Source organism: Sorghum bicolor, chromosome 7 (assembly GCF_000003195.3).
Source record: "Sorghum bicolor cultivar BTx623 chromosome 7, Sorghum_bicolor_NCBIv3, whole genome shotgun sequence".
Classification (NCBI taxonomy): Eukaryota; Viridiplantae; Streptophyta; class Magnoliopsida; order Poales; family Poaceae; genus Sorghum; species Sorghum bicolor.
In genome coordinates this window covers 1,769,717-1,894,775 of record NC_012876.2, presented here as the reverse complement: position 1 = coordinate 1,894,775, position 125,059 = coordinate 1,769,717, and the positions used below count along the sequence as shown (strand labels likewise).

The 125,059-nt window shown below is 43.6% G+C and overlaps 15 protein-coding genes, 1 long non-coding RNA gene and 2 pseudogenes across 20 annotated transcripts; 9 read left to right on the top strand and 9 right to left on the bottom strand.

The window, feature by feature from the left end:
- On the bottom strand, positions 6,990-8,937 carry LOC8066109 (expansin-A19). Its single transcript, XM_002443731.2, has 2 exons — positions 8,728-8,937; positions 6,990-7,806 (listed from the first exon to the last, which is right to left on the bottom strand). The coding sequence occupies exons 1-2, from the start codon at positions 8,855-8,857 to the stop codon at positions 7,157-7,159; spliced, it is 780 nt and encodes a 259-aa protein (XP_002443776.1). The 5' UTR covers positions 8,858-8,937; the 3' UTR covers positions 6,990-7,156.
- On the bottom strand, positions 19,717-21,029 carry LOC8074018 (expansin-A19). Its single transcript, XM_002443730.2, has 2 exons — positions 20,822-21,029; positions 19,717-20,535 (listed from the first exon to the last, which is right to left on the bottom strand). Exons 1-2 carry the CDS (start codon positions 20,952-20,954, stop codon positions 19,886-19,888), a joined length of 783 nt encoding a protein of 260 aa, XP_002443775.1. The 5' UTR covers positions 20,955-21,029; the 3' UTR covers positions 19,717-19,885.
- Positions 31,442-37,254, top strand: LOC8074017 (annotated as a pseudogene).
- LOC8074015 (expansin-A19) lies at positions 37,996-39,151 on the top strand. Its single transcript, XM_002444893.2, has 2 exons — positions 37,996-38,199; positions 38,285-39,151. The coding sequence occupies exons 1-2, from the start codon at positions 38,013-38,015 to the stop codon at positions 38,932-38,934; spliced, it is 837 nt and encodes a 278-aa protein (XP_002444938.1). The 5' UTR covers positions 37,996-38,012; the 3' UTR covers positions 38,935-39,151.
- On the top strand, positions 42,743-47,185 carry LOC8066108. Of its 2 annotated transcripts, XM_021465500.1 has the most exons (8): positions 42,743-43,061; positions 44,230-44,766; positions 45,235-45,401; positions 45,497-45,577; positions 45,677-45,752; positions 45,841-45,930; positions 46,297-46,337; positions 46,694-46,835. In XM_021465500.1, exons 2-7 carry the CDS (start codon positions 44,250-44,252, stop codon positions 46,302-46,304), a joined length of 939 nt encoding a protein of 312 aa, XP_021321175.1. In that variant the 5' UTR covers positions 42,743-43,061; positions 44,230-44,249; the 3' UTR covers positions 46,305-46,337; positions 46,694-46,835. The 2 variants fall into 2 exon arrangements, with proteins under 2 accessions (XP_021321175.1, XP_021321174.1); XM_021465499.1 differs by lacking the exon at positions 46,297-46,337 and having other exon boundaries at positions 42,745-43,061; positions 46,694-47,185.
- On the bottom strand, positions 47,358-49,992 carry LOC8066107 (cation/H(+) antiporter 15). The gene is made up of 2 exons (XM_002443729.2): positions 49,677-49,992; positions 47,358-49,583 (listed from the first exon to the last, which is right to left on the bottom strand). The coding sequence occupies exons 1-2, from the start codon at positions 49,914-49,916 to the stop codon at positions 47,358-47,360; spliced, it is 2,466 nt and encodes an 821-aa protein (XP_002443774.2). The 5' UTR covers positions 49,917-49,992.
- Positions 54,501-58,582, bottom strand: LOC8069520 (LRR receptor kinase BAK1). The gene is made up of 4 exons (XM_002443728.2): positions 58,076-58,582; positions 56,575-56,835; positions 55,609-56,484; positions 54,501-55,416 (listed from the first exon to the last, which is right to left on the bottom strand). Exons 1-4 carry the CDS (start codon positions 58,521-58,523, stop codon positions 54,902-54,904), a joined length of 2,100 nt encoding a protein of 699 aa, XP_002443773.1. The 5' UTR covers positions 58,524-58,582; the 3' UTR covers positions 54,501-54,901.
- LOC8068579 (probable calcium-binding protein CML7) lies at positions 62,646-63,649 on the top strand. The gene has a single exon (XM_002444891.2). The coding sequence runs from the start codon at positions 62,787-62,789 to the stop codon at positions 63,231-63,233; it is 447 nt and encodes a 148-aa protein (XP_002444936.1). The 5' UTR covers positions 62,646-62,786; the 3' UTR covers positions 63,234-63,649.
- LOC8066106 (40S ribosomal protein S13) lies at positions 69,183-71,177 on the top strand. Its single transcript, XM_002444890.2, has 5 exons — positions 69,183-69,329; positions 69,425-69,497; positions 69,579-69,717; positions 69,802-69,988; positions 70,830-71,177. The coding sequence occupies exons 1-5, from the start codon at positions 69,307-69,309 to the stop codon at positions 70,861-70,863; spliced, it is 456 nt and encodes a 151-aa protein (XP_002444935.1). The 5' UTR covers positions 69,183-69,306; the 3' UTR covers positions 70,864-71,177.
- Positions 73,194-79,358, bottom strand: LOC8068578 (AP3-complex subunit beta-A). The gene is made up of 11 exons (XM_002443727.2): positions 79,007-79,358; positions 78,776-78,852; positions 78,324-78,570; positions 77,622-78,227; positions 76,927-77,100; positions 76,338-76,464; positions 76,151-76,260; positions 75,247-75,447; positions 74,214-75,181; positions 73,818-74,066; positions 73,194-73,720 (listed from the first exon to the last, which is right to left on the bottom strand). The coding sequence occupies exons 1-11, from the start codon at positions 79,208-79,210 to the stop codon at positions 73,378-73,380; spliced, it is 3,306 nt and encodes a 1,101-aa protein (XP_002443772.1). The 5' UTR covers positions 79,211-79,358; the 3' UTR covers positions 73,194-73,377.
- On the top strand, positions 79,422-88,151 carry LOC8066104 (annotated as a pseudogene).
- On the top strand, positions 79,848-80,410 carry LOC8066105. Its single transcript, XM_021464501.1, has 2 exons — positions 79,848-80,007; positions 80,102-80,410. The coding sequence occupies exons 1-2, from the start codon at positions 79,867-79,869 to the stop codon at positions 80,381-80,383; spliced, it is 423 nt and encodes a 140-aa protein (XP_021320176.1). The 5' UTR covers positions 79,848-79,866; the 3' UTR covers positions 80,384-80,410.
- On the bottom strand, positions 80,633-81,211 carry LOC110436862. The gene is made up of 2 exons (XM_021464502.1): positions 80,997-81,211; positions 80,633-80,922 (listed from the first exon to the last, which is right to left on the bottom strand). Exons 1-2 carry the CDS (start codon positions 81,128-81,130, stop codon positions 80,658-80,660), a joined length of 399 nt encoding a protein of 132 aa, XP_021320177.1. The 5' UTR covers positions 81,131-81,211; the 3' UTR covers positions 80,633-80,657.
- LOC8068576 lies at positions 88,682-90,646 on the bottom strand. The gene is made up of 2 exons (XR_002454736.1): positions 90,523-90,646; positions 88,682-89,324 (listed from the first exon to the last, which is right to left on the bottom strand). It is a non-coding gene; the product is annotated as an uncharacterized LOC8068576 (long non-coding RNA).
- LOC8066103 (40S ribosomal protein S13) lies at positions 90,714-92,853 on the top strand. The gene is made up of 5 exons (XM_002444887.2): positions 90,714-90,873; positions 90,970-91,042; positions 91,173-91,311; positions 91,578-91,764; positions 92,599-92,853. The coding sequence occupies exons 1-5, from the start codon at positions 90,851-90,853 to the stop codon at positions 92,630-92,632; spliced, it is 456 nt and encodes a 151-aa protein (XP_002444932.1). The 5' UTR covers positions 90,714-90,850; the 3' UTR covers positions 92,633-92,853.
- On the bottom strand, positions 93,584-96,006 carry LOC8066102 (28 kDa ribonucleoprotein, chloroplastic). Its single transcript, XM_002443724.2, has 4 exons — positions 95,472-96,006; positions 94,837-94,938; positions 94,432-94,737; positions 93,584-93,922 (listed from the first exon to the last, which is right to left on the bottom strand). The coding sequence occupies exons 1-4, from the start codon at positions 95,928-95,930 to the stop codon at positions 93,863-93,865; spliced, it is 927 nt and encodes a 308-aa protein (XP_002443769.1). The 5' UTR covers positions 95,931-96,006; the 3' UTR covers positions 93,584-93,862.
- On the top strand, positions 103,010-104,568 carry LOC110437177 (histone-lysine N-methyltransferase 2B-like). Of its 2 annotated transcripts, XR_002455373.1 has the most exons (3): positions 103,010-103,398; positions 103,697-104,289; positions 104,456-104,568. XR_002455373.1 is itself a non-coding variant. In XM_021465519.1 (2 exons), the coding sequence occupies exons 1-2, from the start codon at positions 103,150-103,152 to the stop codon at positions 104,153-104,155; spliced, it is 708 nt and encodes a 235-aa protein (XP_021321194.1). In that variant the 5' UTR covers positions 103,010-103,149; the 3' UTR covers positions 104,156-104,347. The 2 variants fall into 2 exon arrangements, 1 of the variants encoding a protein (XP_021321194.1); XM_021465519.1 differs by lacking the exon at positions 104,456-104,568 and having other exon boundaries at positions 103,697-104,347.
- Positions 113,636-118,162, bottom strand: LOC110437176 (kinesin-like protein KIN-1). 3 transcript variants are annotated; one of them, XM_021465516.1, is made up of 17 exons: positions 117,941-118,162; positions 117,514-117,628; positions 117,012-117,114; positions 116,849-116,892; positions 116,571-116,600; positions 116,356-116,472; positions 116,222-116,247; positions 116,038-116,119; positions 115,869-115,910; positions 115,755-115,788; positions 115,600-115,675; positions 114,993-115,141; positions 114,829-114,890; positions 114,629-114,720; positions 114,417-114,552; positions 114,167-114,346; positions 113,636-114,037 (listed from the first exon to the last, which is right to left on the bottom strand). In XM_021465516.1, exons 2-17 carry the CDS (start codon positions 117,625-117,627, stop codon positions 113,870-113,872), a joined length of 1,455 nt encoding a protein of 484 aa, XP_021321191.1. In that variant the 5' UTR covers position 117,628; positions 117,941-118,162; the 3' UTR covers positions 113,636-113,869. The 3 variants fall into 3 exon arrangements, with proteins under 3 accessions (XP_021321191.1, XP_021321192.1, XP_021321193.1); XM_021465517.1 differs by having other exon boundaries at positions 114,438-114,552; XM_021465518.1 differs by having other exon boundaries at positions 117,556-117,628; positions 117,941-118,158.

The following is a 125,059-nucleotide window of genomic DNA, read 5'->3' as shown; positions in this document are numbered from 1 at the left end:
GTGAGAAGTTGAGAGTTGTAAAAAATTGATTGTGGCATTATACTGATGAAGTGATTATTGTCATTATGTGGTCATTTTGAATTTTTTTTACACAATCAGGTTGTGGGCCGGATCGGCCCGCAGTTTCATCAGGCTACGCGGGTCAACACGACACGAATTTAGGCCCGCAGGCCATGCTTTGGGCTGGCAACCAGGCATGAGGCCCGATGGGCACAGCCCGGTGAGACACGGCGGGCCGTGTCTGCCCATGCCTGGCCCGGCCCATTGGCCATCTATAGTTGTGTTATAAAGACCGCCACTAAAAACAATCCTCTTCCACCACGTACACCGTGATATATTTGGGTGTGAGCTCAAAAGCATGGTGTACCGTTACGGCGTTACCGTCATTGAAGTAAAGAACCATTTCTGTACGACGTTGATTAGTACCATGTCCATGCATGCTGGACAGCTTAAAAGCGATCGTATACTGCATAATGCATAGTACATTATGTACGCAAGAGACACGTACGTACGTACGTGGATAACTAGTTAAAGGCTGCATTAACAAGGGGTGCCAGCTGAGGACTTTGTACGCGTATATGCGTCGTCCACTGTTGCGCACTACGTACCTACCAGGGCACCAGCAGGGGCAAACTAAGGGCACTCACAATGCAGACTCTATCATGGAGTGTAAAGTTATTTATTACCTCGAACAATGTGGATTTAGAGTCTAAATAAGACTTGGAGTCTTATTTTTTCTACCTCTTTCTTCAATAAATACGGTGCCACATCAGCAAAATATCATAAATAATATGTAATTAATTGTCTTGGACTCTATGATAGAGTCTTGTATTGGGAGTGCCCTAATAAACTGCTCGATTCGGCCGTCTGATAGATATTTTCTCTGCATCGTCTGCCGAGGAAGATTCCCGCAGCTAATTAAGACCTTGTTTAGTTCCAAAAACTTTTAAAAAATAGACACCGTAATATCTTCATTTGTATTTAATAAATATTATCTAATTATTAACTAACTAGGCTTAAAAGATTTGTCTTATAAATTACAGGTAAACTATACAATTAGTTATTTTTTTTAATCTATATAATTAATGTTTCGTGCATGTGACGCATAATTCGATGTGATAGAGAATCTGAAAAATTTTATAAAATTTTTTAGAACTAAACAAGGCCTAAGCTTCAATCCACCACAGACCACACAGCACCGCAGCTAATTAGCTAGGGTTTGATATCCCTTCCCTTCATCATGCATGAGTGCAATCCTGTGTCTGCGTGCACACGCCAGATTAGTGGAGTGGCAGGCACATGCATGCATATGTCCATGGCAACCGACCGAGAGAGAGAAAAAAAAAAGATTAGATAGCTAGAAACAGTGTGTTTGTGTTTATATATATTTATCTTAGCAATTAAGAAACGGATATATTCTCCTGCAGGCTGCAGTGATTTCAATTCCCTTGCACGCATGCAAGCAGGCTACAGTACTATTGGCCACTAGATTATACTTATCGATGAGCTTCCACATGTACATGTGCTGTTGTGGTCCAAGCTAATCTAGCTACTACTTAATTACTTTAATTTTCAGTACCACTGATTTAACTAAGCACCCAGGCCGTGTATATGATAATGGAGCTCGCCAAAAGATCACAATATCAGATCACTTGTAGGAGTAGCTAAAGCTAGCCAGTACGTATCCACTGTCATAGTAGTAGTCGTCGTCTCGTCTCCATGCTATGATTGCTTTGCTCTCCTGTCTCCTCGCATGCTTGTATGGGCAGGCATATTCCACTGCTTTGAATTGGACCCAAGAAGCTGCCTCCTTTGTCGTCGGACAGGCAAAAAAAGCTAATAAGCTAGGCGGCTCGATCGACTCCACTCCAGTCCTAATCTCCTATAGCTCTGCCGCCGCTGCACTTTTTTGCTTTTTACGGTGAGAGAAAAAGAATGGATTGGAGATAATTAAGTAGTAGAGATTAGTGGCCTGCAAATCGAGTTCCAGCACGCACGCGTGCGCGCTGATGCTATCTATCTATAGGCTATAGCGGCATCTATCTGTCTGTCGTCGTCTCAGCTCAGGTTCAATTCGTTCAGTTCAGCAGGCAGTATATACGCTAGTGCTGCCAAGATTCAGCAGCAGCTAGCAGGTGGTGCATGACATGCTGCTGTGCTGGGTACCTACGTGTGCACACTTGCTCATGTATTAAGGCCTTGTTTAGTTCGTGAAAATTTTTAGGTTTTGTTACTGTAGCATTTTCGGCTTTATTTGATAATTTTTATTCAATTATAGACTAACTAGACTCAAGATTCGTCTCGCAAATTACAAGTAACTGTCTAATTAGCTATCTTTTTTTATTTATATTTAATACTTCATGCATGTGCCGTAAGATTCGATGTGACGGGAATCTTGAAAAATTTTGGAAACTAAACAAGGCCTAAACAACCCCTGCTGGCGCATCTCTAATACGTACTGCTGGTTGCTGGTATCACACATGTCTAGCTAGCTCGGATTATTGAAGCTATATACTAGCTGCGTGCAACGTAACAAGAGCAATGTTGGGTCGTAGATGTTCAGACTAACAAATCCAGCAGCATGCTATACAGTACAGGAGGCCCATTGATGCTTTATTCTGAAAAGAACATCCATGATTTTTTTCAGACTTTCAGCTAGAAGGTACATTGTTTGCTTGAAGGAAGTAGCCAGAGTTTTCCTTTTAACAGGATTCAGTGGAGTGCCCTATTGCAGTCTGCACAGCACATATATAGACAGTCGGATAGATAGATAGATACCTGCATGTGCAGAGCGAGAGCGGGTGGGTGGTAAAGCTGCTGGTGACCAAGGATGCTCTTGCTCTCGCTTTTCCAACCTGCTTTGAAATGAACCCGGCGGAAGTTCGGACCGCGCATTGACTGATGAATATTGGTAGAGGGCCTGCCTGCGATCGAATCCACCAATGTTTCAGCTTTAAGCAGGTAGCCTGCCGGCATAATTGCAGCCATGAGCCTGCAGAGATATGCCAACACCAAAAAGGCTGCTCGCGTGATCCCATCCTGTTGTAGTACGTACGGTAACACCAGGCCAGCTAGCTAGCATTCACGCATGCATGCTGGAACGAATTGAAGCAGCTAGCAGCATGTAGTAGGAGTATAGATTGGAGAGAGGAAGATGCATATGGCCATGGCCGGCGTTGAGTCCTCACACTGGCTCTGTACGTATGGCTAGCAAACAAACAACGAGGCTGAATCCATAGCATCATCAGTTGTAGAGTAGCAGAAGCGGCGGCTAGCTAGCTCTGGATCGGAAGGCAAAGGCATCATGCCATCATCCAAGGGAATGGGACCCCACCGCATGGCAAGCAAAGCATGTGTGCCACTGTCTGTCACTGCACTACACTGTGTAAAAACTGAGCAAATATGGACGTCATCACACAGAAACGTTACCAAAACACGTCTATAGTAACCTAGTACTAGAGATGGGTTTTGAGAAACACGCGTATGTAGTAAACCAATCGGGCTTCGAAGAACACAACTGTAATAAAGACGCGTCTTTAGTAACCCTAAACTGCAGTAAAAACACTGTAGTAACTCTAGTAACTGATTAAAACCTCTCTGTCTCTAGCTTGGCAGCAAGTCATCTGAAACACTGTATGCACAAGCGTCAATCGGTGAGCCAGCTGCTTGCTCATGATTTATTTGTTAGCAAATAACTAACTAGCACCCATGCATAATAAACCAAGTATATTCCCTATAACCAATTCCCAAATAAATCAGCTATACATTCCTCACTTCATAATCCATGCATTTGGATTGCTCTCTCCTCCATATAAATCTAGAAACATCACAAATAACCAAAAAAAAAAAAGAATGTTGGATGAAAAAGAACACTGGCCGTTACCTTTCCATTTGCGCCAAGCCGCCGGATCACCGGATCACCGTCGCACGATGAAAAGGAACATGAGATCAATGGGCTCTAGAGGTTGAAGATAACTTAAGAAGACCCCTCTTCTAAAGATTTCTAGATCTGCCACTGATCAGTGTCCCATTGTACAGCTAAAGAAATAGTACACAAAGTTGAGCTGTCAGAATTTAAGAAGTACAAAGGGCCAGGAAAACAATTTACCACTCTTCCTCCCTAACTTTGATCAAGTTTCTAGAAAATAGTTTGCATCAACAAGTTCAGATAAACACATTAATTATCAAGGCGTATTTCATGAAGAATGTAACGGAACTAATTTGATATTGTAGATGTGGATGTATTTTCTACAACAACTTGATCAAATTTAAAGAAAATTGACTTAGGATGCAGCTTAAGTGAACTACAATTTGGAAGTGAGAACTGCTACTTTCAAATCTTAATTAATTGAAGTTGAACAGCTACCCAACATAAGAATACACACAAAGCAGACCAGACAGCTCATCAACACTTTCAAAAATATTATTGTTCCAGACTTTTGGCCCTCAATAGAATCTTTTTTCTTCGAAAAGTAATATAATCTATTAAAGTTTCCATTTTCTCCCAAGACATGTATCATGAATATTAATACTATTCGATACAAATTTAGTCAACCTTAATTTATTTGTTTTGACTGACACAAATCTCATAGTTACATTCATTTTAGACAAAGGGAGTAACGCCCACTGCCCAGTCATTTTCCGATTGGATTATTGCCAATTCCAAGGCCTCCGGAGTCCAGACATGCTCATCCTAGATGGGCCGACTTGAAAAAGAAAGAAAGAAACAAGAAGTCGGCCCATGAGACTTCGTACTTGATACTTGCGCACACAGGACAGAAATAGCCGAAGATCTCATCCATTACAAGACCGACTGAAAAGAACATCAATGTCCAGCCAGCTATAGTATATTATGTAGATATTCTCGAAATATATGGCTGCATTGGACCTTGGACGAGATAAAAATATTACATGTACCACAAAAAAAAGACCTACGAAAGAAAAAAATGTTGTATATCTCTTCTTTTGGAAGAAGAACATTCATCATTTCATATAAAATAGGAAAAAATATAATCCTTCGGTCCATAAAAGAATACAATTATGAGATCAACTTTGACCAAGTTTATAGTAAACTATACTAATATTTATGTCTCCAAATAAATTTGTTATGAAAATATATTCTATAACTAATCTAATGGTATACTTTTTTTTATATAATTTTAGTCAAAATTCAAACAGTTTGGCTTCTCAAAAAGTGAGAATTGTATTATTCTGTAGATGGAGAGAGTGCCAACTTAGTAACAAATATTCCAAATCCATGAGTAAAATGCAGTAGCTTAAAATATTTCAACTTAAATAAAAAAAATAACCAAGAACAAAGAACGATCTTAAATTGGAAGCAAGTCTGATCAAAGATTAGAAATAGAGACTTTTGTGGGTCTTGAAAGCTATTTAACCTTAGCAATGCACACGCAGTCTTCTACTGCAAGTAAAAAAACAGATAAGATTAGGGTTGTAGCTCAATTGGTAGAGCACTATGATAAAGTCTTGCTAGATAGATAGACTAGATAGAGGTAATTAGTTCAGTTAATTACATCTCTGATTTTTTTTCTTGTTTGCGTTTCATTGAAGAGATTTCTGTTTCCTCATAATAGAATACTTTTTCGTTGTATATTTGTCTTCTAATATTATCATTCTTTATTTCTCTTCTATAAATAAACGCTTTCATACTTATTGATATTCAATTGTTGTCAGATATATAGTCCAAATAGATGCCTAAGAGCGACTTCAAGAATCTCATCCTTCCTTATTGATAAGAATAATGTTTTTGGTGAAAACCTAAATTAATCATATCTCCAAATATTAACAAATTAAACCATATTCACTAGTTAAAGATGAAGAGCGTGATTAGCTCTCTAAAGTGCACACAAAATATATCTTGGATTTGCTCTAAATGATGGACAGCTCCTACTGTTGTTAGGTATTGTTAAAAAAAGAAAAACTACCGTCAGGTGGTTCGGAATATACGGCAGCAAGGAGTTGACACCTTAAGCCGTTGCATGATTGCGATTAAACTAACAACCGAGCTGCTTCGGTTGAGCTCCTATAGAGTTGAGCTGAGCACGACTATAGCTACGACTGATCCTTGGGTAATGGGTTATGAGTTATAGATGACGACTGTGACGAGCTTATATATTATTGAGCCGGTGGATACAGATGCAGAATCCAGGATGAACAAAGGGGTTGTAGGATCATCATGAAAGCAACCATGTTTTCCTCCTGGCGAGAGTTCTCTCCGTTCCTTATGTCGGTTGTATATGCCAGGCCCGAGGTCTTGTCTTGGCAACAGTACAAGGAATATTCTCATAAGAATTGCTCTTTAAGAATTGAAGAAACAGTTGAACACTTATTCTGGGACTGTCCTTTTGCACGGCAGCATTGGGGTTCGATAAATTTGCATACAGTTCAAGCCGGAGGCTCAGTTGATCATCAAAATTCAGTTGCATTCTTGTTTCTTCATGACTGCTGTATTATCATGCTTTGGACTATCTGGAAAGCCAGAAATGAGCTCATTTTCAACAAACCTCATATTGGAATTCAGGATTGCAAATATTTATTCTTCCAACAATTGAGGTTGACATCTCTAAGGGTAAAAGAGAGCCTGACTGAGCAATTCGAACAATGGACCTAAAGTCTTCAATAGATCACGGCCTTAGTCAGATATTTTTCCTTTCTTTCTTTGTATCTTAATTTGCCCTACTTTTTGTTTCACTTTGTTTGTTCTTTAATTTGTTGTACTCTGTTGTTCCTTTTCCAGCATTAATAAATTTTGTGTAGGGGCTACGCCCCTCCAGTTTCATAAAATAAAAAAATCAAGGTGGCAATGCATTGAAAACACACTCGTTCTGGCAATGCATTGAAACTCTAGATGCAACTTTGATCTAAAACATGATGAGTATGCGCCTCTCCAAGTTGAAGCAAAGAATAATTCGTGGGTGGCAATTTCAAATCCACAAATCAAATCAGTGACAAACACAATACTAATAACCAAGAGAGTGTACTTTTTTAGAGGAAATAACCAAGTACTTTACTTACAAGTTACAACATATATATCCTCTCAATGATCAGTTGGCGCACGGTTGTATAATAATATAAAGTGATTTCCAAACTAGCTACAAATTGTGGAATGAATGAATGAAGCATTGTATATAGATTCTTAGTAGTCGAAATTCTGGTAGGTGGTGTAAGTTTGTCCGAACTGCCACCACGCCGGCACGACGTCCTTGAAGACGAGGTTCTGGCCGCCGGTGGAGACGAGCGCGAAGCTAAGGCCCTGTCCGACGAGCCCGCCGGAGAGGCAGTGCCAGTTGGCGCCCCAGTTCCTGTACATGGGGATCCAATCCGTGCTGTTGCCCTTCACCGCCATGCTCTGAATGGAGCCGCTGCCGGCGACGTTGGTGATGAGCACCATGTAGAAGCCGTTGAAGCCGGCGATGGTGAAGCGCACGCCGCCGCTCTTCCAGCACTTGACTCGCTGGTAGAGGACGTTGATGACGCCGGCGCTGTAGATGCCGATGTTCTCCCAGGCGGGCTGGGACATGTCGAAGTGGGGCCGCGGCGGGGCGCACCAGCCGCCGGCGGGGAGGTCTCCGACGGCGGGGAGGTCCCAGTTAGGCGGGCAGAAGTTGGTGGCAGAGACGACAACCCAGTTGTTGCCGGGCTTGCACCACTGGGTCTTGCTGCTGTCGCAGATGATGACGTAGCACTGCCCGCACGACGCGCCGTCGTTGAAGAGCGCCGTGCTCAGCGCTGCGTTGTTGATGCCGTAGCCCTGCTCGTACAGGTCGCTGTACCCACACGCGCCACCTGCATGTGTATGCGTGCTCATCCATCAGATCAGTATGTGTTGCAATGCATGCATGCATGCATGCGGACCCTGAACATTATATACTTGGCCAAACGGATGGCCGGTTCTGGCATTATGCGACACTATGTTCTACTGTGCCGTGTCGTCTCGGACCATCGTGCCAACCTATCGACTCAGGCACGACATTATGACTCCTTAGTTGTGTCGTGCCGTGTAGATAAGCACGGTGGCCCATCGTGCCCTGTGCTGGCCCATGGCTTCAGGAGGAGTCGAGAAGCTCGTTGCGCCCTGTCTCAAGGAGAAGACAGGCGTCACCGCTGTCGTATAGCCATGCGGGAGAGAGAGAGAGTGGCCGTAGCAGCAGCCACATCTTGCAGCTATGCCTTGCGCTAGGCCACCGAGCCACCACCGCAGCAGCTATGCCTTGCGCTAGGCCACCGTGTCGTCGCAGCCATGTCTCAAGGGTAGTACAAGACGTAGGGAGCAATGAAGGGAGTGGCTTAGGATCTGCATGGCCACTGGTCAAGCGAGCGAGAGACAGAGGTGTTCGGCTGTTCAAATGTCGGAGAAGGAGCAAGGATGTGTCTGCTCCGCTGGCTAGGGAGTTAGAGTTTGAAAAGGTTGCGTGATGTTTATATATGTGACTCAGAATACATCTAATGGTCATGATGTATCCTCAAAGCATCTAAACGGTGGAAATAATCAGGCCGACGTGGTGCCAGCCTATTAGATGTGTTGTGTCCGTGCCGGCACTGCGGGCCGAAGTTATGGCCCAGGTATGATACTACCACCGGGCTATACCGTGCTTGAACCATGCTTTTTAGTGTCGTGCTCGGACCGGTCAATCATGTTAGTGCGTGTCAGATGGAAATCTATACTGAACAACGCAAAGACAACGGTATATATAGCTAGGTTATTACCCATTGTGTCGGAGCCGTCAGCGCCACCATAGAACGTGGCGGTGGCCGGAAGCCAGTCGCCCGATCTCGCCGGCGAGACGAAGAGTGCAAGGACGACAGCGAGCAGTTGGTGGAGGAAACGTTTGCCCATCTTGCTCGCTCAGAAATGGCCGGCAATCGATCCCCGTCCCGATCTCCCAGATGCTGCGGCTAGGTACTAGAGAGACAGTAGACAGGTTTGGATGTTGGAGGTGATCGAGGAATGTCTGCAGCAATGGTGGAGCTTATATAGGGTCGAGCTCGAGTCCTCAAGAGAAATGCATGCATGGTTATCCCTTCATCACATACAGGAACGAACAAACACACTGTTCCAACTAACAGCATGCACATGGCTGCAACGACCAGAGATTGACTTGGGCGTTTGTTTATTTAATGATCGAACTGCAGGTACGGTCGTCTATATATATGCGTAGCATTGTTTTGTTTCTTCCATCCTAATTTGAGATAAGACTATAGAAAACAATTTTCGGTACTCAGTAGTCTGATGGTATTGTAGTTACAACCACTCGACCATCTATAGCTTAAATTTTGTCAAAAAGAAATAAAAAGGTTCAATTTTAAACAAAGATTCATGCACCAATGTTTGTAGGGGAGCTACTCATTGTTTGATCTTGAAAACATTCTCCTTGGGTGAGTATTATGAGAATAATTCTACGTACGGCATCAAAACAAGGAAGATGCAACAAACACATTTCATGCACGCAAGAACATATAAAATGCAACCACTCAATTGTTTTGGCAACATACATTCCGACCTTGCATCAGTATATATTTCACTAGTACGTAGTACTTCACAGATCTTTATTATATGTTCAACATTGTTCTTTTGATCAGTATATTATGTTACTATTTTTTCAATTGAGGCCATTTTACAACTTTAAGTTTTTGGAGATTTACCATTACAATTCAAGTATTGGGAGATTCACCATTACAATTCCTAAAGTGTCTGATACTTGCCATTGTGGACTACGTATCCAATGTCCTTGGGCCCACCTGCACTTTTTTTATGTCTACCGTATTTGCGTATGGACAGATTTATCCCTGTGGATAAGGTCCATCACTTAGGTCGATTCAGCTGCATGCCGGCCGGGTGATTAAGTGCGAGGTTGAGTTCGGGTCATTAACATTAGATTGGTTGATGCAAAATCTTTCAAATGAACTGGATTGTGCTCCTAACCAGTCAGTCGTAGTTTTCTTTCAAATGCCAAGTCCATACGCAAATATATGGTAGACATATGAATTGCCGGTGGGCCCAAGAACGCGCGAATACGTCGACAATGGCAAGTATCAGACACTACAGACATTGTAATATATTTTTTTTTTTTGAAAAGGGCCACTTGGCCGGGCCTTCTTTTGGAGGCCATTATTGTAGGAACTAGGCATTGAACCCTGGCCAAATACCTGAATTGTAATATAGAAAATCTCAAAAAAAAAATGAAAAATATATAATGGGTTTATAATCCAAATAACCTATATACATTACACAGCGATATAAGTGCCGGTACCAACTGCTAATTAAAACGTGACGAAGTTTTAAACTGCTCAACGCCTTGGAATCTCTTCTGTTGCAGAGGCAGGGTATAGGTACGTTCTCTCTAACAACTGGTAATGAGCTGATCAACTTTGCATTTTTTTTGGGACAAACTAAATATTTAATAAATAACACAAAAATAACAAGTCGATTTCACACCAGATCCTTCATGATTGCAACCGATAAACTCAATTTATTGCCTTCATACGTGCAATCGAACAACCCAATTTTCAATTGGACCTGATGTACGTTGGAGCTATATACAGGCCTTGTTTAGTTCTGAAAATTTTTAGGAAATCGACACTGTAGCACTTTCGTTTGTATTTGATAAATATTGTTCAATCATGGACTAACTAGGCTCAAAAGATTCGTCTCGTCAATTCCGACCAAACTGTGCAATTAGTTTTTATTTTCGTTTATATTTAATACTCTATGCATGCGTCTAAAGATTCGATGTGACGGAGAATGTGAAAAATTTTGCAAAATTTTCTGAGAACTAAACAAGGCCATAGTATTTCACACGTACTCCATTAATTGTTATTATTCCAATATTTTATCTTATATATCATTCTTCTTTCAATGAATCTCGGTAGACAACTACATAGAGGAACGAGAGACAAGTCCCTGTAACAACTGCTGAGCGAATCCTCGTAGAGGCAACTAATTAAGCCTTCCTCTAAGCCTCTGACCACAGCTGAAATGAACATTGTTTATTTTGTCTCTACCAATTAAACATTTCTATTGTCAAACAATACGTACATCCTATTGTCATATCATAAGGTCAACTACTAGAGGCCCCCGGATATTATTCTTCTTCTGGAATGTGTGTAAAATTAATACACTTTGAGTTATAGTGAATTTTGCCTAGGTTAAAAATCATAAAGGAGTATCTTGTGAAGGGACCAAATTACCATGTGATAATGCTTTACTTCGTTCACACACAAAAAATGTGACTTAATTTGTCCGTATTCAGGATTAATGCAAATCCTTGCAACGAGAAAAAACATGGCGAATGACACTGCCACGGCATTGAAATTATTGTCCACTATTGAGAAAAACATGCATGCGTGCTTGCTTTAATTTTGTTCATATCCTGGATTATATATTCTGCATATGCATCTGCATCCACCGCCTTAATAATAAACTTGTCGCTGTCATAACTCATAAGCCATGCAGTAGTGGTGCTCAGCTCATCAGCTCTATCGGTTTCAAGCTGAACCGAAGCAGTTTGGTTAGTTTAGTAACCGCAATTCGCAATCATGCGACGGCTTAAGAGAACTCCACACCGGGTTAGCTTAATCACAATCATGCAATGGCGCTCAAGGTTTGAACTCCTCGCCGTATTATGGGCCGGGACACCTAACAGTAGGAGTTGAATATATCCATCACGACATAAATTTGGATTATATTTATCTGGCCACAGTTGAGCAGGATTCAGTTATCAACATCCTTAATTCTTATTTAGAAGAGAAATAAAGAACGACAATGCAGTATTTTGACTAAAAACATTTTTTATTTAAGCTGAAATATTATCAGCTAGAACATTTTCTCATGGATGTGGAATATTTGTTATTAGAGAAATTAAGCTACAATATTTGTTATTAAGTTGGAATATATATTGTCAATGAGAGATAAGTGCTGCTAGCAACTGCTGAGCGAATCCTTCTGGGTCGGGGCAGCTAAGCCTTGCTCTAATTAAGCTTCTGACCACCGGTGAAATGAACACTGATTCTTTTTTTAACCATGCATTCAAGCATTTGAATTGCCAAAACAATTAATACATCCTATATATGTCTATATTATGAGAGGGAACATATCTTGTGGAAACCACAACCTTTATGAAAACTCGTACAAACTATGGCAAAAAAGTCGTCTAAATTCACCAAAAAAATCACACATGTATATGATATGATGATACACAACCTTGTAAAATATATTGTCTAAACTCAAATTCTTTTGTGAGATATAAAAATAACAAATTTCAAGCCAAAAAGCTGTCCACAGGATTTGTTAGAAAACTGTTATTTTTATATCTCACAAACGAATTCGAGCTTGGACAAGATATTTTACAAGTTTGTGTATCATCATATTATCTCCATGTGTGATTTTTTTGGTTAATTTAGACAACTTTTTTATCGTGATTTGCACGGAATTTTATGAAGGTTATGGTTTTCACTAGATACGTTCCCATTATGAGGTCATGAGGTCGACCAACTAGAAGCTTAGGACCATATATCATTGCCAAGCAGGCTGCACTTTCTTTTTCTTGGAGGGGCAAGGTTACACACTTCTTCCGGATGTGTGTCAAATGTCAATTATACTTTGAATTATAATGAGCTTTGCCTAGGTCCTGTTTGTTTCTTTCACACAAAAGAAAATATTTCTTTGACACCACTACAAAATACGCAGTTCATGTTGGACTACCACTACCAGATGTGTGTGACCGACAGTGATAGGTCTTCTTATTACTGTGTCATAAACCTAGGATTCTCGGCCAAATGTTGGGATCCAATAAGTGATCTAGCAGTGAAGCCGCCTATCACTAGCGGGTTAAGTCATCAGTCAGCAGTGATACAAGGATATCATTTGCAGGGTTAGGCCACATCCCCATAGTGATATGTCAATATAGTTGGCCATGCAGTCCGTGGCTCGTCAGCCCAGCCCATGGCCCAGCATTTTTGCCCGGCACAGGCATGGCACGGCCCGGCGGCTACCGGGCTCGGGCCGGCACAGCTCAAGGCACCAGGCCGTGACTGGGCCGCCACTGTGGCCCATGGCACGGCTCAGGCACGGCCCGATGGCCCGGTAGTTAATGGCCTAGTAAGAAATATAGCCTGCTAATTCTAAAAAAATATAGACTTGCTTCTGAGTGTCCCGATAAGAAATGCAACCTACTATTTTTCAAAAAAAAGGCCTGCTAGCCTGTTGTTGGCCCATCCAGCCATCCTGCACAAGCTTAGCATGGTGGCACGACATGCTTTCAGGCTAGCCCGACGGCCCATGAGCCGTGCCTTGGGCCGATGGCTAGGCATGAAGCACGGCGAGGCACGGCCCGATAGGCACTACGGCCCGTGGAGGCACAATGCCGTGACAGGCTGGCACGGTCCGATGGCCATCTATATATGCCAACAATGCCGATGCCAGGTCATGCTTGACCCTACAGCAGAATAATAAACATCACTGCCCAGTGGTGTTAGAGCAAAATAGAGGGGTGTGACTGTATAACAAAGTGATGAAAGAATTTAGCAAAATGGGTAGCATTATCATTGGCAAAGAACCATAGGCGGAATGCATTATTTGACTTCAGCTCTTGAACATCCTCGACATTTTGGCGATCTAAAAGAAGCAAACAGTTGACTTCTGATTCAAGTTTTATGTTTTCAACCAAAAAATGATCACACGAGAATAAACACAATTTTTAATCATCATCACTCTAGATGCAGCTTTCATGGGTTGCATTACCCCAGACAACTTTCACGTTGAAGCAAAGAATAATTCATGGGTGTCACTTTTAAATCCACAAATCAAATCAGTGAAAAGCACAATACTAATAAGTAATAACCAAATATTTTTTTCGTGACCATGCCTTTATGTTTTCATTAAGAGTAAAATAATAACATGACGTGACCACAAGAGCCCTCGTAGCTGATTATAAACTAGCAAGCTGGTGGTAAGCGATTTGGAACAACCAGGACAGCTAAAAAGAAGTAAAGTTTTCTAAACGCGCCGGCTATTCACTACACGGCCCTAGCCTGGCCAGGCACGGCACGCCTTGGCACGGTCCGGCAGACACGGTATATGAAGCATGTTGTGCTGTGCCACCGTACCACAAAGCTAGCTCATGCACGGCTCTAACGAGTCTGAGTTGTGCTTGGCGTGCCGTGTCGGCCCTGGCACTGAATTCTCAAAAACACTCATTCAACTTAGAATTTCACATAGATAACTTATAAGTCATCAAAATCATTACAAAATTCAAGGAAAAACAGCAAGCAAAGAACACAAACAAGTTGTGAAACTAAAACTAATTCAAAAGGAGTTGTGCAATAGCTGCCTCATTAAAAACCTGTTTAGGTAAAACTCACCCTTGTGAGAAACCCTAAACAAGAAAAGAGTATAACCAGCTCCAAATATTGTTCATAGGTTCATTACATCCATCATCCAACATTTCTAAGTCTTAACAACTATTACAAAACCATTATATAAATGGGGAATTTAATCAACATCAAGATAAAGTGCTTCAAATTTCTCTTCCAGCTCCTTATCTTCCACCATATGTTATAGTCTTGATTCAGCATTCTCTCAGTCTTTGATGCATGTAAGTGCCTCCACAGTCTCAGGGTTCAGCCTCCGGTGACGTTCCTCGATGATCCTGCCAGTAGTGCTAACGGTAGATTCCTAAGAGATGGTTGACACAGGCACAGTAAAGATATCTTTTGCAAGAATCGAAAGCACATAATAAGTAAGCTTGTGCTCATACCACCATTGTATGAGGTCAAAATCATCATCTAACTGGCTCACTATGTCTGAGTCTAGGTAGGTGGTAAGCTCACTAGAGTTAGGAGGAGAAGCTGCCTGTAGCAAAGAAGTGGCAGACACACCCCTTGACTGATCAAGATTAGGAGGGATAGAAGCACAGCCAGCCCCAATGTCAAGGTCATCATTGTCGACGAAAGCTAGTCGGCAGTCTACCTTGGGGTATACCCACGGTAGTAGTTTATCGGTAGACGGTGCGCAAACTACGAACTCGATGGTGACGCAAGACACGGACAAGCTTTTTATCCAGGTTCGGCCGCCGAGTTGGCGTAATACCTACGTCCTGCGTCTGGTTGTATTGATTTGTGTTGAGAGAATATGATGTATGATCTGTCCTCTAGGGGACCCCTGCCCCTCCTTATATATCCTGAAGGGACAGAGTTACAAGCAAAGTATCCTATTTGGTACAAAATCTTGTAGCCTTGCGGTGCACGCCGACCAGTCGTGCGCCGCACGTCTTCATCTTGTGGGCCGAGCCACCACTGATGGTGCGGCCCATATAGGCCCATGAGGGTATAGGGGTTTATACCCCCACAGCTAGTCCCCGAGCACCATGTATTATGATGTAACACGCCGTCTTGAGCTTCTTCGATTAGTGAGGCTTGACGTCTTCAATAAGCAGGAAAGTCGCCCAAACAGTTGCAACAAACTCAAAAGACAGTTGATCAACATTGACATCGAAGAAGCAGGTTGTTCGAAGAATGCATGGTGCTCTTAATTAAAAAAGATTTCTTTCCTGGTGAAGTGTGCCCACTTTACTTTTCTGAAAAGTATAGACCTCAAAATAGCAAGCATATTCACCACAAGGTGAAGTGTGCCCACTTAGTCCCCGAGCCTGGTAGTAGGTGACGTAGACACGTGGTGCCAGGGTCAAAAGAAAAGTTCTTAAAGAAATTCTGAAACTGAGATGCATCGCCAGATGCATCGTACCGATGTAGTCCCCGAGCTTGCTGGAAGGCGAAGTATGAGCCTTGTAGCAAGGTCTAAAAAATTGAATTTACCAGTCCCCGAGCATATCATGCTCGTCTGCAATTGAATAGACTAATCGACCAGTATCCGAGCATATAACGCTCGGTGGTCGGTACAGTCCCCGAATTCTCATGGTGGGCTGGTCGACCAGTCCCTGAGCGTATAGTGCTCGGTGGTCGGTGCAGTCCCCGAATTCTCAAATTGGTGGGCTGGTCGACCAGTCCCCGAGCGTATAGTGCTCGGTGGTCGGTGCAGTCCCCAAGTTCTTGAATTGGTGGGCTGGTCGACCAGTCCCCGAGCGTATAGTGCTCGGTGGTCGGCACAGTCCTCGAGCACGGCGTAGGGACCGACAGACAAGTCCCCGAGCGTGGTTGGGAACGTAAACGTGCTCGGTGGTCGGCACAGTCTTCGAGCATAGCATAGAGAGTAGTCGACAAGTCTCCGAGCGTGGTTGGGAACGTAAACGTGCTCGGTGGTCGGAGCAGTCCCCGGGCACAGCGTAGGGAATAGTCGACGAGTCCCCGAGCGTAGCTTGTCGACTGGGCCAAACCCCTGAAAAATAAATATAAATAATAGGTAGTACATGATGTATATATAAACTTTAGATAAAAATCAGTACTGAGATAAGTTTTAGATTTTTTGTTATAAAATTAGCACAAGTAGTTAATTCATCCTAAAGCTTGTACCAGCTCTGGTCTAGCCAACAATCAGCATGAGGTGCGGAACCTAGACACGCGTGGGATTGCCAGCCTCGCCAGAGAGCTACTGCCGACCACCCGGAACGCAGAGGGCGGATCTCGTGCACGTGTAGGGAGGAGTCGGAGACAGTCCGGCTCTGGAAAGCTCGTGTAGGAGAAAAAACTAGTGTGGCTAAACAAAAAGTTGTTTTTGAAGGATAATAATATTAAAAATATTATGCTAAAAATAAATAAAATATTAGAAGTGTACTTATCTTTGAAAGAAAGTCTAGTCGGTGACGACAAAATTGTCCGGCCCTCGAGCTTTTCGACTTGTCATGACGGTGGTCGCTGTTGTCATAGCGTCGTTCTTCGCGGCGATTATTATTGCGACTGGTGGTCAAAGCAAGTAGGCCAAACAATTCGGTCGATGGCCCGAGCAGGTCGGTGTTGTCGATCTGCCTCCCTTTGTAGCAGGGAAGCGTGCGACGCGTTGTCGGCGTGGTCGGAAACGTTGCTGGTGTGGTCGAAGTCGTAGCCAGCGTGGTTGGAGCTGCAGCCGACGTCGGTGAAGAAGTGATCGGCACAGATTGGATCTACGCCTCCTTCGCGGTCGTGGTGGTGAAGCTGTTGAAGCTGACGGTGAACGTGAAGCCGCCCGCCATGGCCACGAACTTTGGGATGATGGCCATCTTGTTCGTCTAGGAGAGCTGTACGCACACCCCCTACCTGGCGCGCCACTGTCGACGAAAGCTAGTCGGCAGTCTACCTTGGGGTATACCCACGGTAGTAGTTTATTGGTAGACGGTGCGCAAACTACGAACTCGATGGTGACGCAAGACACGGACAAGCTTTTTATCCAGGTTCGGCCGCCGAGTTGGCGTAATACCTACGTCCTGCGTCTGGTTGTATTGATTTGTGTTGAGAGAATATGATGTATGATCTGTCCTCTAGGGGACCCCTGCCCCTCCTTATATATCCTGAAGGGACAGAGTTACAAGCAAAGTATCCTATTTGGTACAAAATCTTGTAGCCTTGCGGTGCACGCCGACCAGTCGTGCGCCGCACGTCTTCATCTTGTGGGCCGAGCCACCACTGATGGTGCGGCCCATATAGGCCCATGAGGGTATAGGGGTTTATACCCCCACAATCATCATCATAAATGTCAATGAGAACTTTCTAGGTCTAACAGATGAAGCAATGCAATAACTCTTGTATGCAGCAATTGATTAGATGAGTTCAAAAAAGAGATTGTAGTTCTAAAGTTGTCAATGAGAGGAGTAACATTAACCAATGCTTCCTTAAAAATCAGATTAATAATATGACAAACACATCTTTGATGCAAAAACAGATTAGCACCTAATTACTCTTTCAGTGTAGGTTTCAGTTTATCCATTGTATTTTTATTGGCAGATGCATTATATAAAGTCACAGAGAACACCTTGTTAAGTATACCATACTCAACAAGGACAGATTTAACACGCTTAGCAATGTTATCAACATTATGTGAGACATCAATCAACCTTAAATCAAGTACTCTTTTCTCTAATTGCCAATCACCATTAATGAAATGAGCCACAACAAAAAGATAATCTTCTTTGCCCTTTCCAGACCAAATGTCAGAGGTAACAGGAATAGATGACACAATATTATCTTGCAAACAAGCAATCAACTTTTCACATTGCGCATTAAAGTACTTAAACAGATCTCTACCAGTTGTTTGCTTAGACACAGGATTAAAAGCAGGATTATGAGCCTTCTTAATGTACTCTTTAAATGCTTCTATTTCACCAACCATTAAGGACAAATCTAGCCTAGCAAGCGTACGAACAAGCTCAACACGAGCAAGATTAGAATTGGAACTCCAGCTTCTAACAGTTCCATCAAGATTAAAACCAATATGAGTTTGAGACATGCGACATTTCTCACGACGCTGAACACAAATCTTAAGATGTTGAGTAAGATGCCCAGTTCCATTAGTAGAATAAGTAGAGTATTGCCTCTTGCCGTGTTTGCAAATAGCAGCATACCTGACAAGATTTTTCTTACCTGGCACCTTCTTGAAAAGCTTGTCAAAATCATCCCAGACAGCAGAGATAGAAGGCCGATTGGAGCCTGCTACCTCACTGTCACCCTCGGCACCGTCGCTATCAGGAATGGTCGCATATCCACCTCCACTAGGAGGACCTCTTGGTCACACGGATGGGCATCAGCAGCAGACTGACCAAATAGCTCGGTGCAGTCCTCATGGACATTTTCCTCCTCATCACCCCTGGTAAACCCACACGTCCGCAGCTTATCGTTCTGGGAATGATCAAACTCCCCTTCATCGTGGACGCGTGCGCCAGGGGCCATACTAGCCCTAGTCGTCTCTGGTTCCTCGACGGCTGCATCATTCAAGAAGTTGATTAGGGTTAGGGATTAGGCATCGATGAGAACGACGGATAGAAGATGGAGGGGATTAGGGTTAGGGTTTGCACTTACCTCTAGAGCCGGAGCGTCGGAAATGACGACGAGATGCATGCCCCTGGTACCTCAACGGAGACCGGAGCCCCAGAGGTGGCGGTGGCCGATGATGAGAATGGCGGACAGAAGACAGAGAGCAGTCGAGGATGCCAAGAATGATTCTCAATTAACTCTCAGGAATGAAGAACAAGGGAACATATAGAGATTGAGGGCGGGAACCACCACATCTAACAGAGAGAAGAGGGAGATTGAGGGCAGAGAGGGAAGAGGGGAAACCAAGGAGATTGAGTGCAGAACCCACCGGATCTGATGACCCATTACCCGCAGAAGAACACCATGGACACGGCGGAGCAGGGGGAACGAGTCGATTGCAGGCGAGCGGGCGAGAGCGAGGAGCGACGGTGAGCTAGCGAGAGCAGACGAGCAAGCGAGGAGCGGCGCAACTGCGCGAGGGAGACGATAGGTCGAGTGGAGGCCTGGACCTGGATTAGGGTTCGGAGAGTGGAGGAGGCCGCGACGGAACCCTTATATACCCCCTCCTCCCCAATCCAATGGCTCTCTCCCCTCCTTCCCAATCCAAAACGGGTCGTGCCCGGGCCGCCTCCTTAGCCCAAGCACGGGCACGACAATGGGCCGAGCCACGCATGGGCATGGCTGGGGCAGGCTAGGGCCGGGTTAGGGCCGTGCTTTTCAACTTCGGGCTCGGGCGAGTCCGTTGTTTCACGCGGCCCGTTTGGAAAACTTTAGAAAGAAGTGAGTGGAGAATGCCCTCAACTTAGTACTTTACTTACAATGATTCGTTGGCGGTTATATAAAATAATATAAAGAGATTTCCCAAACTATAAATGATATGAAGCAATATATAATCACTTAATCAGCACACGCTGAATTCTCTGGTATTGGAGGATCGACCCAATAAATTAATAACTTGTGCACACGCTTATTAGTAGTCGAAATTCTGGTAGGTGGTGTAAGTTTGTCCGAACTGCCACCACGCCGGCACGACGTCCTTGAAGACGAGGTTCTGGCCGCCGGTGGAGACGAGCGCGAAGCTGAGGCCCTGTCCGACGAGCCCGCCGGAGAGGCAGTGCCAGTTGGCGCCCCAGTTCCTGTACATGGGGATCCAATCCGTGTTGTTGCCCTTCACCGCCATGCTCTGGATGGAGCCGCTGCCGGCGACGTTGGTGACGAGCACCATGTAGAAGCCGTTGAAGCCGGCCATGGTGAAGCGCACGCCGCCGCTCTTCCAGCACTTCACTCGCTGGTAGAGGACGTTGATGACGCCGGCGCTGTAGATGCCGATGTTCTCCCAGGCGGGCTGGGACATGTCGAAGTGGGGCCGTGGCGGGGCGCACCAGCCGCCGGCGGGGAGGTCTCCGACGGCGGGGAGGTCCCAGTTGGGCGGGCAGAAGTTGGTGGCGGAGACGACGACCCAGTTGTTGCCGGGCTTGCACCACTGGGTCTTGCTGCTGTCGCAGATGATGACGTAGCACTGCCCGCACGACGCGCCGTCGTTGAAGAGCGCCGTGCTCAGCGCGGCGTTGTTGATGCCGTAGCCCTGCTCGTACAGGTCGCTGTACCCACACGCGCCACCTGCATGTATGCGTGCCAAGGTTTTAAATAGCGGGCTAAGGTGTTTAGCGGTTTATGTCTAAAACAGCTAATAGCGGAGCTAAATCGGGCTATAGCGAGATATAACGGCTAAATTGTACATGAATACAAATAGCGGTACCCTACTTCAAAAGGCTATAGCGGCAGCTATAGCGGGAGATTTAAAACCATGATGCGTGCTCATCGATCAGATCAGTATGTGTGGCAATGCATGCATGCGTACCCTGAACAACACAAAGACAAAGGTATAGTATAGCTAGGTTATTACCCATTGTGTCGGAGCCGTCAGCACCGCCGTAGAACGTGGCGGTGGCCGGAAGCCAGTCGCCCGATCTCACCGGAGAGACGAAGAGCGCAACGGCGACGGCGAGTACCAGCTGGTGGAGGAAACGTTTCCCCATCTTGCTCGGAAACGGCTGGCGATCGATCGATCCCTGCGGCAGCTGCTACTAGCTAGCTAGAGAGTAGAGACAGTAGACAGGTCTGGAGCTTGGAGGTGAGGAATGTCCGCAGCAATGGTGGCGCTTATATAGCTTCTAGGGTTAGGGTCCAGCTGGAGGAGATGTACGTATAGGCCGGCAAAGAATCTGATATTAGAAAGATTATTCCAATAGAAATGCATTGCTGCATGCACGGTTATCCCATCATCACATATTTGAAACGGACAAACACTGTTCCAACGACGATCGCATGCATGCACAATATGTATGGCGCGCTCCAACGACCAGAGATTGACTTGAGGGTTGTTTTATTTAATTAAGACTAATGCTATCTAACAACCAAGTATTGAAATGCTCGATTTTTCCTCGCCTGCGCGCCCTCTCTCCGGCCTCCTCCCTCTTTTCTTCTCCAAATTTAACGGTCTTACAAGGAGAAATAATCAGAGGAGGCAAGCCGGTCAAGCGATGGAGACGGCGAGAAGCCGGCATTCACATCCTGGCGACGGCGAAGGCAGCCGGGTTAGGTCAGGATGGAGGCAGCCGGGCCCAAGTCAGGGTGAAGACGCCCATGGCTAGACTCTAGAGCGCCGCGGAAGAAGGAGGCAGGGAGGGGAAGAAGATGGGGGCAAAGAAAGAAGAACAACAGTAAAGGAAAAAAATTGAGTGTTCAAACACTCGGTTGATTGGTAGATGGACTCATTAATTAATGATCGATATATCTGCATGTCTGTTGTCTGAGCAGCACTACTACTACTTGTAGAAAGCAATTATATTTCCGTGCTCATAGTAGCTAGCTGGTGTACTGCATGTACAACTTGCAACAACCTCACTCGCATCTCGCTCAAATTTTCTCAACTCTATTATTGTAGACAAACAAAGATGCACCGAAGGTCGTTACGTACAGTTCGTCATTTTATTATGTCTTTGATCTTGAAACATTCCCCTTATTGGGTATCTTCGTCCCATTGTTTGGTTCAGTATATATACTCCAGCATATATATGCTATCATACACTATGTATATTCAATGAGAATAATTAATTCTGCAGCATGAAAAGGAAGACGACCCAAAACATTTCATGCACGCAAGTACATATAAAATTGTGTTTGACTAGTACTCTGGTTACTACTCGATAATTCTTTATGTTCACCATTTTTCTTTCAATCAGTAGGTTATTATATAAATAGATAATTAAGTGCCGGTACCAGCTGCTAATTATAATTAAAACGTGAAGTGTTAAACTGCTCAACGGCTTTGGAATCATACTATTGCAGAGGCAGGTAGCTTCTCCCTAACAATTGGTGAACTGAACTATGCAATTCTTTTTCGTACGAACTAAACATTTAAATAGCACAATGGTACCTTGACTTTTCTTATTATACATTTATAGATTTTTATTTACAAATAAAATTTTCTTGTATCTTTTATTTATTCCCCATTGTAAGTCATGTCTTCATATGTTTGAGCTTAACACGTTTTCATATGTACACCATTGTATCCTAAGGCACGAACTCCGTACAATATTGTTGAATGGTTCCTTAAAGTTATTGTCATCTCCCTCTCCTATTCTTTTCCCCGCTCATATATCGTGTCTTCGCAACTTTAGGTGAGTCCCAATCAAAGAAGCCTTCAGGGTTCTCTTAAGATATAACTGTATTTCCTTTTGTTGTGTGCCGAGCTATCGACGAAAGTCGGTCGGCAGTGTACCTAGGGGTATGTCCAAGGTAGTAGATTGTTGATAGACAGGTACGTAAGCTACGAACTAGATGGTGACACAAGACACAAACAAGGATTTTATCCAGGTTCGGCCACCGTGAGGGCGTAATACCTACGTCCTACGTCTGATTTTATTGATATGAGATGTAATGTGTTCTCTGACTGTCCTCTAGTGGACCTCTGCCCCTCCTTATACATCGTGAAGGGACAGAGTTACATGTATAGTATCCTATTTGGTATAATATTTTCTTGTAGCCTTGGGGTACACGCTAACCAGCGTTGTGCGCCACACGTCTTCATCTTGTGGGTCGGGCCACCTCCGATGGTGCGGTCCATGTCGACCCATGAGGGTATAGAGGTTTATACCCCCACAGCTAGTCCCCGAGCTCCATGTATTGTGATGCGACACGCCATCTTGAGCTTCTTTGACCAATGAGGATTGACATCTCCGACCAGCAGGGATAAGTCGCTCGAATAGTTGCGATAGTAGTTCGGAAGACAATCGACCACCATTGACACCGAAGAAGTAGGTTGTCCAAATAGTGCATGGTGCTCTTGAGAAAAAAGATTTCTTTCTTGATAAAGTATGCCCACTTTACTTTTTTCAAAAGTATAGGCTTTCAAAAAAGCAAGTGTGTCCACTTAGTCCCCGAGTCTGGTAGTAGGTGATGTAGGCACGTGGTACCAGGGTCTAAAAAGAAAAATCTATATAGAAATTCTGATACTCAGATGCATCGCCAGGTGCATCGTACCGATGTAGTCCCTGAGCTTACTAGAAGGCAAAGTATGAGCCTTATAGCAAGGTCTAAAAAATTAAAATCGCCCCTCAGTTGTATATGAGTTCAATTCATATGTAACTGAGAAGAGCAGTCCCCAAGCTGTGGTTCGAGAGTGATCAAAGCAAGCCCCGAGCACAGCGTAGAGACTGGTCGACAAGTCCTCGAGCGTGGTTGGAAACGTAAACGTGCTCGGTGGTCGGCACAGTCCCCGAGCATAGCGTAGAGACTGGTCAACAAGTCCCCAAGCGTGGTTGGGAATGTAAACATGCTCGGTGGTCGGCAGAGTCTTCGAGCACAGCATAGAGACTAGTCGACAAATCCTAGAGCGTGGTTGGGAACGTAAACATGCTCGATGATCGGAGCAGTCCCCGAGCACAGGGTAGGGAATGGTCGACGAGTCCCCGAGCGTAGCTTGTTGACTGGACTATACTCTTGAAAAATAAATATAGAGAATAGGTAGTACATGATGTATAAATAATCTCTAGATAAAAAATCAGCACTGGTGTAAAATTTTAGCTTTTATGTTATATTTAAAGTTAACACGAGTAGTTAATTCATCATAGAGCTTGTATCAGCTCTGGTCTAGCCAACAATATAGAGCATGAGGTGTGAAACCTAGGCACGCGTAGGATTGCCAGCCTCGCCAGAGAGCTACTACCGACCACCCAGAACGTGTGGGGAGGAGTCGGAGACAGTGGCGGCTCTGGAAACTCGTGTAGGAGAAAAAACTAGTCGGCTAACCAAAAAGTTATTTTGAAGTATAATAATGTTAAAAATATTATGCCAAAAATAAATAAAATATTAAAAGTGTACTTATCTTTGGACAGAAGTCTGGTTGGTGATGACAAAATTGTTCGGCCCTTGAGCTTTTCCGACGTGTTGTCATGAGGGTGGTCACGATTGTCGTAGCGCCGTTCTTCGTGGCGATCATTATTGCCATATGACAGATGGTCAAAGTAGGCTAAGCAACCTGGTCAATAGTTCAAGCAGATCGGTGTCACCGATTTGCCTCCCTGGTAGAGCGGCGACGCATTGTCGACGTGGTTGGAGCCGCGATGCGTGGTCTGCGTTGTCCGAGCAAGGAAGCGGAGACGCGTTGTCGGCGTGGTCGGAAACGTTGCTGGAGTGGTCGAAGCTGTAGCCAGCGTGGTTGGAGCCGCAACCGATGTTGGTGAAGAAGTGATCGGCGCAGATCGGATCTGCACCTCCTCCACGGTCATGGCGGTGAAGCTATTGGAGCCAGGGGTCCACGTGATCTAGCCGACGGTGAACGTGAGGCCGTCCGCCACGGCTGCGGAGTCGAGGATGATGACCATCTGGTTTGCCTGGAAAGCTATACGCACACCCCCTACCTGGCGCGCTACTGTCGACGAAAGCTGCTCGGCAGTCTGCATAGGGGTATGCCCAAGGTAGTAGATTTTTGGTAGACAGATGCGTAAGCTACGAACTAGATGGTGACGCAAGACAGACAAAGATTTTATCCAGGTTTGACCACCGTGAAGGCTTAATACCTACGTCCCGCGTCTAATTGTATTGATATGAGATGTAATGTGTTCTCTGACTTGTTCTCTAGAAGACCCCTACCCCTCCTTATATATCGTGAAGGGGCAGAGTTACATATATAATATCATATTTGGTACAATATCTTTTTGTAGCCTTGCGGTACACGCTAACCAGCGTTGTGCGCCACACGTCTTCGTCTTGTGGGCCGAGCCACCTACGATGGTGCGACCCATATCGACCCATGAGGTTATAGAGATTTATACCCCCACACGAGACCTATGTGCATTCTACTTGGCGAACAACACGACGATGAGGTGGTGAAGAAGTAATGAGGACCTACTCCCTCTGTTCCAAAATAATTGTCGTTGTCGCTTCAAAAAAATAACTTTGATTAAATATATATATTAAAAGATATTAATATTTATATTACACAATTAGTATCACTGAAAGATCTTTGAATCTAGTTTTTTTTGCAAATTTATTTAGAGATACAAATATTACACATATTTTCTATAAATTGAGTCAAACTTGTGACACGAAAACCAAAAATGACACTTAATTTGTGACAACGCCACAAAGACTCCCATGTTCCATGCGCAAAGATTTTTTCCCTTTATATACATATCTGATATCCTTCACACTATTGGGAAGTTGATGTTTTATGTTATTGCACGGAATGTTATAAAAAGTGTATTCCCATCCAAGCATGAGTACATGGTCCTAATTTTAGTTTTGTAATTATGTGTTTTTAAAATTCTTCACGGACTCCATTAGGTTCAATAAGGTCATCCTCAATGGAGGTTTCATGACTAGTTTCCAACACATCTATATTTTGAAAACAGTGCAGAAGAGTTTTATGGAGATGAAACTCTCTCTACTCCCATAAAACTCTTATCATCTATCTCTTCATTAATTCAGTATCATATCAACATATTTAATGTATATGAAACTCTAATGAAACCCCATTGAGACTGGCCTAATCTGCACCATTACCATCTAGACACATTCAAGATCAACAACATATGTCTCTTCTACTTTTCAATAATTTTATTCCAAATTTAGCTATTTATTTGTTGCACTTGATGTGGACTTGTTTATGTATGTATTTTGTTTCTCAATTCATATGAATCCTAAATTACTAATAATTTCCTATATCTTTTAAGTATTAGTTTAACTATATATAATTTATCCGTCGTGTTTTGGTCTGTTTGCGACCAGAGCATTGTAGATCTTTATGGTGTGTAGCCGATTTTTGCGTCAACAACTATATTTGAAATATACATCAACTCTTTTGGTGACTATCAAATTTAAAAATACACAACATATGTGCAAGCCCATAACTTCTACATTTGTACTATGCATTACAATAATTGGTTTTATCATAGTAATCTAGTTTTCGTTGTTTGTTATTTGCATTTTCTAGAGACTCCATTTTAAGGAGCTTCGTGTTTTATTTATTGGTTAAACTATGACTTTTAGCCTTGGATGACTTTGAAGATCATCCAACAGACGAACAAGAGAGAAATAATCCTGTACAATAACACCAATTGTAAGGGACTCAAAGAGGACTAACATGTCAGATAAGTGAGGTAGTATTTCTATTTAGATCTTCAGGAGACCCAAAGAGGGCGTACATATCTAAAAAGGTTTGTGATATATAGTATTTCTAATTTAGATCTTCAGGGGCTCAGATGTGGTAGGGGGGCTTGAGCCCCTAGTACAAGGTAGGTCTCAGCCTGAATTGAACCTCACACAATTATGCTGAAGTGAGCTTTGCATTTGCCATTTTTAAACATAAATCGAACCTCACTTAAATGTAAACCACTCATCCTCTCTATTTAATGTCCACATACTTGCTGAACTATTGCATAGAGCTTTGATTTGCACAAGCAGCCGTGGCATGGACATCAAGATGACCTGTATCACACAGTATGGCAGTACCAGCAACGAGATATAATTACTTTGCACAATTTCATAATTATGGATTATATGTTTGATCTATAAATTTATTGAACTACTTGAACATCTCTTTTCATTGCAGACCAAATAGTAGGGTTCCTACCAGCATGCAAAGGAGTATGCCACGGTGATCAATGAGGTACAAAATATATACATCTGCCAATTATAGATAGCAAATCTAATCTATATGATCTTAGAATTTTAGTACACATATCGTTTTAGTTTACTACTCTATGGTACGTGAAATGAAAAATTTAGTGCAAGTATAGAGAACAACACATTTTGTGTGAGTGTTCACTATCGGAATATTAGAACCTCATTTAAATATAAGTACCCAAGACGCTACTACATAGTAATAGTTTTGATAGTCAATGGTATATTATCAGTATTTAACCCTATGTCGTAATGTCGAAGGGAGGGGGGCACAACCCCCTACCCCAAATCCAATACCCTTCCATATATATTTCATCATTCCAAATTGCTAAGCAGTAGCCCAGTTAGCCAGTTAATATTGTTATTCATGCTTTGATTCCATGTCATCATCGATCTATATTAATCTCTAATAGCATCTTATATAATTAAGAGTTAGATATCTCTATTATATTTTCCATCTCTTTTAATTTTTGTAGGGCCTACCAAACATCTAGTGTGTCCCCACAATACACCCTCTAATAATTTAGTGTTTTGCTTGTTTGCTGCCTCCAAAATGATCTCCAATAATATCTATATTAGTTAGGATTAATCATTTTGTTATCTTTCTTGCCTCATTTGTTGTTGTTACTATGATTACTTTTCTAGGCTACAAAATATATTGATCCAGTGAAGGTTAGAGACCTAGCTAAGGCTAATTGTTTCTTTAAAATCTTTTGCTCTCTAATATTCAGTGTTTTATATAGATTTTCAAGTTTCTTTTGCATTTTAACAAACATTTATTTGATTATTTTGTATACTCTTGTTGTGTACGTATTTTGTTGTATGTGATTGTTGTCGGACGGCTCCCCTATGTTCAAACCTTAGCTCCACCCTTGGCCATCACCATCATTGTCATCTCCCCAGGCACACCAGTACTGAATCACCACTAGCAATTGTGTACTCTTGTCGTGTATATATTACTTAACTTTGTTACTGTTGTTAATTGCTTTCATGGCCCATCCAGCCATCCATGGATTGAAAATTTTGCAAGCATCATCAAAGATTGGAGGTCTTTGTAGTCGTAGTTGAACTTGGCCTCGTGAACTTTGAGAGTTAGTTTAGGTTTAATAATGGTCTTTGTAACTTGTGCCTCTCACAAAACATAAGATATACAACTAGTCTTGGCATGTATGATGCTTATATTTGAAAAGAAACAATTATTTGATTGATTTGCAACAGATACTCTTCTGCCATAAAAAAATTGTGACAATTTAATTTTCTATATTAAATTGCCATGTTAGATCCTAATAATTGCCACATCATATGATAATAATATCTTATGGTGTTTTATTATTCTACATGGCACCTGCATAGTCATCCATGGTCAATGTTTTGCAAAATTTTCTCTACTTAATAACAACAAAAATCGAGCGCCATAAATCAATGATGCAAGTATGAACGTCACAAAAATTATGATGAGAATATATTTTTGTCACAGAACGAATCTTTAGCTAAGGGGAACAGGCAATGGATATATTTTCATGGCACGTGTGTCACAAATTGTGAAACATGGCATGATTTCTAGTTTCACGACATGAATGCAACGCCACAGGTCATATCTCTTGTAGTGTAGTATTTGGAATCAACTCTTGGATTAAATTTGAACCATTAGATCATAATATATATTAAACAGTGTGTCGCCGCCTCCTTGTTCTTTTTCAATTAATCTCATAATTTTAGACCCTCTCAGAAACATCAATGCTCGTTTAACACTATTATTATATAGATATTCTAGACTTGCTCCCCCCAACTCAATCTGTCGAAAAATTGTTGCATATGATATCATCTATTTCCCCCAATAGTTAATTCATTTGAGAATTCAACAACACATTAGAAGGAACGAAGTCACCACAGGCGCCTTGCTAACGATGGGGATGTCGCCTACTACTGAAAGCATAGTGTCGTTAAATCCTGAAATAAATTTAGAAAAATACAAGCATTTATGCTAAGTCGAGGACTTGAACCCGGGTAGGCAGGTTCCACCATAAAAAACCCAACCAGCTCGCATGCACTTCTGTATTAATTTTACTAATAGTTCATTGTTATTTTTTCAATATTCTACTTATTCTTTTCATAGACAATTATATATAGCAAGAGACACAAACTGCCGGTAGCAACAGCTGAGAGAATATCCTCGTAGAGGCAACTAAGCTTTCCTCTAAAGCCTCTGACTACTGCTGAAATGAACGACATTATTGATAACTTTTTTAAACATTTCAATTGTCAAACAATACACCCTTATGGTCAGATCATGAGGTCAACCAACTAGAAGCTAAGAAAACCTACATCATTATCAGCAGGCTGCACCATTTTCTTAATTTGGAGAGGGGGCAGGATACATCATTATCCGGATACACTTCTTCTGGATATTGTGTGTAAATTGTATTTTGAATTATAGTGAGTTTTCCACAGGTTAAAAAACATAAACTAGATTATCTTATGAAGAGACCAAATTACCATATGTGATGCTTTACTTTGTTCACACACACAAAACGACTTGTCCGTATTCATTAATGCAAGTCCTTGCAAGGAGAGAAACATGGCGAATGACACTTCTCGCTGCGAGATTGAAATTATTGTACCACCATTGAGAAAAACATGCATATGCTTCGTTTATAACCCTTTTGTTTATCCTGGATTATTCTATGTCTGCTGCATCCACCAGTTCAATAATAAGCTCATCATTAGTCATAAGTTATAAACCATGCATGGAGTAGTGGTGCTCATCAGCTCATCAGCCCTATCGGTTCCAAACATAACCGAAGCAGCTAGGTTTGTTTAATGGCAACATAATCATGCAACGGCGCCCTAAGGGACCTCCTCGCCGGGTAGCTTAATTAATCTCAATCATGAAACAGCTTAGTTAACGTTGAACTCCTCACCGTGTTCTGAGGCACCTAACAGTAGTAGTTTTATCCATCATCACTCACCACGGTTGAACAGGATTCAAATATAAGCATGTTTATTTAATTGGAAGAGATGTTTAGGAGAGAAAGAAAGAACGGTAATGTAGAGTGTTTTGGGAGAACATTTTTTATTTAAGCTGAAACATTTTAAGCTAGAACGGATTCGGAATATTTGTTATTAAGCTAGAATATTTGTTATTAAGTTGGACTCTATATAGAGCATATATAGCAATGAGAGACAAAAGTGCCAGTAGCAACTGCTAAGCGAATCCGTTCAGAGGCAGCTAGCTTAATTTGCTCTAATTAACTTCTGACAACTGGTGAAATGAACATTGATTTTTTTGGACCAATTAATCATTTCATTTGCCAGATCATGAGATCAAAACAACCAACTAAAAAACTTAGAACCATACAGCATTGTCAGCAGGCTGCACTTTCTTTTTTCCTTGGAGGGGCGAGGATACACTTCTAGTTGGTTGACCTCATGATCTGACAACAGGATGATTGTTTGACAATTGAGATGTTTAATTGGTCCAAAAAGAACCAATGTTCATTTCACCCGTGGTCAGAATCTTAGAGCAAATTAGCTTAGCTGTCTCTCTGCAAGGATTTCCACAGCAGTTGGTACCTGCACTTGTCTCCAATTGCTACATATAATTGTCTACTGATTCATTGAAAGAACAATGATGAGGTACAATATTTGAAGAATAACACTGAAGTACTAGTAAAATAGAGAAATACTAGCTCCCACGTACATCAGGTCCAATTGAAAATTGGGTTGTAAGATTGTAGGTAGCTGGCGTATATATATTGAGTTTATCGGTTGCATCATGAAACGATCTGGTGTGAAATCTCAAATCTGTTGCATCTTCCTTTTAATTTTCTCTTTAATATGTTGTTGAATTCTCAAACAACATTGGGACAAATATATAGAAACTTTGTAGCGTACAGAAACGATCTTTAGGGCCGGTTCATAAAACTGTTGCTATATATGACATCCATTGTGTAAAGGTAGGCCCTTTGTAGCGTCGGGCATTGAACCGTTCTTGAAAAAAGATTTCTAGAGACACTTTTATTAAGAAAATGACTGCTGAAAATATGTTTTAAGGAGGGCAGTTGCTTTACGACAATTGCCCTTGAAACTGTATTTTTATTGACGGTCCTTGTAAAGAGATTTTCAGTGGAGGTTGATCTCTATGATAACCACCTCTAAATCATGTTTCCAGATGTGGTTGCCTTAATGAAATCATCCTTGAACTACTTTTTCAACGTTGGTTGTGGCAAGAAAACCATACTGAAAACATATTTTCAGCTGTTGTTGGCTTAAACGAACTGCACCTGAAAACATATTTACAGCAGTAGCAACAGTGATGGCATGTGGGCCAGCCAGCGCCATGACGACCATGAGAGGGGTAGTAGAAGAGAGATGGATCTGAGATGAACACGTACAGATTAAGGACCAAAATGAAACAGAATTTAAAGTACAGGGATTGACATGACACACCACACAAGTTCTAGTACTGGTCATGCATTTTACTTTAACTTTGTGTTTATTATTTTGTCCACACAAGAATTGCAAGTTCAATTCAATAATTTTCAGGGAGAATCGTGTTCGCTTGAGCTTATCAGTGTTTTTCCTCTAACAATAAATCAACGAACAGTATTTTCAATTATAGCTTATCAATCAAACGAACAGGCTAATACATGCCCCTGCAATAGTAATGATTCCAAGGCGTTGAGCACTTTAAAACTTCACGTCTTAATTGGCAGTTGGTACCGGCACTTGATCATTTCTATATATGGTAACGGTATGATCCAAAGAACAATGTTGAACATAAAGAATTGTCTGATTGAAAACGGGACGGTCGGAATGTATGTGCCAAAACAATTGAGCGGTTGCATATGAGTTGCATCGAATCTTCTTCTTTATATATATTCCGCAGAACTAATTATTCTCATGGAATATATTTAATAATGTCAACGAAGATACTCGCCAATAAGGGGAATGTTTCAAGATAAAAGACACAGAATAAAATGATGAAGTGTACGTGCGTAACCCTCATGAAACAAACGAGTAAAGTGGCTCGCTACAACAACAAACATCGATTGAGTGTGGTTACACGTAAATGATGAAGCGTGCTTAACCTTCATCAAACAAACGAGTAAAGTGGCTCGCTACAACAACATACATCAGTTGAGTGTGGTTATGTTGTAACTGCATGCATACCAGCTTTCTAATTAGTCTCTACTATAATTGAAATCTTCTCTAGACAAATTCTACCTGCAAGATCAACGACTCACAGCACATATCCTATAGATTTAACGGCCCAGATTAGAAGTATGATCACGACCTTACACACCTCAGCCTCGCATCAAGGACCTCTCCCCCTCCCCCTCCTCCGCTGGCGCCGCCCACCAGCGGCACGTCTCCGCACTCGCGCTCCAGCTCCTCGCCTCGCCCGCCGCGGCCGCCTCGCCCGACCTCCCCGTCCACCTCGCGCACGACCTCGTGCCGCACCTCACCCGCGGCAGCCCCCGCACCATCGCCGCCGCCGCGCGCGTCATAGCCGCCTCGCCGTCCGTGGCCGTGCCTGTCCTCTTCAAGCCGCTGGCGGTGTGTCTCGCCTCTCCCAATCCTCGCGCGTCCACGGCGGCTGCGGCAGCCTTCTGTGACCTGTCGGCGCCCCCTGCTGACGCTACCCCTTTCCTGCCGCTCGCGCCCGACCTCTACAACCTGCTCACCACCTCCCGATCCAACTAGGCTCTAATCAAGGTGCTCAAGGTGTTTGCACGACTGGCTCCTCTCGAGCCCCGCCTCGCAGCTAGAATCGTCGACCCAGTCTGCCAGCTCCTCACCCGATCCGGGGCCATGTCGCTGACCTTCGAGTGCATCCGTACGGTGCTCACTGCACTGCCAGCACATGATGCCGCTGTCCGCCTCACCATTGGGAAAGCCAAGGAGTTCATTGCCGCTGATGATGATCCCAACCTGAGGTACCTGGGGCTTCTGGCTCTTGAATTGGTATGCTTGGCCCAACATATGCATCCACGGTGCATGATTGCCGGGATGCTATTGCGAAGTCACTGGGTGATGCCGACACGAACATTCGCCAGGAGGCGTTGCATCTCATTATGGGGATGGTTAATTGAAACAACGTCATGGACATTGCTGGTATGCTGATCGGTCATGTTGCTAAGTCAGACCCAGAGTTCGCAAATGACATTCTTGGTGCTGTTCTAGCAGCATGTGGGCATAATGTGTATGAGATGGTGGTGGATTTTAATTGGTATGTTTCGCTCCTGGCGGATATGGCAAGGACCCTGCATTGTGCCCAAGGGGATGAGATTGGTCGGCAGCTTGTTGATGTAGGACTGAGAGTGCAGGATGCACGGCCAGAGCTTGTCCGTTCAGCTCGAACTCTCCTGATTGATCCTACTTTGCATGGAAATCACTTCCTCTTCCCTGTTCTTTCAGCGGCTGCATGGGTTTCTGGTGAGTATGTGGACTTAACGAAGGATCCTGTTGAGCTTGTTGAAGCACTCTTGCAACCAAGGACCGGCCTTCTTCCAATTTCAGTGAGAGCTGTCTACATCCATGCAGTATTTAAAGTGATTACATGGTGTTTCTGTGTATATGTTGGGAGATTGGGTGATTCAGGCATGGCAATGGATGTCACGTTCGACAGGTTAGCTGCTGATCAAACTATTAGTTTGGACAGCAATGTTGCACTTGGGTCTGTGGGAGAGCAAGATATTGGGGCGAGCACAGTGCGAAAGGATCCTTTTTCACATGAATCTATACTTTACATGATTAACCTGATTCAAACAACAGTTGGTCCACTGATTAACTGCAATGAAGTAGAAGTACAAGATAGAGCACACAACCTGATTGGTTTTGTCCATTTAGTAAGAGAGATTCAAGAGCTGAACAAAACGAAGGTTGCTGATGGTGACAAGCCAAGCAAGGTTAGAAGAGCTTGTTAAGACTATGCGGACAGTGTTCTGTCAAGAACTAGGTCCTGTTTCTGTGAATGCACAAATGAAAGTCGCCCCTCCAGATGGCCTTGTCCTGAATGAAAATCTTGTTGAACTTGCTGGCATGATGAGTGAAGATGATTCTGCTCCCTCAACTTCAATCTTTTTCTATACTTGCAGTCGTCATTCTGTAGATACCAGAGATGAGCCTGCAGTGTCAATTTGTCCGTCTTCTCTTTCTGAGCATCGCAAGAGGCATGGGCTCTTTTATCTGCAAACAGGGAAAACTGAGGACGAGCCAAATGATTACCCTCAAGCTAATGATTCTCTACCATCTTCTAGCAATAATTCTGTTAATGATGACAAGTTGAAGACTGCTGAACTTGTATTTGGTAGGAAAAAATCGACGGCCACGAAGTCCAGACCAAAAGTAGTTAAGTTGGATACTGAGGATTTCCTCAGTTCTATGACCACGCGTGCGGCTCCGTCGCAACCAGGGATCGAAGGCTGCGATCACGGAATAAAAAAAATTGTGACAACGCAGAGAACCCCACCACCTACAATCTTGTTTTTCTTGCTTGTTTGTCCAGTAAGGCAGGTATACGCCTACACTAACTACAATCAAGTATCTTATTTTTTATGGACTTGTTACCAAAGTTACAAGACAAATGATGGGCATTTGTAGATCAGTTGTGTTTCTCAACTTTTCTACATAGCATTTGTTAAAACCAAATATATGTTCCCAAATTAAGTACCTTAATTTTCATATAGATTTTTTTGTTAGTGGGGTAGGTTTGTTTTTTAGTTTTATGATTTATTTTAGTTTTGTAATTTTTTTCTAAGAGTCACCGTAGCGTTAGCACGGGCAATATACTAGTACTAGTAGTTAAACTCGTCTTGTTTTTTACAGAAAAAGAAAACATTAGGTCAGTCTCAATGGCACGTTTCATCTCATGAATATCAAGATTTGAATAGATAAATGAAACAACTCATCTCAGTATTAATCAGGGATGAAAATGGTACGGATATTTTCCGACCGTATTCGAGACCGAATTTGTTTAGAGGGGTTGAGATCTGTCCGTATCCGAGTCTGAATGTTTAATATCCGACACCATATCCGTATCTGAATACTTAAATAATATATTTATGATGTCGACATCCAATCATATCTTATCCGATATTGTTGATATTATTCGTATTCGAATCCGAATCCGACCAAAAATATAAAAACAAATATGATATCAGTGATATCCATTCATTTCCGATCCGTTTTCATCCCTAGTATTAATGGATTGTTTTATCTCACGGTTTCATAGGCTAGATACAGCTTTAAATTATTGCACAGCACATGATCAAATGTTCCATGTGACACAACAAGACTGCACAAGCATCAAGTAGCCAAGAGGAAGCTCGATCAAGAAACTGCAACAACCTGTATCAAGAAACTATATGCAAGCAGGTTCCACTCACATACAGGAACTTGCTAGTAGAGAATATAGGCGTCATTTAGAAGTGAATATATGCAGAGATGATCTAGGCGCATTTGCCACACTATAAACCATAGAGAAGGACAAAGGCGTTGTTTAGTTCCGAAAAAATTTCGGATTTCGCTACTGTAGTATTTTCGTTTTTATTTGACAAATATTATCCAATCATGAACTAATTAGGATCAAAAGATTCGTCTCGCGATTTACAGACAAACTGTGTAATTAGGTTTTGTTTTCGTCTATATTTAATGCTTCATGCATGTGCCGCAAGATTCGATGTGATGGAGAATCTTGAAAACTTTTTGATTTCGGGCCCTGTTTAGATTGGAGATGAAAATTTTTTGGTGTCATATCGGATGTGTTGGAAGGATGTCGGAAGGGGTTTTTAGAAACTAATAAAAAAACAAATTACATAGCTCGTCAGGAAACTGCAAGACAAATCTATTAAGCATAATTAATCTATCATTAGCACATGTGGGTTACTGTAGCACTTAAGGCTAATCATAGAGTAAATAGGCTTAAAAGATTCGTCTCGTGATTTTCAACCAAACTGTGTAATTAGTTTATTTTTTTTATGTACATTTAATGTTCCATATATGTGTCCAAAGATTCGATGGGATGGATGAAAAAATTTTGGGTGGGGAACTAAACAGGGCCTAAACATGGCCAAATTCAAGAAACTTTTTTGGCGGTCATATAAGCAGGTCTTATCAGGTTCACAGATGCATCAGGTTTCAGGCTCACACATGCATCAAGATAGCATCAGGTTGCCAGATTCAAACACTTGTAATTTGTAGTGAAATAAGACATGTTGCAGCCAGTTTCTATCAATAAAGTAAATAAATTGTACTTGTCAGTACAAGATAGTAAGGTTGCAGCCAGTATGAGAAAGAGACAAATAAAGTGGGCAGCAGAAAGGCTGACCAAAATCGCTGGTAGACAGTGGTAGATTGAATTAATATAGAACATTACAGAGGATGGCTTACATATATATGGAATGGATATCAGAGGGAACTCCTCGTCATCGTCTACTAATCAGAGGAATACAGAATCAACATATATTACAGACAAAATCGTCTAGCCAATAAGAAGAATACGAGTACAAGATTCAGAAGTACCAAGAGAAATACTACATAAAGATCTGAAATCCAAAACAGCTCACCATGGATCTTGGGGGAAGTTCTAACGGGGGATAGAATTTGGTCTAGCCCCCATCCTGGTACTTGAGGTCGCTGTGGTGGCACAACATGCGGTGGTGTGGAGTTTGTAGAAGGTGGCGTCGGCCCAAAATAGGAAGTCACCGTATAGGTCAGCGCAAAAGTATGAAAACGATTGAAAACAGTCGAAAACATAATTACAATATAGAAAAACGAACACGGTTGGTTTGGGATGTTTCTACATTTTAGCAATTAAAGAGTACGAAAAATGGTTGAAAATGATTGTAAAACCAAACTGATAAATTTTTATGTTTGACGAAATTCGAAAATAGTATCATAATATAGAAAACGTTATTGTAATATAGAAAACGGTATCATTGTATAGAAAACAAAAGCGGTCGATTTGAAATATTTCCATTGCGTTTTCATCCTTAGGTGCAGGTGAGGAAGCCAACAGCAACACAGGTGATTAGGTCTGCAGCGGCGCGGGCGACCCTGCTGCCTTGCGCTAGGCTGACTGCCCCACGCTCTGGGCCTGGGCTGCGGCTCCTGCTAGGCGTTCATGGCGGCGGCGGTGCTAGAGCTTAGGGATGAAATGGTACAGATATTTTCCGACCGAATTCGTTTAAAAGGATTTAGATCTGTCCGTATCCGAGTCCGCATATTCAACATCCGATACTATATCCGTATCTGAAGATTTAAATCGTATATTTATGGTGTTGACATCTAATCCTATCTTATCCGGCATTGTTGACATTATCCGTATTCGAATCCAAATCCGATCAAAAATATAAAAACAAATATGATATCGATCCGATCCGTTTTGATGCCTACTAGAGCTCATGGGCTGGAGTCTGTCACAGCAAGAGCACAGCCTGCACTGGATCAGATGAAACAAAGAGAACCCTCTCAGCAACGCAGGTGTGTCTGGCTGTTTCCAATGTTTTGGAAATGCCGCAGTTTCTCTTTTTTCTCAAATTTTGTAAAGATTCTATTTTTTGTTGATATGTCATTCTATTTAACACATATATAAAAAACCTCTATAAAATAACCATTGAAACTCGTCTTAGTGCTACGAAGACCCGCCCGCAGATCGATCATTAAACAATGCTCAAGTCAATCTCTGGTCGTTGTAGCCATGTGCATGCGATCGTCGTTGGAACAGTATTTTTGTCTGTTTCAACCATGCATGCATTTGTATTGGAATAATCTAATGTCAGATTCTTTGCCGGCCTGTATACGTACGTACGTCTCCTCCAGCTCGAACCCTAACTCTAACCCTAGCTAGCTATATAAGCACCACCATTGCTGCAGACATTCCTCACCTCCAAGCTCTCCAAACCTGCATGTCTACTGTCTCTACATATATATCTAGTAGCTGCAGCCAGCCGTTTCCGAGCAAGATGGGGAAACGCTTCCTCCACCAGCTGCTCGCCGTCGTCCTTGCACTCTTTCTCTCGCCGGCGAGATCGGGCGACTGGCTTCCGGCCACCGCCACGTTCTACGGTGGCGCTGACGGCTCCGACACAATGGGTGGGTAACCTACCTGCCTTTATCTTTCGTTGGGTGTTCAGAGTCAGACTTTGATCTGATCAAACGAGCACGCATACACATGCAGGTGGCGCGTGTGGGTACAGCGACCTGTACGAGCAGGGCTACGGCATCAACAACGCAGCGCTGAGCACGGCGCTCTTCAACGACGGCGCGTCGTGCGGGCAGTGCTACGTCATCATCTGCGACAGCAGCAAGACCCGGTGGTGCAAGCCCGGCAACAACTGGGTCGTCGTCTCCGCTACCAACTTCTGCCCGCCCAACTGGGACCTCCCCGCCGTCGGAGACCTCCCCGCCGGCGGCTGGTGCGCCCCGCCGCGGCCCCACTTCGACATGTCCCAGCCCGCCTGGGAGAACATCGGCATCTACAGCGCCGGCGTCATCAACGTCCTCTACCAGCGAGTCAAGTGCTGGAAGAGCGGCGGCGTGCGCTTCACCATGGCCGGCTTCAACGGCTTCTACATGGTGCTCGTCACCAACGTCGCCGGCAGCGGCTCCATCCAGAGCATGGCGGTGAAGGGCAACAGCACGGATTGGATCCCCATGTACAGGAACTGGGGCGCCAACTGGCACTGCCTCTCCGGCGGGCTCGTCGGACAGGGCCTCAGCTTCGCGCTCGTCTCCACCGGCGGCCAGAACCTCGTCTTCAAGGACGTCGTGCCGGCGTGGTGGCAGTTCGGACAAACATACACCACCTACCAGAATTTCGACTACTAAACTGCACTGCTTCATAATTATATACAGTCCACAACAATATAAACTACACTGGTTTGTCTTCATTTCATCTCATTTGTAGTTTGGAAATCACTTTATTATTATTCAACCGCCAACTGATCATTGTAAACAGAGTACACTGAAAATTTATTGTAAGTACCCACCTAATCCTGTGTTTGCGGTTGATTTGATTTGTGGATTTAAAATTTCCACCCACGAATTATTCTTTTGCTTCATCGTGAAACTTTTCCACCCATGAAAACTGCATCTAGAGTTTCGATACATGCTCAAATGAGTGAGTTTTCAAATAACGTTTGGTTTATTTGATGAAATGTAACGCAATCTGTTTATTACTCGGCCGGGGGACTGGATAACGATGCAGTATGCAGTACCGCATAATCAGATACCATGCTATTCATCAGCGATACCCACCACTCGCCTCTGGCCCTTATTTGATTGCGCTGCCGCCCACCTCTACGTGTTACCGTTACACATGCAACGCCGACACTACTACAGGCGTGGAGAAGATAGAGGCAATGACGACGGGACACAGGCGCCAGCAGAGTAGTGCAGGAGGTGGATGGGTAAGGTTGAATGAAGTGGTGACGACTTAGGTCGGGAAGGGTAAGATGTAGTTGTTAAGGTGGATTAGGGTTTTTAGGCCTTTCTGTGCAACTTTATTTCTGCAATCTTTTATTTTTATTTTATAAAATATAACATATGTCCCATGTATAGGACATCTAGAGAATAGCTAGGCACACCTAAGCTCTAGGCAGCAGGTCACGAGCACAAGTCAAGTCTAGTAGTAACTAATCAAAGTGTTTGTTTTTCATACCTTTATCACTGTGATGTGTTGCTATTTAGAGGGAGAACACCCCCATTAGACTTAAACAACAATACACAGACTCACAATAAAAGGCTAACTTGTACTTAGACAATTAATACTCTTCCTTAACAGGGGTACATAAAAGACACCAAACTGTCGAGTAGTGACTGCTTCTGATATTTCTCAGTCTTCAATTATATATCCATAATTTTCACTCTATATGCAAGTGTATACTCATTAAAATTTATGAGATATACAATCACACTATACCAAATACATGAAGAACTACAAACCAATTTGATCAATACAAAATTAATCTGCACTATAATCAAATTTGAGTATACAGATGCATATGTATTAAAAAATAAAAAGAAAACCTGATATGAATTCCTTGTAATGAATCTGGCCTAATATATATATGTCTTTCTATTTATTTTCCTTCCTACACAATTGCTTAACAAGGCCCAAGAACCCAACTGAACATTTCGTGTCACTTTCGTCGAACACTTGAACTCCTATTCTCTAAGGCTCTGTTTGGTAGAGCTTCTACCGGCTCCAACTTCTCTAACGTATTCACTGTTTATGCATTGTTCACAGGAACTATTTTTCTCTCTCTCATCTTCTTCTCTCACAGAGCCAGTGGAAGTAGGTGAATTGAAGCTAGTTTTTTTTAGCTTGATCTGCTCCAACTGGCTTTGTGACAGAAGGAGATAAGAGAGAAAAAGAGTTCCTACAAACAATGAATACGTCAGAGTAACTGGACCGATGAAAACCGTGGTGGCCCAGCCGGCACAGCGGGTGTACACCAGCCCGAGCAGCGGCAGCTGTTGCAGTGTCGAGCGTGTCCGCATGGGCCGACGGCCATTGGGCGGGCAGTGAGCGCGCGGGCTCATCGGGGCAGGGCCTGCCAAGAGCAACAAATGGTATATTTTTCTAGTTTCTTTTGTTAGCTTGTTTTCGATGGTTATTAAAATATGAAAAAAATATATTTAGGAACATAAATGTAAGTTTTTTTCTCTATGTTCACTAAAAGCATAGAAAATAGTAGTATTCGAGTATTACAATTTTTTATCCCTGGTATCTTTACCCTTTACTATACTGAATACCCTTTTTTGATAGAAAATAATAGTCCATGAAAATTTAGTGGTTGTATTCAATTTTGTAAGAAGCAATTTCATAAGGAATGTTTTTTTCTAGAGTCAGGCCAATTAATTTGCCAATTGATTTACGATTTTTTTTTTGTTCCGCTTTGTTACAGACAGGTTCGTTCTCTTTTTTTTTTCCGGTGTAGATATCAATGCATCCAGTCAAGAATAGGAACTTGCTTGGATTTGAGTCCAACTCGGATATGCAGTGCTATAATTGAATTGAGTCTAGGCCTTGTTTAGTTCCAAAAATTTTTGCAAAACAGGTACTGTAGTACTTTCGTTTGTTTGTGACAAATATTGTCCAATCATGGACTAATTGGACTCAAAAGATTCATCTCATCAATTCCGACCAAACTATGCAATTAGTTTTTATTTTCGTCTATATTTAATACTCCATGCATGCGTCTAAAAATTCGATGTGACGGAGAATCTGAAAAATTTTGCAAAATTTTTTGGGAAGTAAACAAGGCCCTAGTCTGATTGATCAGCTTAGACGGAAAGGATACATGAGGAGAAATTTGCAAATTTAGGGCTCTAATCATCGCGCTTCGGGGTTTTGAGACTCTAAACATCGACTAACAAAACATTGCACACTTGATTTTTTTTTAGCCATTTAGTATATTTTCTAACTTTTTATACATGGATTGTATCCTTTGCCGATTGGAGTCCCCGAATGGCCACAGAATCAAGTGTACAACGGTAGAAAATAAAATGGCCAAAGAAAATACACCACCCGGAAGCAAATAGATAGAGCCTTTTCTCTATGTATCATCTAAAATACTAGTATGATTGATGTTAACATACCACTAAAAAGTTTAGACTGACCTAGATGTAATAACACTTTACTTATTTGCCTCTCAAGCTATTCCGTCCATCTTTTATTTGATTTTTGTCATTTGCAAGCACTAACACGTGGACCTCACTAATTAAAAAGTCTAAAATATCCTTCATGCTCCTTCCTGCCCCCACGACTCCTGTGTACCCATCTTCTCCCCAGTGACAATCGAGAATCCCACCACCTCCCAAATTTGATTGTTTAAGGACTAAACGGGAGGTTCTGAAAGTTGAGGGGTCAAAGTGAACCTCGAAACAATAGTTTCGGAATAAAAATAGCTATTTCACCTATATTATACATAGATTAAGATAAATGCCATGTCCCAATGCCCTTCCCTACTACTAGCTTATGTATGTATACTCAAAAGTTAGAAAAGCTGCTGTGAAGTTCCATTTTATAAAAAATGCAAAGACAGACCTCGGGCCAAGATTCTTCTTTGGATACCGAAGTACTACTATCCAGGTGATCTGGGTTGTGATATGAACTTGAGCTTCTGCTCCTTTAGCAATGATTTTTTTATCAAAAAAATAAATTGCATATTTAACTTTTGGAATTATCTCAATCTTCTATTTTATGAACTTGTGATGAAACAATTGCTACAATTTTAGCAACCCGAGTATCGATTCCACGACTAGCAACAGCTCAATAGATAAATAGATAAATGTTTCCATAGCCTCAATGTCTCCACGGTGACTTTCTCGCTCCAGGCTTGTTTAATTTTCCATTTACGTCAAAAAAAATTTTAGTTTGTGTCTATTATTCTGCAAAATGAAACTAAACACCATCTAAAATCTTTAAGAAAATGTTTTTCATTTTACATTCTAGATTTTGGTCTCGAGAACTTAAAAAGATAAAAAAAAAACAGCTGCATGTATTTTTGATCCTAAAAATTTTAGTATTTTAAATAGAACTAAACACACATATAAAAAGTTTGAAACTTTACATTTTATTATTCCAAAGCACCTAATATTTTATATTCCATCCACCCTCGGTCCCCCATCTCCACACCATGACGATCCTGATCCTCCGTGGAGCCGTGGAGGGCGTGGCAAAGACGCGTTTCTAGTAGGCTCGAGACTTGGCCCGCCGGCAGAACTCGTCTAGCCCGCGGCCGATCTCCTCCATCCCCTCGCCGCGCTCCAACCCGGAGACGAGACTGCGCTCGGTCGACCACCACCTGGGGGCCTAGCGTCCTCGCGAGTCGCGACCAGCTCCGGCGCGGCGTCCGTCCTCTGCAGCCCCGGTGTCGCCGCGACCGTCGCTGCTGTCCTACTTCGGCACTCGACACCTTGGCCGGCGACGAGCACCACCACGACACCAGGTATTCCCTCCCCGGTCCTCCCTTCCTGCTGTGCGAAGCCGTGCGCCCAAACCTTAACCTAATTCGTAGGTAAAACCGTGCGCCCAAACCCTAACATACCATTCGTAATCGGATCTGTGTATATGCATGTATTATGACTACTAACTTCGATTGCTTTGCAAAAATTATTGGGGTGTCCTTTACTGAGTCCGCCCCTGGTGTCCGATGACGGTGTTGAATGCGTAGGAAATTATGTGTCTCTGCATTTTCACTGGCACTGGAGTGACAAGGGAGGAATAGTTTCGCCTGTTCAGCTTAGCTTAGCTGGTGTGTTACTATTTTGGTGCTGGGGAAGAAAGCCTATGGGGCTGTTTGGTTCGCTTCTCGGTGTAGCCTGGCTCGTTCCAGGGATCCAGGCTCATGCTAACCAGCCTCACCAGATGCAACAGATATTTGTTTGGTTGCCATTTCTATTTAGGCAGGATATGGAGAGGAATTGTTTTTTTCTGTGAGGGATAGAGAAATTATTTGGTTTCCCTCCATTACTGCTACACGTGGCAATCCAGGCCAGCAAGAAACGCATAATTTTCCCGCATGCACTGAGCCAGGCCAGCGCACACTACTTGCACAGCATGGGACAGGACTAGACGACACTTCGGGCAACCAATCACGCGAATCTTGCATGAAGGCAACCTGGCTGAGCTAGAACCAGGGAACCAAACGCGCCTTATGTAATTGATCATTAAACATTGATGAACAGTACCAAAATTAGTGTATAGGCAATGAAAATTATGTTGGGCAACTTGCTCTTAATTAAGCTCCGCCTCTGGAAGTCTGGCTGTAGGTCTGCTTCCTCGAAATGGATAACTGTCACACTTAGGATTCTTTCATGATATTATAGTGTTAATGTTATTGCTGTCAATGAGTTTCGGGCACCATGTTTGTTCGTCTAATTGATGAAGGTTTGCTCTTGGGACAAAGTTTGTCTGGACTCCACTTGATTGTGTGATGTTGCATTTTCAGATATTACGTTATGGTTTGCTGTTTATTTACCTATGGACCATGCTGCCACTTGTTCATGTGAACTGATGATGTTTGAACTGGAGCTCAGGCTGAAGTTATGTGACTGTATTGTACTATCTACACGACACACAATCGTTTAATACGTTTTGCATGTATTTTCGACCAGGTAAGGTGCTGGAACAGAAGATGCAAGGGGGAAGAGGTGGGAGGCAGGGCTTGTTCGGGGACCCTTTTGCTGGTTTCGGCGGCTTTGGACAGCCAGGGAGCCTTATGCCTGGTTTCTTTGGTGGCGCAAATCCCTTTGACGACCCTTTCTTCACCAACCCCTTTGGTAGCATGATGCAACCTAGTTTCTCAACCCCTTTCAGCGGCATGATGCAACCTAGCTTCATGAACCCCTTTGGTAGCATGATGCAACCTAGCTTGCTTGGACCGAGTATGTTTGCGCCCCATGGCAATCTCAATGGAGGCATGTTTGGAAGCCAGACACATCTCAGTCAAGGCATGAGCAATGCCAGTGGTTTCATTCAGCAGGCCCCTGAACCAAGCAGGCCTAAAGGGCCAATTATCAAGGAGTTGTCTTCAGATGACGAGGATGATGCAGACGATGATAAAGAAGATGAGAAGAAGAATGGTAACTTTAGGAAGCATCCAAGGGAAAGCAAAGAGCCGTATGTGGAGGACCCAGATGAAGAAGTAGAAGGTCAGTTTTTACCTTCTTGGGCATGTTACTGTTCACTGTTCCGATTTGCATTAAGCTATAATTTGAATTTACATTTTCTGATCCTGTCTTGTGCCTTATACCACATTTCTGTTCTTTTTGTAACTCAGGGACTGAAATATTTTCTGGCAATTCTTGGGAACATTCGTAAATAAACATTTTTTGGATTCAGCAAATATACTTGGACCTCAAACAATGTAAATAACTAACCAACTTCATTGCTCATCAGAAAACCTTTTGTACCACATAGTTTCAATAAGTCATCTGATCTCGTGGTATTGCTAGGCAGCCTACTCAATTGATATTCAGTCTTTTAGGTGACAGGTTAACGTTGAACTGCTATTTTATTCTGTTTAGCAGAGTATCTTTTTAGAATATTCCCTTAGTTTATGTTGTAAAGAATTGACATTACAAGTGGAGGCTACTAATGCATACACATTTTTTTAGCAGATAATAAAAGACCTAAGCATGGACAATTTGGGAGGGAGTTCAGCAGAGCTAGCACATCACGTCCACAGCCTCAGACATTTATGTTTCAGAGTTCAACTGTTACATATGGTGGTCCAAATGGAGCCTGTTATACATCTTCAACGACTAGGAGGACTGGTGCAGATGGAGTAAGTATATCTCATGAGTGCTTTTTTCTTCATCTGTATATTACTATATTTGTAGGGTCCAAAGTTATAGTGTTAATTATTTGTTAATGTGTTAGACTACACTGGAAGAAAGTAAGGAGGCTAACACAACTACTGGTAAAGCAACTCACAGGATTTCACGTGGCATTGGCACTAAGGTATTATTGATATTCCTTAGAGATCTCTTGCTTTCTCTCGTCCAATCGCACTGATGTTGTGATTGGAGCTACTTACTATCTGTTGTTGGCACGTTGCAGGGTCACTCACTAACAAGAAATCTTAATTCTGATGGACATGTGAACACCCTTCAAACTTTACACAACTTGAATGAAGGTTTAGTGTTTTTTTTTTTGGGGGGGGGGGGGGTGCTATCGTTTTCCTTCCAAACTGATTCTGATGCCATTTTCCCTTTTTCGTTCAGATGAGCTTGCTGGGTTTGAGGAATCGTGGCAAAGAAATGCCAGGGAGAATATGCCTGGCTGGGATCCTAGGATGAACATGCTTGGCAACGGTATAGCGCCCCCACCCTCTCTTTCTCTCGCGCATGCACTCAAACATTTCTTTTTTGCCTAATCATATAGAAGACAAAGGATGGTATAGAGGCAGATTTATTTTTGCGAAATCAAGGATTTGACCATAATGTTTCTTTCTTTGTACTAGCGATGGTATCTTGAGTTCTTTACACAGCTGCTTTGCAACATTAATCCAATCATCTAGAGCAATGTCAGCTACTGTAGATGGGGTATGAATATTGACTTATATATAGTGGTTTGATATCCTGTGATAATGGTAATTTTTCTGAAGTGTAATAATCACATATGAAGTTCTGTTGTAGATAAGACCTTTGGATTGTTGACAAAAAAAATAAATCTTACAGGTATTTAGCAGAACCACAGACATTGGGGAATGGATCGCTTGGTATGTATGGCTGCATGTACCAACCCCTAGGCATGCATTTTAACAAACAAATCTACAGTGTATATAGTATGTGATATAACAATTAATCACAAATAACAACAGTTAACCACAGTAACAAGATCATGACACAAATCCCATGTAGTCAGCAGCACAAATGTAGAAGGATGTGTTGTTTGACACCGCTGTCTCATTTGAGTGTATACCTTCAATTGGCTTTCAAGATCTTGGCCGATACTGATGTTGGTCACACTTCTCTTGCGTGCCGCTGGCTAATAGTTTTGTTGTGATCACCTGATTTACGTATTCAAGCTTGATTCCTATAGTTCTGAGATCTTACTCAGTTGCAAATTGTGCAGGAAATGTTCACTCTAACTTCCGAGATGTGAATCAAATGCCTGCACTTCCAGCTCCTGATCCATCCCGTGGCATGAATTCTTCATGGAACTTTCAGAATGGCTCTTCCATGGGTCGTGCGCCCCGCACATGAGTTCCTCTGTAGCATATGCAGGATCACAGTGCTCAGTACCGGTGACTTCTGCTATTTTGCAAAAAAAAAGTTGTTGTAAAACCTGAGCTCTCTTTTGGGGGGGGGGGGGGGACTGTAGCTTGTGACAGTTCTAATAGTCAGGAGCTTCACTCGAGGCAACCGAAAGTCAGAAGCTTTCCTTAGTTTCAGTAGTTCTATACTAGTGCTCCATTAGTCCAATAACAGTAGTTTAGTGCTGCCTGAGACGCAATTAAAATCTGTTTGGATGGGGAGGATTAATTCTTGGGAACTTTACTGACTTTGGTGAAATCTGAAGAAAAGGAATCATCCCTGATCTTACCCATCAGGTGTTGCTGGTGTAGCCTGTAATGTATGCCTTATATGTTGCTGCGGGCCTGGTTTTTCTTTCAAAAAATGCATTCTAGCTGCCAATAAGCTACGCAAAGTAACATTGATTACGGTTACATTACATCTAGAGAGAAGGGAAGACGCTAAACAAATAGAGTTGCCATATTATATATATAGTTGCGCAATCAAACGTGGCCATCAGATTCAGGTGGCTTCTCCGCGTTCTTCTCCGGCGACTGGCTGATTTCGCCGGCGGCTGCCCTGGTCTGCTGCTGCACCACCAACGTTGACACCTGGCATCCAAAGTCTGTGGACGTGAGCAGGTCCCCGAGGACGCCGAGCTCCAGGTGCTCGCTCCAGTCCGAGATGCCGACCGTGAGCGGTGACTTGGGGCCGTTGGCCCGCCGGCCGACGATCAGCAGGTCCGACGCCGGGCTGGACTTGCGGATGATGCCCACCATCTCGTCGGAGCCGCAGACCAGGTTCTCGCTGTAGGTGACGCGGTTGTCGTCGGCCCACCGGCTGACGTACTCCTGCAGCGCCTCCTCGTCGAGCCTGTCCTCCTCGGGGTCGCCGCCCTTTCGCCACTCCGGCGGCGGCAGGAAGCGGAACACGGTGAGGCCGATGGGCGCGTCCTCGGCCATGTAGGTTGCGAGCGCGAGTGCCTCCCGGTCATCCGGCCCGCCGAGGAAGTAGAGCGCGACGCGGTGAGGGAAGCCGTCGGTGGCGGCGCCGGCGTTGACGACGGAGAGGCTTCCCCGGTCGACGAGGATGGCGACGGAGCAAGGGGAGTAGTTGAGCACGTTGACGTTGGCGGCCTGCACGGATCCGCCGCTGGCCGTGGTGTTCTCGACGGAGCCGTCGATGGCGAGGCGCTGGTGGAACGGCACGACGATGAGCATGGCGCGCTTCTCGAGCGCGACGTTGCAGACGTCGTCGTGCATGGTGGCGTAGGGCGCGATGCAGACGTAGGGGAGCAGCGACGCGGACCCCACGGCCCGCTGCTGCACGAAGTACTGGAAGGCGTTGACGATGCGCTCCGAGTCGGTGCCGCCCGACGGCACGCAGTTGCGGTCGCCGTGCTTGAAGGCGCGGAGCACGGAGCTGGTGAGCCCCACGAGCGGCGCGAGGTGGAGGAGGTAGACGGCGACGGGCGACGCCGGCGACGGGCTGGCGGCGTCCAGCAGCGCCAGCATGGGCGACACGTCCGCCTGCGAGTGCACGCACGCCAGCACCCGCAGCTCGTCGCCAAGCTTCCTGTGCTCCACCGTGCGGCGGTGGTACGCCACGTACTTCTCCTCCGGGTGGTACATGTGCTTGACCACCGACGAGGTGGCGGCGCCCAGCAGCAGCACGTTGAGCATGAACGCGGCGTACACCTGCTCGTCGAAGACCTTGGAGTTGACGAACGCCGAGCCGTAGGCGACCTCGGTGATGCCCTTGAAGTTCATCATGAGGCCCAGGACGAAGGCCTCCCGGAGCGGCATCCCGCAGTAGAGGCAGGGGAGCATGCACGACACCTGCTTGGCGGCGACGCCGACGACGAGGAAGAACTCGAGGAGGAGGCAGATGGAGGCGTCGGCGATCTTGAAGACGTCCAGCCTCAGGCCGCCCTGCGCGAACAGCAGCGGCATGAGCACCCCGGCGACGAGGCGGTCGAGGCGCTCCCCGAGGGTGACGCCGAGCGGGGCGCCGCCGGGGAGCATGAGGCCTAGCATGAAGGGGCCGTAGGTGGCGTGCAGGCCTATGACCTCGCCGGCGAAGCTGCAGACGATGGTGGTGAGTAGCACGGCGACGAGGCGCGCCTCGCAGAGGAGGCCGCCCTCGGGGACGTCGCGGATGAGGCGCAGGATGGTCGGGCGCGCCACGAAGACGAGGAAGCCGATGAAGATGACGGAGGTGACGAGCGACAGGAAGCCGATCTTCTGGACTTTCTCCGACGGGCTGGACGCGAGGAGGTAGGACGTGATGCCGGCGATGGAGATGGTGTTGGCGAAGTCGCCGATGAGCGCCGCGGACATGGCGAGGCGGCCCAGCTTGGAGGAGAGCAGGTTGAGGTCGCCCAGCGTGGTGCAGACGACGATGAAGGCCGAGAGCGACCACCACACGTTGAGGTTGGTGAGCATCATGTTGGCCTTCCACGGCGCCGGCACCCGCGCCCCGATCGCCACGGCGGCGGCGTACATGGCCAGGTGCGGCCCCACGGTGCCGAAGAAGGCGATGGCCACGGCTTTCTTCCCGGACTTGACGATCATGCCCAGGTCCGTCTTCACGCCGATGACGAAGATCTGCAGCACGAAGGCGTACGCGCCCACCGTGTTGAGCTGCACCCACCCCTCCGGCGTGGCGAACAGCTCGCTGGCGTGCGGGAGCACACGGCCGAGGAGCGACGGACCGAGCAGCGCGCCGGCCTGTTGTGTGGTGTGTGCACACGCTGGCTGCAATTAGCTAGCGCGCCGGCCGTGAGCTAGCTAGATACAGTATTTGGCAGCACGAATACATACCACGATCTGGGAGATGACGAGGGGCACGTTGATGCGGCTGAGCAAGTGGTGGACGCCGCGGGAGAGCGCGAAGACGGCGCAGACATGGTAGAGGAGGAGCGGGAAGTAGAACTTGAGCGGGTCCTCGCCGGCGAAGACGCCGGCGGAGGTGGCGACGGAGTTGGGCGGGAAGCAGAAGCGGCTCTTGTTGACGGTGACATCCCCGCCCAGGTGCGGGGCAGGCGGCGCCTCACGGGACATGGGCGCGGCCGGGGCTCGGGGCTCGGGCTCGGGCTCGGGGAGGACGAGTGCAGGGGAGGATGGCGCGCCGGGAAGAATGGGGAAGAATTCTCCTCCATGGCGCGCCGCGAGTGCGTGCAATGCAGACTTTGCAGAGATGGTGCGCGAGCCAAGGACGACTGGCACGGCACCGGGACGACGCATGGCATGGTTAAGCGATAAACGTGGACAGCCGGCCACACCTTAGTATTCTACGGTGCACGTACCAGTATTGGCTTGCTAAAATTATAGCTTTAATTTTGCAATTTCTGTAGATATAATTTGCATTTTTCGGACAAAACCACAAACCAAACAAAATTACAATTGTTTGTATAGTCAGACAGGACAAAAAAAAAATTGATGTTATAACATAGAGACAATTAACAGATCACAAGGCTAAATGGTTGAGACATGAACGAACGGCTGACATACTCAAGCAAGGAACAAAAGAGGCGCAGGCACATTGTGGCCACGCAGGCGCAGACGGTGATGAACAAAAGAGGCAAGGAACGGGTATCCACTCTCCTCTGGGCAGTGCAGCTAGCTGCTAGAGGTCGGCTGAACGGACTAAAACAATCAGGTGATTGATAGATAGGAATTGTGTGCTTGCATGTTAAACACTATGACACTTCAAAATTACTTCTAACTCAGTAACGTCTGACTCATTTGGCGTAGCTTCTCCACAACTCCACCAGTTTCAAGAGTTATTTGAACCTTTTATGTTAAATCGGATAAAATAAAACAGGATCAGAAATGAAGTTCTTAAAAGTATACCCTCACACAAAGTGGACCATGGTTTTTTCTAGCCCACACTCACACTAGTACTAGTACAGACACCCTAAACAATAATGCAAGCGCGTGGGCTTCGCCACTGGGCACATGACTGTTGGGGGGAGTGAGGGTGGCTGGGAGGCATAGGGCGTCTAGCCACGGCTGCCAGGGCTCGTGAGCGCTGTCCTAACATTATGACATTCCATCCTTCTAAGAATGGAGATAGTCCTCGAAATGCATACTCGCGGTTCTTTTTTAGTGTAACTAAATGAAAAAAATAAAGAAAGAAATTGTCAACTTATTTCATTAAATTAGACTAGAGAAGAACCCACTGGTATCTATTTGGAGCATCGTCCCCATCCTTACATCCTCAAGCCCTAGTCGGAGTAATAGAAGTCGTCGTTGCTTATCGCTGCACTTTGGTGAACGAGAAAGACCTGCCAATACAAGAGCCTACAACTGAGCATCTGGCTAAGGGTCTTCACCTTCTAAAAAAATCAAAAACCAACCAAAAGGAATGAAATCTAAAGTTGTTTTTCAAGTGCATTTGTTTTTCTATAGTATAGTTTTGAAAGCACCTATTTTGACTTTTCGAAATGGGAGAAAATAAAGAGATCTGCCATAATTGTTTTAAGGGAGGTAGAGAGAGGAGATAAGTTTTATACTAATTTTAACCAAACAGCTTACAATTTTCACATTACATAGCTCGTAGCAGCTTTTTCACGGTGCACAGTTCACAACAACTTTCCACCACTCAAGAGTCAAGACTCTAACTCTCTTGAGACGAAATGATGCAATTACATACCCACGTGGTGTAGTTTCCAAACACTTATTGAGTCTCCCATCAAGATCTATATTTCTTATAGAGCGAATCCCCACTATAAGTTCTATCTTAACATACAAACCATCCATATCACTTTTCAGTAATTATTCACATCATTTTCTACTACTAGTCATGTCTTCTCACTAACTTTCAACTTCTTAAGGGCTTTACCCATGTATCCATCTCAATCCATGTATGTTGACAGTGGCGGATCCAGGATTTAGCGAAGACTAGGGCCAAATTTTAGTGGGCAAAATCCAAAAGCTACGGTCTAAAATATAATCTATTGAGTAACACTGCGTATGTGTTCATACTGTTGATCGATTTGAATATATTTATATACTCATATTCTAGATCTTACCACGCAAAATTTTTTCAAAGAAATCCATTTTTTTAATATAATTACTAAAATACCACTAGTATATATAATAAATATAACCACATACTCTATGTATGTATGCATACTTAATATATATATATCACTCTAAATGGTCTAGTATTATCACATACTTCGTCTACATACATTTCGTTCGGTCATATGTACCCTAAATATACAGATATAGACGTAGGAGTAACTACACGCTATATCACATATTAATAGTTCGGTGAATTTTTTTGGTTTTTGCTAATATAGCACTTTCGTTTATATTTGACAATTATTGTCCAAACACGAACTAACTAGGCTCAAAAGATTTGTCTCGCAAATTACAGGTAATCTGTGCAATTAGTTTTTGTTTTTGTCTATATTTAATACTTCATACATGTATCTAAATATTCGATGTGACGGAAAATCTTAAAAAGTTTAAAAAACTAAACCAGGCCTCAAGAGTTGTTCCCAAAATTTTTAGACCGCGACTAGGGCCGTGGCCCTGATGGCCCTAGTCCTAGGCCCGCCCCTGTATGTTGATGTGGGTTGGTATGGAATTTAGTTTGAGTTCCACCCCTATATTTAGACATGGATTGATGTTGATTATGGGTATCCAGACGAGGTCTAACGCAAGCTATTCATATCATCTCGACTTAATTTCAAATCTAAATTATTCACAATCCCCATAGCATGTGAAATTTCTTCTTGTTTAACAAAAGTTTATTACCCAACATAAAATGTTGAAAAGATTAGACGACCGATCTCTCTCTCTCTTTGATGAGACGATCTCTCTCTCGCTCTCGCTCTCTCGTTAGTTTTGAGTAGACGACGCATTTTTCTAATGGGCCTCCATACTTATTCCGTTGGAGAACGAGTCCAGCCCAGCCCAGCCCACTTCGATCAGAAACGGCTTGTGGGCCTACCAAGACCGCAGATTCTTTCCTTTTCTCGGAAAAAGAACGCGGCCCATTCCGGTCTCCCGAACTGCGCGAGACTGTTTCTCTGTTCATTGCTCAAACAACACAAGGCGGCAACGGCAAAGGGGAACGGCGGCCGGCGTTTCGAACTGAAACCGCCGTGGGGGTGTGGGATTCAATTTCAGTAGCAGGAAGGAGGCCAGGAGGGTCATCAGCGGCGGCGGCAAGGTACGAACGGCCATGGACCGACATGTCGGGTCCTCTGTTCCTGAATTCAAAATCCGCTGTGGTGGACTGCTGCTGCTGCTGCTGCTGGTGCGCGTTCGTATTCAATGCCGGGACCTGATCCGCCTCCCTCTGCCGGCCTCCTGACGATGGATTCGATCGAGTACACTGCTTCTGCAGACGGAGGAGGATGAGGAGGAGGAGGAGCCCTCTGATCTGCTCTGCTTGCTCAGACGACCTGCAGTGCATGGAATTCCATCCATTCCTCCAAGCAAAGGTGTTTGAATGAGGAGGAAGAGGACGGACCATTCTTTTAAAAAAATTTGCAAAATAGGAATATTAGCACTTTTGTTTGTATTTGACAAATATTATCCAATTATAGATTAATTAGACTCAAAAGATTCGTCTCGTCAATTTCGACCAAACTGTGCAATTAGTTTTTATTTTCATCTATATTTAATACTTCATGCACACGCCTAAAGATTTGATGTGACGGAAAATCTGAAAAATTTTGCAAAATTTTTAAAGAACTAAACAAGGCCCTGCTTGGCGCGGCAACGGCAGTGATCATCAGTCATGGCAGCACCAACCACCACGTCGCCACCTCCTAAATGCTCTGCACGCGCCAAGCATGCCCGGATCCATGGCTCCAGCGCATTGCATGCATCTCATGGCATTCATCAGCAATGCAGCGCCACGGTAAGGCGACAAGGACGAACTGTCTCTCAAAGCCTGGGACCGGCATGCACTTTCTTTCAGCTTACTACCTGCTTCATTCTTATATGACTGACTGAGGGGTCAACAAGAGATTTGCTAGTGACCTCTCAGGCGAGCCGACCGGAACTTGTCGATACAAAGCATTGCGTGTGCAGGTTTTAGGTCATTGTGGATGAAAATTTTTTGGGTGTCACATCGGATATGTCGGAAGGATGTCGGGAGGGGTTTTTAAAAACTAATAAAAAAACAAATTACATAGCTCGTCAGGAAACTGCAAGACAAATCTATTAAGCATAATTAATCTGTCATTAGCACATGTGGGTTACTGTAGCACTTAAGGGTAATCATGAAGTAACTAGGCTTAAAAGATTCATTTCGCGATTTTCAACTAAACTGTGTAATTAGTTTATTTTTTATCTACATTTAATGTTCCATGCATGTGTCCAAAGATTCGATGGGATGGATGAAAAATTATTAGGTGGGAAGGCCTTAGCCATAGTCGTATACAACGAGTTCAATGGCATCGACCCTCGACCCGGGTTCGTCGGCCTTGACCTAGATTTGTGGATTTATTTTTGACGATCCAGAGTATTAAAATGTCTCGCAAGTAGTGTGCCACGTCCCTCAACCTCGTACCATGACTCTATCGATCCAAAAACTTTGTGACTATATTTTTAGCATGTGGGATTTCTGTTATTCAGCGAAAGAAGATTTCACCGAACACATGTCCATATTGAACTGATGAATGGTATGAGTATGAAACTCGTCATGATTTTTTTTAATGATATTTCTACGTTTCAAACAGATCCTTGCAAGACAAAGAACAACATCAGTGCCATGATGCAGGCAGTAGTTAACTAGCTAGCTACCTCTACCAGCAAAACAAGAACTCGCCACAACGGAGATGACGCGTCACAATCACACCAGCTTGCTACTACAACGACCGAGCTCCTGAGGAAGAAGCCGGGGGCAGCTCAGCTCAAACAAGAAACAATGGCAGCTACCAAGCTAGTAGCCAATCGATCACCAGCTGCTAACTAGCACAACACAACAACAAGCAGTCAAGTCACCACGCCGGCCAGCAGCCAGCGAGCTCAGCTCCACCTCCGTCCCACCGCGCGCGCGCGCGGCCGCCCGCCGATGACGATCACTGGCCGGTGCAACCGAGCTGCTGCAGCACGGCGGCCATGGCGGGGCGCTGCGTGGGCGCGTCGGCGGTGCACAGAAGCGCGACGCCGGCGAGCTTGGCTGCCTCGGGTCGCGAGAACCGCCCGCACAGGCGCGGGTCCACGAGGTCGTCCAGCCGCCCGCCGCCGGACGACGACTCCGCCGCCACTGCCGCGCCGCCGCCGCAGCAGCCCTGCCGGAGGTGCGGCGACACGGCGCGCCGCCCGGATAGCACCTGCAGCACCACCACGCCGAACGCGTACACGTCGCTCTTGTCCGTGAACCGCCCCGTCGTCGTGTACTCCGGGGCCAGGTACCCCATCGCCGCGCTGTCCTTGAGCGTCGAGAACACCACGTCGTCGGCCAGCAGCTTGTGCAGGCCGGCCCCCGAGAGGCGTGCCGTATAGAGGTGGTCGATCAGGACCTTGTCTGCTGAGATGCTCTGGTGCACGAGCGACGGCTTGTTTGCCTTGCTGCTGTGGAGGTACTCGATGCCTGAAAAAGTTCAAGATTCAGAGAGCAAATTAGTACAAAACTGAAACTCTAGCATTAACAACGTATGTGCCAAGGCAAAACTGAAAGTCTGAAACTCCCATGAACATTTGAAACTTCGCTGGTGTAAATTACCAAAACCACAGTCTGTCTATGTCAGCAGAAAATAAAATGGAAGTTCTGGATCATACATACCCTTGGCAATGCCTTTGATGATGGAGACCCGTGTAGGCCAGTCGAGAACAGCGGCATCCACATCGCCTTCCTTGACATCAAGATACCGAGAAAGGCTCCCGTTCGCCATGAACTCATAGACGAGGAAGCATTCCCCCCTTGCCCGGGACCGGCAGAAGCCCCTCAGGCCGACAAGGTTCTCATGCCGCAGCGATGTCAGCATACGGAGGCCTTTCAGGAAGTCGGCCTCCTCTGACTTGCAGCTGCTCTTGTTGATGCTCTTGACTGCAACAACCGAGCCGTCCCGCATGATCCCCTTATATGTCGCAGCGAAATTGCTCTTGCCGAGCAAGTTCATGTCCGAGAAGTACTGCGTTGCGCACTCCACTTCTTCGAGGTTGAACCTCACGCTTGGGGATCCCTCTGATGACAGCCTCACTCCATGCTGTGACCCCTCGGATGAAGTGTCCCAGCCACTGGAGTACTCAACATTGATCAGTGATGACGCACTTCTCTGATATGTTTCCTTTGACTGGTCCAGGCTAGGCCGGCCTTCCAAATGCTCAACAGAACTGCCAACCTTCTGCTTCTGGCGACGGTGCCATGAGAACACAGACAAGCCACAGGCTGCTGCTCCAGCTACAATGATGACTGTTCCAGCAATAACAGCCCCTGTAGAAAGCGACGAAGGTTTTGTGCAAACCCCGTTGTCGCAATTCCTGTTGAGGTCGATTGTCTTTTGAATTTGTTGGGGCTTGACAGAGGTTGATTCAGGTTTACGAGGCATTTTTCCATCATCATTGCCATCGTTAGGACAAGCTTTCAGAGAACCGAACTGAGCTCCACATAGCTCTGAATTGTTCTCATACAGAAACCCCTCATTCAACTTCTTCAGACCTACATCATCAGATAACATTATTTCAGAGAACGAAGGAAGTGAGCAGTGGCATCAAGAAACAAAAACCGTAGCTGAACTCTAATAATTACCAGAGGGAACACTTCCTGAAAGCGTGTTGTTCCGGAGGTCTAGCGTTGCAAGATGAGGGATCTCTGCAAGCTTGGCGGGGATTGAGCCGAAGAGTTGATTGGAGCTCAAGTCTAGCCGTGTCAGTGCCGGCAAGTCCCCGAGGGATGCCGGAATCGCGCCAGTGAGCTGGTTGGACTGAAGGGCAAGAACAGTGAGCTTATTTAGTTCACCCAGCTGAGTTGGAATGCTCCCTGAGAGCTGGTTGTAGCCGAGCTGCAGTACTGCACAAGGGAGAAAAGAACTTTTTAAGCTATCTGCCATTAGAGAAGGACAAGGACAATTATGGCTGCAAACTAACATTCGGTAGGTTGATCTACTGAATTTTTGGTCAGGCTTGTTTAATCATAAAGTAGACAGACAGGTAATGGCAATTATGGCTGAGAGCAATAGGAGGAAAGCTGTAGGATCATATCTGTTACAGGAATGAAACCAATCTAATCCCTTGAGCAGAATCCATAACTTCTCTTGTGTCAGTAACCAACTTTACAATCGAAGAATAAAAAGGAACATCATGAATGAAACATGCACTAAAATAGCTGTACAATCAAATCCACAACGGCCAAATTGCTGCAAAATTCTGTCATTATAGAGAAATAACTGTTGCAGCCAAATTAACGTTTGGCAGGTTGATCTAACTCATTTCGGTTGTATACAGAGAAGTAATGTCCGTCCATCATGATCTGTAGAATGACAGGAGGATCTGTAGGAACAGCATATGCAGAACGTTGATGAAACAAATCCAGGCATTAATGGAATTCGTTGAGCAGAACAGAATCCAAGCTTCTTTTGTGTCAGTAACCAACTTTAGGCCTCATCAGTAGAGAAGGCAAAGAATAAAGGTGAATGTCATGATACATAGTACACCAAAGTAGCCGCACAATCAAAGCCAAAAAGGCCAAACTGTACAGACAGAAACAAAAATGAGACAGCCATTGTGTCCTTCCATTCATGTGATATTGTACCTTGTTGTTCTAGCCTCTGCCTCTAGGTAGGCAAAGGCAATCATCAGAGTTGCACTCAAGACAAAGGAAGCACAATGCTTTGAAAGAATAAGAAAGGACTTAAGGACATGTCCTGGTCGTGTCCTGGGTGGGTGGGTATGTATGTGAAAGAACAAAAGGGTGGAGCATTTTGAGTAGCACGAGAAATTAAGCTTCATTTCTGCCCATTCAGAGTTTCAGAGGCTATAATGTGACAAAAACCAATTTCGGATTTATTCAGATTTCTTTTTCCTAAAAAAACAAAAGCATTTTGTTTGTTTGTTTACTTATTTCGTAATTCAAATAGTCCCTATCCAACGAGACAAGAAGCACCGGAGCTGAAATACTAACGAACATGAATGCAGAAATGGTGAAATGGAACCCCCCAAATTTCTCTCCATTCGAAACCACTTGTTCAGATTCTAAATTTCTAAAAAAAAACACACACACACACACACACAGTTCAAAAAGGCATCATCACCTTGGAGGCTACCGAGTCGGCCAAGCTCGACGGGGATGGCGCCGGAGAGGTTGTTGACGCCGAGGTAGAGCTCGGCGAGGTCAGGAAGGCCGCCGAGCTCGCGCGGTATCTCCCCGCCCAGGTTGTTGTAGTGCAGGTAGAGGCCGGTGAGAGCCGGGAGCATGGCGACGGCGGGCGGGACGGTGCCGGAGAGCCCCTTCCCCTGGAGCGAGATGGTGGCGACCCTGCCGCGGGCGTCGCAGGTCACGCCCTCGAAGTAGTCCCCGCGGCCGCAGGGGTCGCCGCCGCGCGCCCACGAGGCCAGCGCGCGCCCCGACGGGTCCAGCGCCGCCTTCAGCTCCATCAGCGCGTCCAGCTCGGCATTGCGGGAGGGCGTGGAGGAGGATGCGGCGGCCGCGGCGGCGGTGCAGAGGAGCAGGAGCGGGAGGAGGGAGCTCCTGGACGCCATGGCCGGAGGGAGAGTGAGAGTGAGAGTGACTGACTGGGAGTTCTTGGCGGTGTGTGGGGTGTGGGAATTCGGAGGTTTATAGGGGTGTTTGTGGTAAAAAGTGGGGGAGTCAAAAGCGTGAGGCTTGGAAAGGCGTTTGGATGGGTAGTAAAAGGTGAAAAAGGGAGGGGGTTTATCGGGATTGTAAAGTGGCAGCGTGGATGCATGATGATGCTAGGCTACTGTGGTACACGAGTGCATGTGTCATGTGCATGTCTGTGGTATCATACGAGAATACTTACAAGATAGGCTGGTGATGTGTACTAGTTGACGGTGTAAAGGACGGATCAGATACTGTATCTGCTTAAGTACCCTGTTCAGGAGGAGGAGTAGATTATTGCGGTCCATGTAGACTAATGGAATCTTGCAGTCAATGTAAATGGAAGCATAGAATCCTACTCTCCTTCATGCTCCCTTGTAGACGTCAAAGTATTTTAAATTATTAAAAAAATACAAAGATTTAAAACATCAAATAGATATACTATACTATAAAAATATAATTAATAAAAAATCTAATAATACTTAGTTGGTATCATAAGTATTATTATCTTGTTAAATAAGTTTGGTCAAACTTAAAATCTTTTGACTCTCCAAGTTTTTTGAAATGTCTTATAATTTGGGATGGAAAAAGTATGTCGAATGCTTAAGGTTTATCCTATATATATAACATTTAAATGTTTCAACTTTAACCAATGTTTATATAAAAATATATTGCACTATTGTTTATAATACAAAAAACATAAATTTAGGCCTCTTTGCTAGGGCTTCCACCGGCTCTAGCTCCCTGCACATGTGCTACTTGGGCTTTGCCAGCTCCACCACAGTTGCTATAGAGGGTTGTAAGGATTTGATCTAAGCACCTTGGCGGTTGTAAAGATTTTGACTATACTAGGGTCCCTTTGGTTGGGCTTTTGAACCTGCTTTTGCTTTTGTAAAAGCCAAAAGGCCAAAGGGCCCAAAAGCCACAAGTGCTTTTGCCCAAAAGCAGCTTTTCTCGTAGTACAAATCCAAAAGCACCTCACCCCCTCTGCTTTCACTGACTTTTGGGATCCGTTCAGTTTTTTTTTTCCAAAAGCCACGAGTGACCAACCAAATGACTTTTGGGTTTCTCAAAGCCCACATCCCACAGCAGCTTTTCAAAAAGCTCAAAGCTCACAGTAGCTTTTCCAAAAGTCACAGCCCAACCAAACACACCCTAATTCACCCACGAGTGGGGAAGGCCAGAATACTTCTTTATTCCTTAATCTAAAAAAGATATAACCTATTTGTTTTGCTTAAATTTAGTTTATATTGATATTAATGCTGATACGTTGTGAGAGAAAAATATTGTCAGTACTATCACGGGAGAAGCCTATACAGATCGGTCAGATCGCGTGTGCTAACGCTGAAGCCTGAAGCACAAACAAAATCAGCAGTGGACTATTGGAGGGAGGTTTTACGTACAATCGTCGTAGGTCGTTGTTGTTGGGTGCCGGGGTTATAATTCAAACCTGGATCCGTGGCGCGAGTGGCACGTGCCACGCACGCACGTAAGGCGATCGAATCCATCATCCTCACAGTACGTACCGTCACGGGAGAAGGTAGCCAATCGCACGAGTTCGTTCTCACACTTGCTTGCTAGTGGTGGGTACGTAGTACGTGGGCAACAAAACAAATCATTGAGCTATAGGTAGATAGCCGTAATTAAATTTCAAATTAGTGGTACTACAGTAACAAGCTAGGAGCGTCCAGACAAGAGCCAATGGATCGCCCAGTCGCAGGGGCACACCCACTTTCCGTTTCCGATCTGCAATTCTACTCGCGGACACATCCTCACGAATCTTGACGCGACCGGGTGATCAGAACCGTTGCGGATTCGAAATTTGAAATCAAGCAAGCAATTGCAAGCAAAGCAGGGCTTGGGAAGTGGGTGGGAGGAGCGTCTGCCGCGGCGTGAGCGCATTTAATTAAGCGGGCCGACGACGCGTGGCGGGCGCCATCGAGCGCCCCACCACCACCACCACCACCACCACCACCACCACCACCACCCATCGATCGGGTCAAAGTGAGGAGTTCCGACAGGGGAATTGGGAGGGATGCGCCCAGTGGGCAACGGCGACGAGTAGTAAAGGCAGCACGTGGCCACGGCCCGCTCTGCTTCCAACTGGTGGTTTCAGGCTACTACGTACGACTGGGCCACACAGCCCGCTGCCTGGTTTGGGCCTGGAAACCAAGGAGGGTCTCTCACTCACTATTGCGGTTCGCCGGTTCCTTTTTTAGTAGTAACACAAAAAAAAAAAGGAGTGTCATACTTCAACTGCAAAAGGTAGTCGAACCATCATTAGGAGGTTGAGAGAATATCACAAATCTTATTTGTTGTAGTTTTCCCTTGATTTTTCTTTCTTGATTCAGGAATGACCACGTAGTACTCCCTCCATCCCAAATTGTAAGTCATTCCAAAGATCTTGGAAAGTCAAATTTTTCTATGTTTGACCAAATTTATATTATGAAATAATTATTATTATAGTACTAACTAAGTATCATTAGATTCTTTCTTAATTATATTTTCATAATATACTCATTTTACGTTATAAATCTTAGTATTTTTCTCTATAATTTTGATCAAACGTGAAAATGTTTTGACTTTTTAAGATTCTTGGAATGACTTACAATTTGTGATGGAGGAAGTATATTGGTAAGCCTATGTTCATTTGGCATCTTGTATATATCTCATGATGTAACTAATATATATATATATATATATATATATATATATATATATATATATATATATATATATATATATATATATCCTCGACCGTGCAGATATATATGCAACTGCAGTGTGCAGCAAAGTGCTACTAAAACAGGCTACTAACGAGGCCTTGTTTAGTTCACCAAAAAACCAAAAAGTTTTTAAGATTCCCTGTCACATCGAACCTTATGAATTATTAAATATAGACGAAAATAAAAAATAATTGCACAGTTTAACTGTAAATCGCGAGACGAATCTTTTAATCCTAGTTAGTCCATAATTGCACAATATTTACCACAAACAAATGAAAGTGCTACAGCAGTGAAAACAAAAAACTTTTCACATCTAAACAAGGCTCGAGTCACGAAATACTATCATATGTCATGTGTGATGTCTGATGTGTCGACATCATGCGAACCTAGTTATATATATTTATACAGTAATTTGGAAAAAAAAAGGGTGTATGTATCTTTTTATATTCTCTGCTATTTTTTTTAAAAAAATCTGTAGTAATACACTATATTACACGATAAATGGAGTATATATTGAAGTTTATTTTTATCAATACCTATTCATTTCCCATTTACTTGTATTGTATCTAGAAAAAAAGTGGACATATATATGGACCCGACTGCACTTTGGTCAACTTTTTTTATTAGTCAATACACTTAAGCAAACATATACTAGAAGCATGATATGAAATAGTAACGTTGATGACACGACATACTATACTCGTATCATTTGTTTACAACAAAGCTACAAAAAAAGCAATCAATTTTAGTGTTCGTTTCGATGAAACAGTAGCCGCCTGAATGATACGAGTACTAAAACTGATTGCTTTTTTGTAACAAAGTTCACCTTTTGGCCTTGTTCAGTTCCCAAAATTTTCTAAATTTTTTCAAGATTTCTTATCATATCGAATTTTTGGATGCATGCACTAAACATTAAATATAGATGAAAACAAAATCTAACTGTATAGTTTGCCTATAATTTACGAGATAAATATTTTAAACTTAGTTAATCTATAATTAGATAAATTTTGTTAAATACAAACGAAAATACTACAATAATCAAAACCAAAATTATCGTGAACTGAACCAAGCCATGTTTTCCAAGCATGCATGCATGCGTGCACCGGAGCTTAACGTGCGGCCCATGACGCTGGAACCGTGCGGCCCATGACGCTGCAACCAGACCAACCTCCAACCGTGGACCTCGCAGACCTCACAACGAGCCCGCCCAGGCCCAGCACGGCCACTCCAAAGTCCACCACCAGCCCACCACCCAGACGAGACGAGCCACGAGCCCACGAGCGCGTGGTGGTGTGTTGTGTTCCGGACCCCCGCCCCACCACCACCACGCACCGGCCACCACCACCCAAATCAGTCGAGTCGCCCACACGCCTCTCTTCCCCCCCACCCCCTTCCTTCCTTTTCCGGCTCCCCGCACCGCGAGATCTCCGTCCCGATCCCACGACCCCGGCGGCGGCGATGGGCGGCAAGGACCTGACGGAGGACCAGATCGCCTCGATGCGGGAGGCGTTCTCGCTGTTCGACACGGACGGGGACGGCAAGATCGCGCCGTCGGAGCTGGGCGTCCTGATGCGCTCCCTGGGCGGGAACCCCACGCAGGCGCAGCTCCGTGACATCGCGGCGCAGGAGAAGCTCACGGCGCCCTTCGACTTCCCGCGCTTCCTCGAGCTCATGCGCGCCCACCTCAAGCCCGAGCCCTTCGACCGCCCGCTCCGCGACGCCTTCCGCGTCCTCGACAAGGACGGCTCCGGCACCGTCTCAGTCGCCGACCTCCGCCACGTCCTCACCTCCATCGGCGAGAAGCTCGAGGCGCACGAGTTCGACGAGTGGATCCGCGAGGTCGACGTCGCCCCCGACGGCACCATCCGCTACGACGACTTCATCCGCCGCATCGTCGCCAAATGATCCCGTCCTCTTTTTTTCCCCACCTCTCCACTCCGATCCACCGCCGCCTCCCCGCCCTCTTCGTTTGTAATGACTTCGTCTCCCCTCCCCCGTGATTTGATCTTGTTACCCTCCTATGGCTGGCTCATTTGAATTCAATTTCTTCGTTTCGGGACTGCTCCCTAGGTTTGGATAAACGGATAATGGTTGGTGTGTGAGTGTGTGTGTGTGTGTGATTATCACCCAATCGATGGATCGATTAATTAATGGATCTGGCTGATGGTGCTTTTGCTTAGTTACCTGTAATACTACTACTGCAATGTAAAGTGTGGATCTGCTTCCTTCTACACTGTTTGGATTGCCTGATCACGGTTCACTACTATGTTGATCTGCACCGGTTTATTAATCATGCTGATTTACTGCTGCTTTTGTTTGGATCATGGCATGTCTTATCCTTTGGTCACCAAATGTACTGGAATCTGGAAATTTCATGGGCCTGCTGTAGGATGTCTAATGTTGCCTACTTGTGTTGATTGCTACTCTTTCAATTTCATGTAATGGGATTTTCCAATGCATTGCCTTACATGTGCAGTCACTTACTCACTTGTTGTGATGATAGCGATCTTGGATCTGTGGTTTAGTCAATCAATTTGTCTAATTGGCCACCAGTCCCATTGGGTTGTTCCTTACTTTGCTTAATTCACTTATCAAATGGATGGGGCTATCCCTATCAGAGCTAGTATTGTAGCCATATTCACGTTTCACACAAGATCTGTATAGCTGGTTTTTGAATATCTTCTTTTGGTCCCATGTCACTGTTCTGTTACTGGTAATTTTGATTGATAAAAGAAGCATTACTAGTAATTTGCTCCTTTTTAGACCATGTTGCTGATAAGCAGACTTCCATATATACTTGAATTGGCTAATGGCCATCACATCTTTCAGTTGTGCTCAAAAGCTTTTTGTGTGTCAAGGTTACCAACTTACCATGAAACAGTATCTCATATCTTCCTCCATTATCCATATTAATCATGTCTTCATGCAGTTTTAGTTTTCATCCAAGCTCAATTCACATTCTCCATGCTTGTATTGAAACACCCTTTGGTAAAAGCTATATGCTGTTATATAGGAGTTTTTTTTTTAACTTCATAATTTTATACATGGAGAAGGCAGCATTCTGATAATAAGATTTGTATTTGTATAGCTGGTTTTCGAATTTCTTCTTTTGGTTCCATGTCACTGTTACTAGTAATTTGATTCATAAGAACTACTACTAGTAATTTGCTCAAAAGCTCTTTGTGTGTCAAGGTTATCAACTTACCATGAAGAGCATCTCATAAGTCATATCTTCCTCCATTATCAATATTAATCATGTCATATCTTCATGCAGTTTTAGTTTTCATCTAATCGCAATTCACATTCTACATACTTGCGTTTAATTGATAAAAGCTATGTTATATAGGAGTTTTTTTTTAAACTTCATAATTTGTACATGGAGAAGGCAGCATTCTGATAATAAGAGTTTGTCCCATGCCACTATTGTTGTTAAGATGCTTTGTTTCAGAACATGAATAGTAATTTTCTGGCTGGAACTTCTGTCAGTTGTATCTTCCCTCAAAGCCTTTCCTGGTTGTCAAGGTTGCCATTAAGCACCACACTGAAGTCCTCATTCACCTTCAGCTACGGGTCAAAACCAGGCCTTGATGTCTGTGTTGTCGATTCATATACTCTCACTTTACTTTCTTAATTCATTAATTAAGATGCCCTAATAATCTATGTTGTTACATTGATCCAGACAATGTTAGTTTACCAATGGAGAAATAATATGTGATGTTTTGCATGCTCTCCCATGTCCCAGGTTTAGGGTAGTCTTTTATTGCAAATACCTTGCTGCTAGGGTTTCCCTGTGCTCAACATAGTTGAACAAAAAGCTTTTAGATATCATCAGAAAGCTTTTGCACCTTCACTAAGGTTACCATGAACCCTCTTTGTATCACTGTAGTCGAATAGGCTGAATAGTTGAGTTTCCCTTTGCTCAGCAATGTTGAAGGAAATGTTTCAGATATATTACATAAAAGCTTGGGGCATTCTTTGAACAACCTCAATGATCTTAGCTAAAAGATAGTTTGTTTTCAGGTTCTTGATGCATAGATTGAAACGGGCTCTGCTGAAATGCTATGCACTTAAATTGGTCTAATTATACAATCATGTAGGAAATAGCATTCTGATGGCAGTAACCATATAAAATATATTGGAGTTTTTTTTTATTTGCAGTTATAATTGATTTGGTCCCATGCCACTATATTTACTTCTAATCCCATCACTCGTTTAGTTTTACCCACCTCTCCTCCATTACCTTCAACTGAAACAATTACATTCATGTCTTTACGAAGTTGGTTGATATAAGCTCAGTTTGCTTTGTCGATTCATGAATTAAAATGCCCTCAAGAACATATGTGCTGATTCCTTGATATGACACTCGTTAATTTACCAACAGAGCAAATGGTGGGCAACCTCAGTTCCTCAAAAAGGTTACCATGGACAACATTTATGTTTGAAAAATGAAACACTCGCTGCATATCGGTATAGTTGAGCGGTTGGGTATCACTTTGATTCAAAATTCAGCTGAAACTTTTATGTGTTACTCATCCTGACGAAAGATGACCAGCAACAGCTTAATGGATTAACTTAAACTTAAAGGTTCACCTTCACGTTTGGTTAATGGAAGCTCAGATCGTGTTCTTATTTTGGTTTGAATATGATGTTAGTGCCTGTTGCATTGTTCTTTTAGAAAAGAAATATGATGTAGAAGTAACTCATGATTGCATCATGAAAATGATGTAATCCTCCAGTTCTGTAGGGTTTTCTTTTTCTGATATAATAATACTTGTTGATGGTGATGGACTGATGGGCTGGTGGCAAAGTGGAAGTAACTCATGAATTGTCAACTCTTTTCCTTTTCTTTTTCTTTTTTGACACGAGGTCAACCTCTTGAGTATGTGTTTCCAGATTTGTTTAAAATTTGCTTGCAACCTGATATTTCTGTGTCACAAATGAAACAAAGTTATGCTAGTTTCACTAGATGGTTGGTAGATAATATAAGACTAGATTGGGATAATATCCTTAGCAAGGTCAAGAGAATTACTTTGTCAGATGAAGAGGATATGATTTTCTGGAAGTTTGGTAAGAATGGTTGCTTCTCTATTAAGTCAGTTTATAAGCCTCTTACCTCAAATGATCCTGGCCCTATTATAAAAAAAATTGAAAAGAAAAATATCCCTGCTAAGCTCAAATTCTTTTTATGGCTTGTGGCAAATAATGCAATACTCACCAAAGATAATGTGTAAGAGGAAATGGAATTGAGATCCATCTTGCTTGTTTTGTGATTCTAATGAATCTTATCTTATTTTAGTGTAGTTTGGCTAAGGCTATGTGCGCCATTGTGGCACATTGCCTAGGTGCTTCTAATGTACTTAGAAACTTTGATCAGTGTTGGACATGGTGTGAGCACTAGCTGCCTTTTGGTGAGAAGTTTTATGCTTTAGGCATTGCAGCTATTTGCTGGGCGATCTAGAAAACACTCAATAGTGTTTGTTTTGAGGGCAAAACTATTATAAGCCTAATTTCTATTACTTGTTATGCTTGTTCGCTTATAGAATATTGGGCAGGTTTGTTCTTGGACGATAACAAGGATCAGTTGGTTGCTGGGGCAAATACAATGCTGAAAATTGCCTTGCAGCTGGTGGGTAAGGAGGCGAAAGTGGAGAGGAACCACTCACCAGAAGATACCAAGCCGAAGGATCAAGATGACAAGCCTGATGAACAAAGCAATTGAGGTGGCATATGGACAAAATGGTGTTAGAAGCTCTCAAGGAATCCTTCATTTGAAGAGTGTTGGTCATGTGACTATTTTGTTGTCTGATGTTTCCTAAGGGGGTGTTTAGTTCAAAAAAATACAAAATATAAAATGCTAACTATTTTGGAATGGTGGAATGCAAAATGCCAAAATTTTTAGGGTCATGTTTAATTCTATCCAAAATATAGAATTTATTGTCTCATGAGAGCCTCTTGAGGATCATTTTGGGTTTTTTGGCCTCTTGAGGCCAAAATCCAAAATAGAGAATAACCATCTTTTTGCCAAAATTTTTGCAGTGTGTTTAGTTCTATTTTGCAAAATAATGGACCAAAACCCAAATTTTTGAAAAAAGGGGAACTAAACACTCTCTAATTTTGAGTCATTTGTTAGCATTGTTGGCTCTTTTGTGTTGTCACAGTTGTCTGTTGGTAAGCCATAGTTGTTTTACCTGTCATGGTCTTTAGGTTTCATCCGTGTAAGCTTTACTCTAGTTTACTGTCTGCTTTACAAACTCTCTGTATGAACAGTATTTTCGTTGTTTTTTCAATAGAAATGGGAGAAGATTCCTCGTCTCGAAAAAATGTCCAAAGTTGTTCACCTAAATCTGAAACAAGCCAATTTCTAAGATGTTTTTTGGAACTGCTAAGGTGTTTTATTTTAGGGGCTATTGCGTTCTTACCCTTATTTAGAAGTCTAATTGTGATTTTACCCTTATTTTTGTCACTGTTGCGATTTTACCCTTGCTCTGTGAAAATAAAGCTTCAGTTTACCCTTACTCCGTGAACAGCAGAGTAACGGTGTTAAATGGGCTTGGTAAGGACAAGTTTGCCCTTGCGAAAATACCCCTACTTTTTTGAGTACATTGTGATTTTACCCCTGTTTTTAAAAAAATGGCAGCAACATTGGACAACTTGTTACATATAATTTCACACAATATGTAAATATAGATAGATAATATCACATCAAAAGAAAGTGTAGCAAGTGAAGCTATGCATGTAAACAACTTAAAGTAGGCAAGGTTCTACCATGTTGCCATGATTTTGGTCCCCCATCTGGTAAACTGAAAAATGACAGAAACTCTAACAACTAGATTTAAATTCATGTTTCAAATTCATGTGATTTTGCCTACAAATCAGAGTAATTGAAACCAAATTAGTGCAATTGCCTAAAGCCTGAGGTTAATTCATCCCACAGTTGATCAATACACACTCAGAGATCAAAAAATTATACCTGGACACCAACTCCTTGGCTCTAAACCCGCTACCCTCTGGTTCCATGGCCGCCTACCTACCTACCCATGCAGCTGTCGTCTCATGCATTGGCCCTATGCGCCTGCGGCTGCATCACTGGCCAAACCACGCGCTGGATCCGCGACGGCAGCCTGCGATAGCCACCCGCGCTGCACGGGGCACCGTGACGCTCGTGACCCTGACTGCGAGGGACTGAGGGGGTGGCCTCTCAGGGCCCTGCCCGCACGGCGCTAGGAGCTACAGCCTCCCTCGTTGCCCAGACCCGACACACTAGGGTTTTTGTCCTAGAACAGGAGTACGGGAGTACGCGAGGAACGGAGGGTTTCAGTTGTAGAACAGGAGAAAGGAATCACTAGAGGAGAGACTGGGAAAGGGGTATTATTATCTTTTGGTCTTTCTGTGAGGTTTTTTTTGTTTTTTATTTATTTTATTGAAAAAAACTAATAGAGTTAAAAGTAGGGGTAAAATCACAATGTACTCAAAAAAGTAGGGGTATTTTCGCAAGGGCAAACTTGTCCTTACCGAGCCCATTTAACACCGTTACCCTGCTATTCACGGAGTAAGGGTAAACTGAAGCTTCGTTTTCACATAGCAAGGGTAAAATCGCAATGGCGAGAAAAACAAGGGTAAAATCACAATTAGACTTCTAAATAAGGGTAAGAACGCAATAGCCCCTTTATTTTACCACAAAACAAAAGAAAGAAATTACTATATTCAGAGAAAGCTTCAGAAGACGCATACCGGGCCGAAATGTCCCGAGCGCATGGGCGAAGCCCAACAAGCGGCCCAGCTCGAAACGGCGCAGCCCTAGCAGAAACCCTCAGCGCCGCCACTCACTATAAGTAACGCCCCGCAAACCCTAGCCGCAGCTCTCTCCTAACGCCGCACGCGCCTCCTCTCGCCCTCGCGCCGCCGCCGCCGCCGCAGCTGCTGCAGCAGCAAGCTCCCGCCCGCCGTCGTCGCCTGAGGTAGACACCAATCCGCCGCCATGGGGCGTATGCACAGCCGCGGGTAAGCCTCTCTCCCTCCCCCCCTGTCCTTCCACTCGTTAGAACGACTGTGAATTCCGTGTGTTCTAATGGCGGGTGCGCGTCTCCGTGCTGCAGGAAGGGTATCTCGTCGTCGGCCCTGCCGTACAAGAGGACTCCTCCGACCTGGCTCAAGACGGCCGCCACCGAGGTGAGTTGTTTGCCCCCCTCATTCCTGTGAGGCTCGATTTGGTTTTGTTGGTTGACGCTCGATGACGCTGTGGATTGGCAGGTGGAGGAGATGATTACCAAGGCTGCGAAGAAGGGTCAGATGCCGTCGCAGATTGGCGTCCTGCTCCGTGACCAGCACGGCATCCCTCTCGTCAAGAGCGTTACTGGTAGCAAGATCCTCCGCATCCTTAAGGCCCATGGTGAGAGAACTTGTGACTCTGCTGCTCTGTTCGTGTGTGATGTGCGACGTGTGGTGTACTGATGCATCGGATGTGCGCGTGTAGGGCTGGCGCCGGAGATCCCGGAGGACCTGTACTTCCTGATTAAGAAGGCTGTGGCAATTAGGAAGCATTTGGAGAGGAACAGGAAGGATAAGGACTCCAAATTCAGGCTCATTCTTGTTGAGAGCAGGATCCACCGCCTTGCCCGCTACTACAAGCGCACCAAGAAGCTCCCGCCCACCTGGAAGTAGTAAGTCAATCAGAGCCCATTGCTGTTTTATTTTGTTATCAGTGACTGAACCATGGAAATTGTGAATTGTTAGATATCTTGGTGATTGGTCATGTTTTTGGTGCTGAGGGTAAATGTTTTCCAACACTACTTAGGAGTTGTTCTAGAAATTTTAGCAGTGTGTGTAGATGCCATGCCCTTGTCCTAGTCAGCTGAAGCTAGATAGAAATGTTAGTGGAGGGAAGATTTAGGCAATTGTGACACTTTTAAGTCATGGTGTGCTCCAGACAAGTCGAGAAAATACTATTTGGCTTCAATGCTAGGTAGCCATGTTTAGTGTGCTTGTGTGTTGGTGGAAATTGACACAATTTTGTTGTTGAACACACTGGTACACTGATGGTATTTAATGTGAATAATCAACATTGAAAAAGTACAATTTGACTTTGAAATACTCCTATTAGCAGTGAGTGTCCCTTGTTCATTGAGTATGATTAATGTTGATGAATGCTAGTTTTATATTTGTAAAATTATTAGAAGTATAGATGTGCAAATGCTGAATTTAATAAAGATTAGTGAATTTGCAGAGCTCCATTTGTCTTAGCTTAAACTTGTATATATGTTTTACGGCAAACCTTAAAACCAAGAGTTTCATTCAGTTATACTGCATAGCTAATTTGCTGACAAGTGAATGTTTTCTTCATTGAAACTCTGCCGGTGCTAAACTTGCCCCATCTTATTAATTCAGTTATCCCTTTGCAGATTAATTTATGCTAATACTGTGCATAAGTTGTCTTCTATTTGAACTCCAATTGTTTTGAAACTTATTGCATATGGCTGACCTTGTTTACTTGTATTTGTGTAGTGAATCAACCACGGCCAGCACTCTGGTGGCCTAAGTGATATCCTCCGATGGCGTGGTCTTGAGCACCTTTGAACTTGTTCTAGATATGAATTTATGTAATGCTTAATATGTCTGGAGCGGGTTAGATGGACAAGGAACCTCAACTTTTTTATGTTATTACTTGGAGAATCTATAAACCATTTTTGGTTTTGCAATTCTGTCTGTTAAACGTAACATGGATCCATGTTTTGTCGCCTTCAGTGAGCGTTTACTGTGCCACCATTTAGATTGTTGCTTGCCCCCCTGTAGCCCGGTTTTCTATTTGGTTATATGACTATTAATTAATATGAAAATTGTCCACTTATACCACACCTGACCTATGTGCTTTTTTTCGAAATATATTGACGTATATGAATTGAAACTAATCTGCACACGCTTGTAAACGTTGTCTTATGTTTCAGAATCTCTATGATTTCTGTGACCTGTTAATGGCTACTAGGCCTTTAAGGCCCCATCACGATTTATTAGTTGCATATGCGAATGCATTGGCTTATCAACATTCTGTTCATTATATTAGATGGCATCTGCTGCTCTTTAGAGCATGCATGATGCATGTCCAAGATATTAACCCACGGGGGTTTAGCTGCATTTTGTCAATTAGATGTCATCGGTTATATTAACCCACTTCCAAACTGAGTGCATGTTCCATATATTAACAGCATTTTATCACAACTCCTAATCTTTCTGTAGTTGTAAAAAATCTGGATTTGGTAGAATCGATTGATCTTGGGTGTGACTTCCAATCCGTGCTGCTGCTACTTTTACGGTTTTCTTCTCGCGCCAAATAAAGAAGTTACCGCATGCTTGTTTGAACTTATCAGTCAAAATCTGCCATACTTTTCTAGCTACAGATAGTGTTTTTCTCTCATAATAAATCAGCATCAGCTGCAGAACAATACAACAAATTGGGTTGGCGCTACTCTTAAGGTTTTTCCCCTCGTGCCAAAGGAAGAAATCACCACCCTTTTAGGTGTGGGGCTACTTCTCCTAGGGTTTTCTTCTCGCGTCATAGGATTAGGTGTGGGTGCTACTTTTCCCAAGGTTTCTCCTCGTGCCAAATGCTGAACTCATTGCCCCTTTTAGGTAGGATACTTTGAACACCTTGAGGTCGATTAGTGCTTCTACCATTCTAGGACTAGTTGCTTCTACCATCTTAGGACCATCGGAAAGTCGGTCGATGTCTCTGCCACCTTAGGAAAGAGGTAAAATTGATAATTGTCCTTTTTGCCTTAGCCTCTTCTTAGACTATCTCTTCTTAGACTATCTCCAACAGGTGATACCTAAAACAAAGACCGATTATAGCATTTGGGTTCTACACAACAAATGAGTCACGAACCTAAAATCTTCCTTCTCCAACATTGAAGTCATAGGAAGCGCCCCAAGCACCGCCCGTGCCCTTCCTCGTTGAGCGCCGGCTGCCTCCCTTCCTGCCGAGCGCTGGTCGCCTCCCTCCCCGCCTCGCCGCCGTTGTTGTCGGGCCCGCCTCACCGGCGAGGTCCGTCCCCTGCACGACATCCCTCTCCCTGCGAGATCCGGCGAGCGTTGGGTGAGAACATCCTCGGTCAGAGACAGACGATGCGTTGTCGTCTTGCCGAGCGTCGGCCGCCTCCCTCCCCGTCGTCGTCGTCGTTGGGCCCACCTCCCTCCTTGCCGAGCGCCTGCCGCCTCCCTCCCCGCCTCGCTGTCGTCGTTGTTGGGCCCGCCTCACCGGCGAGGTCCCTCCCCTGCATGGTCTTCCTCCCTCGCTGCGAGATCCGGTGAGAGTTGGGCCCACCACTACAACCGCCCAAGACTTTGCGTCTCGGAGAGTGACGACGCAAATAAGGGTCTCGGTTGGCCTGGTACCCAAAATGAATACTCTCTTTGCGTCTTCTATTGGAGCCAATTTTCTTCATCTAAAACACTGTGGGTTTGCGTCGTCCTTTGCCTGAGGCCTTGTTTAGTTCCGAAAAAATTTCGGATTTCGCTACTGTAGCACTTTCGTTTTTATTTGAGAAATATTGTTCAATCATAAACTAACTAGGATCAAAAGATTCGTCTCGCTTGAAATTTTTTGGATTTTGGGGTGAACTAAACTAAGGCCTGAGCTGAGCCTTAGCATCACTTGACGAGCTATGGCCGCTGCTGGCCTAGTGTGGCTGGCTAGTCGCAAGTACCACCTGACGAGCTATGGCCGCCGCTGGTCTAACCCTGATTGGACATGTTTGGTCGTGGTTGGCTGCAGGCTGGTTGTAGTTGGCTACATGTCTGGAACGTGCAGTGGTGCCACGCGAATACGCGATGGGCTATGGCTGTGACTGCACCATCACACTTTTTTTTGGCAAGTTGCAAATAAAGCTCATTCATTTATCAATTCTTTTTTTTTGGAACTATTGGAGTTGCAATATTCAACAATCTTTCTTACAAACAGTCACGTGCTTCAAATACCCTTTTCATTTGCTGATAATGTACAATTTACAGTATCCACGTGATATCTTAAACTGAATGCAAAAACTAAAAACTTGACACCTCAATCTATGATCACTACAACTCTGTTCAGGAGGTTCAGGGCAAACACCGTATCTTCAGAGTTCACCTTGACAGTAAGATCCAGTGGACCTGAGGCATGCCCTTCCGCGAGGATGGTAATCAGGCAAGGTTTTGAAGTGCTCAGGATTTCACTGCTGAATCTCCAACACAAGCCAGAGGCATCATCAACACTGAAGGTTACTGGCATATCCATTGAGACAAGGTGAACATTAGCATTGCTCAGTATCTTTGAAGCAACACTCTGGGCCACCTGAAGGTTCTTATCGCTGTGCTCTGCACTGTCCTCGTGCTCTAGCTTCTGAAGATGATCTTTGAAGGTGCACCTGTAGCAATTTTCATCAGATTAGTTCTAATGCATATCGTCGATAGATGGGAACCTAATTTGGATTTTGGAATCAAACAAGGTTGAAGTTCACTGACCTCCTAGCATACTCAAACATTCCCCTCAATTGGTTTTCCTTGCATAGGAAAGTATTTAAGTCCATGGGTAGGGGCCGAACAAAATAAGCAATGTCAGGATGAAGCTTTGCTGGATGCCGTTTCCCATTGCAAAGCACAGACAGCTTTAGAGGCAAGAGATGGTGATGAAAATGGACCTGAAGAACCATCTTTGCCATTTGTTGTGGAGCCAATGAATGTATCTCTTCCAAAGGAACGATAGTAGGGACACTGTAAAAATAATTTATCATAAATGGGCAGACAAGTAATATGAGCCAACAAAGATAAATAAACCAACAAAACAATTGCATCATAAGCCTCTGCCTGTACAAATGTTGTCATGGAAGTAACTAAAACACAGATTAAGATGATACATACCCCGAAGATCCTTCTGATGTTTGGTCTATAGAATCCACACTGCTAGAAGCCTCTTCAGCTTCAATGGTTATATCTGTTAGCTGTTGTGTAGTGACATTCTCAAAATATAAGTCCACACATACTAGCAAGCGTGATCTGGGTGAAACCTCAGACGAGAAGGCATATAGAGCACTTAAGCCATTACTGCCAGATGAGTCTAACAATGTGTGTAATTTAGGTTTTCGCTCAAAGTTGAGGTTTGTAAAAGAAACTCTGGCAGATGATGTCTGTGTCAAATTCTGAACAACTGGCTCAGGAGGAGCCTCATCAAGCCATGATTCCAAGGCTGACTTAGACATCAACTCAGTCAAATCAGTAGAGATGAGATCTGCCAAATTTTCCTCAGTATTTTGACCTGTCTGGCCTTGCTGTATACTAGCATCATATATCTGTACCAGTGGAGCATCCTGGTTATCTTCTTGATCCTGATGGGATTCAAAAGTATCTCTGTCTGATAGGTCAGCACCTTCACTCTCCGAATCATAAACAGAGCTGCTCTCATATGCTGAAGTTACAGATTCAGCACCGGAGTTATTACTTCCAGAAAGTTTGGCCTTGCCTCTGGTTGCTTCCGAGACATTATGGTTTAATTCCATACTTTGAGGCTTTGGAAGTGGTGCATAACCAGGGGCTGCATGAAGAACAACCTGTGAAAGGGAACCTGGAAGATATATGCGATAGTTGCTTGCTGAATGAGATGTTGGCTGCAACTTCCCATTAAATATATGATCGGCTAGCTCTTTATAGATATCACCATTCTGAGGTTGATGTGAGGGCCCTTGGTGAGTCATGTAGCATGGCAAAAGTCTTGATAGTAAACGAGCACGATCACGAACATCATAATTCAAGTCACATGTAGCCAACTCAATGACATACGCAACTATCCTTTTGAATTCTTCCATGTGTTCTTCTGTACAGCGCATTATAACCTGACAAAAAGTAAAGCTATTACCAATCTCCAGATAAGATATTGGAATGTTAATTTAGGATATACCTTGGCAGAAGAATTTAGGATTTGAAGCTTCGTTTCCACCACTTCAGCAGAGAAGGACCATGCGAGATACTTGAGAACAGGAGGAACTATCTTTGTAGTGAGATCACCCATGAAGCTATACTCTCCAAACACCCAAACGATCAAGGATCGTGCTGCAGGATCCTTGATTTTGTCAAAACAACGAACCAAGCGGACAATTACCTGCACAGAAATAGTTTAATGAAGATTCAAGGTCACAACATCAATGAGAAACAGATATCTTCTGTAAAAGAATTAGTGAGGTTGCCAGATCAATTGCCAAGTTGGAAGGAAAGCATCTAAACAATAGCAGATAGTGTAATTTATATACTGCATATATTCTTACATAAAGTTCTAATATATGATTGAATATTACAGCAAACCTGTAAAACTGATACAAAAAAAGAACAGCATTTTAATTCTGATGTTTTGGCATTTACAGGTCCTTCACACTTGAGTAGGTTAGTTATCGATTATCACCAAGATGACTATAACTAAAAACAGTTGTTGACTTCTTGTTCACACAAGGTGATCTAGGAACTGAAGCATCAGTTGTACCATATAAACAAGATAACAGACACCTCTGAGCATGAAAAGGACCGCTAAAATGCAGTAGTCAAATGGACATGGGAGGGGTAAGTTCCCAAGTCTCAATGATGGATGGTACGTTCAAATAGTCAAGAGGCCAAAAGAATCAGACAAGCTCTCGTGCAGGATGAAGCAGATCAGACACTTTGTTTCCTAAAAGTTTAAACAAAAAGCCAAAAGAACCAACAGCCTGGGTCAAACTTGGGTTTAGCTGGCATGTAAAAAGTACTGTTTTGGTCAAGACAAAGAAGTAGCAGATTACAAGATTTGAGTCTCGATATATAAGACTAAACAGTACCTTTTCGTGGGATACTGGATCCATTTTCACTATTGCTTTGATTGACAAGATTGCTTGAACCAAAACAGCATTTTCTCCATCTAAGTGAACCGAGTTACTAATAAACGATTCTGTAATATGACCAAGATAAAATATTAATTCCAAGAAGAATGGTTTACACAAAATATGCATACATGAAGATTATTACCATAAAATACAAGTGTCAAAAGTCCCTCAAGGCAAGCGGTGGCAATAGAGGGAAGTTTCTGGGCACACAATGCAATAGCTGCAACGGTATCTGCTACAAATTTCCTATCTGGATCTTTAATGTAATCCTGGAGCAAGAGAACACAATGCCACAAACATGAATTAACAAAATGACAAATAAGTAGTCACTTTTCTCCGAAATTGAAATTCTTTACCAAAATGCAAGTGGACAATAATACTTAAATCTTGTTAATTTGACTATAAGTTGCCATTTGACTCTAGTCAAGGAGGAGCCGTTCCTGGATAATCCTTGAGAGTGCATTTTAAAGAACTCAACATTGAGCAGACAGAACAACAAATATTTTTGGAGCCATGCATGAATCCTAGACAGAGTGAAATAACATGTCTTTAAAATAGATACAATGGCAATACTGTCATTACATGATCTCAAGATTTAGCAAACATTTAGCTACAGATTTCATGTTAGATGTAAATACAACTTTTTTTAAAGGAGAAGTCGTAAATAAAACATTGCAATTTCCAGAGAGAACTCAGCAGATATAGTGTCCACTGCAGCTACAAGCAATTACCTGAAATTCTTCAAAAATGGCCGGAATAGATTGCTCTGTGGCAATAGAGGTCAGTATTTCAAGCTTCAAAGCCCTCGTCTGGTACGGATCTGAAGCATTTACAAAGAAGTCCTCATAAAATGGGGCAAACAATGATGGCATTGTCTTGGCAAAAACTAATATGTTGCCAAGCATCTGCAAGAGCAAAATAATAGTAAAGCTCAAGTCAAAGTGAGAAATTGCATGATTAAACAAACAAACAAACTCTTGTATCAACCAAGAAACAACCTGAATTTCAATCCTCAGGGGAGAAATTCGATTGACAAATTCAATTTTAAAATTTCTAACTTCATGTATTGCAAAGTTGTATTTGGTTATCTATGCCAAATTCAATTCTTTTTTAACAGAAACAGAAGGTAAGAGAAAATCATGGAGAAATTACAGGTAGTCTTTAGCCCTTTGGGGGGGAATTTGAACACAAGGCCATAAGTTGACTTTGAACCGAGGTTCTTTGTTATGCAAAAGCAAGAGTAGAACTTCTTCAAATGGTTCGATCAAGAAGTAACTAATCTGAATAAAGCAAAGTCCTACTAATGAACTAACAGAATATGCCTCTAAAAACTGTACAAGTACTCCACCAATAGTTGTTCTTGGCACTATAACTGAGCTTAGATGAAATCAAGAGTATGAAAACAAAAGAGTAAGTATCTAAGTACCACATATGCTGCATCAGGAGATGACCGTAGAGTAAACAAAATTGGGCCAACAATTCTCTTAACGTCCCCAATAGGAGCCATGATCCAATGCACACTTGCTGCTGCAAGTACAACTCCACTATTTCTACTCCATAGAAGAGGCGATGTACATTTCAAAAGAATTGCAACATCATCATTGCTGTTTGTGGTGACAGATGAAAATTTTAAATTATTGCCTTCTCTATCAGAGGGACCTGAGCATTGCTCGATGTAGTGCCGGAACAGCATGATGCTTGATATAGTATCAGAAACCCCATTGCTGATAGAATCAGGTTGGATGGGCACGCTAGCAACAGCATCCGAATCTGTAACGCCCTGAGTCTCCGTCGGTAAATCTGAAGCAAAGAGTAAAGAATCCTTGACCAACCCGTGTCTGGCTATTACATAACGCAAGAGGATCTCAATGAGGACAATTTGAGTCCATTCCTCGATATCTGGGAGTGTCTCACATAGCCTTCGGAAATGTTTTGATACTAACTCTAAACAACTTGGACAGACTGACTTAAATGCAACAGCGGCAGCTCCGACTACTCCAGGGGAATTGTCGTTGAACAAGATGTCCACGATCTGCAACAACATCATCAACAGGGCAGGCTTGAGATACGTATATGGTATGCAGAGTTACTGCATAAAGAAGAAGGGGTGGGGTTATACTAGACAAACCTCCTCCAAAGCTGTGCTTTCATCTGGAAGCAAGTCACACAGCTTGCAAAGCGCATAGGCGGCACATTTCCTTACATATGCAGATGGATCCCTGGCACATTTCTTGATAGCAACCAACACAAGCGGAGCAACAACATGTAGTCTAATGCCAGCCATAGTGCGCAGGGCCCAAGCCCTCACCAATGGGTTTATATCTGATAAATCCTTCTGGAAAATGTTAATAGAAAGAAGGGCTTCGTTTTGGCGCCTGAAGTGAATTGATTGAGACGAAAAGAAGTGAAAATCAGTTAGTATCATCATTGAACTGTAGTACTAGTTAGGAGTAGTATAGTCACTGAATTGTAGTACTAGTTAGGAGTAGTATAATCACAGAACTGTAGTACTAGTTAGGAGTATTACAGAGCAAGCACACAGGACATGATGAATATGGAAGAGGCGGCGGCTTGGCTTACTTGTCGGCGTAGTGAAGGAGGTAGAGGTAGACGAGCTTCTTGACCTCGAGCGACTGCGACGCCACATTCTTGACAACCTGCCCGCATTTGTGGTGGTTTTGTTCAGAAGAAAGTGAGAGAAGCAGCGAGGGAGGCAGAGCGAGTTGAGCAGCACCCACCGAGTGGAGAGCAGCAGCAGCAGGAATAGCTAATAAGAGGACACGACGGATCAGGGAGAAGAATTACGGTGACCTGCGGGAAGAGGTGTGCGACGTCGACGCCCTGGGCGATGAGGGCAAGGAGGCGCTTGAGGGCGTCGACCTTGTCAGCATCGAAGCGGGAGTCGAGGAGCTCGGGGATGGAGGCGTCGTCGGGGTCATCGTAGAGGTGGGCGTCGGTGCCCATCCGCCCCACCACCCACGAGGCCGCCGCGCCGCTCGCCTGAAGTCCGAACATCCTGTTCCTGCGGGGCGGGCGGGTCCGGGTCCGGGTCCGGTGCGGTGGATCTGGATCTCGCCGCCGTTAGCTAGTTTGTCGCCGGGGCCCCGCCGGAGGAGAGGAAGAAAAGAGTCACGAACCAGATAGGCGCTGCTGGGCCACAATAGCAGTGTCTCGGCCCTTTTACTGCTTCTGGGCCTATAATGGGCCCTCCTCCTAGCTACATCTCATATCCAATTCCATTCCCTCAAACGGCACCGAAGTGAAAGCGAGGCTACTACGGCTGCGGCGGTGGTTCGGGGAGCTTTTTACCTGTATGTCATTATGAAAGATGGACCAAACCACCATGCCACTAAAAAGTTGTTTCGCACCGCTGTGCCCAACTTCATCTTCGACTATACCCGTGTGCCATTCCGTCCATTTTGAAGCCTAACGGCAGTTAAGTGGCCTGTGAATAGACTTCAATGCCCCTGGGTCAGTAGGTCTCATGAACAAAAATTTTTTGTCCTCAGTGCCACTGACTGGCTGCCAGTTTTGGCGCCAAAGAGGTCCTGGTTTTGGCGCCAAAGTGGCCTGCTGCTCTGCTATAAATCAGATGGTCACCCATTGCCTAGCCAACTTCTCATTTCTCTGTCTCCTTTCTAAGCTCCTCCTTTCTCTAGTCCTGCACATCCATGTCTCAAGCTTCTAGCAGCAGCTATGGGGGGAGGGTGAAGAGGGTCTTGTGCCCTAACTGTCATGTGCTTGCCAACCGTTTCATTTCAAGGACAGAGAAGAACCCTAACCGTGCTTTTCACAAGTGTCCGTATTATGCAGTGAGTGCTGTTCTTGTCGCCTCTTTTTCCCCTCATCTTTGGTTTTTTGTTGATGGTTTAGGTGGATGCTTTTCATGGTTTTGGTTCCATCCAGGTTGGTGGTTGCAGATACTATCAGTGGGAGGATGAAATGGTGGACTTTGAAGTGCAGACCCAAACAACCCCTGCTCCCCTACATGCAGTTCCCCTACAGGCAGTAATCCCTGGTGCTGATCAAGTAGCCATGTATCAAGAAGGATCCCAGGCTGTTGGAGTTGTAGGCAATGCAGTAGTGGAAAATAGGGGCGACAATAGGGTTATGCAGCAGCTTAGGTGGATTGAGAAGCTTATCTATGTATGCATTTTCATGGCTTTGTATGCTATAATGAAGAAGTAGATGCTGCATATGTATGTTGTATGAACATCGAGATGAATCAATGAATGAATGGAACCAACATTTCAGATTAAGCACAAACACATTAATCATCACATATAAAAAAAGTGTTCAGCAAACAGTAGTAGCATCCATAGTTCTCACTCCCAAACAACCAAGTTTTACAAAAGAAATGTTTTCCAGACCCCTGTTGCAGACTCCCATACAACTAGTTTCATCATCACATCCAAAAGTGGGGGCTGGACATGGCATCACAAAACAACAGAAAAGAGACCTCTTACGCTAGGTCTAGCTTCTTCTTGCTTCTTGTATTGGAAGCAGGGCTGGTAGAGGTAGCTTGACTGCCTTCCTGAAGTGGTTGCCTCTTTGGGGTCAGCTTCTTCTTCTTCTTCACTGCTAGCTGCTTTCTTGGTGGTGTTTTCTTGGGCAAAGGTACCACAGTCTCTGTGTGTACTGTGGCTTCAACAGCACCTGGGCTAGTAGTGCTTGGAGCTAGGAACACAGTGCATAGTGGTACAGGTTCATTGGAGCCAGTTCCAGACCTAGGGATAACAAAACAAGAAGTGTCACTGGCTAATAAATGCATGGAAACACACTCAGATGGTCCAGATTGTACCTGTTTGAAGGACCTCCAGAAGTAGTAGCAGCTGTCACCTTTCTTTTCTTTGCAGCACCTCCAGAAGTAGTAGCTGCCTTATTCTTTTTCTTTTCCCTGGCTTTTTCTACAGCTTCATTGGAGGGGAACTGCATGACTGATGATGTAGGATTAGCCAGCACCAAACTAGTCTCAGTATTGGTGCTTGTTGCTTTTTTCTGCCTTTTCTTTGGGACACCCCTGCACAAGACAAAACATAATGTAACTGAAGACAAATAGACAAGAACTGCACAAGACAAGAAAGTTGTTACCTTTCAGCAAGCATTGCAGCTATGTCCTCTGGATCCCCATTCTTGCATGTTCTTTCTGGTAGGTTGACCACAAATCTGTAGCCAGACCCCCCCTTAGCACAAATCTCAGCCACACCTTCAGGACTGTCAGTTATGACCTCAATGTCCAAATTGTAGCTGTCCTCTCTCAACTTTTTCTCAATATGAGGTAATATCTTTCCTGTGAACTTCATGGCTACCCTCTTCCTATGGTTCCACTTGATCAAAATCTTCTGTCTTATTGTGTCCAGCAAATCATCTAAATGCTTTGACTTCTCAAGCTTTATCCAATTGTTGAATGACTCAGCCAGATTATTAGTGACATAATCCACCTTGGATGTAGTCCTGTACTGACTCCTAGTCCACAACTTTTTGTGGTTGTCAGCTAGGTAAATCATTGCATCTGGCCTAGCTGCAGCCATGGCCTGGTAATGTTTGTTAAACATGTATGGGCTCCAAGAATAAGAGGCAGCCCATAGATGATCATCAAAGACCTGGCCATTGAACCTTTTCTTAAAATTCTGCACTAGATGATACATGCACTCCCTGTGCTCATCCTCAGGGAAGACCTCACTAACCCCATTCATAACAGCCTGTCCACAATCTGTACAGAAAGCCAGCCCAGCTGGTGATCCAATAACCTCTCTCAACTTCTGCATGAACCAAACCCAATTCTCATTGGTCTCTGAATCTATAACTCCTACTGCTACTGGGTACATCCAGTTATGTCCATCTACTGCACAGGCTACACACAACTGACCCCTGAACTTTCCATTCAAAAATGTGCTATCTACAGCAAGATATGGTCTGCACCCTCTAAGAAATCCATCTACACAGGGCTTCAATGCAAAGAACAACCTATTAAACCTGATCTTATCCTTGACTGTGTGGTAATCAATGATAAGAGATGAGCCAGGACTAGATTGCTCTAACTGGGCCTGGAGTCTAAACAAATTGTTGAAGCTCCTATCCCAGGGCCCATAAATCCTATCCATGGCAATATTTTTACCTTTGTACACTCTCCTGTATGTCAAAAGGACTTTGTACTCTTCGTTGATCCTCCTTATCAACTCTTTCATCTTGATGTTGGCATCTTCCTTTAACCAATCAGCTACTTTGTCAGCAACCCAATACTGATCCAACCCAACACAGATTCCAACTCTCCTAGCACTCTGACATTCATGATCATCTTTATTCTTTTTTATCTGCAGAAAAGAGAAGACCATCACACATTACATACACAATATAAGATGGCAGAAAAAGAGAAGACCAACTACTAATTACCTTAACTGTCACACCATCCCGAAGAGTAGATGCATGAATTCTCCATGGGCAATTAAATTCATCCTTGTACTTGCAGTACACCCTATACCTCCCTGGATCACTTTTCTCAATTAAGTAATGGTACTCATGTTTAGCAGAATGAGAAGCTAATGCAATCTTAAAAGCAGCCATATTTGAATAAATAGTTCCTACAGACATAGGAGGATCCTTCTTATCATAATGAGCATCAGGCTTTGGTTCAGGCACTCTGTCAGCAACAATCTCATCATCAGACACATCATCAACATTAGCATCAGAGTCAGACAACATTTCATCACCAGAGCTATCCTCTTCCTCTTCCTCTTCCTCTTCCACTTCCTCTTCCCTTTGTTTTCTGTCAGTACTAGGATTTGGAGGTGCAGGTTGGTACTGGGGACCAAGGTCAATATACAGGGATTCATCGTCAACACCAACATGCTCAAACATTGGGTTAGGGTTGGCCAGGGTTCGATCATCATCAACAATAGAATCATCATTGTGGTCATCATCATAGGAGGGTTGGCTAGGCCCAGCTTGATCTGTATTTGTGGTCTGGCTGGGTTCTAAGGGTGTTGGCTCTGGTATTGTAGGGGTGTCTGGGGAGGGTGCAGGATTGTTTGGTTCACCAAAGTCCCAATTTGGAAGAACAGGGGGCTCACTATTTTCCTTATGATATGCAACTGTCAACCAGCAAGACCTGTAAACCCTATGTTTATCAAACATTTCTACCAACTCTTGGTCACTTCGGATTGGGATGTGAACTTTACTATCTCTGCAGAAATAGAATAAGCTAGCTACATCACCGTAGTTAGGCGGATACTTGTCAACAACATCCTCGAGCATCCCACTGAAGTGTGTGCGGTCAGCATCCACCACTTCATTTACACAAAACCAGCGCGCACGTGAGTTTGGAACAACAATCCGCATTTCTAAATTGAAGCTACTGTCCGGGTCCATCCTACAGATGAACAAATGAACACGAAATCAATAAACCCTAGCTCCAATCCAATCCAATCCGTAGCGCACGGCCAAAGCAAAACCCTCAACGACAGCTACTACAATCAACTTAACTAAGGAGCGCAGAATCAGTGAACTCACCCGTCTCGAAACCAATCCGGACGCTCGCCCGCACCGTTCCACGCCATGGCTGCTACGCAAGGATGTCCTCGCCCTCGCTGACCGGTCAAGTGCCACCACCCATGCGCCGACGCAACACGGGGGGACTATAGTCCTCGACCGCCGCCGAATCCGCCGTCCCGACCGCCGCCGCCGCCGCTAGGGTTCCGAGCTCGGGGTTTGAGAGAGGAAGACTGAGAGTGGGGAACGGGGAATGGGAATGGTCAATGGCGCTCGCTCCTCTTCTATCGCCCGAGACTACAAGGGCAAAAAGGACATTTTCTGACCCAGGGCCCACGTGCCAGACATCTTAATCGTCAAAAAACGGACGGAATGGGGACGGAATGGCACACGGGTATAGTCGAAGATGAAGTTGGGCACAGCGGTGCGAAACAACTTTTTAGTGGCATGGTGGTTTGGTCCATCTTTCGTAATGGCATACAGGTAAAAAGCTCTGGTTCGGGCTCCGGACTCCAGAGATGGCCGGCGCGGGAGGCGGCGGCGGCGGCGTGGTCCGCGACGTGGAGGCGCTGGATGGCGTGCGCTCCATCGTGCTAAAGCCGTCGGAGTCGCTCGATGAGTCGCGGTTCACGAGGATCGCCGCGCCGACTTCAACGACCCGGGCCTCGGGCTCGAGGGGCTGCTCGCCTCGCTTGCGTACACGGGGTTCCAGGCGTCCAACCTCGGCGACGCCATCGACGTCGTCAACCAGATGGTACGGCGCCCACTACTCTGTTTTTTTCCTTGTCAGAACTCGGGAGGGCGAGTTTGCGCTTGGGGCCACTGTAGCAACCTAGCGAAGAAGATAGGTCCATGTGATTTTGTGCGATGGGAGTTCTGTTGTAGGGTGTTGTTAATTCTCAGCAAATTTATGCTTAGATGGCTGCAGTGGCGGAAGGTGAAGCAAATTAGGGGAGAGGGATTTTTTATTTTTTATTTTTAAAAAGAACAAGTGAAATGTATAGTTGACATCAGAAACCATATATAGTCATTAGTCAATTTAATTGTCGATTTAGCAAAATCATACCAAAAATTACTTAATAAGACTTTAGTGGAAAAGATTGGGGATTGAAGAAACAACCTGTAGGAATATAGTGGATTGTGTCAAGTAAACATCTGTAGTTGGACTTTCATTTGGAATAAGCTAGAAGTACCTATATGACATAGCAATATTGCCCCAGCATATTTATTCATTTTCAGTTTTGTCCGATTGTCTACTATTATTTGCATGGTTCTGATATTTGCTGTGCTTGGCTGGACTAAAGTTAGATTGGAGGTTGTCGCATGAGAAGCCCAGTGAAGATTGTGATGAAGCAGAACTTGACCCTAAATATAGACAATCTGTGAAGTGCAAGATATTTCTGGGCTTCACTTCAAACCTTGTGTCTTCTGGCATCCGGGATATAATCCGTTTTCTAGCTCAGCATCACATGGTAAATTCTCCTACTTCTGTATCACAAGTGCAAATTTGGAATGAAAAGAAGTTTCAATGTCCCTCTGTAAAGTAGTCTGCTTGAAGCATGCCTATACATACCTGTTCCTAACATTACCAAATCCATTGAGCTCTACAGTGTTCTAATGTTACTAACTTTTTCATTGAAAAATTATGTTCTTTATTAGGTGGATGTTATTGTTACAACTGCTGGGGGTATAGAGGAGGATCTCATTAAATGCCTTGCACCAACTTACAGAGGTGATTTTTCATTACCTGGAGCACTACTGCGGTCAAAAGGACTGAACCGGATAGGAAATCTGTTGGTGCCGAATGATAACTATTGCAAGTTTGAGAACTGGATCATGCCACTCTTTGACCAGATGCTATTCGAACAATCTACTGAGGTGAACATTCCTGCTGGGACAAAGCTATAAAGCTACCTGCTAAACATGGTGGTTTTCATTTGCATATACAATGGCTATTTGATACTAGAAGTAGTATACAAATATGCTTTTTTCTTGCAACCTGTAAAATATTTCTTATAGAAGGGTCTGGATTTTTCTACTGTCTGAGACACTTAGAAGCATGAAGAAAAGCCTAACATGAAATCGATCTACAATATGGGTCCAAAAGTTCTTCAAAAACTATTTGTCTAGCATGTCACACTAAATGTACTTAAAAGATTCAAAAAATATCCTGGCATTTGCATGACCTTGCTTGCATAGCTTTTTTTTTACTGACATTATACTTTTTCCTGGCCTTTAGAGTGATGATTGATGACCTTTTTTCTCTTTCTTCTAGCAATATGCGTATGAACTTGAACGGCCAGACGATTGATATCTTGCCAAACTAAATGTATGAAGTATGAGCTATTAGTTTCTGCAGAAGTTGCTGAATGTCAATACAGATAAGGTTACACCTTACTGGATATTTAATGTCTTAACTCAAAAACAGCCTGCATTTTTCACATCATTAATTTGTTGTAATATACCTGTCAGCTCGTGTGCATGACAGTATGAGTAACAGATCCTGTTTTTCTGCAAACAAGTAGTAGAACATATTCTTATTTCTTTGTCATGAATCAATTTATTGTTACCTGCAGAATGTTTGGACACCGTCAAAGGTGATAGCTCGTCTTGGTAAAGAAATAAATGATGAAAGCTCCTATCTTTACTGGGCATACAAGGTAATATGTTTTTACATTACCTGTGTATTCTTAGGAAATATTAAAACTGCTGAAATGGGGGCGTGCTGATTATATTTACAAATTATGCATTGATTTATGTTGGATGGGAAAAATAATAAAAATTCAGCTGTGTTTTTTGAGCAACTTATTGTTGCTTTTGCTTTACTGTGGAATCTATTAATGCACTGTGTTTGTGTATCTGATAGCTATATTTGGACCTTAGTTGGTTTAGAAATGTTCATAGCTCAGTTGATGCAAGCAATATACAATAGCTATTACTCTTGATGTTAAATAGACTCTGTGCCTTACCCTTTCCTGTTCCTGGTTGGATATCTCATAAAAAATTGCATGGAGTTTCGTGCTTTCCTTATGCTGAAGTTATTATACATCTCAAGACAGCAGTCACACTGTACTAACTCATCAGTACTTGACCAGAATAACATACCTGTATACTGCCCTGCATTGACTGATGGATCACTCGTGCTTTCCTTATGCTGAAGTTATTATACATCTCAAGACAGCAGTCACACTGTACTAACTCATCAGTACTTGACCAGAATAACATACCTGTATACTGCCCTGCATTGACTGATGGATCACTCGGAGACATGCTGTTCTGTCATGCAGTCCGTAATCCTGGCCTTATTATTGACATTGTACAAGGTATGATTCACTGTTATGTCCTTGCCTTTGCTTTCTTATGTAACATTGAGCTTAAAATCGTTTACAGATATACGGCTGATGAATGGGGAAGCCATCCATGCAACACCAAGGAAGACAGGGATTATAGTTCTTGGTGGAGGCCTTCCAAAGCATCATATATGCAATGCCAATATGTTTCGCAGTGGTGCAGATTATGCTGTTTATATTAACACAGCTCAAGAGTTTGATGGTAGTGACTCTGGAGCACAGCCTGATGAAGCAGTCTCATGGGGAAAGATAAAGGGTTCAGCTAAACCTGTAAAGGTATACTTTCTTTGACGAAGCTTCAGATGCTGTTTCTTGTGTTTTAGTAACTCTAGTTAAACTTATTTTGGTACTGCACGTACAAACTCTTTCTGTTGAATTGTCTTGCAACTCTTTCTGTTGATTTGTCTTGCAACGAGGTATCAGAAGAACAAAATATGCATATGTAGATGTTTTTATTTATTTATTTATTTATTTGCGAAACGTCTTAACTTCCTTCTGTCACTCTGTGCAACTTTTGCGCTGACAGAATATTACCATCTTACTTTCTCTAATAATTGTTGGTTTATGAATGATTATCTGACTGTTTAATTGTGCCTTTTCTGCTAATAGAAGATACCAATTTGAAATTAGCATATTGGGAGAGCATAGTCTTGTGCATGAGCCAGGCACTGGATGCTGTTATTATTCGATCTAATCTGTTTGAAAATTTGGAAAATGCAGGTGCACTGCGATGCAAGTATCGCTTTCCCGCTTGTTGTGGCTGCGACATTTGCACGCAAGGTTCATGGCTCCAAGTGAGCATACTGAAAATCTCTTTCATGGACTATGAATGGACACCAGAATTTTGAATGGCCTTTTTTGGAGCACGAGGTTCACTTCGCCTGCACAGGGATAATGCGCAAGCTTTTCGGGGACTCGCAGCCAGATACCACCATTTGTCGATGTACACTTGATGTTGTACTAGCTTTTTAGGCTGGTAGCATTCTTGTTACAATCAATAATTTACGGAAATAACAACGGCAACTTATTCATCCGAGTCATATGGTAATGCATGACAAGTGAACGAAATTGACTAACGACCTGTTTTTATAAGCACGGTGATAATCTATTCACCTGAACGACACTTTGTTTGCCGGTCTCTGGGTGTCGGAATAGTCACTTGGATTGGAAATCACGCTTCAGTTGTGGACTTGTGGTACACACTGTCAAATACAACTGATTTAGTTCGGGCCTCTTTTAAATTTCTGGATCTGCTTTGAATTTTGCACGTCAGCTGGATGCCTTTCCGCTCCATACCCTCTCTAGGCCGGAGCAACCCTTGTGCTCTGGCAACACCTCAATACAAAATTTTTTTAATGTGAAGAAATAGCTCTGTACAACCCTTGTGCTCTGGCAACACCTCAATACATATTTTTTTTAATGTGAAGAAATAGCTCTGTATAAATATCAACCAAGAGTTCAGGACTCGTAATTTGAATGTCACCTAATATGTCTTGAAGACATGGCAAGATGGGGATGCAAGCAGTATCTTGGAGATGCATGGCATATGCCCTTTTGGCTAATAATAATTGTAAAGGGAATTCCCAAGTGTTTGTCTAAAAAAGTAACAGGCGAAGATAAATAAAACATTATTATGAATTCAAAAAAAAAAGGATTGAATCATGATGACTGCTTAAACTGCATCGGAAACAGTACAAAACAAAGTTTCGAGAATCAAGGCAATCTGTAGCATTGTCATGGCAACATGCTGCATTTTCTGAAGGCAATGAATAATTAGCAGCTACATTTATCGAAATCCTTCCAAAAAAAAACTGGTTTTCATACGAAATTGCCAATGGATACAAGTTCTGAGAATCAGTCTCGGCACTTCAAACTTGATGATGAGAAAAATATCTGGCCATCTGAGAGGCATCAAGGAGCTTGGGACCTTAGCCTCCCCATATCCAGACGTGTCTTGAAAGAGATTTGGACTTCATACTGAGCCCCAGGTATACGCAGGCGTTTTAACCAGAAGAACTTCTTCTGAAGCTCATGTGGTTTGGCGGTCTGTTCCACAAACTGTTTCTTGACATGCATCGAGAATTGCTCCCTGGACTTCTTATCAATATGAGGTGATCGCAACACGGTGTACAAGGCTCGTGATTCAGGCAGTCCAACCTTCTTTGTGAATGGAATAAGCCCTGAGACCTGGTTGCTTTGGCTCATAAAAGATTTCATCACTACACGTATTTTTGCAGCCATGACGCTACTGCAAAGCAGAACCTTTGTCTACCGTTTGCAAATCCTGACACCTGGAGATGGTAAAAGTTAGCACTGTCATTGTAACATGGGCAACCATTTTATGTGCAGACAAACAAAATCTAGAGAAATTTAGAAAATTAACCTTTTGCTGTAACATGGGCAATAATTTTATGATGCTTTAGCATAATATTCATCACAAATTGGGTAGCAGAAACACAGGGAGGGAAACATATACAGTGAGTACTTAGAGTAAAAAAGGTTCAGAGCATGGATGTCAGCATATCAGCTAATGTGCAGTATGATGCTCAGCCACACCATGTCACCACAATGTCACAGATTACCTGGACTGTGCCCACAGGGCTACTTAGCATATGTTTTGCAGTCATTAATTGATCCCATTTAAATATTTTTGTACTATGGAAAAAAAAGAAAGATGATAAAAATAGAGAGGATTTTTTTTTTTGAAATGAAGTATCAGGCTCATGACAGACAAATGACAATCCATATACACAAGACGATAAAATAAGTAACGAGGGTACAAAGCTTCAGTTTGTGAAAGGAAGGTGACGCGATTCAGACCCACGGCTTCGGCTAGCCTGGCTACGGGAGAACGACCGATCCCTGCGTTTCCAGCAAGCCTGGCTAAGGGGCTCCCCCTGCACTAGCTAAGCCTGGCTAAGAGGCCCAAACAGGCAACCAAACATCAGCTGGGTGCATCCAGCAAGCCTGGCTGGGGGCTAAGCCACCCAACCAAACACACTACAACAGAAGACTGTTATAGCTTCACTTGATACAGAGATGATTGGCAATAAAGCTACAACAGAAGACTGTTTTTGTTTTTTTAATGGATGGGGGTAAATGAACACACGAGGATTGTTGCAGTTAGCAAAGAACTAAAGAAATATGTCGGGCATCATCAGTCTTCAAAAGGTTAACACTGTGAAGTAAAGACAAGCAACTCTGATTCCACGAAGAATTGCAACAGCAATGGCTAGCACCCAACCGCGTCATAAATTTGCAGAGGCACGTTCCATACAAGTTCATCCAATACATATTACTTGTCCCAAAGGCCAAAGGGTTTGTAACAAGTCACAAGCATATCGATAATTTTTGCAAAGCAATCGAAGTAGGCAAAATACATGCATATACACTTGTAAATGGATTCAGATCCGAATACAAATAGTAAGTTAGGGTCTGGGCGCGCACGGTTTCGCACAGCAGGAAGGGAAGACCAAGGGGAGGGCGTACCTGGTGGCGCTCGTCGCCGGCGAAGGGGCCGAATTAGGGCGGCAGCGGCGGCCGGCCCAGTCGTCTTGCGCGCACGCTGCGGGAGTGGGGGTGATGGAAGAAGACGACCCACGGCCCAGAAGCGGTTTTTGCAATGATAGGCGCATTCTGCAAATAATAATATGTGCAAGGGTCCAAATGAAAATTCTCTCAGATAAGTTGAATAAGATCCAAAACCCTAATCCGTCCCCCTCTTCTCGCACTCGCGCGCCTTTCCCATTCGCGCCGCCGCCGCCGCCGCTGCAAGCGCCAGCTCGCCGTCGTCCGAGCCAAACACCCCAACGCCGCCATGGGGCGTATGCACAGCCGCGGGTAACCCTCCCGCCCTCGTCCTCGTAGCACTGGTGCTATTGCTTCTAGTCTGGTGAATCTGTGTGCTAATGGCGGCTGCATGGCTCCGTGACGCAGGAAGGGTATCTCGTCGTCGGCGCTGCCGTACAAGAGGACGCCGCCGACCTGGCTCAAGACCGCCGCCTCCGACGTGAGAGCCTTCTCCTCTCTCTCCCTCGACCCCATCCCATTCGGGCGTTGTCTGCTTCCGTTGTTGTTGGGATGGGATTGCTGATTCGGTTGGCTGATGCGTGTGTGTGTTGTTGGTTCTCGTCTGGTAGGTGGAGGAGATGATCACTAAGGCGGCGAAGAAGGGTCAGATGCCGTCGCAGATCGGCGTCCTGCTCCGTGACCAGCACGGTATCCCCCTTGTCAAGAGCGTCACGGGCAGCAAGATCCTCCGCATCCTCAAGGCCCATGGTGAGAATTAGATCCTCATTCGATTCACTTGTTGGCAGTGATGGAGCTCGAGGATAAATTTAGAGGGGGCTAACAGTATAATAATGCACATGGTTTAGGGAGTGTGAGGATGGCAAATTTAAAGCTTCATTAGCAAAATGTACTAATATACTGAAGCATCCTTTTATAGAGTTGCAAAATGAGGAGGGGTCACGGCCCTGCTTGTTGGTATTTTGTGATTTGTGATGTATTCATGTAATCATGTTTTCATGTGCTTGCTTGTGTAGGGCTGGCGCCAGAAATCCCGGAGGACCTCTACTTCCTCATCAAGAAGGCGGTGGCGATAAGGAAGCACCTTGAGAGGAACAGGAAGGACAAAGACTCCAAATTCAGGCTCATTCTTGTTGAGAGCAGGATCCACCGCCTTGCCCGCTACTACAAGCGCACAAAGAAGCTTCCACCCACCTGGAAGTAGTAAGTCACTTGAACCCATGCATTGTAGTTTGTTGCTTGTTGGTACTAGCATGATTACTGAAGTATGCGGTATTAGCTTAGTTAACTTGGTAATCGTTGATCTGTTGTGCCTGGCGATTATTATTGTAGTAATTTTTTTTATGTCAGTATTGTTGATTGTTTCAGATGCTACTGATCGTTTACTACCTAAGTATGTAATCGTGATGTGAATACAATTCCATGTGTGAAACTCAATATTATAAACGATGATTAATATTGTAGATTATTAGAGCCATGGATTTGTGCTGCAAGTAATTTTGAAGCAGCTTGAATTGGGTAGTCTTTGATAAAGAACACTCTTATTTGAAATGCATTTGTGAGCTATATTTCACGCTATATTGTTCATATAGCTGTAGTATGTTCATCTGAGCATGTAGATTCACTGGCATTTTAGGTTTCTATTTGGCAGAGATCTATCCCCAGCTTCATGAGCTATGTTGAGGATGTTTTGGTATGACATTACATTTTGGACAAAAAGTAGAGACTGAAACCACTTTATTTTAGCCTGCATACTACATATCTGATGCGCAGCTGAAAGCTGGAGGCTTGCCAAACAGGGTGCTAGTGTGCAGTGTGTTTGTTGTTACCTTGAGATTACAATAGCAATGTTATGAAAATCTGACGCATGTAACCAAATCAATTGTCTTTAACATTTAGTTGTATTTAAGGCAGTAGATGGGTCAATTCCCCAGAGTTCTTGTGCTGTATTGTGTTTTTTCTTTTCTGTTATGTGGCATGCTATTTGGATGGTCATACACTTCTATGTTGTAGCTGACAATTCTTGCTCTACTGCAGTGAGTCAACCACCGCAAGCACTCTGGTGGCCTAAGTGAGGAGCTCAACATTAGGTGCTTGAAGCTGGGCTATTCTTGGAATCATTTTTATGTACCGTTTTATGAGTTTGGAGTGAACTAGAGATCTTGAATGTCCTGTGGAGGATGCCATAAACCCTTTTGGTTACATAGAACTGCCTGTTGTTAACTTTTGCTACTCGGCATCCAGATTTTGTCAGCTATAATATGATCATTTACATTACATGGTTTGCCCCTACCTTCCTGCAGTCACCTTCGCCTTTGTTATTACATATTATGCCGTATGAGGTATTGCTGTGTAATGCTTGTGATGACAATATTGGTGATGAATTGCTGCTGCCCGAATAGTGTTGTTTTCCTTGGGCGAAGGCGAGGGCAAGAGGCCATATATGATAATTATATATGTGATGTTATTTGTATCACCACAGCATTGCATCAGCTGGCTAGAACTAGAACCACATAATGACAATTGTATGTGATGTCATTTGTCTGTTTTGAGATATGGGAACCACACAATTATATGCAACTTGTTCTTTGGTCTGAGATTGTATCCTCGGGAGCAAAACCTGAACATGTGTTGTAAGATGGGGCTTCACGAGACTTTTTTTGTCATGTGATTTGTTTGCGGTGCAATTTGTATAAAATCCATTTATACTTGGGTGCAGAAGGTACTGAAGGCACTTGATCGCTTGTTTTCTACTTTTCTTAACACTTACCCTCCGTTGAAGGGTATATTTGTTTTGCTTTTCCAGAAGCTGCAATTAGCTTTTAGCCTTGGGCTGTTTGGGCACAAGGGGTACCTGAATTTATGTCAGAAGCACACCCAGAGAGAGATACCATGCTAGTAAATGAAAGGGTTAGGAAAAAAACAGCAATACCAGGAACATATTAGAAATAATGCATGTATTCGTGTTGTGAAGCACGGGCAGTATTTCTGTTTGGAAGATATTATAAGAGGCTAAAACATGTATTGTCAACCACAGAGAGTATTAGTTACGGCTACAATATCAGTTTTCAGTTCGTCATAGAATTTCTCACACCACCATCCACGGTGGCGACAACAAAATTGCAGCAGTCGCACTAATTTATGCTACCATTTTTCATTGTTTTGCGATGAACCACTCAATTGATGCTTACATACATAAGGGTCATGTTTGTTAGCTGTGTAGCTTGTGCCTGGAGCATGAACTTAATCGGCCAATGAGGCAAAGGCAAAAATGCATTTCTCAAGGGTAAGCCTCAACGGCTCAGCGTGTCTGGCGCTCTACAATAGCTTCCTTTACTACGATATCCCGTCCGAAAAAGACCTGTTGCAGAAGCAAAGAAGTGATATAAACCAAGGCGCTGGTAAAGAAAGGAGCAATATAATTGGGTAGGACCGTAGGACAACTTGACGAGCACAATAGCAGAGTACAGCATTAGGCTACTAGCAGCAGGCATTCAGATCAGGGAGTTACTACATTGGAACCTGGGGCTACTAAACAGGAGTACCTCTTTACTTCAAATTACCACAAAGAACCATTACTCTTCTAGTCCAGAGGGCAAAGTCGTCTACCTTTATCTAGAAGAATATTGGTAGGGCTGAAGTTTTCAGAACTGGTTTATCATGTCTGAATTTACAAATGCAAGAATCTCATAGAATCAGCACAGGTCATCCAAAATCCATGTTAAGTTCCCTCTATTATTCAGACTAGGTATGCTAGATTAATAGCGGTAACCAGAGCTGCAGATCAAATTCAAGAGGAATAACTATTTTGTAAAAACAAGCTACTGGAACAGCTCAAATAAGTAACGAAACCCAAAACTTGAGCCTTACCGTTCTGTCAAGCTTTAACGCTGCCTCAAGCTCTTCAGCAGAAGAAAATGAAAGGAACCCATAGACTCGGTTTCTGCCTCCTTTGCGATCTGTCAACAGCCTTGTGCTAACAACGGTACCGCACTGAGTAAAGAGTTCTCTCAAGTCTTGGGGCTGAACAGACCACGCAAGGTTGCCGACGTAAACCTTGTGCGGGCTCTCAAAGATGTGGTCCTTCATGGGTGTTATATGGGCCAGGTTCACATTTTTCCTATTGGAAATAACATCAGATGCTAGTTTAACAAAAACTTCGCGCCCATCTAATTCCTACAAGATAAACACATGACATCATGAGTCAAGAGACTCGAAAAGCATTGAGACATGCAGTAAAAGTTTTCATCTGAATATGTGGTGTAAACGACTCACAAATCCATCCAGAGCATTGATGGCTGTCCGAGCTTCTGCTAAAGAACGCATCGTAACAAAGGCAGTTCCTCGACTAATCCCAGTCTCGGCATCGCGTGAAATCTGCGAGGTGTAAATGACTTGAAGTGTTAGCATCAAAATACACACCAAAAGGTCCTGGTAAAAGACTAGAAGGTATTGTATACAACCCAAAGAGTTAACATCATCATTTGTACACAACACAAGCAAGCAGCCTCTACTCACAATGTACCTACTATACTAGTCAATCATAAAATAAAATAAAAAGCTGCACCAAGTTCAGCCGACCATCCATCCAGTTAAAAGAGTAGCAGCTAATACAGTATCATCAGAAAGATGTCAAGAGCATGGTTTTATTGAAAATTCTGCTTCCTTTGTTCATCTAATGAGTTCATTTGGTTGATCAATGAAGAGAAATTGGCAAATGCAGCAGTGCTCATGCAATTAGTACCCAGGCCTATCGTGTCAAGTACAACTGTACAAGTCGGTTCAGAACAACCAATCAGAACTACCAGCCTTGCTCATGAATTATTTGGCAAGGCATCTTCACGTAGTGTGTGTAAACCCGTTGTTGATTGATCCAATTAACAGTAAGCATCGGATAAGCATATAGATACCTCGACGGAGAGGACGGTGCCGTGGGGCGTGAAGAGCTGGAGCAGGTCCTGGACGTCGCAGCGGCGCGGGAGGTTGCACACGAACAGCTCCCGCGGGCGCGGCCACTGCCGCGCCCACCCGCTGAGGTCCTCGCCGGCGTCCGCGCCCAGGTCCTCCCCGCGCGCCGCGCCGTTGCCGCCCGCCCACTCTTGCTCATCCTCCGCCTCGTCACTGAAGCCCGCCTCCGCATCCGACAACCCACGCTCCTCCTCCTCCTCCTCCTCTTCCACGGTTTCAAAAAACGGTGGCGGTGGAGGTACTGAGCTTGCCCTCGTCCTCGGGCCGAGACGGGCGGCACCCAGCCCGACGCCCGCGGCTCTGCGAGTGACGAGAGCGGGGAGAGGCTGGCGGAAGTGCGGAGGTCTGGGGAGGTGGAGGATGGCGTTGCAATGATGATAGGCGGTGGTGGCTGTGGCCATGGTGATGGTGGATAGGGAGGAGGAGGAGCGGGGGGATTGGGGCGGGAGGTGGAAGAGGACACGAGGCGGGACGGGCACGGGCTGCGAGCTTTCGTGCCGGTGCCTGGGAGGGAGACCAACGGCTGGATGCTGAGCCACGTGTGCATCCTGCCCAGCAGACGAAACGATGAACGTTCCAGACCAAAGCCAAAAATTTGCATTGCTAGAGCAACATAGAGAGATATATCAAATCAGATATTCAGATTCAGATATACTCCCTCCATCCCAAATTGTAAGTCATTCCAAAAATCTTAAAGAGTCAAATTTTTTTAAGTTTAACCAAATTTATATTATAAAATAATAATTATTATGATACTAACTAAGTATCATTAGATTCTTTCTAAATTATATTTTCATAGTATAATCACTTTACGTTACAAATCTTAGTATTTTTCTCTATAACTTTGGTCAAACGTAAAAATGCTTTGACTCTCCAAGATTCTTGGAATGACTTACAATTTGGGATGGATGGAGTAGTATGAAACACTCTTTTGAGCGTTTTTATCAAAAAAGAAAATAGTCAATCCCGATATGCTAAAAGAAAAGGGCCAATTCATCAGTACTTTGAAAGGGAAAAAAAGAGCAAGTAGGAGGCACTTTCCAGCACAATTTTTTTTCAAATTTTCACGAGAAATATATATCTGATACACATACATAGCAAAATCAGTATTCTCGCCGCATTACAACCAGACTGAACCTCCAAGGATACCAGTATCTGTACTGCAAGTATAATGTATACCACCATGGTCCATGAATCCAAGATGATTTATGCCGAAGTGTATGACATGGTTCTTCACAGGACGAACCCAGAGCGCCGGAGGAGGACTGCCGGCACGAAATCAAGCTGACGACGGCTCCAGGCAGCTCCGGCGGCGGCGGCGGCAGCAGCAAGCTGCCTGAGCGGTCATCTCATGCACAACTTGGAGGCTGCACGCCTTAGCTTTTCGTTCTCGTCCGCAGTGGCGGAGCCACAAACAAAGTATAGGGAGGCCAATTTGCCAATTAAATCTATAAGTAAATAGATAGTGGAAAAATTAGTCTTATTAGTTACTACTTATATAATCAGACCACACTAAACAAAATACAGTTTGTCAAAAGTCCACTCTCCTTTTTTTAAAATCTTGAAAATCAGAAATTATATCTTCGTAACTGTAGGCTCTTGCAATTTCACCTTCTATGTGTACTAGCATGCTGTTAACAAGAAATTCATCTTCCATTGAGGTCGTGTTTAGTTTCTGAATGAAAAAATTTTGTGATACTGTAGCACTTTTGTTTGTTTGTGGTGATTATTGTCCAACTATGGACTAACTAGACTCAAAAGATTCGTCTCGTAAATTTCGACCAAACTGTGCAATTAGTTTTTATTTCCGTCTATATTTAATACTTCATGCATGCGTCTAAAGATTCAATGTAACGAGGAATCTTGAAAAATTTTAGATTCTAAGATGGAAGTAAACAAGGCCTGAATTGCGCAACCTTGCCTTAATGATCTTTAATATAGAAAAGACACGCTCAGCACTAGTTGTTGAAACAGGAAGAGTAAGAAGCAACCGAAGCAATCTATCAATCAGGTTATGAGTCACATGACGTCCAGTGTCATCGACATAGCTCAATTATGGTTATGATATTTTTCAATTCTTCATGGCTAGAAGCATCAATAACAAAATGGTTGAGCTGGCTTTCTAGTCCGAGCATCAATAAGACAATCTGCTAGTTCAGATGGACTAATTGATCTATATGCTCCTTAAGAAAAACGTGAAGGGAAGGGAGGCCACGGCTTGTAGCTCCGCCGGTGCTCGTCCGTGAGCTGCAACGTGTAGTCAGAGTTAGAACATCGGTGTCCGGGCAGCGGGAGGCAACTGGCGAGAGGCGGGAGGGAGAGCCGCTGACGCTGACGCCACCGCCGAGCCTGGGACTGCCCTCCATGGCATGTCATTTACTCGAATCTCACTCTTAATCTGGCTCTTACAAAAATACCAGGCGCATACAAGTTTGAGTTTCATTTTTACCACTTTAGCTGATGTGGCACGCCATGGCACGTTGACATGCTAACACACAGTCAGCAGGGCTAGGTAAAAAGACTCTGCTGCCCCTGTCCATTTACCCACACATAATAATTCCGAACATAAACTGTGTAATTAGTTTATTTTTTATATAAATTTAATGTTTCATGCATGTGTCTAAAGATTCGATGGGATGGATGAAAAATTTTTGGGTGGGAAACTAAACAGGGCCTAATTTGCTAATCCAGGTCTTATTTAGCATACCCTAAAAATAAAAAACTTTTCAAGATTCTCTGCACATCAAATCTTATAGCACATACATGAAGCACTAAATATAAAATAAAAATAAAAACTAGTTACACAGTTTATACTTATAAAATCACGAGATGAATCTGTTGAGTCTAGTTAATTTATGATTGGACAATAATTACCAAATAAAAAAAAATACTATATTACCAAAAAAATCAAAAAAATTCGGAACTAAGGTCTTGTTTAGTTTTCAAAAAAATTTAAAAATTCTCGTCACATCAAATCTTGCGGCACATATATGAAGCATCAAATATAGATGAAAACAAAAACTAATTGCACAGTTTGTCTGTAAATCACGAGATGAATCTTTTAAGCTTAGTTAGTCCATCTAGTCGGTGTTGATGATGTGTCGTAGAGCACCATCCTCCATCCTCTAATGCCCTTTGCACGATACGAGACGAGAGAAGTGGAGGAAGACGGGAGGAGAGAAGACAAGAAGAAGATGCGGAGGAAGGAACGTGCCAATTGGGCATGGCGTGACACTATATTTATAGCCTGAATGAGCCAATCATGCGCGTGCGGTCTTTGTTTGCGATGTCGGCGACAAAATAAAGACGTTTAGAGAGATGCCACCGACCCACTTTAGGTGTAATGTCTATTATAAAAGTCTCTTGTTTTCATGCCACAAACCCATTTTAAGTGTAACATGTATTATAAAATTTCAGTCTCTGGTTTCCATATTTGAAAAGGTATTTAAGAATCAAATCCACATAATTAACTTCATACAAACTTCTCTTAATACTAGAATTATATTCTATAAAATTTCCTAGAGCAATCAAAAGGAGCTTTTCATAAATCAAATCTACTACGGGGGAATACGATGATTGCCTTGAGGGTTTGTTTAGGCCTTGTTTAGTTTGCAAATTTTTTTGAAATTAGCTAGTATAGCACTTTCATTTGTATTTGGTAATTATTATTCAACCATAAACTAATTAGACTCAAAAGATTTGTCTCGCAAATTATAGATAAATTGTGTAATCAATTATTTTTTATTTGTATTTGATGCTCCATGTATGTGGAGCAAAATTTGATATGACGAAAAATCTTGAAAAAATTTGGAAACTAAACGAGGCCTTAGTTCACAAAAGCCTTGTCACATTGAATCTTGTAGCACATGCCGTGAGCATTAAATATAGATAAAAAATAATTAATTACACAGTTTGCCTATAATTTGTAAGATGAATGAAGCGCTCCTGGTAAACCAGGAACTCAAATGTGATACAATACTAGTCCCAGAAGACTAGTAACACATTTATTACATCAGATAAGTTTCAGCGCAGTAGTCTCGGTAAGCGTGGACAAGGAAGACACGCAATAATAATAAGACACCAAAATACAATATATGTCCAAAGGATCCAGAAACAAACGATATCACAATCGAACATCTGACGAGTCCCAATGCCACAGGCTTAGTTGGGTGCAGACACGACCTTACTCGAACGCCACTTCGGGATCGAAGTCCGGATCTTCCTCTGTTTAATAAAGCAAGGGTGAGTACAAAGTACTCAGCAAATCCAACCTTACCCTACGGAAGGGGATAACAATATATATGCATATGGATAAATCAAGGATGAGGCTTAGTTTTATTTGCTTAAAGCTATCTTTTTACACATCACAAATATTGTTGTAAAAGACCTCTTTTTCCATATATGATAGTATTCCTGAAAATGGAGGTTTGATCACAATTTTAAGTATTGTTGAACCCTTGTTCCCACAACACAATGGCAGTCAACCATTTATTTCTAAAATCACACTCACTCTCATGTTTTCACTCATCCCAACCCATCTAGTTGTTGAAACCAAACCATAACCCGTCCGAGACCGCGGACACGGCTATCCAGATAGATTTACACTCTGCAGAGGTTGTACACTTTTCCCACAAGTAGGATACCATAGCTTACACCGTCGTGCAAGCACAGATCCATCAAAGTCATTACCCTCCATAGCTAAGTAATGACGCTCACCACGGGAACACTAAGACCACATCTCATGATACCACAATAATTCACAAAGCTCTTTTTATATATTTCCATAATTTCACATACATCACTTAGTGTCCCGTTGCACACCTGCCTCCAGGTGATTGCCATACTAACTAGTGGGATTTAGACTAAGCATTTCCCATGCAAGGCGAGTGGTTGTACGATAAATGAGTTAGGCAAGATGAATCATCAACTCAGTCCTTAATCGAGATAAGGCGGATATCTTCACGCTTAACCCCGCAAGGTATAAGCCACAACATCAGGGCATTCCCAAAAGAGATCCCATCCGCCCCATCTCCATAGTAATCACATCTATAACTTGTTCATTAACCCTTTCACAATACCCACAATTTATTTTCACCACTCACACTTTTTACTTTTAAAATCATTATATTTGAAAAATATAGCGATGAGTATCAAGATGAGTAACAAGTCCTAAGCATACTAAATAATAATATTTCTATCATAGCATATTATTTGTTCCTAGGTTTGAACAAGACAATTACCGGGTAATATCAATTCAAGGATGGCTATTCAACAGGTTTTAACTAAGCAGCGAAAATACTTCGTATATATATCATACATGCAATATTTAAAACGGCTTCTACGGGTTGTGTTTAAAAATAGGATCAATATGCATCAAAGGAGATCGGTTGGACTTGTCTCCGTCGGCGTCCTCAGCAAACTCCTGCTGACAGTCCGGGTCCTCGGCGTCAAACTCGCGGTACTCGTCTCCAACGTTCTCGTTTTCTGGCTCGTTCACTCCATCAGCTAAAATACGCGACGACCGACACAGTCGACAAACACAGATAAATAATCACATAAATTCAAATAAGCTCTAAAAATTATAAAATTAATATGGGAGGTAGATCATGATTTTAGATGAATTTAGGAAAAAGAATTATTGAAATCAGAGTTAGCATGTGGCATTTGTGAAATGACCGAAATTTAATGATGCGAAAAAGGCTAACGATGATTAAGGAATGGATGCTTCACGTGGGCATTTGCTTGGCTGGTAGTGCATGCATGCATGTACTATTTGATGAAGTTAATGCTTATGGCCCACATATGCATGAGAAGAGAGAAATTAGCAGAGATCATTAGAGCTCTTCTGTATGTCATGGCTCAATTTGTGAAGTTCTTAGCAGTGAATCGGTACATACGAATACAAGGAGAGATACAGAAAAAAAATACTACAGAAAGAGAGAGAAGAGCAAGAAGATGCCCATGAGCTGCTCACCTCGTCTTGCGACGACAGTCGAGCTCGGCTTGTGCGTATGGCCGTATACGGTATACGCGAAGTGAGAGCGAGTGAGCGAGTGAGTGAACGTGTTTTTCCGGGTGGTGAGAGTGAGCACCCAGGAGTGCCTTTTTATAGGCCAGAGTGCTCAGCTCGTGGCCATAAAAAATGCTACTGTAGCGCATGGTCGGTGCCTAATATGTATGCAAAGGACAATGTCTCATTTGCATGCACGGTGCATGCAAATGGACGGTGCCTAATCACCGTGTCCTTGAATGCAAGTGCATGCAAATGGACGGTGCGTGATGTCCTGCATTCATGCATGCATGCATGAGATATATTTGTGTGTGTGCACTGCTATGTTTTCTTGCATGTAGGCTTGCTGGTACTTGTTATTTGTGCACGAAAAATATAGATGGTGTCTAGTTGTGCGTTGCGGCTTGCTATCTTTTTGTACAGCAAAAGAGGAGCGGGGAAAAGACAAGAGGTGGGGCCCACATGTCGCTGTGCGCGTGCGAGCGAGTGCACTTGGCGAAGGGGCCGGACGCGAGTGCGCTGCGCGGCACCGATGGTGGTGGGGTCGGCGCACGCGCCGTTGCCGTGTATCGGGCAAAGCGACCAAGCGAGAGAGATAAGTAGCGGACATGTGATGCTCATGCCATGCGGTGCAGGTTATATTTAAAGATGGATAACTGGGATGGATGAAAATAAATCGGGTGGAGATAGTATAGAGCTCAAATGATTTATAGTTTTTAAAATATATTTTGAAAATAATTTTCAATGCGAGTGATTTTTTTGAATGTGAATTTTTGGGATGTTACAATGAATCTTTTGAGCATAGTTAGTATATAATTGAACAATAATTATCAAATAGAAGCGAAAGTGTTATATATAATAGCCATTTTGCAATTTTTTGCAATTAAGGCCATTGTTTAGTTTGCCGGCGAAAATTTTTTGGACTACTAAGAGCATTTTCGTCTGTATGTGACAATTATTGTCCAATTATGAACTAAATAGGCTCAAAAGATTCGTCTTATAAATTACAGACAAACTATGTAATTAGTTATTTTTTATCTATATTTAATGCTTCATGCATGTGCCATAAGATTCGATATGACGAGGAATTTTAAAAAGTTTTTGGCTTTTGGGAGGAACTACCTAAGGCCTTGTTTAGTTGGAGAAAAAAAATTGGCTTTTGCTACTATATCACTTTCGTTTGTAATCGATAATTGTGGTCTAATGATGGACTAATTAGACTTAAAATTTCGTCTCGTAAATTATAGACAAACTATATATATAGTTAGTTATTTTGTTATCTATATTTAATGCTATGTGTTTAAAGATTCGATATGATGGAGATTTTTTTAAAAAAATTGAGAACTTACTGTGGACAGTGCAAACGATTTGGCTTGCTGGCTTTCAGTAGAAGATAGCTGTGCCAACTGCCAAGCTTCCATCGGAAGGAGCATTTGAAGACAGACGCCTACCCTGCCGTTCGCGGAACCACGTTAATGCTAACGGCGTCTATACGCCCCTTCACACTTCACAGACTAGCTTAGCTCGCCGGGAACCCATATTGTTGGTCGCTCGCCTCGCCGCTCGCCGGGAACGCAGGTGCCGTCCCTGCACAGGAGAAATTTCTGACAATGCGCCACGGGAGGGAGGAGAGCGGTAGGCTAGGGTTCAGGGGTCAACTCACCCGCCGCCACCCGCCGCCGTTGCCGTCGCCGCTATCGCCGCCGCCGCCGCTGTCGCCGTCGCTGTCCGATGAAGCCACCTCCCCCCTGATGCCGCCACCTCCCAGGGACGCCGCTCTCTTGCGCTTGACGCCGCCGCCGCCTCCCTCCCGCCGGACGCCGCCACGTCGCACCGGATGCCACCTGCTCCGTCCTGTAGTGAGTTCATTTTGCTACAGTTTCTTTCTTTCTTTCTTTCTTTCTTCTTTTTTTGAGAAATTTTGCTACGGTTTCTAAATCGTGAGGTATAACAGCCCAACAATCTGCATTCGTGACATTTACATCACCATGACATCGTCTCTGCAAAATCAGAGTTATTTTCAATCTCACTCGAAATAAAATGCTAATGAAACATTATAATTTTTGCCTGTAAGCGACTGCAAATCTGCATATGCTTGATGTACTGGTCAATATTTTTTTATACATACAAATTTACAAGTCTACAAATGTGACCCAGGAAGCTACCCAGTTCGCAGTAAGGCATAGGGCCCGCACAGAGGTACTTATCAGTGAGAACGATGAAGATGATGAGGAGCGGTTAACCCCACTCAGCCTTGGTAGCAAGAGGAGCACCAGCTCACGCAGCACAGCCTGCAACCCCAACAAGAAGACAAAGAACCAAGCTATATGGGCTATGCAGCAAGACATGAGCAAGATCACCACTATCTTGGAGAGTAAACATGAAACTATGAAGGGCATCTTGGCCGCCAGGGCGAAAGATACCCTCGCGTACCACAAGAAGATCAAGCTAGTGCAGCAGCTGGCAAGAGAGGCTGGTGCAACAGAGAGTAACCCAAGGCTCTGGATTGGTGTCCTAAAGATCACCGCACTTGATTGTGTGATGGAATTCTTCATCAACTCTGCCCCAAAAGGCAGAATGGCCGTCATTGAGTACTATGCCTCAGTCGGCAACTAGTTCTTCTTATCCATGCATATGTATTGTCAAGCATTAGAGTAGTCATGTGATGTTTAGTATTTGAATAATGTCTGTGTTGTGTAGTACTTGTACTATGTCCGTGGGATGAAGGATGAACTGCGGTATTGTATCAGGTTTGTGGAACCTTTATTTGATGTATGCTATTTCAATATCAGTTAACTTTTGGCATAATGTTTGCTGACTATGAGTTGCCAATGTGAGCTGGGCGTGCGCTGCATGAACTGATTTGTTTGCCTGAGTTTGATCTGATTGGTTTATTGTTGTTGTTGATTTTCACAGACGCCGGAAGGACATGATCATGTCGAAGGCCATGCTAACGACCTTGCTAGTCATGGTACTCAACATGCTCAGTGGGAGGAAGATTTGTTGGACTTAATGCTGTTAGATGATGATGATGATGATGATAATGATGATGAGGCTGCTGCTTTCATGTACAGTACGTAAATGTATGCCATACATCTGGTATGACATGGTTCTTCACAGGACAATGGGCATTGGCTCTGTCGTCAGTCTGGTATAAACCCAAAGGGCCGGAGGAGGACTGCAGGCACGAAATCAAGCAGAGTACGGGGGCAGCTCTGGCGGCGGCGGCGGCAGCAGCAAGCTGCGCCTGAGCGGTCAACTCCTGCACAACTTGAAGGCTGTGCCTTAGCGTTTCATTCTCGTCCGTGAGCTGCAACGCGTAGTCAGAGTTAGAACAATGGTGTCCCGACAGGCAGCCTGAATATCACAAGGCGGGCAACTTGAACAACAGCAAGAATGCACAGGATGGAGGTTTGGATGTTTCGACGCTACCTCTTCCACGGTTTCTTTGAGCTCCACCACGGCTTGCATCAGCAACGAGATCTCCTCGCTTGCAGTGTCACGGCACGCCTAGTCGATGTCTGTGACCAAACTGGGATCGAAGATGATGCCTTCCTGCACGAACAGTTCCTCCAGCAAATCCACATCCGCCTTCAGGTTCAACCTTAGCTGAACACAAGTTTTGGTTCAGAGTAAGATGCTGACAAACGGAAAATATAGGCTAAAATATAATCAATCGCCTCGGTTTCATTGCTACAGACCTTGCTCAGTATCCTTTCACGCAGATCGTCTTGGTCATGAGTCTCGATGGTGGGCTTCTTGGTGTTATCCACCGCCTCAGGAATCAATTTGGGAGAAGCCTTTATGAGCTTTGTCCTGAAAGGGTATTTGTCATAGAAGAGCAATGGATTATGGCAGCACAGTACAGGTGTGAGACTGATTGACTGGCATGCCTGGTTCCAAAGCGGACTGTAGACAGACTCTCCATTCGATGGGCTGGGAGAACAGCAGCACAGCAATGCCGCTCTTGAGTTGCCACCCTGCAAGCAAGCAGTAGCGTTTAGACAAAGCCACATGATATTTTAATCCTGAATATAATTCTCTTCAGGAAAAAAAAACGTTCTGGAGAAACTTTGGACTAACCAACGCATCTTGAAGAATGCGTGTAAGTTTTGAGTCACGGAAAGGAACATGATTCTGTTTAGCTGGAGGTTAAACAATATAATAGGTTAAGCTAATCATTAACACATAGCAGCTTAACTTTTTGTTGAGTTTGCTCCTTCCAAAAATGATCTTTTTCTGCTCACCAGTCGTTAAGGCATTGATGACATTTCCTAGAGCTGGGAGAGATTTGTTGATTGTTTTTGCCTCATCAAGAACCCGTCCTTCAGCACCAGTTTTCTCGACTTCCTCAGAAGCAGCCAAGTCAACAAGTATAATCTTCTCTGATGTTACCCTGTAAGGGTAAGAAGCAATTATGAACTGCTGGCAGTAGCATAACTTTCTTCATAATTGCAGGGCCTTGTTTAGTTCCGAAAAGTGAAATTTTTTCGGACTGTAGCACTTTCGTTTGTTTGTGACAAATATTATCCAATCATGGACTAACTAGGATCAAAAGATTCGTCTCGTGATTTACAGCTAAACTGTGTAATTAGTTTTTGTTTTCGTCTATATTTAATGTTTCATGCATGTGACACAAGATTCGATGTGACGGGAAATCTTGAAAACTTTTTGGTTTTCAGGGTGAACTAAACAAGGCCTTAGGGTTTAGGGTGAACACTTATCAATGTTGGCATGTTGTAAAGGTTGCCAATGGTCCGTGGGAACCATCCAGATACAGGAACATTAAACATAGACAACATTAAACATAGACAAAAATAAAAACTAATTATACAGTTCAACTGTAATTTGCGAGACGAATCTTTTGAGCCTAGTTAATCTATGATTGGACAATATTTATCAAATACAAATGAAAGTGCTACAGTGTCCATTTTGCAAAAAATTTTGGAACTAAACAAGGCCTAAGATGGGCCACTAAATAAAAGTTCATACAATCCCTTTTTCCTTTTCTTATTTATTTATTTTTTTAGCAACTTTTTCTTTTTTCTAACATCTTTTGACAAATTAGCATCTATATAATTAATATCTATATATCTAGAATAACATATTTTTCAGCAATTTTATGAAACCACACCAGTCTATTATTCTCTATTGCCTACGTATTTGTAATTAAATTCCTTACACTCCACTAGAAGACTGATTTTAATCCTCGCCTGACGTCCATCAGGCTTCCTAGGCTCGTGTCATGGTTTCACAACGAATCAAATAGATAGCTTTGAGGCTTTAGAGTTTTAGTTCTTCACTACAAGACTTAATGGCCTCAAATGTTATATACCAGTCTGATTCTTACCATAACACTCGTTAACTCACCACCAACTCACACCACTACAGCTTAGCTGTCAACATTACTCCACCTTGATCGCTGTTGCCAAATGTTTAACGATACTCGTGATCCTTCTTGCCCTCTCCTTCACGGCCTTGACATTGCCCCTCCCTCAAAAAGTTGGTTGTTCCCAAGCAACAGTGGACGGAAATCGTCTCGGAAGATCATGAACTTCCTCGCCCACGACATAAAGGTTGGTGACTGATCATCAAACCACTGCACCTAAATTTATGATTGTAAAGAAGCCCCTTTATATACCATATGTGATGCTAGAAAAATGATGGATGGACTGGACAACCATCGAAGAATCATATGGAACCAGAGTGATATCATTATCTTTTAAATTCTAGCGGCAAAACACGTAGAAAAATCATCTAGTTTGATGTATCTTGGATGCTTTGAGTTCTGTGTTGGAGGTGCATTATATGTTAAGGACCATGCTTGTGTCTCTAGCGCCCAATTACATAACATTGTGAGATAATGATTCCTCTAAAATTATTTTTTAAAATACAAACTTCATTAGGGGAAATTATGAAAATTTTTCCTCACACCTTTCCTATAAAAAGGAAAGAGGTGAGATAGACAAATGATTCATTTGTTCTTACTCAATTGCTCTCCACTCTCTTCTCTATTTGTTCAGTTTAAGATCAAAATTCTAAATGTCTACTACACCACAAAACTCTTAAAGGATTAGGAATGTTTAAGCACGCTTAAACTTTAGGCAGTGAGTCATTGCTCGCTTAGCACTTAAAGTCTTTTATAATCTTGAGTTATATTTATCTTGTTAATATTAGTATGACATTTCAACTAAGCTTTATAAAACTTCACAAGTTAATTATTAGCCCACGCAAGATGCAACTGCAAGTTTACAATATGCAACACATGAGAACAAATCAATTAAAGAATCACATAAACTTTTTATTTACCTTGCAACCTAGGCTGCAAAACCTCGCAAGACAAAAATCCTGGCACCAAGTGTCATTTTGCTCGACTGGGAGGATTAAGATGTACTTGTGTCCACCGGAAAGGATCCACTGAATCCCTCAAAGATTGTATCCGCACCCCACCGCACTGGTGGCCTCGACGGAACAACTTTTTACCGAGCAAGAAACGAGACAAGAAGGCACCCTACCAGGAGCGGCTCGCCTCGTGCATGGGGTCGTGCCGCTCGGTGTCCGTGTCGCTCGCAGCAGTGCGAGCACAACAGCGACGCACATCCGAAAACAGAAGAGATTGGTGCGGCATGGCGCCGTCCAATCAGTGATGATGATGGCGGTGTTCTCCATCCTGGCGACGCCCTGCACACGAAACCTCTGCACGACACGAGAGAGTGGAGGAAGACAGGAGCCGGGAGGAGAGAAGATGGAGAAGTGGACGAACACGAATGTGCCGACTGGGCACGGGTGGCACTATATTTATAGCCCAACCAACCACGCCGGCGCGCCGCCTTTGTTTGTCTGACAAAATAAAGAGGTGTAGCGTCCACTGGTTTCTATGTTGGGCCTTGGGCCTTGTTTGTTCCAAAATATTTTGGGCCAAATGCAAATTTTTTTATTATTTTGCATTTTGTAAGTAAACATATCTAAAATATTTTGGCCTTAAACTTTTTAAAAATTAATAGGGACATTAGTCTTATTTAGTTTTTTTTTTGCAAAAATGAACATTGTAGCACTTTTATTTGTATTTGTCAAATAATAGAATAATTGGGTTCAAAGATTCGTCTCGCAAATTACTTAAAAACTGTACAATTAGTTATTTTTTATCTATATTTAATGCTCTATATATATGTTGCAAGATTCAATATGACAGAGTGACAGGAGATCTGAAAAATTTTGTAAAATTTTTTGGTAAGTAAACACCAAAACTAAAAATTTTTGGCGTTAGAATTTTGGTGGGTTGCCCAAGGTTTTGGGTTTTGGGGTTTTTTGCAAAAAACAAAACTTCAGGAACTAAGGCCTTGTTTAGTTCCCGAAAAATTTTACAAAATTTTTCAGATTCTCCATTGAAAGGTCCTAATATGGCTAGAGGGGGGGTGAATAGCCTATTTAAAAATTCTACAAACCCACTAGAGCAAGAGGTTAGTAAATAACAAAGCGAAGCTTTTTGCTCTAGCTCTAATGGGGTGTTTGCAAGCCACCTATCCAACAATTCTAGTTGATATAATCACTAGGCACACAAGAGCTATGTCACTACTTACACTAGAAAGCTACCTAAAGTTTCTATACAAGTAAGTAAGCTACTCTAGTTTACGGGAATGTAAAAGAGATGGTTTGAACTTTATACCGCCACGTAGGGGGGATGAACCAATCAATAATATGAAGTCCAATCACCGGGAGAAATCCAATGAACAATCACAATGGAGACACACAATTTTTCTCCCGAGGTTCACGTGCTTGCCGGCACGCTACGTCCCCGTTGTGTCGACCAACACTTGGTGGTTCGGTGGCTAAGAGGTGTAGCACGAACCTCGTCCTCACTAGGACACCACAAGAACCTAGCCACAAGTGAGGTAACTCAATGACACGAGCAATCCACTAGAGTTACCTTTCGGCTCTCCGCCGGGGAAGGTACAAGACCCCTCACAATCACCGGGAGATGGCCACGAACAATCACCAACTCGTGCCAATGCTCCTCCGCTGCTCCAAGCCGTCTAGGTGGCGGCAACCACCAAGAGTAACAAGAAAACCGCAGCTAGAACGATCCCCAAGTGCCACTAGATGCAATCACTCAAGCAAATGCACTTGGAATCACTCCCAATCTCACAAAGATGTTTAATCTATGAAGGAGATGAGTGGGAGGTGTTTGCTTAGGCTCACAAAGATGTCAAGTATGCTAGAATGCCAAGAGTGTAAGCCCCAAGCCAGCCAAACACGTATTTATAGCCCCTCAAACAAATAGAGCCGTTGGCTCTTTCACTGGGCGAAATACGGGGTCACCGGACGATCTTAAAGGGGCACCGGACGCTCAACACCAGCGTCCGGTGCTCCAACGTCAGCCACGTGTCATGCTCGTGTCAGAATCTAACGGTCACCTGCAGTGCACCGGACGCTGAGCAAGTGAGCACCGGACGGTCCGGTGCACACCGGACTCATGCGCAGAGAGCTCCGCAAACTTGCATGTTCACCGGACGCGAGCCACCGGACGCACCCTCAGCGTCCGGTGCTCACCGGACCCATGCGCAGAGAGGGTCGCAAAACGCCCGCACACCGGACGCTAACCACCGGACGCTCAAGCCAGCATCCGGTGCCTATCGTCCGGTGCCTAACCCTAACTGAGTCAGGCAGCCTGCACACCGGACGCTCAGACACAGCGTCCGGTGCCTCTGAGCCAGCGTCCGGTGAGTGTTTTCTCAGCGAGAAACACTCCCGCGACTTCTCCAAATTTCCCACCGGCGCAATAGAAAATATGCACTTCATTTTCTCGAAAAGCGCCGAATCCCGCCTCGCAAGCTCGGCGGGAGGGAGAGAGGAACCCATCCCCTCTCTACTCTTGAAACTCCACCTCCTTATCAAAGTGTGCCAACACCACAACGTGTGTACCAAACGAGCGTGCACGTGTGTTAGCATTTTCACAATTATTTTCTTTGAAGGAGTTAAGTTAGCTCACTAGGTTCTAAATGCATGCACATGAACAATGACACCTAGTGGCACTTGATAACCGCTTAGCCAAAGAATTTCCCTCTTTATAGTACGGCTATCTATCCTAAATGTGATCACACCCTCTATGGTGTCTTGATCACCAAAACCAAAACCCTAAGCAATACCTTTGCCTTGATCTCCAAAGGGTTTTGTTTTTCTCTTTCTTCTTTTCCAAGTTGAGCACTTGATCATCTTGTGGTCATCACCATCATCACCATGATCATTACTTGCTCCATCACTTGGCATGTACCAACCTCATTAAGTCTACACACACTTAGTATAGAGGTTAGTACTAGGGTTTCATCAATTATCCAAAACCAAACTAGGGCTTTCATCCATCACATCGAATCTTTAGACGTATGCATGAAGTATTAAATATAGATGAAAATAAAAACTAATTGTACAGTTTGGTCGGAATTGACGAGACGAATCTTTTGAGCCTAGTTAGTCTATAATTGGACAATATTTGTCAAATACAAACGAAAGTGTTACTATTCATATTTTGCAAAAAAATTTGGAAGTAAACAAGGCCTATAGTTCCAAAAAATTTTGCAAAATTTTTCAGACGTCACATCGAATCTTTAGACGTATGCATAAAGCATTAAATATAGATAAAAATAAAAACTAATTATACAGTTCACCTGTAATTTGTGAGACAAATCTTTTGAGCCTAGTTAGTCCATGATTGGATAATATTTGTTAAATACAAACAAAAATGCTACTATGTCCATTTTGCAAAAAAAATGAATTTAAACAAGGCCTAAACAAGGCCTTGAAAAGGTGTTTGAGAATCCAAATCCACGTAGGCCTTGTTCAGTACACCTAAAATCCAAAAACTTTTTAAAATTCTGTCACATCAAATCTTATGGCACTTGCATAAAGCATTAAATATAGATAAAATAAATAACTAATTAAACAGATACATGTAATTTGTAAGAAGAATTTTTTGAATCTAGTTACTCCATGGTTGCATAATAATTGCAAAATATAAACGAAAGTGCTACACTTCTCGTAAGCTAAGGACGTATTTTGGCATAGTGGCACCCTCTCCCCAACCGTCGGTGTCAAATACTATATGTTGGATTGTCTATCCTGCTTGACTTTTGCTCTGGGCTGGCGGTGGTGGCACAATTTGTATCATATTCCTTCATGGAGGCATCACCGAAGCTTGTCTTCACTGTTTGTGTCACCAGGGCAGGTTCTAGAATGAAAGTCCCTTTGTGCTTCTAACAACGATGATAACGTCTCTATGGATGTACATGCATGAAACAGTTAAGAACCGAGGAACAATTTTTTACCGAGCAAGAAACGAGACAAGAAAGGAGACAAGAAGGAGCGGCTCGCCTCGTGCATGGGGCCGTGCCGCTCTGTGTCCGTGCCGCTCGTAGCAGTGCGAGCACAACAGTGAAGCACATCCGAAACAGAAGAGATTGGTGCGGCATGGCGCCGTCCAATCAGTGATGATGATGGCGGCGTTCTCCATCCTGGTGACGCCCTGCGCACCAGACCTCTGCACGACACGAGAGAGTGGAGGAAGACGGGAGCCGGGAGGAGATAAAAAGGAGAAGCGGACAAACACGAATGTGCCACCTGGGCACGAGTGGCTCTATATTTATAGCCCAACCAACCACGCCGGCGCGCCGCCTTTGTTTGTCTGACAAAATAAAGAGGTGTAGCGTCCACTGGTTTTTATATTGGGCCTTGGGCCTTGTTTGTTTCAAAATATTTTGAGCCAAATACAATTTTTTTGCTATTTTGCATTTTGTAAGTAAACATGTCCAAAATATTTTGGCCTTAAACTTTTTAAAAATTAAATAGGGACATTAGTCTTATTTAGTTCCATTTTTTTATAAAAATAAACATTGTAGCACTTTCATTTGTATTTGACAAATATTGTCCAATAAACAAGGTCAAAGTGTGCTGATGGAAGCTATGAAAGTGAAAGATTGCAACAACTTCAAGATACCTCACATGAAAAAAGAAACATTAGAAAGAGAAAATCGGTTGACATCTTCTAACGCTTGTGATCCATCTTTGCTTCGTGAAGCCGAGTTTACTCTTGCTGCATAAAACAATTAGATGGATGCTAGTTAGCTTAATTAGTAGAGACATTGTTGTAACAATTAATTACTCTCTCCATCCCAAATTGTAACTAAGAATTTTGAAGAGTCAAAGCATTTTCATGTTTGACCAAACTTATAAAGAAAAATACTAAGATTTGTAACGTAAAGTGAGTATATTATAAAAATATAATTAAAGAAAAATCTAATGATACTTAGTTGGTATCATAATAATAATTATTTTATTATATAAATTTGGTCAAATTTAGAAAAATTTGACTCTCCAAGATTCTGAAAATGACTTACAATTTGCGATGGAGGGAGTAGAACTAAATCTTAGTTATCTTACCGATGGTTTGGCGGCATCCTTTCTCGGCAGCAAGTCCTTGTAATGCTGGATGAAAAGCTCACAGTCCAACGTGTTGCGACCAAGCATGGCGTCGATTAAGTAGTCTGCGTGGACGAGACCACATCGATAGCATGGCCAAAACCGCGAGTGCACACGATTCCATACTTGCCAATCCTCGAGTCAGGCACGACGACATCCTCCGGCTCCTGCGACTCCGGCGCCACGACCTCCTGCGACTCTGGCGCCATGACCTCCTCCGACTCTGGTGCGATCTCCTCCGACTCCGGCACAATGAGCTCCATGGTTTGGAGCGGCGGAGCGTTGCAGACCAGCGTCGAGCGGGTGGTCGTGACCAGCGAGCAGAGATGAGCGAGGCCAGCAGCGAGCGGGACGGGCTGCGAGCTTTCGTGCCGGTGCCAGGGAGGGAGACCAACGGTTGGATGCTGAGCCACGTGTGCATCCTGCCCAGCAGACGAAACGATGAACGTTCCAGACCAAAGCCAAAAAAATTGCATTGCTAGAGCAACACAGATAGATATATCAGATATTCAGATTCAGATATATTGAGTGTTTCTATCACAAAAAATAAAAAAAGTCAATCCTTCCCGATATGCTAAAAGAAAAAGGCCAATTCATCAGTACTTTGAAAGGGAAAAAAAGAGCAAGTAGGAGGCACTTTCCAGCACAATTTTTTTCAAATTTTCACGAGAAATATATATCTGATACACATACATAGCAAAATCAGTATTCTCGCCGCATTACAACCAGACTGAACCTCCAAGGATACCAGTATCTGTACTGCAAGTATAATGTATACCACCATGGTCCATGAATCCAAGATGATTTATGCCGAAGTGTATGACATGGTTCTTCACAGGACAATGGGCATTGGCTCTGTCGTCAGTCTGGTACAAACCCAAAGCGCCGGAGGAGGACTGCCGGCACGAAATCAAGCAGACTACGGCTCCAGGCAGCTCCGGCAGCGGCGGCGGCAGCAAGCTGCGCCTGAGCGGTCATCTCCTGCGCAACTTGGAGGCTGCGCCTTAGCTTTTCGTTCTCGTCCGTGAGCTGCAACGTGTAGTCAGAGTTAGAACATCGGTGTCCAGGCAGCGGGCAGCTTGATTATGACAAGGCCGACAACTTGCTCGAGCGACAGCAAGAACAGACAGAATGGAGGTTTGAACGTTTTGACGCTACCTCTTCCACAGTTTCTTTGAGATCCTCCACGGCTTGCATCAGCAACGAGATCTCCTCACTTGCAGTGTCACGGCATGCCGAGTCGATGTCCGTGATGGAACTGGGATCGAAGATGATGCCTTCCTGCAAGAACAGTTCCTCCAGCAAATCCACATCCTCCTCCCTCAGGCTCAACCTTAGCTGAAGAAAAGTTTGGTTCAGAGTAAGATGCTGACAAACGGGAAATACAGGCTAAAATCAAATTGATCACCTCGGGTTCATTGCTACAGACCTTGCTCAGTATCCTTTCACGCAGTTCGTCTTGGTCATGAGTCTCGATGGTGGGCTTCTTGGTGTTATCCACCGCCTCAGGAATCAATTTGGGAGAAGCCTTTATGAGCTTTGTCCTGAAAGGGTATTTGTCATAGAGCGCAATGGATTATGGCAGCACAGTACAGGTGTGAGACTGATTGACTGGCATGCCTGGTTCCAAAGCGGAGCGTAGACAGACTCTCTGGTGCATTCGATGGGCTGGGAGAACAGCAGCACAGCAATGCTGCTCTTGAGTTGCCACCCTGCAAGCAAGCAGTAGCGTTTAGACAAAGCCACATGATATCGTAATCCTCAATATACTTCTCTTCAAGAAAAGGGGAAAAAACATGCTGGAGAAACTTTAGACTAACCAATGCATCTTGAAGAATGCGCGTAAGTTTTGAGTCACGGAAAGGCACATGATTCTGTTTACCTGGAGGTTAAACAATATAACAGGTTAAGCTAATCACAAACACATGGCAGCCTAACTTTTTGTTGAGTTTGCTCCTTCCAAAAATGATCCTTTTCTGCTCACCAGTCGTTAAGGCATTGATGACATTTCCTAGAGCTGAGAGAGATTTATTGATTGTTTTTGCCTCATCAAGAACCCGTCCTTCAGCACCAGTTTTCTCGACTTTCTCAGAACCAGCCAAGTCAACAAGTATAATCTTCCCTGATGTTACCCTGTAAGGGTAAGAGGCAATTATGAACTGCAGGCAGTAGCATAATTTTCTTCATAATTGCAGTAACATAAGACTAGGAAACTATGTTTGCTTTGCAATACCAAAGTCAACCATCTGTGAATAGAGAAATCTAGCAGTTGGACAGTACCTCAACCTTCCAGTAAGAAAGGAGAATTGCATTTGCACAGGGCTATTGCATTTTAGCAAAGAATGGGGACTAGCTTAATACAGCCTTGATTAACAGCATATGAAATCTGAATATTGACGGTTATAAATGGCCTTAAAAATATCGGGATACAGGAATCAAGTTGAACACTTATCAATGTTGGCATGTTGCAAAGGTTGCCAATGGTCCGTGGGAACCATCCAACCATGATGCAGAAAACAACATGAACATCTGTTTTTGTCCCATTGATAATAAATGCACATAAAAACATGTAACTCCAATGCTTGGCGTACCTCTCATCTGAAGTGGATCCATATTGTACTGAGAAAATGTATAAGCAGTGACTTCTACTGCTAGCCAGGTTCATTTCTGTTTAAATTAAGGATGGCATACCATATTAACTTTAGAATAGCTGTTTCAGGACTCCAGATTGACAAATAGAGGATACGTGTTTCCCCAACAGCTCTGTTGGCAATTCCTTGCTGTAATTTAGACAAGTCAACAAAGTAAATTAGCATCTTCTTATAGAAAGGCACTCCAAGTAAAGCTCAAGAAGACTTACAGAAAGGTTCTCTAATGCATCTGAACTGTTCAGGATAGATATCTGCAGGTGTAATTGAACAGATATCAGATATCAAAGTGAAAGCATGGAGGTCCTGATGCTAAGTATTTCTTTCTGAATATCACAGAAAAAAAGAATGAAAGGAATGTGCCATGTTCTTCATTCTAACCTCTGTTGCTCCAGAAATGTAAATTCCTTGGGTTTTACTTTCCTTGATCTGCAGGTTGTCTTTGGACAAGTCAAGAAGGTCCCTGAGATAAGAACAGATAAAAGTTTATCCTCTCCATAGCAGCACTTCAAAAAAAAAACATTTATAAAGAGGAAGCATGAGAAAATCTCTACCAAATACTCACCTCACTTTTTCCAAATATATCTCCACCTGAGACATGGCAAATCAACTTATTTTACTATTCAGCAAACCTTAACAACTTAAGGGGGAAAAAACTAGCAATGTGGATTCTAAATCAGCATGAGGCAGGTATGTTACCATTGACAGCTTCACAGTCCATGTGCTTGCTGATGATCCTAAACATACAAAAAGCTCATCCACAACTCGCTGTACTAGCCCAGTTTTCTGTTCATTGCAATGCAAGATACTTGGCCCCTTGTTACATACAAAATTACATAAATGTGTAAGGTCAAGACCGAAGAGACACAATCAGTAATTATCCCATAAATTAAATCCAAGGACATTTAATTTACCTCCATGCTATACGTCTTCCCTGCCCCAGTCTAGACACAAGCAAGTTTGAAATAAACATCAGTATGGTTATAGTTGATTGCTAAGATATTGATCATAGAGTCATAGGTGCACTGCAAATTATGACTGCTACAGTAAATTGGAAAGTTGCAATACGATGAGTGTTGCTTTGAGGGAAAAAATAGTGGATATACATATACATCCTGTGCAGTAAAACAAGTGTACAACTGTCAACTGGTCAATCAGGGTACGGGGTGTATGTGTATGAAGCAATAGATACCTGACCATAAGTAATTATAGTTCCATTTATTCCATTGATGGCATCTGTTTCCAGAATATAGAAATGGCTATTAGATAATCTAGTTATGATAGGAGTGTATTGATAAGAAACAGCTTTGACTATCTTGAAGAACAAATCTAGAAGGAAACAGAAAAAAAAAAACCTGAAACAATGGGCACTGCAAGGAAGTTGTAGACATCAGACTGTTGGGAATCTTCATAGAAAACCTTGTCAAAACTGAATATGACATCTTCTTCCCTCTCATCCTAATTCAAGAGTTTGCCAACACATTAGAAGCAGAAGCATTGAAATGTCACATCACAACAGCAAGGCCACAGGGAAAACGATCATGAACGCAACTAACACACAACAAACAGAGCGTGCGTTTGATCCTCAATTCACTAGTTCCTGATTCCGCTCTTGCTCATATATCCCTACTCCCTACAGCACAATTGTGTAGGGCGATGCTTAAACAACAGGTTAACGTTCACTTGTTCAGAAGGGCATGTTCACGTGAACTGTCAACCAATTCAGTAAATCAATTGACCTAGAAAGTTGTGGTATGCAATACAGGAACAGAACACATGAACATCCACCATATGCGTTTTATCAGAAAAATGCTAAAGCCTAAAGGGACCAGGAGACCGAAGAAGGTTCAGTCAGACCTTGAAAACAAAAGACTCGGAGTCCAGTTTCTTGAAGCAGACCTTGTCACTATTGGCCTTCCTCTCCTTGTGACTCAGCGGTCTGAACCGCACGCACACGGTCACATTGGACATCCTGTCAGTAGAACAGGCGTTAGATTCTACAACAAGTTCTGCTCCTTGAAAACAAAAGCACACGGGTCACATTGGACATCCTTGAAACCAGGGGCGGACCCAGTAAGGACATGGGTGTACACATGTACACCCAATAATTTTTGCAAAGCAATCGCAGTTAGTAGGCATATACATGCATATACACCTGTAATTAGATTCAGATCGGATTACAAATAGTATGTTAGGGTTTGGGCGCACGATTTCTTTTACCTATGAATTACGTTTAAGGTTTGGGCGCACGATTTAGCACAGCAGGAAGGGAGGGAGGGAATACCTAGTGTTCTTGTGGTGCTCGTGGCGGGGCAAACTGGCCAGTGGCGAAGTAGGACAGCAGCGACGGTCGCAGGGACACCGGGGCTGCAGAGGGCGGACGTCGTGCCGGAGATGGTCGCGAGGATGCTGGGCCCCAGGTGGTGCTCGACTCTCCGGCCTCCGGGTTGCGGCGCGGCGCGGCGAGCAGATGAGGAGAATAGGCCGCGGGCGAGACGACTCCAGGCGGTGGGCCAAGGGCAATTTAGTCCAGCTTAGGTCTTGTTTAGTTCAAAAAAATTGCAAAATTTTTTAATTCTCCGTCACATCGAATCTTTAGACGCATGTATGAAGTATTAAATATAGACGAAAATAAAAAATAATTACATAGTTTGGTCGGAATTGATGAGACGAATTTTTTGAGCCTAGTTAGTCTATGATTGGACAATATTTATCAAATACAAACGAAATTGCTATAGTGTCAATTTTCCAAAAAAAATTTGGAACTAAACAAGGCCTTACCTCTGTCTCAGGTTCTTGTGGCCAACTTCACGTGCCTGGGTACAGCACAGGCTCGTAGCGTGCCGTCACAGAAAAGTACGGTAGTACTTTGTTTGTGACAAATATTATTCAATTATGGATTAACTAGGATCAAAAGATTCATCTCGTAATTTACAGCTAAACTGTATAATTAGTTTTTGTTTTCGTCTATATTTAATGTTTCATACATATGCCACAAGATTCGATGTGACGGAGAATTTTGAAAACTTTTTGGTTTTCAGCGTGAACTAAACAAGGCCTGGCTCTATTTAGTTTTCCACCCAAAATTTTTTTATCTTTCTCATCAAATCTTTGAACACATACATGGAATATTAATGTAGATAAAAAATAAACTAATTACACAGTTTGGTTGAAAATCGTGAGATGAATCTTTTAAGTATAATTAGTCCATGATTAGCCTTAAGTGCTATGTAACCCATATATGCTAATGACAGATTAATTATGCTTAATATATTTGTCTGGTAGTTTCCAGACGAGTTATGTAATTTGTTTTTTTATTAGTTTCTAAAAACCCGTCCCAACATCCTTTCAACATATCTGATATGATACCAAAAAAAATTTATTGAATCATCTTGGATTCATGGACCATGGTGGTATACATTATACTTGCAGTACAGATACTGGTATCCTTGGAGGTTCAGTCTGGTTGTAGTGCGGCGAGAATACTGATTTTGCTATTTATGTGTATCAGATATATATTTCTCGTGAAAATTTGTGCTGGAAAGTGCCTCCTACTTGCTCTTTTTTCCCTTTCAAAGTACTGATGAATTGGCCTTTTTCTTTTAGCATATCGGGATTGACTTTTTTATTTTTTGTGATAGAAACACTCAATATATCTGAATCTGAATATCTGATATATCTCTCTATGTTGCTCTAGCAATGCAAATTTTTGGCTTTGGTCTGGAATGTTCATCGTTTCGTCTGCTGGGCAGGATGCACACGTGGCTCAGCATCCAGCCGTTGGTCTCCCTCCCTGGCACCGGCACGAAAGCTCGCAGCCCGTCCCGCTCGCTGCTGGCCTCGCTCATCTCTGCTCGCTGGTCACGACCACCCGCACGACGCTGGTCTGCAACGCTCCGCCGCTCCAAACCATGGAGCTCGATCATTGTGCCGGAGTCGGAGGAGATCGCACCAGAGTCGGAGGAGGTCATGGCGCCAGAGTCGCAGGAGGTCGTGGCGCCGGAGTCGCAGGAGCCGGAGGATGTCGTCGTGCCTGAGCCTGACTCGGAGATGATGTTGGTGCCGGCCGGACTCGTTGATGGAGCTTGCGCTGGACTCTGACATGGCGCCCGACTCCATCACGCGCGCGCGGACTCCATCGTGCCCGGACTCAGAGATGGTGCCCAAGACCTTGCCACAAGGCGCTTTTATTTGCGGGCGGGCGGCTATAAATTTGTGCTCGTTCATCCATCGCGTTCAGCTGATCCATCGCCAATCCCACGAGATCAGATCTGATCGCGCGAAAGATGCCACCGGCACGCCGTGCTCGAGGTCGAGGGGGGCGCCGTGCCGCGCCCTACTGCAGAGGCTGGCTGCCGGCGTGGTGCTCCGGCGGCCTTGGCAGCGACGACGACGGCGACAACGACGGCACGGCCCTCTCCCTCCCAGACGACGCTCTGTCGCCCGTCCTGGCCAGGCTCCCCACCGCGGCCGACGTGGTCCGCGCCGCCGCCACCTGCCGGCGCTGGGCCCGCGTCGTGGCCAAGGACGCCGCCATGCTCTCAGGCGGCCTGCCGCCGTCCCTGCCCGGCCTCACCCTAGGCTTTTTCTACCAAGGGAGCGGCGGCGGCGGCACCAGGGCGCGCAGGCCGCGCAGCCTTGCTTCGTCCCGACGGCCGCCGCGGCGAGGCTGATGACCGGCCTGCGGTGCCCGTCCTGTACCGATGCCGTGACGGGCGGCGATCGCCACCGCCGCGAGCTGTTGGAGCACGCCCGGCCCGTCGCGGCCCGCAACGGCTGGCTCGTGCTGGAGCTGCAGCAGGAACGGTACACAGACGGGTTGACGCTATTGAATTAGAGCTAATTCCCTCAGTGCTATTGAAAATTTTACCTCTTCTCTCACTGCCATCGAAAATTTCAAACTTCCCTCACTGCCAATGGAATAATTCAAACTTCCCTCATTTCCATTTCCATCGATGGCAATGGCGGTGAGAATCAACATTGCAGTTGCATACTTCCTTCAGTTGTAGTGGTCTGCATCTAAGGAACCTTGCTACTCATTCCAATACTGGCGGCGATATCTCATCTTCTTTCTCATACCTGTTTTTTTATTTATATCCTCATCCAACTTGAGGGCCAAAGAAATACACTGGTACCATAGTTGTCTAATTTGGGTAGCATTGCTAGAGATGCTCTAAGAACCAAATTGTTGATGTAAACTATTAAGTTGTATCTATTGAGATTTTATTTCTTTTGAATTTTCTTGTGGTGATACCGTTTCTTTTGTTGCAAAGTTTCATGGTTCCATTAGCCATTATGTTTTAAAATTTTAATGGACTAGGGTCTATGGAGAACCCATTTATATGAAGGAATTGACAGATCATGTGGCAAGCTATGTTCACTGATCTTGTTCGGGAGCAACCTCCAAATAGGGAGCGGAGGTGCCGACACACCACGACTGCCCCTCACCTTGATCTCACGAACTGAAACAGGTGGGGCCGCCATCGCTAGATGCGGCAGCGCATTGTTGCCACTTGAAGCACTGTGACCATGATCACCGGTAAGACAAAGTTGAGCGGGGCCTCCGTTGTTGGTGGCGGCAAAGTGTCGTGTCTCCTTGAAGCACCACAGCCTCGATTGCGTGCAGGTTGAAGCCGAATAGGCCGCTGTCGCTGGGGCGGTAGGACGTCGTGTCCCTTGAGGGCACTATCATAGAGTCTAAAGTTATTTATTACCTCGAACAATGTGGACTTAGAGTCTAAATAAGACTTGGAGTCTTATTTTTTCTACCTCTTTCTTCAATAAATATGCTGTCACATCAGCAAAATACCATAAATAGTATGTAATTAATTGTCTTAAACTCTGTGATAGAGTCTTGCATTGTGAGTGCCCTGAAGAATGACAACAACCTTGGTCGTGCGAACCGAAGTTGGGCAGGGCTGCTGTTGCTGGGGTGAGAAGGCGTCGTTGAAGCACCGCGTCCCCAGCACCAGGTACATCCTTTCGTGCACCTGGCGTTTCTCTATTCTAGAGGTTGAACATTAGGTTTAGGCTTTAGGTACGTCATGTCGTGCACCTGACGCTTATCTATTCTAGAGGTTGGGTAGCATGTGTTCTATGTTCTCCTTGTTGCCCAACAATAGCCATTTTTGAGATCTTTAGTACTGCGCTATCCATGACTGTACATTTTATAAACTTTGTTTTTTTTTACATCCCGTAACAACATATGGACACGCTATCTATTTTCCTTAAAAACCAAACCGGTTCGCCACCATGCACATTACGATCGAAATTCGAGGCAGACGAGAAGGACCTTGAGTCAGATGAAGCCCTAGATATGGTCCCTGTACGAGCGCTAGCTGCTGGCATATGGCAAGTTTTTCAACCAGGAGCATAGGCCTCTGTCCCTGTATTATTAAGTTATGATTATTATATTATGTGTGACGTCTAGTTATTGTACTATATTATAAAAGTATAATTAATGACGAATATAATGATATTTAGTTGATGTTATAAATGTTATTATCCTATTATATATAAATTTGGTCAAATTTGAAATATTTTGACTCTTAAGATTCTTTTAAATGACTTGTAATTATAATTTAGGATGGATGGAGTATATACTTATATTGTACGTATTGGAGAAGAGCGAAGATGCGCAGGTACGTTCGTTTGCTTCTTCTTTATTCTTGCCTTGCATGCCTCAACACGTCTACATGCAAGCTGCTAGCAGTAGTTCCTTTCGGCAACGTACATGCAAACCACGTGCATGAAACTATAGTAACAAGCCAATACGACTTGATAGCTTCTCATCTTTTCTCCTAGCTTTCTTGATATAACACATACAAATACACATATGCAAACTAGAGAAATTAGTACAAAATCTCGTCAAATATTTATTAAAGGTACATGTATGTCACCAACTACAACAAAGATTGCTCCATGAAATTGCCACCAAATATGCTCTAATTTGATGAAGAGGAATGCTTTTGTAAAATTTTAGGATAGTTAAACAAATTTGTACTCTCTCCGAGGGTACAAATTATTATTCACTTTAGTCATATTCTAATTCTAAGTTAAACATCTCTAATTTTGAATGACATCTACTATTGCAAAAAAAAAAGATGCACTAGCAAGAAATATTGGATAATGACTAATGAAAGTAGCACTACTACAAAGGCGGACAAAAATGATTTTGTGAGGCAGGCACATAAAACACCTTCAATTAAAAGTCACAGTAAATAGAGGACTAAAGGAGGTGGTTTCTTTGCCCGCCTTTGTTAATCGATTAAAATAAACAAAAAAAAAGAAAAAAGCTCACACAGGCTTGGATCTGAGCCGCACAGATCTGGACCTCGTGCTGCCACCATCGGTCCACCGCCCCAGCTCCAACTACCTCTCTAGCACCGTCGAGGAAGAGGAGACCACGTGCAGCCCCAGCTCCAACTACCTCTCTAGCACCGTTGAGGAAGAGGAGACCACGCACAGCCGCCAGTCGTCTGATCCAACCGCTTGCCACCAGATCCAGCAACCCATCGCCACATGCACCCTCTTTGCCCGCCATGGTGGAGAAGAAGAGGACTGCGCACCAGATCCGGCCTCCCTGGTCGCGCCACCGTCAGATCTAGCCGCACGCCATGGTGGTGGTGGAGCCATGCCGTGGGAGGGAGCCCACCGTCGCGCGTCCTCGCAAGGAGAGGGGGAGGAAGGGAGGGGCGGTGCTGTGGCTCGATCATTGCAAGGAGAGGGAGAGGGAGGTCTCAGAGGGAGAGGAATGGAGGGGCGACGCTGGGGCTCGGTGTTGGTGTCGAAGGAGAGGGAAGGGAAACAGTGTTGCTCGGTGTCTGATAAAGATAGAAGAGTGAACCCTAAGCCTCTTCTATTTATATTAGAAGATGTGTATTGCACTCGTATGGTGTTGTGGCTTGGCCTTTTTAGAGACAGGCATTATAGTGTGTCCGCCTTCAGAAATTGTTTTATGAAGATGGATATCTTTAGCCAACTGCCTCCGAAAATATATGCTTTTTGGAGACAGTTAACTTAATATGCCCACCTCGGTTAATCAATTTTCCGAGACGGTTATTTGTAACCATCTCAGTTAATCCTAGGCATTAACTAAGGCGGTTTGAATTGACGCCTGCCTCAAAGACCTATTTCAAAACGCCTCGCAAGATATTTTCTATAGTATTGTAGTTTCATGCTGTAGATGTTGGTACTTTCCCCTCTTTTTCCGCGATCATACCCCAAGGCACATATTTTATCAAGCAGAAGTAGAATTTTAGAGGTTACACAAGACTACACAAGTAATTAATCCATGAATTACCGGCGCAACCCCACAAGCACACATGAGCAGCAAGAAAACACCAATGGGAGGGACCCTCCACCTCAAAACTCCAACCAACTGAGCCTAAAATATGAAGATAACAACACATTGGTAGCTAGCAGTGAAGTGGAACAGCAAAGACAACGAGGCAAGCTTCCAACAGCATTGGCGACAAAGTATCTATCATAGGAAGACCAAGCAACCTCAGCGACAAAGCATCTGCCAAGAGAGCCGGTACGACAGCAGCGACAAAGCATCCGCTAGCCACGAGACCACGACAGCCAATATCTCCTTGAACTATAGCACGACGGAAAGCATCCACCAGAGATGACGATCCAATGGCGTGGTGGCAAAGCATCCTCTAGAGACAACAATCATCAAAGCGGCAAAGCATCTGCCTGAGAGGGAGACTGAAGCAACAGTGCCGCAAAGCATGCGCCCGAGTGACAACGACAGCAAAGTATCCATCCAAGAAGAGCAATAGGAGCAAAGTATCCGCTACAAGGAAGCAAATGGCTACGGCTACACCAATCAATAGGTGGACTAACCAAAGCGAAGAATATAGCATGAAGCACAATTAGTCATAGCACAACAAGGAGCAACTCTAGGTAGAAGAACAGAAGAAGGAGCAGAGGCACGGTCTTAGAAACGCTGCAGTGACGCCTTCAAGAAGGAAACTAACATCCATAGAGACGTCATCATTGTTGTCAGAAGCACAAGGGGACTTTCATCCTAGAACCTGCCCCGGCAGTGTTCGCCTAAACGGCCTAAACGGCCGATTAAACGGTCATTAAACGGTAAACAGTGGCAAACTGTTTTGTTTAGGGGGTAAACGGGAAATTAAACGGTTGACCGTTTAAACGGTCAAAAAAGGGGAAAACGGTCTAAACGGCCTACACGGAACGGTTGTAAACGGTGTTAAACGGCTGTTTAAACGGCCGTTTAGGCAAACACCAGGTGAATCTTGTTGAATTTTATATTAACAATTTGTATACTTAAATTTATTATATTTATAAATATATAAAATTGATTTGTTATATGCATAAATATGTATATTTAATTATTCTAACATGCATAAACATATATACATAATAAATAAAT

Excerpts from the sequence above, each read along its gene's own strand:
- LOC8066109 (XM_002443731.2), bottom strand. The coding sequence starts at position 8,857 with ATGGGCAAACGTTTCCTCCACCAACTGCTCGCTGTCGTCCTTGCACTC. Across the intron at positions 7,807-8,727 it reads TGACGGCTCCGACACAATGG|GTGGCGCGTGTGGGTACAGC; the intron begins GTAATAACCTAG and ends ATACACATGCAG.
- LOC8074018 (XM_002443730.2), bottom strand. The coding sequence starts at position 20,954 with ATGGGGAAACGTTTCCTCCACCAGCTGGTACTCGCCGTCGCCGTTGCG. Across the intron at positions 20,536-20,821 it reads TGACGGCTCCGACACAATGG|GTGGCGCGTGTGGGTACAGC; the intron begins GTAATAACCTAG and ends GCATACATGCAG.
- LOC8074015 (XM_002444893.2), top strand. The coding sequence starts at position 38,013 with ATGTCTACTGTCTCTACATATATATCTAGTAGCTGCAGCCAGCCGTTT. Across the intron at positions 38,200-38,284 it reads TGACGGCTCCGACACAATGG|GTGGCGCGTGTGGGTACAGC; the intron begins GTGGGTAACCTA and ends ATACACATGCAG.
- LOC8066108 (XM_021465499.1), top strand. The coding sequence starts at position 44,250 with ATGCAAGGGGGAAGAGGTGGGAGGCAGGGCTTGTTCGGGGACCCTTTT. Across the intron at positions 44,767-45,234 it reads CCCAGATGAAGAAGTAGAAG|ATAATAAAAGACCTAAGCAT; the intron begins GTCAGTTTTTAC and ends TTTTTTTAGCAG. Across the intron at positions 45,931-46,693 it reads GATGAACATGCTTGGCAACG|GAAATGTTCACTCTAACTTC; the intron begins GTATAGCGCCCC and ends CAAATTGTGCAG.
- LOC8066107 (XM_002443729.2), bottom strand. The coding sequence starts at position 49,916 with ATGTCCCGTGAGGCGCCGCCTGCCCCGCACCTGGGCGGGGATGTCACC. Across the intron at positions 49,584-49,676 it reads TCGTCATCTCCCAGATCGTG|GCCGGCGCGCTGCTCGGTCC; the intron begins GTATGTATTCGT and ends ACCACACAACAG.
- LOC8069520 (XM_002443728.2), bottom strand. The coding sequence starts at position 58,523 with ATGGCGTCCAGGAGCTCCCTCCTCCCGCTCCTGCTCCTCTGCACCGCC. Across the intron at positions 56,836-58,075 it reads CCGACTCGGTAGCCTCCAAG|TACTGCAGCTCGGCTACAAC; the intron begins GTGATGATGCCT and ends TCCCTTGTGCAG. Across the intron at positions 55,417-55,608 it reads CATCAAAGGCATTGCCAAGG|GCATCGAGTACCTCCACAGC; the intron begins GTATGTATGATC and ends GAACTTTTTCAG.
- LOC8068579 (XM_002444891.2), top strand. The coding sequence starts at position 62,787 with ATGGGCGGCAAGGACCTGACGGAGGACCAGATCGCCTCGATGCGGGAG.
- LOC8066106 (XM_002444890.2), top strand. The coding sequence starts at position 69,307 with ATGGGGCGTATGCACAGCCGCGG. Across the intron at positions 69,330-69,424 it reads GGGCGTATGCACAGCCGCGG|GAAGGGTATCTCGTCGTCGG; the intron begins GTAAGCCTCTCT and ends TCCGTGCTGCAG. Across the intron at positions 69,498-69,578 it reads TCAAGACGGCCGCCACCGAG|GTGGAGGAGATGATTACCAA; the intron begins GTGAGTTGTTTG and ends GTGGATTGGCAG.
- LOC8068578 (XM_002443727.2), bottom strand. The coding sequence starts at position 79,210 with ATGTTCGGACTTCAGGCGAGCGGCGCGGCGGCCTCGTGGGTGGTGGGG. Across the intron at positions 78,228-78,323 it reads AAAGCACAGCTTTGGAGGAG|ATCGTGGACATCTTGTTCAA; the intron begins GTTTGTCTAGTA and ends ATGTTGTTGCAG. Across the intron at positions 73,721-73,817 it reads ATGTTTGAGTATGCTAGGAG|GTGCACCTTCAAAGATCATC; the intron begins GTCAGTGAACTT and ends AAATTGCTACAG.
- LOC8066105 (XM_021464501.1), top strand. The coding sequence starts at position 79,867 with ATGTCTCAAGCTTCTAGCAGCAGCTATGGGGGGAGGGTGAAGAGGGTC. Across the intron at positions 80,008-80,101 it reads ACAAGTGTCCGTATTATGCA|GTTGGTGGTTGCAGATACTA; the intron begins GTGAGTGCTGTT and ends GGTTCCATCCAG.
- LOC110436862 (XM_021464502.1), bottom strand. The coding sequence starts at position 81,130 with ATGCAGTTCCCCTCCAATGAAGCTGTAGAAAAAGCCAGGGAAAAGAAA. Across the intron at positions 80,923-80,996 it reads TCTGGAGGTCCTTCAAACAG|GTCTGGAACTGGCTCCAATG; the intron begins GTACAATCTGGA and ends TGTTATCCCTAG.
- LOC8066103 (XM_002444887.2), top strand. The coding sequence starts at position 90,851 with ATGGGGCGTATGCACAGCCGCGG. Across the intron at positions 91,043-91,172 it reads TCAAGACCGCCGCCTCCGAC|GTGGAGGAGATGATCACTAA; the intron begins GTGAGAGCCTTC and ends CTCGTCTGGTAG. Across the intron at positions 91,765-92,598 it reads CTTCCACCCACCTGGAAGTA|TGAGTCAACCACCGCAAGCA; the intron begins GTAAGTCACTTG and ends GCTCTACTGCAG.
- LOC8066102 (XM_002443724.2), bottom strand. The coding sequence starts at position 95,930 with ATGGCCACAGCCACCACCGCCTATCATCATTGCAACGCCATCCTCCAC. Across the intron at positions 94,738-94,836 it reads TCAATGCTCTGGATGGATTT|GAATTAGATGGGCGCGAAGT; the intron begins GTGAGTCGTTTA and ends TTTATCTTGTAG. Across the intron at positions 93,923-94,431 it reads CGTTAAAGCTTGACAGAACG|GTCTTTTTCGGACGGGATAT; the intron begins GTAAGGCTCAAG and ends CTTCTGCAACAG.
- LOC110437177 (XM_021465519.1), top strand. The coding sequence starts at position 103,150 with ATGCGCCACGGGAGGGAGGAGAGCGGTAGGCTAGGGTTCAGGGGTCAA. Across the intron at positions 103,399-103,696 it reads GCCACCTGCTCCGTCCTGTA|GAAGCTACCCAGTTCGCAGT; the intron begins GTGAGTTCATTT and ends AATGTGACCCAG.
- LOC110437176 (XM_021465516.1), bottom strand. The coding sequence starts at position 117,627 with ATGTCCAATGTGACCGTGTGCGTGCGGTTCAGACCGCTGAGTCACAAG. Across the intron at positions 116,893-117,011 it reads TGCAGTGCCCATTGTTTCAG|ATGCCATCAATGGAATAAAT; the intron begins GTTTTTTTTTTT and ends TTCTGGAAACAG. Across the intron at positions 115,142-115,599 it reads GGATCCACTTCAGATGAGAG|GGTAACATCAGGGAAGATTA; the intron begins GTACGCCAAGCA and ends TTACCCTTACAG.